Genomic DNA, 109330 nt, shown 5'->3' with positions numbered 1-109330 from the left:
CTGCACACATACACTCCACCCAGTGTATAACCTGAATGGCTCACAATGTCACCACATAATTGTGTATCTATCACTGTGATCATTTTTAGAATATTTGCATCACTCCAGAAAAAGAAATAACAAGAAAAAGAAAAAACTCGTACATCCCATACCCCTCACCCCTCCTCCTCATTGACCACTCGTATTTCCATCTACCCAATTTTTAACCCTTTATCCACTCCCATTATTTATTTATTTTTATCCTTATTTTTTTACTCTTCTGCCATACCCCGGATAAAAGGAGCCTCAGACACAAGGTTTTCACAATCACACAGTCACAATGTGAAAGCTGTATCATTATACAATCATCTTCAAGAATCTGAACACAGCTCAGCAGTTTCAGGCACTTCCCTCCAGCCTCTCCAATACACCATAAACTAAACAGGGATATCTATAGAATGTGTAAGAATCACCTCCAGGATAACCTGTCGACTCTGAAATCTCTCCATCGTTGACACTTTATTTTGTCTCATTTCTCTCTTCTCCCTTTCAGTCCAGAAGCTTTCCTCAGTTCCATGATGCCGGGTCCCAGCTCATCTCGGGAGTCAGGTCCCACCTTGCAGGGAGATTTGCACCCCTGGGAGTCACGTCCCACATGGGGGGTGGGGGGCAGTGAGTTCATCTGTGGAGTTGGCTGAGAGAGAGGCCACATCTGAGCAACAGAAGAGGTTCTCTAGGGGGTGACTCTTAGGCCTAATTTTAAGTAGGCTTAGCCTATCCTTTGCAGAAATAAGTTTCATAGGGGTGAACCCCAAGATCGAGGGCTTGGCCTATTTATCTGTTTGTCCCCCCGATTGTGAGAATATCAGGAATTCACCAGACTGGGAAGTTGAATATTTCCTCCTTTCTCCCCAGTTCCCCAAGGGGAGTTTGCAAATACTTTTTTATTCTCTGCACAAATTACTCCGGAATGTATCAGGGCATCTCACTAACCTGGACAAACCAACAAGATCTCACACCCTATTCAAGAGTCCATGTACTTTGACTAGTGCATCTCCTGATATAACTTATGTGGACAGCTTAATTGAACACCTTAAGTACATGGAACCTTGGGTAGGGCATGAGATTTTGTGGTTTGTCCAGAATGATGCCCCGATAAATCCCAGAGTGATTTAAACAGAGAATAAAGAAGTATTTGCAAAGTCCCCTTGAGGGAAATGGTGAGAAAGGGGGAAAATTTAACTTCCCCATGTGGAGAATTCTTGATATTCTCACAAGCAGTGGGGACAACCAAAGCAACAGGCTGAGCCCCCAATCTTGTGGTTTGTTCATATGAAACTTAACCCCACAAACAATAGGCTAAGCCTACTTAAAATTAGGCCGAAGAGTCACCCCCAAGAGAGCCTCTTTTGTTGCTCAGATGTGGCCTCTCTCTTTCAGCCAACATAACACGCAAACTCACCGCCCTCCCCTGTCTACGTGGGACACGACTCCCAGGGGTGTGGACCTTCCTGGCAACGTGGGACAGAAATCCTAGAATGAGCTGAGACCCAGCACCAAGGGATTGAGAAAACCTTCTAGACCAAAAGCGGGGAAGAGAGAAATGAGACAAAATAAAGTGTCAATGGCTGAGAGATTCCAGAGTTGAGAGGTTATCCTGGAGGTTATTCTTACGCATTAAATAGATATCACCTTGTTAGTCAAGATGTAGTGGAGAGGCTGGAGGGAACTGTCTGAAAATGTAGAGCTGTGTTCCAGTAGCCATGTTTCTTGATGATGATTGAACAATGATACAGCTTTCACAATGTGACTGTGATTGTGAAAACCTTGTGTCTGATGCTCCTTTTATCTACCTTGTCAACAGACGAGTAAAACATATGGAATAAAAATAAATAAATTATGGGGGAACAAATGTTAAAACAAATTGGCTAGATTGAAATACTAGTGAACAACGAAAGGGAGTGGTAAGGGGCATAGAAAAAAATAAGGGGAACAAAGATTAAAATATTGAGTAGATGGAAATACTAGTGGTCAATGAGAGGGAGGGGTAAGGGGTATGGCATGTGTGAATTTTTTCTTTTCATTTGTTTTTCTGAAGTGATGCAAATGTTCTAAAAAATGATCGTGGTGATGAATATATTACTATGTGATATTATTGTGAGCCATTGATTGTACACCATACACGGAATGTTTGTATGTTAAGAATGTTTATGTTTGCATGTTGTTTTGGTTTGATATTACAAAATAAATTAAATAATTTAAAAAATCCTACAAACCTCAACAAAGCCGCTAGAGCAAATAATTGAATTCAGCGAAGTGATGGGGTATGAAATCAGCATTCACCAATCACTGCTGTTCCTTGAAGTGAAATAGTTAGAATAAGCAAATTTGTTAAGTCAGAAATTAGAGTAAAGGTTACCAGGGATGGAAAGTTTTGGTAGCGGATGGTGGTTATAGTGGCACAACACTGTGAATGCAATTAACACCATTGAATTACACATTTGAATGTGGTTCAAGGTGAAAATTTAGGTTGCACAGGATAAGTGTTTCCAGAATTAAAATTTACAAAAAAACATGGGCCTGTACAGCACAAGCAGTGAACCCTAATGTAAACTGTGGACTGTAGTTACTAGTGCAATTGTAATAATAATGTTTCATCAATTTTTGCACAGATACCACACGAATGCAAAGTGTAATAACAGGACAACTATATATCGGGGTGGGGTGAGGTGGTTTGTGGGACCTCCATATTTTTTTCATGATTTTTCTGTAAACCTGCAACTTCTCTAATGAAAAATAAATCTAACAAAAAGGAAAACAAAGCAAAACAAAAGACAAAATCAGCAAAACCAAAACCTGATTCTTTGAAAAGATCAATAAAACTAACAAAGTGACTAAGACAAAAAAAAAAAATCCCATGTAAACTTATGGTGTTCAACTAAACCAACTGTACAAGTTAAATTACGTAATGTGCTACCCAAAGTATAAATTTTGCATCAAATAAACATCTCTCCCTTTGGTCTCACACAGAAGTTGAGGTTTTAAAATAAAGACCATATCATCCTTTATACTCTATATTCTGATCTCCCGAAGTCCTATCCAGGTCAGCTCTGGATTCATCTCTCTACTCGAAGTCTGATCCCTTTTGCAACTCTTTTAACAGCTGCTGAATGGGTTGTGCTGACTTCCAGGGTGTCAGAGCTCGAACTCTGGGTCCCAGGTGTCACAGGTTATTCACAAACAGCTCAGCATCTCAGAATTTAGGAATATCGGTTGCACTCCTAAACACACGTCACCGCTGCGAGAGCCTGCAATCTGGGATCCTTTGCAGTGGGCCCCAACCTGATAACCCAAGCTCTCGACTCCAGCTCGCCGAGTTTTTGTGTTATCGTCCCTATGCCTGAGGCATGACGATGTTCGTCTTTCTGTTCCTGCCAATTCGTGGCGGTCCTGGGGCTCACCCACCCGGCTGCACGCCTCCCCAGCGCCTTCCCTCTGGCAGCTGCTCAGCCGCCGCTGTGTGGGCGCACCCCAGCGCCCCCGCCCCGACTCCTTGGTCGCTGTTCCCTTGGGCCAGCCCCATCCCTTGTGAATCACCAACGCTGCCACCAGAGACACCCGTGTGCGAATGTCCATTCGTGACTGTAAGAGTGAAATTAAGTTTCGCTTTCACACAAAAGGACGTGGAGTGGGGGAAGACGAAACCAACTAAGCAAAGGGCAGCAAGATCCACTCGGGCCGGTCTCGGGGACAGGGGACAGGGGACGGAAGGGCTCTGATGTAAGCTCCCGGCTGGCGTCAAACCCTGGTCTGAATAAGGACAAATCCAAACAAGTACCGATCAGGGTCACTGGGAAATGAAGCGTGATGATAAAGGGGGAACTGTCGGTTAGGCTGCTCGGACCGGCTGTGACCACTGGAAGCGGAGGGGCCCGGGGCACGAACACGCTCGGGCCACCGCGTTCGGTGACGTCCGTTCCTGCAAGGGCCTAAGGAAAAAGCCTTTTCTCCTCCACCATCGGATGAGCGTTTATTCTCTTCCGAGCACGGCTTTCTTTCCAACAGTGACTCCACTCTCAGTCCCTCCAGGTTTTTATTGTTGTTGTTTAAAGAGTGAATAAATAATTTTTAAATCTCCCCTTCTGTTTCAAATGTGGCACCTATCAATCGATTCGGCACACAGAAGCATAAGCTAATTGGGAGTTGAGGTTTCAATTGTACAGAGCTTCTGTTTGCAGGATAGACAGTTTTGGTAATGGGGGGGTGGTTGTACAACATTGCAAATGGAATGAACAGCCCTGAACTGTACATGCGAATGTATTTGTATTTACGTGGTAGGTTGCATATATGTTACTAGAATACACATTTAAAAAGGAATGCATGGGACATGACTCCCAAGGGTGTGGACTTCCCTGGCAACGTGAGACAGAAATCCTAGAATGAGCTGAGACTCAGCATCAAGGGATTGAGAAAACCTCAACCAACAGGGGGAAGAGTGAAATAAGACAAAATAAAGTGTCAGTGGCTGAGAGATTTCAAACAGAGTCGAGTGGTTATCCTGGAGGTTATTCTTATGCATTATATAGATATCCCTTTTTAGTTTATGGTGTAGTGGAGTGGCTGGAGGGAAGTACCTGAAACTGTTGAACTGTGTTCCCATAGCCTTGATTCTTGAAGAAGACGGTATAACTATATAGTTTTTACAGAGTGACTTTGCGATTGTGAAAACCTTGTGTCTGATGCTCCTGTTATCCAGGGTATGGACAGATGAGTAAAAAAATATGGATGAAAAATAAATAAATAATAGGCGGGACAAAGGGTAAAATAAATTGGGTTGCTTGAAATACTAGTAGGTCAATGAGAGGGAGGAACAAGGGATATGGTACATAGGAGTTTTTTCTTTTTTCTTTTTATTTCTTTTTCTGGAATGATGCAAATGTTCTAAAAAATGATCATGGTGATGGATACACAACTATGTGACGATATTGTTGAGCCATTGATTGTTTACCATATATGGAATGTATGTGTGTGAAGATTTGTCAATAAAATTATTAAAAAAATAAATGAACCCATGGGAGTGTACAACACAAACTGTGAACCCTGATGTAAACCATGGACTTCAGTGAGCAGTACGCGATTGTAAAAACGTGCTTTCGTCAGTTGTAACAAATGCTCCACACCAGTGCACTGTGCTGATGGGACAGTGGAAGATGGGAACTCTGTATTTTCTGCATTATTTTTTCTGTAACCCTACAGCTTCTCTCTCTTTTTTCAGCTTCTCTCTCTCTCTTTTTTTCAACTTTTAGAATTGTGTAATATAACATATATACAAAGCAAAGGAAAAAAGCAATAACTTTCAAAGCACTCTTCAACAATACAACTTGTCTCTTAAAAAATATTATATGGGCGGGCAATGGGGAGTCAGTGGCAGAGTTCTTGCCTGCCATGCGGGAGACCCGGGTTCGATTCCTGGAGCCTGCCATGTCAAATAAAAAAATACATATATATTATATACATATATTTCATATGTATGTGAGAAAAAAAGCTAATTGGGGCCCTCAATACTTTTTTTTGAATAATAAACTTTATTATTACAGCAATATTAAGTTTGCAGAAAAATTGCTTCGAGATCCCATATGGTCACTCATACAACACACACACACACACACAAATGGTGCATTTGTTACAATGATGAACCAACACTGACACTTTGTAGCAACTAAAGCCACAGTTAACAGGCAGGTTGGCACTTCATTGTGTGCAGTTCTGCCGGTTCTGGGGTCTTCACTTGGGGTCCCTGATACTTTTCAGGAGGGCAGGGACCCACGGCGGCGAATGAGCTCTGCCCAGCCCCACCCTGCGCTGATGTCACCAAGGAGCTCTGCTTCTGGAACATTCTCCCAGCATCTGCAAACCCGTCCGGTGCATTCCAAAACTCCAGACAAGCGCATCCATTCCCATTCCCTGCAGTGGTTCTGCCTAGAAAACTGTGCCAACACGGGATTGATGAATCTGAGCTGCGGCTCATGGGGAAAGACAGGCTCAGTTTCCCGCAAGCCTCTCGTACAATATTTTCATCAACTGATCGATGTACAATTTTGTTTGAAGACACCATATTCAATATATATTGTTGATTCATTAACATCAAGCTCACGACCAATAGCACGATAACTCACACCCGAATGAAGCACATCTCACCCGTGTGTTTTCTCCATACGGTGCATTGCAGCCTTTTTGTGCTCAGGAACCCGAGACAGCACTTCGGCACCATGCCCGGGGGCTGTTTTAGACAGGGACAGCATCAACTAAAAGCGCAAAAATGAGTAAGCATGGCACTAAATACACGATGGAAAGGCCTGCGTTTACACACGAGCGCTGAAACCAGAGGCAAGGCTTTGCCTTGTTCGACCGCAACTGGGAAAGTGGCTGTCAGGCAACTCAGATTTCACCACTCTGCAGATGACCACGAAAGTGTGATAAGTATCGATTTGGGGGTTGCAAATATATTTTAGAGAGCAAGCAAATTCGCAAAAACAGAATCCTCAAGTAACCAGGACCGACTGTTTCCCTCCTGCGGGAAGCCCTCTATGATCCCCCGTGGCCCCTAGGCATCTCCGTGGCACTTTCTTCTCTCTGTCAGGGAACCCCTTGGGGACAAGGAATGGGTGTTTGCATCTCCACACCCCCACGGCCCATCCCAGGGACGTGTACACCCAGCATTAGGAAACATTCACTGAATGAATGAATGAATGAATGACATCTGTCCTGACCGTGATCTGTTTTTGTTGAGAAGGAGGGACACAGGGGTCGGCGAGACGGCTGACGATGGTCACAGCAAGGAGTGTGACATAATTATTGTACTGTTCATGTCTTCTGTGAATGATCAGATTTTTAGACTTAGGAAGACTCTTGAAAATCATCCATTCCAGGGGTCGGCGAATTTTTCCTATAAAGAGTCGGATACTAAATATTTTTGGCTCTGTGGGCAGACGGTCCCTGCCGGGATGACGGGACTCTGCCATTTTACCTCAGAAGCAGCCGAAGGTGACAGGTAAGTGAGTGGGCGTGGCTGTGTCCAAATAAAGTTTTATTTACAAAAACAAGTGGGGGGCCGCAGCTTGCCTGTCCGTGACCAAGGCCAGCATTTTCATTTGCTGAGGAAGCAGTTTGCCCCGAGACGCTCCGTGAGTTAGCAGTAGAGCCAGACCTGCCACCGCTCTGTGTGTCTTCCCTCTGACCTCTCTGTTAGCTTCCGTGGGGGGCAGTTAGGGGCTCCTTCCTTCTCTAATTTAGCTGGAACTTTCCAAGATGTCTTCAAGAAGATGCCACCAAGAAGATCCAGTGTAAACACAATCATATCTGCCCATGTCTGCGCAAACTGCTGGATGGTGGGGCAGGAAGGAAACTTCTCTTGTCCCTGCCCAGGCCTGGGACTGTGCTAATTCTCCCCACGTGAGCTTCCCGAAAGAGACTCAGAGAAGTGAGGGGTAAAGGAAGAGGTGTTCGCTTTGGAGTTAGGCGGTCCTGGGTTTTAATTCTGCACATACACACACCCCACCCCACCCCTGAGAACTGAGGCCCCAAGTCATGTCTCCACTGATGAGCTTCGCTTTGGGGGTGGCATAAAATGAGGGGGAAACAACCAACCTCAAAGACAGACTGTATCATGCAATGGGGAAAGCCTTCTTGACCAAGAGGGGGAGGAAAGAAATGAAGCCAAATAAGGTGTCAGTGGCTGAGAGATTCCAAACAGAGTCGAGAGGTTATCCTGGAGGTTATTCTTACGCATTATATAGATATCACCTTGTTAGTTTATGATGTATTAAAGAGGCTGGAGGGAACTGACTGAAACTGTAGAGCTGTGTTCCAGTAGCCATGTTTCTTGAAGATGATTGTATAATGATATAACTTTCACAATATGACCGTGTGATTGTGAAAACCTTGTTTTCACAGTTTGGACAGATAAGTAAAACATATGGATGAGAAATAAATAAATAATAGAGGGGATAAGGGGGAGAATTGGGTATGGAAATACCAGCGGTCGATGAGGAGGGGAAAGGGGTATGGGATATTAGAGTTTTTCTTTTTATTTCTTTTTCTGGAGTGATGCAAATGTTCTAAAAATGATCATGGTGATGAATACAAAACTATGTGATGATATTGTGAGCCACTGATTGTACACCATGTATGGATTGCATGTATGTGCAGATTTCTTAAAGAAAATATTTAAAAAGAAAAGCCCCACTGTATGTGGAATCCCCGCCTCGGGTCTGGTCTGCTGAGCCATCCCTGGTCTGGATTCACTCAGGATGGCCGGTTGGGTCCCCTGTCCTGGCATTCCAGCTCCCCCTGAAGTTGGGGGACCCGTGATGTGCCTCTAGCAAACAGAATTCAGCAAGAGCAGGATAGGGTCACAAACGCCTGCGGCCCCTGTTTACTTGGAAGCTCTCTCTCTTGCTGGCATTGAGGAAACAGGTTCCCACGCTGGGGAGGGCCAAGTGGCAGGTGTGGGAGGAGGGGATTGTGGACCCGGTTCAGCCATGTCCTGGTGTGGTCCACATTCTGGTGGGTGAGGACCCGTTGCAAATAAGTTCTTCTATAGACGCTACTGCAGGTAAGGCATAGCCAGGTAAGGCATAGCCAGGTAAGGTGTGGCCAGGTGAGGTGTGGCCAGATAAGGTATGACCAGGTAAGGTGTGGCCAGGTAAGCTGTGGCTAGGTAAGGAGTGGCCAGGTAAGGTGTGAACAGGTAAGGTGTGGCCAGATAAGATGTGAACAGGTAAGGTGTGCCAGGTAAGGCGTGGCCAGGTAAGGTATAGCCAGGTGAGGTGTGGCCAGATAATGTGAACAGGCAAGGTGTGGCCAGGTAAGGTATGAACACATAAGGTATAGCCAGATAAAGTGTGAACAGGTAAGGTGTGGCCAGGTAAGGAGTAGCCAGGTAAGGTGTGGCCAGGTAAGGTGTGGCCCCATGAGTCAGGTCGAGCTTTAACACCAATGACCGGAGCCTTTTACAAGCAGAGTGGACGTCGGGTGGAGAGAGAAGCCACGGGGAGCAGCTAGTAGCTGATGTCAATGAACCCAGAGGAGAAAAGAGAGGATACGCCATTGCGTGAGCATGTGATGGAAAAGCCAAGGACCCCCAAGGACCCCCAAGAACGGCCAGAAGAGACCAGCGCTGGGAGGAAGCAAGCCTTCCAGCCTCTGAAACCTGAGCCAGTAAACTCCTGTGAAGACAACCCTTTGCATGGTATTTGTTTTAGCAGTCAGGAAACCAAAACAGGAAGGAATTGAAAGCAGCCTCCAGCCAGCCAAGAACCAAACCCTCAAGCCAACTTCTCAAATACTGAAAGCCTACCGGCAGGACGTGGGCTTGAGGGCAGACTCTCTCCACTTCAGTCCAGCGAGCAGATGAGAACCCAGCTTGGCCAGCACTTTTCTTGCAGCCTGTCAGAGCTCAGCCCTATCTCTGATTCCTGACCCACAGGAATCTGTTTTAAGTTGCAAAGTTTTGGGGTAATTTGTTATGCAGCCATGGACAGACAGTTAATACATGAGGGCTTTGTGCAAATTTCAAGCCTCAATCTTAGCCTGGATTTGCTTAAGAAATAATTTGCAACTCCCTTGGAAACGAAAGGGAGAGCATTTGAAAGGAGAGAGCTGAGAAGCCAGAGCCCCACCTGGACCCTGACAACCTGATGACTTGAGAAAGTCTTTTTCTAGCTCTTCGTCTCGCTTCCCCACTATAACCTGGGTAACATCTCAGCAGTGAGTTGTAATTCTTAAGAACAACTTAAGAGGGCTCTGGGCATCCAGAAAAGGTCTGGTCTCCACAAAGCAATCAGTAAGTGGTCTGTTGAAGGCACTTAAATTTGCAAAGCCCATCTTAGGGACTGTTGCATGAGATCAGCCAGGCAGGTGGGCACCCCCATTTCACAGATGGGTGAGCTGAGGCTGAGAGCGGAGAAGGAGCTTGACTGAGTCAGGACAGGAACCCAAGTCTACCAGGGCAATGTCTGCATGCAGAGACGGTATCTTCCCACAACCCTCTGACCACTACCTTCCCACTGGAACAGAGTGGGAAATGCTTCTCAAGTTTGGGTGGGCTTGACTACAAAGCATGCTGGGAGCCCCTTGGGGCACAGGGCATGGGAGCCTGTGGGCTCGGGGTCCCCTGAGAGCCAGCAGGCCATTTTAGTGGCTTCTGCCCACTGTGATCCATTCTCACTTAATACTTGGAGTGGCCCATTTTAGAGGCAAAGTGTTTGAGCTTCAGAGAGGGAAAGCCATGTTCCCAAAGTCACACAGCTAACGAGATCCCCTGAGGCTGATCCCTTGCTCATAACCAACAGTGTTCTGGGGCTGGCATCAGCCAGAGGGGCAAACTCCCAACAGACAGTGGTTTGTTGGATACATATTCTTTTGGTTCCTTCCTTCCTTTTCCTGGGCAGGAGTCAGGGAGAGACATTGCTTCATAGTTAAAAGCAAAACCTTTGCAGGTTTCTTCCTACTGGCGGAGAAAGGTACAAGCATGGACAGGGGAAAGACGAGAATAACCCTGTTGTATTGGACTGGAATTAGAGGTATCCATATGAACTCATGGTTGTTAATAAACTCATGTTGCTAAATATGGATTTGTGTGTATCATAGTCACACATATATTTCAAATTCTGCCAGTTTGCCAGGGACTGTCCCAATTTTAATACTGAAAGTCCTACGTTCCAGTATTAGGTGGGTTGGTTACTCTATTGTTGGGATGGGGGGGTGGGAGAGTCTACAAGCAATGACACCCCAATAGCAATGAGCACACTCCACCCCAGACCTTGGTTTCTAAATATCATTTCCATGAAAGGACCCAGGGATGCCTGGAGAAGAGGCTGATCCAAGGCCTGGGGCAGGGAAGATACGAGATGAGCCTAAAACCTTGGATCCGTCACTGTCCTTCTCTGAGCCTCAGTTTCCCCTGTCTGTCCAATGGGGATGAGTTACCTCCTGTGGTGGGTTGGTCATGGCCCCCCAAAGATATGTCCCCCCAGAACCGCCGAAAGTGACTTCATTGGGAGCAGGGGTCTCTACAATGTAATGCAGGTAAGGATCGTGAGATGAGATGATTTTGGATTAGGGCAGGCCTGAAATCCAACAACCGGGGTCCTTATAAGAAGAGGAGAAGACACGGACACAGGAGGAGGGCAATGGCCATGCGAGGCAGAGGCTGGCAGAGCTTGGAGGGATGTAGCCACAAGCCCGGGACCACCAGCGGCTGGAAGGGGCAGGGAAGGACCCTCCCCGAGAGACTTCACAGGGACAGTGGTCCTGCTGACACCGGAATTTCAGACTTCCAGCCTCCAGGACTGCGAAAGGATAAATTCTTGCTGTCTAGGCCACGTGATCTAAATGAATACACTCAGCTCCTTGGAATCTTGCAACGACCAAGGAATAAAACGTGTGCACGAGTTTCCAAGGCGGGGCATCCCGAAAGGACCTTGGAAGGTGGTCACGGTGCTCTCTCTTGTTAGATTAGACCCAGCACCCAGAGGCCCTGCAACCACCCCAGCTTTCAGGCCACAAGAACCTCTGACTGCAGGCACGGCCAAGCAGGCGACTGAGCGTGACTCCTGTCGGCTAAAATTAGCCTGGACTGGAGAGCCAGGCTTCGGCGTGCTCACAACGACACAGGGGGAGGGCAGCCCGCCCCGCCCACATGCCCGCTTCCCAGAACCTGCTGGGAAGCTGTTTTGGTGCAGTCTGCTTCCCTCCAAATATGGTGACCCGGGACATCCGTGCGGCAAGAGCGTATCCTGATCACCTGCCTGGTGTCCAAGGAAGCTCTCCGGGTCTTGTGATCCCTGCCTCCATCCGCACGCTTTGCAGAGCCTCTTCCCAGCCACACGGCGGGGAAACCGAGGCCCAGAGAAGAAGAGTTACTTGTGCAATGCCAGGCTGAGCTCTTTCTCCCTGTCCTTCTTTGAAAACGTTATGGGGTCGTACACCTGCGGTGAAATCCACCCTTTTCGCGCATACAGTTCTGTAGGTTTTGAGAGATGCAGTCATGAAATGACCACGGCGAAGGCACAGGACAGTTCCATCAGCCCCCACAAATCCCCCACACCCCTCTGCAGGCAATTACTCTACCACCCCCAGCCCCTGGCACCCACTGATGTTGTCTCCTGTCCCTGTAATTTTGCCTTTTCTAAAGTGTCCTATAAATGGGAGTGTAGAATATATGGCTCCCTACTTCTCATGGTGGTTTGGAGATCTGCACCTCAGAAAAACATGTTCTTAGACTTAACCCATTCCTGCAGGCATGAATTTATTAAAAGTAGAAACTTTTGAGCAGGTGCCTTCTGTTAGGGTGGGGCCCAGCCCATTTAGGATGCATCTTAATCCTATGACTGGGTTCCTTTATAAGCAGAATGGAATTCAGTGTGATGGAGAGGAAAGCCATGGGGAAGCAGGAAGCTGAAGGTCCACAGAGCACAGAAGAGAAGGGAGAGGCCAAGAGAGGCTGCCATGTGCCAGGGAGCCCAGGGCCAAGAAATGCCACAGGCTTTGGGAAGACTTACTCACGCCTTGATTTGGACCTTTCCTTGACTCAAAACTTGAGCCAATAAATTCTCATTGTTTAACCCAATCCATTGCATGGTATTTGCTGTAGCAGCCGGGAAACTAAACCACTTTGCAATTGCAGTTGAGATTCCTTTGCATTGCTGGGTGTACCGGAAGTTTGCTCCTTTTCATTGCTGAGTAATATTTCTTTGGATGGATGGACATGGTTTCTCAGCCATTCCCCTATTGATGGATATTTGGGTTGTTTCCAATTTTGAGTTATTACAAAAATAGCTGCCATACACATTGGCATGCAGGAGTTTTTTGTGTGTGTGTGTGTGTGTGTGTGTGTGTGAACATGGCTGAGTTATATGGTTAAGTGTATTCTAAATTTCCAAGAAACACAAACTGGATTGTATTGCTCTGCATTTCCAACATTGGTTCATGAGGGTCCCAGCTGTCCCATGTCTTCGCCAGCCCTTATTATAGTGCATCTTTCTAACTCTGGCCAATCTGACATGTATGCAGTGACACTTTATTGGGCTTTAATGTGCATTTCATGTGCTTATCTCATGTCATCCATGTGTCTTCTTTGGCAAAGTGTCTGTTCAAGGCTTTGCCCAATTTTTTTCACGGGGTTGTTTCTTTTCTTATTATTGAGTCTTTTTTCCCCCCCGACATACAACGAACCACACATATTTAAAGTGTACAGTCTGACAAGTTTTTGCATACACCCGTGAAACCATCACCACGATTGAGACAATGAACATTTTGTTCCCAGGAATTTCCTCAGAACCCTTGGTCATCCCTCCCGACCCCTCACCCCCAGGCAAACACTCCTCAGCTTTCTGTTGCTGGATTAGTTTGCCTTTCCTAGGATTTTATAGACTGGAATTAGGCACCATGAATTCTTTTTTGTCTGGCGTTTTTCCTCTCATCATCATGAACCTGAGGCTGTTGACCTGCCCATTCCTTTTCATTGCTGAAGACCTCTCTGTGTATGGATGGGTCACAGTTCTTTATTCATTTGCCTTTTGATGGACATCTGGGTTGCTTCACGTTTGGGGGCTATTACAAATAAAACTGCTTTATTTGTAAATAAACAAACTTGAGCATCTGTGTTCAAGTCTTCATATGAACACGTGCTCTCATGTCTCTTGGGCGGGTAACAAGTTGTGGAATGGTTGGTCATGTGCTAAGACCTGCCAACCTGTCTCCCAGTGACTGCACCATTTTACACCGTCACTGGCAGTGTTAGAGAAACCCACTCACCCCACATCTTGGCCAGCACTTAGTATGGTGAGTCTTTTTAATTTTAGCCATTCTAGTGGGTGTGAGGTGGAATCTCATTGTGGTTTCAATTTGCATTTCCCTGTTCGCTAATGACGCTGTGCATCTTTTTGCCTGCTTATTTATGTATTGTCTCCATATTCTTCTCTACGGTAAAGCATCTGTTCAAATCTTTTGCCCATTTTTAAACTGGGCTTTTGTTTCCTTATTGTTGGGTTTTGAGGATTCTTTATATATGCTGAAGATGACCCCTTTATCAGATATATGATTTGCAAAGATTTTCTCCCATCTGTGGCTTGTTTTTCATTCTCTTAATAGGGTCCTTCCCCAACCAGCCTTGATTTTAGCCACATATCCCAGTCGTCTGCCCATCATTCGGCCACTCATGGGCAGTGAGAGTCAGCCCCCCTCTTCCTCAAGGAGCAAACAGACTCGGAGAACGGGAGGGTCAATGGGCCCTGGATTCGAACTCAGGTCCGCTGGGCCCCAAACCAAAAACGCCACCCCCCACCCCCACCTCTGCCCAGGGGGGCTGCCACGAGGGTGGTTCCAGAGGAAATCCCGAGAGGGTCTGAGCACACAGCCCCAGCACCCCCACGTCCTGAGGCTGAGAGCCCAGGAAGAATCGACAAGACCCCAGGGTTCATTCACAATGGATTTATTTGCTGACCCCTTGCGCTGAGCCTCAGGGGACCTGTGAGAGGATGAGTTTGGGGGCGTTACAGCCTCATAACCCAGCAGCTCCCGGGTATCACCCTGAACAAGGCACTTTCCCTACAGCCCTGGGCGGCCAGCTCCACTCCCGAGGCCCGAAGGGAGCTCCTCCCACACCCAGGCCTCTCCTGGTGAGGGGCTCCCGGCCTCACCCTAAAGCGAGATCCCAGCCTGCCCGGCAGCAGTACAAAGCTCGGCACAGAGCAGGCACCGGCATGTTTGCTGAGCGACTCTATGAGCCCCAATAGAGGACACCAGCCAGAGGCAGGCCGCTGCTTCCAGGACCCAGCGGGATGAGCTGCGGCCCCTGGACAGAGCGGGATCTTGGGAACCCTGAGGGCTCAGCCTGAAGCCAAGGGTCAAGACAAGCCAGCCCCCACCCTTGGGCTCTCAGGTCTCAGGGTGCTGGTTTGCTCGTGTGGGTCCCTGATCTGCAGACACAGAGGCTCTAAGACGCAAAGCCATTTTCAGCCGGAATCAACAACCGTCCTTATCTCTCTCCCGACCACCCTGCCTGTTGGAGTCATTGAGGCCTTTTTGTGTCCACAAGCCCTTCCTGGGCCTCGCAGGAGCTCTGCGGTACAGACTGGCCTGGGAGTCTCCTGCCTGTCCCTATTCAAAGGCTGGATTTGAGGATCAGAGAAGGAAGGCAACCTGCCCAGGGACACCCAGCAAGAGCCGGGAATTTCTGGGCATGAGGAGAGCTCTGGATCCCCAAGGGGCTGGGCCAGGAGAGGCTGTGAAATCACCCAGGTGCCCCTCAAAGTCCCTGCCCGTGTCAGGAGCAGCGCCTGCCCCGCGGCAGGGATGTGGGACCATGCCACTGGACGAATGAATGACTCTCAAGGGAGCTTGAAATTCTTCTAGAGTCGACTCACAGTCTTAGAGAAGTGGGGAGAGAAACAGGAGCATGAGGACAAGTGCCGGGATTCCGCGTGCTCCCCAAAAGCTCTGCGGGGGGCTGGCGGAGAGAAAAGGGGAGGCCCATTCCTATAAACCCGTTCCTATAAACCACCCCCCAAACCCGTATTGCACTGAGTCTCCCACATCAGCCCTGGGGGACGGCCTATGGCCCCAGTTTGCAGATGGGGAAGTCGAGGCTGAGAGTGGGGAAGGTCGTGACTCCCAGCCCCAGGGCCCCCCTAATCCGCCTTCTTGGTTTTCTTCTTCCTGGAGCCTTCGCCCAGCTCTTCCCTGGACTTGGCCGGCAGGGGCGAGTGCAGGGGGCCGGCGGCCCCGTGGTTGTGGGGGTGGTCACCCCCCGAGCCTGTGCCGAACAGCAGAGGGCACACGTAGCCCTCCAGGGCGTCAAAAGGGGAGCTGTGGGAGTGTGTGGCCGTCAGGAACACCTGGGGGGTGGGGGGAGAAGGTCAGCAGGGCCAGGACAGAGGTGGCCCCACCCCAGCCTCCACACCCCCCCAGCAGCCTGCACCCCAGCATGCGGCTGGGGCTCACACCGCGAGAGTCCTGGGCACACTGGGGAGCTTGTCGTTTCCCCCTACTTTGCCCCCCTACCCCAGGAGTGGGGGCCCCCCAGCCGGGCTCAGTGTGGAAGCACGATTAGGCCCCTCCACCCCCCTCTCCCTTCTCCCCAGATGTGCGGGCTCAGGAGACCGGGGCCCACCCCCTCCCCACCCAGGGGACACCCGCCTTCCCCACCCCCTCCCCACCCAGGGGACACCCACCTTCCCCCTCCCTCCCCACCCAGGGGACACCCACCTTCCCCCTCCCTCCCCACCCAGGGGACACCCGCCTTCCCCCTCCCTCCCCACCCAGGCCCCAGGCCCTGATACCCTGGTCTGCACACACCCTGCCCAGTGCACAGGGCCACCCCCCGCCCCCACGCCAGGCCGGCTCACAGGCTGCTCTGCCCTCGGGGTGGCCCCGTCCCAGCCAGGAGGCAGGGATCGGCGAGGGGCAGGTCACGGGCAGGGGGGGCTCACCTTACAGGACACCATGAAGAGGGTGAAGACAAAGATGAGGCTGGCCTTGGAAAGCGGGAGCCAGCGTGTCTGCTGCAGGGTGAAAAGCACAGCCCCGTACAGGCTGGCCTTGGTGGGGCTGCAAGGGAGCGGCCGGGGGGGTCAGGCCTTGGCACCTCCGGCCAAGACCCCCCCCCGCTGCCCCAGATGCTCCTGCAAGGCAGCTCGGACAAGCCCCTGCAGCAGGGCTTAATCTCGCCCAGGAAGGGCATGGCCTGTGCCCCCAGCTCCTGGCAGGTCACCTTTGGGTCCAGAGTGTCTCACCCGGGGCCGTGGGCCATGCCAGGGAACCCCGCCAGGGACTACCTGCCTTGCCCATGGGGGACAGGGTCACGTGGCACCAGCTTGATTTCTCCATGTCAGCCACGCGTGCTCGATTCCCAGTAAAATCCCCAGGTTCCAGGGCGCGGGGAGCTTCCCCTGGTTGACAATACTCCAAGCGTGCTGTCATGCATCGCCACTGGGGCATTAAATGCTGCCCTGCGACTCCCCTGGGGGTGGTGGGGGCCAGCTGGAAGCTCACACCTGGTCTTCCCTGCCCCCTGCCCCCAGGCGCCTCCTCCCTTGACTGATTTTAACTGTGCCCTTTTGCTGGAATAAAATAACTGCAAGTTTAACAGCTTTGCAGAGTTCTGAGTCCTTCTAGCCAACCCCGAAGCATGGAGCTGGGGGTGGGGAAGGGGTCCGGGGTGGGGGGGTCCTAAACGCTGCACTCCTCCAGAAGGGTTATTCTTAAGTTCCTTTTTCTTGCTTGCAGAATGGATCACGATCTTTTATCTTGTTATAAAGATAATGAGATTTTGTTATAAAGGTGTCTTGTTACGATGTTAGCTGTGGCTCAGGGCATGTACTGGGCGGTGATAATCCTACCTAAGATTTAAAAGCACTTGCCACACAAATGAAATCAGAAGGAAAGATAGACAATAAAGACTGAGATGGTATAATCTAGGGATGCCTAGAGTGAATAATGATTTTAAATGTACACATTTAAAAATGTTTTTGCATGAAGAAGAACAAAGGAATGTCAATACTGCAGGGTGTTGAAAATAGATGATAATTCATATTTTAAAACTTAAACTTATGTGTGAAACTAAAGCAAAAAATGTTTATTTGGTGCCAAATTTATATTTTGACTAGTGCATTTCCTACTATAACTTATGTGGACAGTTTAATTGAACAGCATAAGTACATGGAACCTTGAGTAGGGCATGAGATTTTGTAGGTCTGTCCAGAGTGATGCCCAGATAAATCCCAGAGTGATTTGAACAGTGAATAAAAAAGTATTTGTAAAGTCCCCTTGGGGGAATGATGAGAAAGAGGGAAAATTCAACTTCTCCCTGTGGAGAATTCCTGGTTTCTCAAAAGCAATGGAGGCAACCAAAGCAATAGGCTGAGCCCCCAATCTTAGGGTTTGTTCATAGGAAACTTATCCCCACAAAGGATAGGTCAAGCCTACTTAAAATTAGGCCTAAGAGTCACCCCCAAGAGAGCCTCTTTTGTTGCTCAAATGTGGCCTCTCTCTCCAGCCAACATGACAAACAAACTCACTGCCCTCTCCCTCTCTATGTGGGACATGACTTCCAGGGGTGTGGACTTTCCTGGCAAGGTGGGACAGAAATCCTAGAATGAGCAGAGACCCAGCATCAAGGGATTGAGAAAACCTTCTCAAACAAAAGGGGGAAGAGAGAAATGAGACAAAATAAAGAGTCAATGGTTTAGAGATTCCAAACAGAGTGGAGAGGTTATTCTGGAGGTTATTCTTACACATTAAATAGATATCACCTTGTTATTCAAGATGTAATGGAGAGGCTGGAGGGAACAGCCTGAAAATGTAGAGCTGTGTTCCAGGAGCCATGTTTCTTGAAGATGATTGTATAATGATACAGTTTTCACAATGTGACTGTGTGATTGTGAAAACCTTGAGTCTGAGGCTCCTTTTATCTGCAGTATGGACAGACAAGTAAAACATATAGGTTAAAAATAAGTAACTAATAGGGGGAACAAAAGTCAAAATAATTTTAGTAGATTGAAATGATAGTGACGAATGAAAAGGAGGGGGAAGGGGTATGGTATGTATGAATTTTTTTCCTGTTGTCTTTTTCTGAATTGATGCAAATGTTCTAAGAAATGACCATGATGATGAATACACAACTATGTGATGATATCATGAGTTATTGATTACATGTCAAAAATGGAAAGATCATATGGTAAGAATGTTGGTGCTGTCATGTTTAATAAATAAATTAATTAATTGGTTAATTAAATAAGGAAAAGCACTGGCCAGGCGCCAGGGCCAGGGGCTGCAGGCACAGGCTCCATTTGAGCCTCACGCCCACCGGACGAGGCAGAATCAGCCAGAGAGGGGAAGCCACGGGCCTGCTTGGAGCGAGCGATGAAGCTGCTCTGTCTCCATTTCCTTGTCTGAGTCCTGAGGATGGGGACAGACTTGCATCTTGGGAAGGAGACAAGATAATGCGGCATCTTCCAAAGTGCAAAGCGGGAGGTGGTTTTTGTCAGTAGATGGGTGATATTTTAAAGGCTCCAGCTTTATTTGTCGCAGACGAGGGAATGTTTTTCACTGGCATGAACCTGCAAGGTCTTTAGAAATTGTCCTGGGGCTCCAGTGCAATGTGGGGTCCTAGATTGGTTCCCAGAGCAGAAAAAGGATGTTGATGGGAAAACTTGTGATGTCCGAATAAAGTCTGGAATTCTGTGGATTGTCATGTAATTTCTTAGCTTTAAATGTCCGCAGGTCATGGAAGATGCTGACACCGGTGGGTGCTGGGTGAGGGTCATTGGAACTCTGATCTTTCCGAGCACACATCTGGCTGGGTCCCTCTGCTGACCCACACTCCCCGGCCTGAGAGTGAAGCAATCTTTTAATCTAATCCAGTTTTGATGGCCATGGGGATATTCCATTTTATATTGGGGGGAAATTGTTAACTAGCACAAACCTGTAAGGCCTTTTAAAAATGCATTCGGGACTTTCGGGTCAAGATGGCAGCCTAACAACATGCGCATTTTAGTTCATCCTCCAGAACAACTACTAAATAACCAGAAACAGTAGAGCAGCTCCTGGAGCCACAATAGTGACCAGACACACAGCGTACCCCAGTCTGGACCAGCTGGACCGGCTGCGAGCACCCCCCAGAACCGTGAGTGCCCAAAGCTGCAGTGGCCAGCGCTCCTCCCCCACAGGCCGCTTCCCAGAGGGGAAAGGAAAGGACTTTACCAGCAGCAGGGACTGGGCACAATCAAACACCAATTGTGGAACTAATTAACAAATTCTGACTACTAAAAATAGGCCCCCAGTTTAGGTGAACCTGATCAAAGCGGAGGTTGCTCATTTTTGCCCCGGCACCAAGGGGCCAGGACTGACATAAAAAGGGGAAAAAAAAAAAAGAAGGAAACAGAGGTTTTTGTGGCTGTGTATCTACAAAGGCTTGACTGCCTCTGGATACAGCGGCAGGACTTTTCAGGCTGCAACTGCCCCAGGCATAAGCAGAAGTGAGCTCTTTTGGGGGCTTGTCTGGAGCCTGTGCCTTCCCCAGGGGAGGGGTGAAGCCCCACCCAGGTGGAATCCCTCCATCAAGGAATTCAGACACCAGGGCTTGGTAATTTGAAGCCATTAAAACCAGCCTACAACCTGTCCTCTGTCTCCACCACACCCCCAGCAGGGAGAGTCTGCCAAAGTTAAAGGTACCACATCATCTTATGCTGGTGGGACCTGCAGGCAGACAAGCGCCACATACTGGGCAGGATAAGAAAAACAGAGTCCAGAGACTTCACAGGAAAGTCTTTCAACCTGCTGGGTCTCACCCTCAGGGAAAACCAACGCAGGTGACTCTTTCCTCCTGATAGGAGGCCAGTTTGGGAAACTGGGAAAATCTGGCTGGGGTCTATAATATCTAAGTAGACCCTCCTAAGTGTGTGTGGGGGGAAGGTACCTCAGGAGCAGGGCAAGAAACAAGAAAACAAGAACTAAAAATTCTCCTCTGTTAAACAAAACTTAAGCGAAAGGTCCAGATAAAGCTGAACGGAATGTCAAAGAACAGATAGACAACAAACTCATCCAGCAAGAAAACCCTAGATAAAAGAAGTGAAAGCAATCTCCAGAATAAACTAATTAAGGTAATTAAATGCTTAGATGCCAGCAAAAAATAACAAATCACACCAGGAAAATTGAAGATATGGCCCAGTCAAAGGAACAAACCAACAATTCAAATGACATACAGGAGCTGAAACAATTAATTCAGAATGTATGAACAGACATGGAAAACCTCATCAAAAACCAAATCAATGAATTGAGGGAGGATATAAAGAAGGCAAGGAAAGAACAAAAATAAGAAACTGCAAGTCTGAAAAAACAAATCACAGAACTTATGGGAATGAAAGACACAGTAGAAGAGATGAAAAAAACAATGGAAACCTACAATGGTAGATTTCGAGAGACAGAACATAGGATTTCTGAACTGGAGGACGGAACATCTGAAATCTGACAAGAAACAGAAACTATAGGAAAAAAAATGGAAAAATATGAGCAGGGACTCAGGGAATTGAAAGACAATATAAAGCACATGAATATACATGTTGTGGGTGTCCCAGCAGGAGAAGAGAAGGGAAAAGGAGGAGAAAAACTAATGGAGGAAATCATCACTAAAAATTTCCCAACTCTTATGAAAGACTTAAAATTACAGATCCAAGAAGTGCAGCGTACCCCAAAGAGAACAGATCCAAATAGACATACTCCAAGACATTTAATGATCAGAATGTCCGAGGTCAAAGAGAAAGGGAGGATCTTGAAAGCAGCAAGAGAAAAGCAATCCATCACATACAAGGGAAACCCAATAAGACTATGCGCAGATCTCTCAGCAGAAACCATGGAGGCAAGAAGACAGTGGGATAATATATTTAAATTATTAAAAGAGAAAAACTGCCAACCAAGAATTCTATATCCAGCAAAATTGTCCTTCAAAAATGAGGGAGAAATTAAAACATTTCAAGACAAAAAATCACTGAGAGAATTTGTGACCAAGAGACCAGCTCTGCAAGAAATACTAAAAGGAGCACTAGAGACAGATACGAAGACAGAAGAGAGAGGTGTGGAGAAGAGTGTAGAAAGGAAGACTATGAGTAAAGGTAAAAAGAAGGAAAATTAGATATGACATATAAAATCCAGAAGGCAAAACAGTAGAAGAAAGTACTACCCATGTAGTAATAACACTGAATGTTAATGGATTAAACTCTCCAGTCAAAAGACATAGTCTGGCAGAATGGATTAAAAAACAGGACCCATCTATATGCTGTCTCTACTCAAAGGGTACGAGGCCAAGGACACAAATGGACATTTACACACCAATGTTTATAGCAGCATTATTAACAATTACCAAGAGATGGAAACAGCCAAAATGTCCATCAACAGACAGCTAAACAAACTGTGACATTTACATAAGATGGAATATTATGCAGCTGTAAGACAGAATAAAGTTATGAAGTATGTAACATGAATGGACCTTAAGGACATTATGCTGAGTGTGATTAGCCAGAAACAAAAGGACAAATACTGTATGGTCTCACTGATATGAAATGACATTAGTGAATAAACTTGGAATATTTCCTTGGTAACAGAGACCATCAGGAGATAGAAATAGGGTAAGATATTGGGTAATTGGAGCTGAAGGGATACAGATTGTGCAACAGGACTGAATATAAAAACTCAGAAATGGACAGCACAATATTACCTAACTGTAATACAATTATGTTAAAACACTGAATGAAGCTGCATATGAGAATGATAGAGGGAGGAGGGCTGGGGCATAAATGAAATCACAAAGAAAGATAGATGATAAAGATTGAGATGGTGTAATCTAGGAATGCCTAGAGTGTATAATGATAGTGACTAAATGTACAAATTAAAAAAATGTTTTTGCATGAGGAACAACAAAAGATTGTCATTACTGCAGTGTGCTGAAAATAGATGGTACTTAATATTTTAAAATTTCAACTAATGTGTGTGACTAAAGCAAAAAATGTTTATTTGGCACAAAAAAAAATGCATTCAGCCGAGACACAAAAGGACAAATATTGTCTGATTGCACTTATAGGAACTATCTAGAACAGGCAAATCCATAGAGAAGAAAGGAGTTTCCAGGCTACCAGGGGCTCAGCAGGGAAGGGGGAGGAAGGGGAGGTAGTGCCTGCTGGGTTTCTGTTTGGGGTGAGGACAACGTGTGGGAGCAGGCGGCAGGATGGAGGGCGGCACAGCACTCCATAACGCACAGAATTCCACACTTGGAAGTGGTTAGAACGGGACATTTTGAGTTGTCTATACATAACCATAATTTAAGTTTTATTAAAAATGCATTAAGTGGGTGCACGGGTAGTTCAGTGGTTAGAATGCCCACCTCCTCAGGGGAAACCCGGGTTCAATTCCTGGACCATGCATCCCCCCAAAAATGCATTAGGTGACATGCAATCAATTTGGGGTCCTGGATGTGGGAGTGGGGGTGGGGGTCCTGCCTGGAGACGATGCTCACAGTTCCTCACCTAGCCCACCCCACGCTCCTCACTCTGGCCCTGCTAAACTGGTCATCTCTGCTCTCTTTTGTACTGGTGGTCTCTGCCTAGACCCTTCCCTCTCTGATCACTTTCAAAACCTAAACCAGGCGTCACCTCTTCCCTGCAGCCCCACTTCCCCCTGGGTGCTCCCCCAGTGGTGGTCTTCTCCTCTGGCAGTTCCTGGAGGGCAGGTAAGGGGCCTCTCCAGGTCAGCAGAAGTGACCAAGTCAGGTCAGGCACAGGGGGCCAGGAGGGATGGGAGGGCTGGCGGCAGGCTACTCACAAGGACATACGCAGGATCTCGTTGGTCTCTGGTTTCCAGACCCCTCGGAGCAGCTGCTCGAGGTTGGACATGAGTGCCACGCCAGAGCCTGTGGGACAGGGCGCTTCTGAGCAAGACTGCCACCCCCAGCTGCCCGCCCTGCCACCGAGGAAGCAGCCACCCACCCCTGGAGACTTCCCTGGAGGGACAGGGAGCCTGGGGGCCTATGATCATCAGTTGCAGGTGGGGAAACTGAGGCTCAGAGAAGGCAGAGCCTTGCTGAGGGTCACAAGGAATGTGGAGCGTGAAGAAGTTGAGGTTGCATCTCCTTCCCCCTGCAAGGCAGGTCTGCTCTTCCAGAGAGCTCCCCACTCTTTTCTGCCTCTGGGCTCTGGAGTCTTGAATCTTTCCTAAGCCATCCACCCTTGGGGAGGCACGTGATAGTCCTGGGGAATTTGCTTTGTAGTAGAGGCTTCCTGGAGAAGGATAAGGCGATCCACATGAAGACATACTGGTTAAATTTCTGGAAGGATCTTTCCATTTCTCCAAAGGTGTTTGGCTAATGCATAAGCTTGTAAACCTGCCTCAGTCCTCACCCTGGAGGAAAGCGGGGTGCCTGATAAGCACCAGGGAGCAGGGGTTCTCATCTGGGAGAGAGTCTGTCCCCCAAGGGATACTCGTCATCGTTAGGGACATTTTTGGTTGTTGCAACTGGGGGGGGGGAGGGGCACGACTGGCATCTAACGGGTCAAGGCCAGGGATGCCGCTAGGCAACCTACAATGCACAGGGGCATCCCCCCACTGCAGAGAATGATCTGGCCCCAAATGTCACTGGTGCCATGGCTGAGAAGTCACATCCTAGAGGGATGCTGTTGCTCAGTGGAGGCTGATTCTAGGCTCTGGCAGTTAGGGGGTACCTGTCCTTGTAGAGTGCAGAAGCAGTTTTGAGACACTCAGTGTATTTGGGGGACCCTTTTGGGCATTCTCTCCGTGCCTTCCTATTACCCCTTGGTTTGCCTCTTCAACCACTATTGTCTATTTCCCTCTTCATTTCTGTTAGTTTTTGCTTTGTGTATTTTGGTGCTCTGTTATTAGGTGCATTTATGTTTATTATTGTGGTTATATACAGAGCTCTATGGCTAGAGTTCCAGGGCAGCACTGTTCAACCGTGGGTGGTTCTGCCCTCGGGGGACACTGGCAAGGTCTGGAGACATCTGGGAGGGGTGCTGCTAGTGGCATCCGGTAGCCTGAGGCCAGGGAAGCTGCAAGACATCCCGTGATGCCCAGGTCCTTGTATTGTAGCAGTGTTTGTCCTTCTGTGTCTGGCATCCCCATGGAGCACGGTCTGGCTCCAAATCTCAATAGTGCTGAGGCCGAGAAACCCTGCCCAGGAGACGAGAGCCACGGCTCTCGTCATCACCGCTGCCTTATTTACCTTTGACCCAGCCAGTGGCGATCATGATGAACCACCCGTGGTGGTAGTGGTGGTGCGCGTGGTGGATGCCCACCGCAATCTTGCGGACGCGTACCACCTCCTTCATGGCCACGAAGATGAGCTTCACTGGCAGGAAGCAGACACACTTGTAAAACAGGTCCAGGGGGCAGAAGAAGATCAAGTACCTTTGGAGAGAGAATGTCCACTGTCTGGGGGGACTGGCAAACTTGGGGGGATCCTGGGAGGTCCCTCTGCCGTGTGCTGGAGATGGGTGGTCAGGGCCATTGTGGGGGCTGAGCTGGGTCCTGGTTCCACCACCTCCTGGGTACCCATCTGACAGGGGACGAGCCCTGGCGGCCGAGCCCCCGGCTCTGCTCCCCCATGCCCGGCCATGGCTTACCAGACGGCTGAGGCCAGAAGGATGCTGGAGCTGTTGCTGAAGTAGTCGATCAGAGGCTCTCCCAGGAGCAGGTCGGCTAGGATGTAACTCCCAAAGCAATGCAGCATGGCGCACAGCCAAGAGGCCATGGGGTGGCGCCGGGACAGCTCCACAGCTCCTGGGGGGGCAGAGGAGTGTTTCCCACCATCGCCAGGGTGCCGGGCATGCGCCTTGTCCCCATGCCCTCCCGTCAGCCCATTATATTTTGGCCACCTCTGTAAGAGCACCCACCCGGTGTCATGCAGTCTTGCCCTTTTCAGACAAGGAAACGAGACTCAGTGAGGCTGAGCATGTGGCCAGGTCCACACGGAGGTAAAGGCAGAGCTAGATGGGGGCTCCTTCCTCTGTGCTCAGAGACGGTGATGGAGTCACACCAGCTCACCTGTAGCAAGCACTCCTGGGCCCCAGACATGGGGAGAAGCATTTACAAGGAAAGGGTTATGAAGTTCTCATCAATAGTCCTAACCAAGTGATGACAGCTATTATCCCAAGGGACTCATCACCCCCAAGACAAGACTGAGGCTTGGTGAGCTGGATCCACTTGTAACAGGGAACACTTTGAAGCTGGTGTCCCAGCCTCCGGCTGATGCCATACCCAAGATTCCCAGGAGCTCATGGTGGTTTTGTTGCTCCGACCGTCTTATCAGAGAATGTTCATTTTCTGGGAAAAGAGCATCACACCTGGTGCCAGGTGGGAAGGCAGAGTCTTCAAAGGTAGAATTACACAAACAGGAGAGAATAGGTGTGAGGAGGTAGATGGGGAATTCCAGGATGGTGGCACGGGAAGAACAAGGACACAGAAGAAACAGCCAAATGCTCCCTCCTCCAGGCAAGCTTCCTTGCTCTGCAAAGCCAGTCATTTCCACTTTGGGTGCCCGTAGCCCCAGGGACTTGGTCTTATCATAGGCCTCGGTGCTTTTCATTTAATGCTAAGTGAGAAAAAAATGTAACTAATTTCAGTTTCTGCAACTAAGGCTACACTTGCTAATAAATGATATGCAGTGGACTATTCTTACAAATTCAAGGTAACAAAATACATAAGAGTGGCCCTGCTTAGAAATGGAAATGGGGACCCCATCCCTGAAAGAAGATGGCCCAATGCACTGGGTCTCCAGGTTGAAGGGACATGAGTACCCTGCCTGGGGGCTTTACAAACTCCTGACACTTGGGGTTCCCATCAGGTGCATTTCAGTCCGTGGCCTGGGGTGCGCTGGGGAGGTTTTCAGATTTGTAGCTGCCCCCTGTGCTATTCTTATGGGCAGCATGATTGAAAACCACACAGAGCAAAAGGAGTGACCTACCAGTGTCCCAAAGTCCTGCAGGCAAGGGGGACAGGATGGATTCCTGCACTGGGGTGGATAGCATTTCCCCCAAATTTCCATCCACCTGGGACCTCAGATCAGAATCCTATTTGGAAATAAGGTCTTTGCAGAGGTAATCAAGTTAGGATGCGGTCATAATGGACTAGGGTGGGCCCAAAATCTGTTTATTGGTGTTCTTATAAGAAGAGGGAAATCTGGACACAGAGACACAGAGGAGACCCTCGCGGAGGGAACTGCCATGTTAAGAGGGAACATAGATTGCCAAGGATGTGGAAAAGTCAAGGAAGGGTCCTCTTCTTAGGTCTTTGGGGGGAGAGTGGCTCTGCTGTCTTCTGACCTCCAGAACCAATTCCAGAATGAATTCCTGCTGTTTTAAGCTGCCTGGATGGTGAGAATTTGTTACAGCAGGCCACAGGAATCTCTTGGAGCTTCCCGAGAACAATGGTTTCCAAACCGTGTTCCTGGGAACCCTGAGGGTTTGCAAGGGGTAAAGGAGACAGCCATGGTGTTTCAGTTTCCCAGCTGCTAACACAAATACCATACGATAGGTCGGCTTAAACAATGAAGATTTATTGGTTCATGGTTTTACCAGAATTCCAAAATCGACGCATCAGCAAGGTGAAGCTAGCAGCATTCTGGAGCTGGCTGCTGGAGATCCTTGGGGTTTCTCAGCTTTTCCAGCTCTTCCATCACAAGGCAATATCCCCTCTTTCTCTCCCAGCTTCCAGCTCCTTGTGGTTTCTTTCTCTGTGGCCTCCTCCGTGAAGATTGCAGTAATAGGATTAAGGCTCATCCCGCTTCAGGTGGGCCACACCGTTAACCGAAGTCACCTCATCACAAGGCCCCATGTACGATGGGTGCACACCCACAGGGATGGAATATGTTTTTCTGGGGTGCACAGCTCCAAGACACCCCGATAGGTTAGTGCCGGGGTTCACCGGTTTCAAACAAACCACATCTTCTTCCCCTGCTTCATCTCAGAGTTCTGCACTTGATTTTCGTTTGGAAAAGGGGTCTGACCTTCACGCAAAAACCTGTACACAAATGTTCACAGCAGATCTGTCAACAGCCCAAACGTCCTGCAACACCAGAGGATAAGCCAACCGCGTCCATCCCAGCATGGAAACGACTCAGCTGTCAGAGGCTGCATCAGGGCAGTTCTCCAGGCATGACAGGAGTGAACGCGGCCAATCACAGAGGCTCTCAAAGGCATGATGGAAGTGAAAATAGCCAATCACAGGTCAGACTGCGGGATTCCATTCCCGTAACATTCTCAGAACAATGACATTAGAGGGGTGAATGGATGGGGGTGGCTGTCGGGGGTTAGGGCTTGGGGGAGGTTCTCACTCTAGAGGGCAGCTGGAAGGAGTTGGATGGAACTTTCTACGTTCTGATTGTGGTGGTGGCTACTCAAATGTACATGTGATAAAATTTCATAGAACTGTACCAAATAAAAAAGACAAAAACCAACCATGTAAAAACTGCTGAAAAAAGGGTCTGTCGTTAATAGCATTGCACCAATATTAGTTTCCTGACTTTAATAATGAGATATCACATACAGAGATTAATAGATGGATGGAAGGGTAGGTAGGCTTACAGATAGATGCATAATCCACAGAGGAATGGATGGCTGTAGATACAGATGCTATATTAATGGATAAATAGATGACAAGGGATGAATATATGATAGGTAGATGAGACCGCTAAATGGATAGCTGGATGAATAGATGGATGATGTAATTGATAGATGATGGTTGGATAAGTGGATGTAAATGCAGAAAGATTAGAGAGATGAATGGATAGGGGATAGGAAGAAGGAATGATATGGCAAATGGGGCAAAATGTCAAAAATTGGTGGATCTACGTAACTAGGTAGGGGTATGCTAGAGTTCTCTGTATGGGTTTTGTTTATTTTTGCAACTATCCAGTAAGTTCGAAATTATTTCAAAATAAAAAGTCAAAAAGTTAAAAAAGTTCCATTTTGCAACTTCTTGTGGATTTTCAACTCTTCCAAGATAAAAAGAGTTTTTAAAATTTCTGTATCAAAAAAAGAAAGGGGTGTGGTTCTTAAATAATGAGTTTATAAAAAACAAACCCAAGGACTATAGCATTAATGTCTACTAATCAAATTCGTAACGTTTTGCATTACCTATTTAAAGTCTTTTTAACTCATGATGAGCTTTATCTGTATGCTAATGTCATAATCTTCTGAAGCTAGCTTTAGTGTCCAGACCTGGGTGTTTCCCTGGGTGAGGCGTCTTATTTGATCATATTGATTCCTTCTTTCCCCCACTGGTTTTGGTTTCTGGAAAGGAAATTATGATCACGTTGCAAGGGGCACCTCCCATTACTCTCACCACCACAAGTGCAGAATAACCAACAGCCCATGTCATCAACTCCACTGAATGAAATGAAAACCCCACTCAGTACAGACATGAGATGATAAGGTCACAAAATAGAATCTCTTATTAATCAAAAGGCTAATTAGAGGCAAATAGTTCAGATATTTTTGGAAAGCATCCCCTTCTTTCTAGAGTTCGGAGGGCTCTTCTCTCCAAGTTAACCAAATCTCAACATGGGGTTTTTCTGTGCCATGTACTATTTATGTAGCTGCAGGGACAAACAATTGATTCACTCAACTCTTCAATTTTTTTTTCGCATTGTAAAAGTTTTATTTTTAAACAGTCCGTCTTCAAGAATCAAGGCTACTGGAACATGGCTCAACGGTTTCAGGTACTTCCCTCCAGCCACCACAATTAACATAAATTAAAATGGTGATGTCTGTATAATGCATAAGAATCACCTCCAGGATAACCTCTTGACTGTTTAGAATCTCTCAGCCACTGAAACTTTATTTTGTCTCATTTCTCTCTTTCCCCTTTTGGTCAAGAAGGCTTTCTCAGTCCCATGGTGTTGGGTCCTGGCTCATCCCGGGATTTCTGTCCCATGTTGCCAAGGAGATTTACACCTTTGGGAGTCATGTCCGAGGTAAGGGATCTGTCCACCCCTTTTAAACATTTTTTTTTTTTTTTTGGCAATGGGCAGGCACCGGGAATCGAACCCGGGTCTCTGGCATGGCAGGCGAGCACTCTGCCTGCTGAGCCACTGTGCCCCCTGCCCACCCCTTTTAAGGGGACCCCTCCAACCTTCCTCCAGCAGACTAAAGGACTGGATAGGGGAAGAAGACACGGTTGGGGTAGAGAGGGGTTTACTTGGTCCTCTTGGGGAGAGGGCAGGGTCCACTCTTTGATGTGATCTTAATTCTTTCACGAGGGCAGGGGCTGCCACGTTGGACTTATCTGCAATTGAACACCTGGTGTCTGATTCACAGTTGTTGTTCAAGTCATAGCTGGGAGTAAACGAATTTATCAGGAATGCTGATCACGCTGGGTCCTGTCCACTTGGTTTCCATCCTGGCAAACTTGGACTATCCCCTATGAAAGGCTTGCCATGTTGGGCACTTTGGGTTACATTATAACAACAATCTCCCCCCTCTTTTATTGAGCTACTATTATGCCCCAGCAACTCCATCCCTTTCCTCCATCCTCATGATCGTACAACGCAGCTTCAGCGATCAGATGCCAAGCTTTCGTGCGCCATGTGGCGTAAGGCTCAATGGCCCCACCTATAACAGAATCACATGCCCCCAAATTCATGTCCATCTGGAATCCCAGGATGCGACCTTACTTGGAATAAAGGTTGTGATATTTGAAAGGATGAACACTCCCTAGAAAAGCCATGCTTTAATCTAAATCCCATTTCATAAAGGCAGAATAATCCCTATTTAATACTGTATGTTCAAAACTGTAATCAGATCATCTCCCTAGAGATGTGATTTAATCAAGAGTGGTTGTTAAACTGGATTAGGTGAAGACATGTCTCCACCCATTCGGGTGGGTCTTGATTAGTTTCTGGAGTCCTATAAAAGAGGAAACATTTTGGAGAATGAGAGATTCAGAGAGAGCAGAGAACGACATAGCCATGAGAAGCAGAGTCCACCCGCCAGGACCCTTGGAGATGAAGAAGGAAAACGCCTCCTGGGGAGCTTCATGAAACAGGAAGCCAAGAGAAGAAGCTAGCAGATGACGCCGTGTTTGCCATGTGCCCTTCCAGATGAGAGAGAAACCCTGAACTTCATCAGCCTTCTTAAACCCAGGTATCTTTCCCTGGATGCCTTAGATTGGACATTTCTATAGACTTGCTTTAATTCGGACATTTTCTTGCCCTTAGAACTGTAAACTAGCGACCTTAAATTCCCCACTTTAAAAGCCATTCCATTTCTGGGATATTGCATTCCGGCAGCTAACAAACTAGAACAAAGGTGTCTGCAGATGTAATTAGTTGGACAGTCTCCATATGAGATCTAGGCAGGCCCCACATCCACTGAAATGTCCTTAGCAAAGAAGATGCCCAGACCCAGGGAAGAGAAGGCCACGTGAAGATGGAGGCAGAACATGGAATAATGTGTCTCAAGCTGACCACACCAAAGACTGCAGGCAAACACTAGAGGGGAAAGGAATACAACAGATTCTCCCTCAGAGCGCCCAGAAGGAACCCGCCCAGCTGGCACCTTGATTTCATACTTCTGGTTTCTGGAACTGTGGGAGAATAAATTTCGATTGTTTCAAGCCCTCTTGGTTTACGGTAGGGCAACCCTAGGTGCTGACACATGAACAGACGAGGAGACCAAGGCTCTGCGAAGGGAGCCCAATGCCACCCAAGCGCTCAACAACTAATTCAGAGCACCCATGGAGGACGAGGCTGTTGCTAGGCAACAGGGATGCAGTCAGAAGCCAAAGCTGGTTCTGCCGTTGCTTTTGCAGGGTTCAGTCTGGCAGGGAGGTAGCACGCGTCCAATAATCCCAGGAAGGAAGGTAAAAGCACACAGAGGAGAGACACACGGTGCTTTGCAGGGTCTCACCTGGAACCTGTCTGCCCGAGTTTAGAGGTCAAGGCAGGCATCCTTTAGGAAGTGACATTCAAGCTGAGATCTGAGCAATGAGTGGCGATTTCCTAGGGGGGAGGGGGGCGAGGGACAATCCAGGCAAAGGGGAGAAGCTGGGAGGAGGAGGAGAGGCAGGAGGGCACACGAGCTGGCCAGGATATGGGGAGAGAGGAACCTTCGCGCTTTGCTGGTGGGAATGGAAGATGGTACAGCCACCGTGGGGAACAGGTTGGCAGCACCTCTAAGGGCTAAATGTGGAATTACCATACGACCCGGGCAGCCCACTCCTCACTGCAGCGTTAGTGACAAGAGTCAAAAGGCAGAAGCAACCCAAGGCCCCAGGACAGATGACAGAGAAACACAATGCAATCCATCTGTTTGATGGAATATTATTCAGTCGTGAAAAAGGGTGAAGTTCTGATCCATGCTACAAAGTGGGTGAAATTTGAAGACACACTCAGTGGAGTTAAGTCAGACACAAAAAGACAAATAGTGTATAATTCCACTTACAGGAAAGATCTAGAATAGGCAAATTCATAGAAGCATTAAGGAGATTCGAGGTGACCAGGGCTGGGGGAGAAGGAGTGGGGAACGGCTGCCTAAGGGGTACAGAGCTTCCCTTGGAGGTGATGCAAAGTTTCAGAGATGGGAGAAGGTGATTGTAGCACCCACATGAACTGATGTAACCAGCGTCCCTGAATTGCCCACTGCAAAACAGTTAAAACAGGAAAGATTATGTTCTTTCCGTATTACTACAATCAAATACATAAAAAGAAAAAGAGGAAGCAAGTTCTGCACAAATAAAACGAATTTAACTTTGCAAAAGAGCTCAAGATTGAGGCTGGAAAGATAATTAACTCCAAGTATAGTGGTTGCAAATTTTGTTTATTTTCCCTTATATTCTACCCATCTTTTCTGTAATTGATCTGTATTGGGGTATCCTTCGTGGAATATGATTTTCCAGCCTCACACCATATTGTGGAGTATTTCCTAATACAGAAGTGTTCCTTTCCGTTGGGGTGGCCCGTTTGAAGCAGCCCTCTTTCCTTTTTTTTTTTTCTCCTAACAGCTTTATTGAGGTGTCATTTACAAATCACAACATTCACGTATTAGACGAACAGTTCAGTTATTTTTAGTAAATAAATGAGATGCACAAGCATCACCGTGATCCCGTTTTAGAACATTTCCATCAGCCCGCGGGGGACCCCCTCCTGGTTCTCTGCAGTTAATCAGTTAATCCCCCCCCCCGCCCCCCAAGCTGCAGGCAGCTGCTAATCCACTTTCTGTCACCATGGATTTCCCTCTACTGGACATTTTGTAGAAATGGGAACAGACGATATGCGGTCTTTCACACAAGGCTTTTCTCTCCTTTTTAAAATGATCAAATAATTCAGGCACTTGATAAATATACGGAATAATAAACACCAGTGTCCCTAGAAACTCGCTTCACAAAATAACGCAAAAAAGAGCAAACTGCAGGTGCCCAAGCTTTGTTTCCTGATTCTACTCCCTTCTCTCACCCTCCGAAATTAACACACCCTGAATTTGGTTTTTTATCATCCCCACACACGTCTTTCGATTGGTATCGTGGCATTTCATACTTGTATGCACTCTTCCGTAGGCACACTGCCTGCACCCTTCCTTGGAGGTCCCTAGATCATACCAGGTGTTTCGTTGCATGTTCTTAAATTTCACAGCTTCTGTGGCTTTGTTTTTCACTTCATATTATGTCTGGGATATTAAACACGTTTATTCCTGTTATGAAAACACACATTGTGTGATACCACCTCTCCCGCCCCCTTCTTATTGCTTTAAAATATACAGAACATAAAATTGACCATTTTAAAGGGCATACTTCAGGGGTATTAAATACATTCCCAAGAGTGTGCAAACAGCACCCGTGTCTCGTTTCAGAGCATTCTTATCACCTCCAAAGAAGGGTTAGCAGTCATTTCCCTTCCTCTAGCCCCTGCCAACAACCCCTCTGCTCTTGTCTCTAAAGATCTACCTGTTTGGGTCATTTCATGTAAATGGGTTCCTACAATACTGACCTTTTGTACCCTAGTTTCTTTCACCTGGCATCATGATTTCAAGGTTAATTCTCATTTTAACTGGGGTATCCCATCATGGGAATAAAGAGCAATTTATTTATCTTTATGTATCTCTTCTGCATAGGCCATCTTATCTTCAAAAGTTGCTTCAATGCAAACAGTCACCACACTTGCTCTTTCTTCTCAGCCCCCATCAACGAACCATGTGAGGGAACGAACCATTTCCCTCTCTGAGCCCCTTTCCTTCTCTGATCCGTAGGGACCCTAATTAATCCATTCTTTGCTTGATTCCTAGCAAGGGTTGTGTGCCAGTTTGAAAGGATGTATGTACCTTAGAAAAGTCATGTTTTAATCCTAAATCTATTTTGTAAAGGCAGCCCTTTCTTCTAATCCCTAGTCAGTACTGCGTGTTTGAAACTGCAATTAGATCATCTCCCTGGAGATGTGACTCAATCAAGAGTGGTTGATAAACTGGATTAAGTGGAGACGTGTCTCCACCCATTCCAGGTGGGTCTTGTTTAGTTTACTGGAATCCCATAAAAGAGGAAACATTTCGGAGAAAAGGAGAGATTCAGAGAGAGCAGAGCAGAATGACATAGCCACAAAAAGCAGAGAGTCCACCAGCCAGCGGCCTTTGGAGATGAAGAAGGAAAACGCCTCTTGGGGAGCTTTATGAAACAGGAAGCCAGGAGAAGAAGCTAGCAGATGATGCTGTGTTTGCCATGTGCCCTTCCAGCTGAGAGAGGAACCCTGTGTTCGCCATGTGCCTTTCCAGATGAGAGAGAAGCCCTGGCTGTGCTCACCATGTGCCCTTCCATTTGAGAGAGAAACCCTGAACTTCATCGGTCTTCTTGAACCAAGGTATCTTTCCCCAGATGCCCTAGATTGGGTATTTCTATAGACTTGTTTTAATTGGGACATTTTCTTGGCCTTGGAACTGTAAACTAGAAACTTACTAAATTCCCCTTTATAAAAGCCATTCTGTTTCTGGTATGTTGCATTCCAGCAGCTTTTTTCCCTCCTCCTATCTTGCCCTGGATTTATCCCCTCCAGTTTGTCCTCTATCTAAGATTCACCCGGCTCCTAAAGCTACAAAGCAAAACTCTTTTGGCCTCTCCTGGGGCTTCTGTCTAAAACCTGGCCAGCTGGGACCTGATCCCTTGGAGCAGCTGGATGGCGAGGTGGGCGAGGAGCCTGTGTTTTGCAGAAATGGATACCTCTCCATCTAAAAATAACACCCAGGGCTTGAATTCTTTCCGGGGACTTTTGCTTGTGCCCTCAGGGAACCAACCCGGGTGTGGGAGTGGGGGCCTGGGCTTTGCATGGCTCCCGCAAGCAGGTCCCAGCATTTGCAGTGGGCATGCACCCTGGTGTAACAGGCTGCATGCCCAGGTCTGGCTCAGCCGCCCCCCCTAGCCTCAGTTTCCCCACTCATTCTCACATGGTTGTTTGTGAGGAGTCCACGCGCTTGTGCATTTTGCTCACTGGGCCTCTTCTAAGTATCCCCAGCCCCCCAGCAACCCTCAAGGGAAAAGAAAGGACAGTTCTCCCCATTGCCATGGGCGAGAAAACCAAGGCTGCTGAGTGCAGGCCTGGCCATGGCTGGGAAATGGTCCCCTGGCTCTGCTCCCCTGCCAGACTCCTTTTTGGTGGCCTCAGGAAGCAGGAGAATGGGGGTTTCAAACCCAGGCCTGCCGCCAATTCCCTGGGAGAGCTGGAGAAAGCCACTCGTCTCTCCAGGCTGATTTTCTTATCTTTTGTTGTTTTGCCCTTTGCCTGCCAAATTCCTTCAAGGAGCCATTAGTACAAAACAAACGGCAAGAAAAACATGTATTAAAATGGAATTTGTTCCATTTTCTTCTAAACGGTGGCTCTTGGCTGAGGGTGATTTTGCCCCCCAGGGGACATGGTGGGGTCTGGGGATATCCTTTGGTTGTCATCACTGGGGGTGGGGGGAGGCCAGGAGTGCTGCCGGAACACCCTTAGAATGGCTCCCACCACAAAGGACAGTCTGAGCCCAAGTGTTAACAGTTTGGAAGTCCTGGGGTAGACAGTTCGTTCTCATTTGCGGAAGTTTTTAAAATACTGAGACCAGGTCCCATCCCAGAGGTTCTGATTTTAATGGTGGAGGGGAGTGGCTTGACATTGGGAGTTTTAAAGGCCTGCCTGATTTTAATTTGCAATCATGTTCCGGAGCTGCTGGTCTGGATGGTTCTTTGGCTGGGTCAGGGTTTAAGGAATTGCAATGCATTCATCCATTCATTTCTTGAAGGATGCAGCCAGCAGCCAGTGTTTCCTCCTCTCTCCCCTGCATGGGGCCAGGGGTCCTGGAAGGGAACAGACCCCCAACAACATGGCCCACGAGGAGCTCTGGGTTTAGTAGCAGCCCTTGCCTAGGGGTCTTGAAGTTCAAATGCAGATTCTGAGTTAGCAGTTCTGGAAGGGTCCTGGGAGTCTGCTTAGCTTACCGGCTCTCAGGTGACAGCTTCTTCCTGGGTCAGGATTCTGGAGAAGAACGATCACCTGACTCAGTAAACACCTGTAGCCCAGGTAGCTCGTGCACCCTCCACAGCCATATAAATACCTGTAAGCACGGCACCCCTTCCGGCTGCCTCAGACCCTCCCGTGGACAGAGTTTCCCAGGGGTCTCCATGATGGTCAGGAGAGGGCAGCCAGAGCTAGTTCGCTATTGAGCCCACGTTGCAGATGGACAAAGAGAAGCTGAGGGAGAGGAAGTAAGCAGCCAAACTGATGCGGCTCTCGGAATCAGGGCTGGTCATGCAGGGGTTCCTGAGCAGAAGCCCCCCCCCCCCCCCCCCCCCCCCCCCCCTGGTTTACTGCTCTGCTCTTGCCATCTTGAACTACTTGGTTACTTCCGGACCAGGGGCCCCGTGTTTTCCTCTTGCACTGAGCCCTGCAAACCAGCATGGAATTTCTCGGGATGCAGGCCAAGCTGGAGACTGGCAGCTCTGGGCTTGGTCTCCCAAAGGGAAGCAGGTAGCTTCGAGTAATTGGGGTGGTTGTTGGGGGTCAAGTGAACCCGGGTTTGTATCCTGATGCCACTATCTACCAGCCATGGGACCTTAGGCTCAAGATCAAACCTCGGTTTCCCCAGTTATAAAAGGAGGAGATAGAGCTGGGCTGGATGGAGATTTTCAACATTTGCAGCACATAGGAAGTTTGAAAAATGTTCACGCCTGCCTCCCCACCTCCGGACATTCCCAAGGGATGGCCCCTTGAGCATGGGGGGTGAGGGGACAGAAAAGTGTCTAAGACCCCCCTCCCCCCAACAGGAGTGTCTTATGTGCAGCAAATGTGGAGAGCCACTGATTGAAAACCTTCAGGAAGCTTCAGACTCAGAAGCTCTTAATTTTGGAGGATTCTCTCGGCTGCTCTTGTAGGCTCCCTCCCAGCTTGAGGCTTCTCCTGGGGCTCCTGCCTTCCAGGTTTAGAATTCCTAAGAGCTGGTGGGTTCTGACCCACCTGCAGTTCTTTCCCAGACAGGAAATTCAGCTCTGGTTCACTCCAAGATGATACAAAGCTTATTTTGCTTTGGACTGTTCCCCAGAACAGCTTTTAAAGAAACAGGCTCTGGCGTGTGGGCAGGCAAAATAAGACAGAACAAAACTGCTCCTATTTGCATAAGATCGTACATTTATATCTACAAGTACCTGTACAAACACATCAAGGTGGAGGGCTGGAAAACTGGCCCAAACCGTGCTAACTGTAATTCTTTTTTCTCCTTTCTGTTTTACCAGTTTGAATTTTTTTTTTAAATAAACACGAGCACCTATTTTTATCATCTGTAAAAGAATAAAGCTTTTCCTTTCTGAGAAGAAAACAGACATGTAATTTATATCGAAACAGAAGAGAGATCACAGTGTTGGGCGATTTATCTTTATTTCCTAAAATGAAATGCTGTTACCCATTTAGTGTGCAGCTGTGCCCAAAACACTAAAATACCAGGAGGTGAACAAGAAACATTTGCTCCTGTGAATCTTGTACAAAAATAGCACAGTCGAAGGAGGCCATGCATTCTCATCTTAAAAATGTTTTTAAAAATGCAGGAAACGGAGGCTCTCCTTGGGCCATTCCGCAAGCGAGGGGAGAGGGGTGGCCTGGAGCCGAGGGCGCAGGCTGACCCCGAGTCACCCTGCCCCAGGGCCGGTCCTGCTGGGGAGGTGGAAAGGATGCCCGGCCAGGGCGGGGAGGGTGCCCGCGGCCGCAGCGGAGACTGGGCGCCGGTGTCACTTTCCCGAACCGGGTCGCGGCCCCCGGCGCGGCCGGGCCTTATTTAGACACCAGCTGCTGCTCCAGCGGGCGGCCAAGGGCAAGGGGGGAGGTCACGGCGGCCGGCGGTGCCCTCGCCCCACCCGCGCCCCACGCCCCTCCCCAGCACCTGCCCCCTCCTCTGCTCAGCCTCCCTCTCCCACCCGCCCGCCTTCCCCCAGTGACCCGGCCCGGGGGCTTCTCCTCGCCCCCAGCCCCTCTCCCCACGACCACAGCGCCTGCCTCCTCCCCAGAGCCAGCCCCGGGCCTGCCCCACCCCCAGCCCCTCGATGCCAGGCCCCTCCGCGGCCCCCACCCTGCGCTCACCTGGCTCATACTTGAGGTAGAGGATGGAGACGATGAAGTAGCTGAGGTCAAAGACCGGGAAGAGCGGCACCCGCGAGAAGCTGAGCGCCAGCTCGCCCAGGCTCAGCGCCGACAGCAGCTCCATGGCGCGCCCGCTCCCACCCCGGCCCCCGGCCCGCTGCGGCCCTCCGCCGGGAGCCCGCCCCCGCTCGGCCCCGCCCCCCACCGGGAGGCCGCCCCCTTCCAGGCTCCGCCCCCCGACAGGAGACTGCCCCCGCTAGGCCCCGCCCCTCCAACGGGCCCCGCCACAGCCTGGCCCGGCGGGGAGAAGGGGCTACCGCAGGGTCCTGGCCACGCGGCTCCCAGTTCCGAACGCTTCGGCCCCGTTCGGCGCGGCGGGGCACGCCCCCCCCCAACGGAGCCCACCCTGGCAGGACTCCGGCCCCTTGGGGCCCCCGCCCCGTGTAGGGCAGGATTAGTCAGGAACCCCGTCCTCGTGAGGCCCGGGGGGAGCCCCGTTGAGTCCTGGATTGGGTCCCCATGCCCCCGTCAGGCCCGATCATTCGAGAACGCCGCGCCTAGGGCACCGGCTCTGTGGGAACCCCCGCCTCTGGGGGACCCGCTCCGTGTACCCCGCCCGTGGGGCCCGTTCGGCCTGGGGTTCCTCCTCCTTTTGGAGAGCAGTCAGGCGGGGCGCCCGTGCCCTGGGGAGCCCCTGCGTCAGGCTCCTGTGCGGCTCCAAGGTCGGGGGCTGGGTCTCCAACCCGAACCCCAGCCGAGGAGGAGGAATCTCGGCGGAGCTAAGTCTCTCGCAGGCGGGACCATACGCATGCGCATCACACTTTCAACGTCAGGCCCACTCGTGCCTTGAGTGGCTCCCCTCGGGTGACGTCACACGCTCGCCCCGTCCCCGACGCACAGGGCCTCTCCAAGCTCGCTCAAGTCTCAGGGGCCTGAGCAGAAGCGGTGGGGGGAGGCGGGACCCTGCCAGCCTTGGCCTCCGATTGGCCACGCTCTCGTGAGCGATGCTCCGGGATTGGTCGACTCCTGCCTGTCTCCCGTCCCTCCCCGGGGCTTCCGCTTCCGGTTCTGACGGACGCGCCGGCCGTAAAGATGATCGGGGACATCCTGCTGTTCGGGTAATTGTGGGGGGAACCAGGGGCTGGGGAGAGAGAACCAGACGTGGAGGGGACGGCCCCGGTAATCGCATTCCCCCTCCGCAGGACGCTGCTGGTGAACGCCGGGGCGGTGCTCAACTTTAAGCTGTGAGTAGGCCGCGCAGGAGCGCGGCCCCACCCTTGGTGCCTGCAGCCCCGCCCTTCGCCGAGGGCCCTGCCCCTCAGCGTAGGCCACACCCCGCCGGAGCCCGCCCCACGCCACAGGCCACGCCCCCACTCAGCGGGCCACTCCTTCTGGCCACGCCTCTAGCCAGTTCATCCACCGGTGACCCTTGCCACCTCGGTGTCCCTGCCGTCCATTCCCGGGGGCCCTTCTGCTCACACCCCTCCCCATCCCTGCGGCAAGAAACTTAATCAGGGACCTTAGCACCGAGAGCGGAACCCTCCCATGTCCCTGTCCATCCGCTGCACTTTCAGTGGCCGCACATCTGGCTGTGCTCGGCCAGGCTGGTGGCAGCCCAGAGAGAGACACTGAGCCACCTGAGGTCACCAAGCAGACAGCGGCTAGGCAGGGCTAGGTCTGAAGTTGACCGCTAAGCGGTCTCTACGTCCCACTGAAAGAAGACACTGTCTGCTCTTTGTAGGAAAAAGAAGGACACACAGGGCTTTGGGGAGGAGTCGAGGGCGCCCAGTACAGGTAAGTCGTCCTGGCCCCCTGCCCTCATTCTGTTGGCTCATCTGCTTTTACACCTGGGGACTCTGGAGTTGCACTGGCTGCTTCAAAGAGGATGATTCTTTGTAACTAGGTCCAAGCCCTCTTTCCTTTTTTAACAGAATATGTGTGTATTGGGTTGAGGTTGGGGGTGGATAGGTCTCAGGATGTGCTATTCCTTCTGCCACATCTGCCCCTCATTTCTTTCTCCTGCCAGACCCCCCAGACCATGTCCTGCTGTTGTAAGTTAGGGTAAGTTGACTGTGTTGTAGGTTGACCGTGTGTTCCAGAGAAGGGGACTGAGCTCATTCCAGCCCCCCTGTGATATTCAGTGCCAGCACTCCAGTGTGAATGAATGAGGGAGAGAGTGAATGGTCGGCTTCACCAGGAGCTTTGCTTTTATAGCAGCAGATTTGCATTTTGGCCCTCAGCGTCCCTCTCTTTTTAATGAGGTGCCTACATTAGGAGATTTTGAATAAAGCAGGAGATTGCATATGAAAATCCAAATGTCCAATCTCAGGGTGCAGCTGACTGCTTGGCACCTGTTGAGTGTAGTTGAGAAGCAGAATCCCCTTCAGGCAGGTTGTAGCCTCCACCTCACCCCTACCCTATTTTATTAGTTTATTAAGCTACTGGATTGCGATATAGCAGAAATGGATCAGCTTTTATAAAGGGAATTTATTGAATTGCAAATTAACAGTTCTAAGGCCATAAATATGTCCTAACTAAGGCATCCAGAGAAAGATACCTTGGCTCAAGGAAAGATGATCTGGGAAGGCACATGGCTGGTGTCTGCTGGTCCTTGTTCCTGGTCTCATTGCTTCCAGCCTCTGATGCCAGTGGTTTCCTCTTTAAGCATCTGTGGGCATTCACTTAACTGCTCTAGGACAAAACTCTGGGTTTCATCTCTTAGTTTAACATTTGTCAGGGGCAGAGATTTATTTTTTTTTTAGGTTCTGGTTGTTTCTGTTAGTTCTTGCTTAGCACCTGGGCTATTTCTGTCCTGATCTCAAAACATCTCTACATCAGCTCTGCCTGTCAGCTCTGAGCTCTCTCCAAATGTTTCCACTTTTGAGTCCAGTAAACTAATCAAGCCCCACCTGGAAATGGGTGGTGTCACATCTTCATTTAATCAAAGTCACATCCACAATTGGGTGTGCCACATCTCTGTGGAAATAATCTAATCAGATTTCCAACCTGCAGTGCTGAATGGGGATTAAAAGAAAACACTGCCCCCACAAGATAGGATCAGGGTTAAAACATGGCTTTTCTGGGCCACATAATAGATTCAAACCGGTACACCTGTCATATTTATATCATCTCCCTGGGCCTGGAGGCCCTGGAATTTATACCACCTGATGGGTTTATTCCTGTGACTCTTTGGTATGTAATAGGACCTGTGTGTGGCTGTTACATCCATTCATTCATTCATTCATTCACCAAACATTTAACGAGCACCTACTACATGCCGGCTTCAATTCTGAGCGCTTGCAATACAGCAGGGAGCAAGACAGGCCCTCGTGTGACTGGGCAGGGGTGGGACAGGTCCTAAACAAGAACAGGCAGTGAAGGAGGTGCTAGCGAGTCCGGAGAAGCACTTATCAGTGGGGACAGGTGTTAATGGGGAGCCATCCCGGCTGGGCTGGGTGAGGGTCCGCACCTCCGAGGAGGCGGTACTGCGGCCACAGCAGCCAGAGCCCTGGCTGAGCTGTGCAGGAGCACCTTTGGGGGCAGCCGGAGCTGTGCTGGAGCACCTGTGGGGGCGATCTGAGCTGTGCTGGAGCACCTGTGGGGGCCAGGCGGCGCTGTGCTGGAGCACCTGTGGGGGCGGCCGGGGGAGGTGCTTTCTGCATGTATTCCCTTCATCCTCCTGCCTTTTCTGAGAAGGAAGGTGTTCTAGTTTGTAAGCTGCCAGGATGTGATATACCAAAAACCGAACAGCTTTTAAAAAGGGGAATTTAATAAGTGGCAAGTTTACATGTTCTAAGGCTGTGAAAATGTCCAAATTAAAGCAAAGGCTATAGAGATGTCCAATGTAAGACATCCAGAGAAAGATACCTTGGTTCAAGAAGGCTGATGACGTTCAGAGTTTCCTTTCAACTGGAAAGGCACATGGCGAACATGACATCTGCTAACTTCCTCTTAGGCTTCTTGTTTCCTGAAGCTCCCGCGGGGGTGTTTTCCTTCTTCATCTCCAAAGGTCACTGGCCGTGTGGGCTTTTGTGGTTCTTGTGGCTCTCAAGGATCTCTCCAAAATGCTTCCTCTTTTAAGGGCTTCCAGTAAACTAATCAAGACCCACCCAGAATGGATGGAGTCACATCTCCCTCTGATCACAGATTAATACCCACAAGTGGGTGGGTCACAGCTTGGTGGAGATAATCTAATCAAGTTTCCAATCTAAAGTGCTGAAGAGGGATTAAAAGATGGATCAGGGTTAAAGCATGGCTTTTCTAGGGTGCGTAATTCTTTCAAACCAGCACAGAAAGGTTGTTGTCCCGTTTTACAGATGAGGAAACTGAGGCGCAGAGATGTGGCTCAACTTGCTTCCTGGCCACATAGAGTTGGCATTTGAGTCATGATTTCCTGATCCCAGAGGTTATACTCTCAAGCACAAGACCATCTATCTGTCCACCCATTTGTCCATCCATCCACGCATGCATTCATTCATTTAGCAGCCATACATTGCAAACCTGCTCTGCAGAAAGCACTGTGCCAAGCCCTGGGGTGGAATTGGAGCTGTGGTGGGTAGATCAGGCCCAAGGGCCTGGAGGTGGCAGGGACTCCTGGGCATTTCCAGGTCAGCCTTTCCCCAGGATGCTCACTCTCCCTCAAGGCTCCTTCTGGTAGGGCTCTGTGCCCCCTGCCCCCACACATGGGCTGTGCTTCCTCCTAGCCCTCTGCCCTTGCCTAGCTGTCCCTAATGCTATGGCCGCTGTGTTTGCTGAGAGTCTTCCCAGCAGCCCATCACCCCCATTTATACAGGAAGAAATGGGGGTACAGAAAGGCCAAGGATGGACAGAGCTAGGCCTTTGAGCCACAGTAAGCTCCCTTGGGAGCTGCTCTAACAAAGGACCACAGACCTGGAGGCTGCAAACAACAGGAACTGATTCTCTCCTGGGCCACAAGTCCGAAATCAAGGTGGGGCCGCACTCCATCTGAGAACTCCAGGGGAGAGTCTGTTCCCTGCCCCTCTAGGCTCAGGACCCCAGGCATTCCTTGACTTGTAGTGGCATCACTTCCCTCTCTGCCTCCACCCTCACGGGGCCTTATCTCCCTGTGTCTCATCTGCCTCTTCTCTTACAAGGACCCTTGTTGGCCTGCCCTACTCCTAGCTCCATCTGCAGTGACCCTATTTCCAAATAAAATCTTATTCTGAGCTCCCAGGGCTTAGGAAGTGGGCATTTCTCTTTGGGGACACAGTTCAATCCATGACACTCCTGCTGGGTCAGGCCCCCCAGTGCATGCTCCCAGCACCCCGAGCTTTCTGTCACGGCAGTCAGCATGAGGAATGAGCTTGCAGATGGTTGCTTGTTTGTGCTCAAGCGCCCTGTGAGCCCCGAGGGCTGGTCCCCGTCTGTTCCTCGGCTACCGCCAGGAGCGTGTGGCCCCCGATGGCATTTGCCATCAGTGAGAAAGCCCATTCTGCCAATGCCGGGCTTGGGGAAGGGCCTCGCAGAGCTCTTCCCTTGTGTCCCACCCCTCTCAGTCGCCCCCAGAACCCAGGTCAGGCCACGTGCAGCTTTCTATGGGAGGTGACTGTGGCGAGCTCGTCTGGTGTGTTTGGCAGGTGGGTGTGTAGGTCGTGGCCAGGATGGAGCCCTGTTGTGAGGGTTCCGCCAGCATGCCTAAGTCATGCCCAGGATCTGGCCGTCCACACGGCAAAGGTCCTGGTCTGTGGACTGCGTGATGGGCGTCCCCCGTCGAGGTCACCCGTTCGATTTGCTCTGGAAACCCAGAGAAGGAGGCTGATTCACCTTCCAGCGACCTCAGAAGGTTTTGGAACCCGGGTCACTGGAGTCCTGCTGTGTCAAATTGCCTCCCCCTAAAGGGGGCTCAGTTCCTTGGCTTCGGAGGGGACCAGAGGGCGGCACCAGCAAAGCAGGCTCCTGTTTTACTTGCTCGGATTTGGATGCTTTGGGTGGCAAACAGTGAAAACCCAGCAGAAGCAGTTGAAGCAGATTGAAAAGTCCAAGGGCAGGACTGTCCCAAGTATGTTCAGCTTCTTGTTCCCCTTCTGGGTTGGTTCCACTTGTGGTTTCATTTGTGGCAAATGTGACCTTGAGCAGAAATCTGACATATTCTTCTGTAAAGCACCAGACATTAAACATTTTCGTCTTTGCTGGCCATACAGTTGCTGGTGCAACAGCTTGACTTTGCCATCGCAGTCCAGAGCAGCCACAGAGAACGTATAAGTGAACGGGCATGGTTGTGCACCAATAAAACTTTATTTTGTATAATTTCTGCAGGTCAAGAAATACCATTTAGCTTTTTCCCCAGCCTTTAAAGATGTAAAAACCATCCTTAGCTCGTGGGCAGCAGGGGCTGGATTTGACCTGTGGGCTGTGGTTTGCTGGCCCCTGCCCGAGAGGACAAGGCTCTCGTTGCCCCGTAGCGGGGGCAAGTGTTCAGGGCTGAGTGTTGTTGGACAGATGTTGGCCACGGGCCCCTCCCTGAGCCATGGGCTGGGGGCTCGGTGTGATCAGTGGGTGGGTCATGGCCCCCAAAGCCAGTGGGCTGAGGGGCGGGGAGCAGTGGGAAGGCAGGGGCTGTGGGTGTTGGGCTGGCGAGACTGCAAAGCCCCCCCCACGTTACTGCAAGGATGCCTGCCGCATGGTAAAAGTGCACTTTGGCTTTCAGGTGACAACATCCGGGAGTTCCTTCTGAGCCTGCGGTACTTCCGCATCTTCATCGCGCTGTGGAATGTCTTCATGATGTTCTGCATGATTGTGTAAGTCAAGTGCTCCCCTCTGCGGTTATAGCCTCACACCTGTTCTCTCGCATGCCCCGGCCCGTGGGTCACCTCCTGTCGCCCGGCCTGCCCTTCAAGGTCACACTGTCTGTTCTCAAAATAAAATCCTCCTGAGCTGGTGAGGAGACCGGAGGCCATGGGAATAAGCTTGGGGGCCGCATCCCAGCCAGGTAGGCTGGGCCTTCTGCGAGCACAGCGCGTTCCCTGCGCCCTGGCTGTGCCCGCGCCTCGGCCCCAGGTGCCCTCCCCGAGCCTCAGCCCCGTCCCTGAGGCCGGCTGTCCTGTGCTTGGCATGCATTTGGCCTCTGCCACTGGGTCCCACTGCAGCCTCCTGCTGTCCAACCAAATGCATTCAGATTCTGCTTTTGGTTTCAGGCCCATTTTTGTTTTCGTTTAGGCTAAAACCAATCCACCCAGGTTGGTTCTTTTTCTAGTGTTGGGACCTATGCCAAGAATGCTATCAGCTGATGGTGAGGCTCGTGAGAAGCCTGAGGACTGTGGTAGGAGAACCTGAGGACCTTGGCCTTTGCTGAAAGAGGACGAGCGCGGAAGGCAGGCCCCCCGAGAGGTGGTGGCGCTGGATTGCCGCACCTCAGCCTGTGTTTCTGAGGATGTGGTGGCTGGGGAAGGAGGGCTCTCACAGCGTCTGTAACAGAGTGTGAGATCTCGGGATGAGGCCGTGAGGGGTGTCCCATGAGACCAGGGGGACTTGAGAGCAAGGGTGACGCCTGCCCAGGTGCAGAGAGGTCTTGTGAAGAGACCAGGGGATCTGCAGCGAGAAGAACACAGGCAGTGGATCCAGGCCTCGCAGGCAGCTGGACGGTGTCAGGTGACTCCTCCGGCCTTTTGTCTCTAGGTTCCCTTTTATTCATTCATTCATTGGTTCATTCAGAACCAGCCATTGAGCATCTGCTCCTCCAGCCGCCTGGAGTATGGCCAAGACCAGATGGCCACTGGTACTGCCCTCTGTGAGTACCAGTATAGCGGGTAGGAGATGGGCAGAAAACCAGGCGAGTAGGAGGAAATGAATTGTGAGGTGGCATGTTGCAAGAGGAGGTGGTCAGAGAAAGGTTCCCTGAGAAGGTGACTTTTAAGTCAAAACTTAAGGCAGGAGAAGCCTGCCACCCATGCAACCAGGGGAAAGGGTCTGGCTGCACAGGAAGCAGCACATGCAAAGGTCCTGGGGCAGGGATGAGCTTTGTGTAGTTTCTCACCCTGCTCTTTTCTGTGCAAGTGCTTTGTCATCCTCTCCTCTCAGACCAGCTTCCTTCACTCCCTCACTTTTGGCCCGAGACCACAGAGGCAGCCTCAGGGCCCTGTGATCTCCCACCTCCACTCCCAGCATCGGCTCAGACAGTAGCCCATTGTTCCGATTTTGATTCCTGGGAGTGGTAGTTGAATGGCCTAGCAGTTGGCTTGGGTGCCCTGGCTCCAGCAAGACCACTCAGGCTAGGGGTCAGTAACCCACTGTCCATGGGTGGCCTGTTTTTGTAAATGACGTTAATGGGCCCACAGCCACACCTGTGTCAGTGGCTGCTTTTGTGGCTATAGTTGCACAGTTGAGGGGTCACAGTAGAGACTTCCTAGCCTGTAAGGCCTGAAGTATTTGCTGTCTGGCCGTGTACAGAAAAAGTTTACTGGCCCCTGACTTCGGCAGAGGTGGGGTTGGGGGAGATTCCCTCAAGAAGTGTGTCTATCAGGGAGGCAGTAATTGCTTTCCCAGGATATTGAGAAACTGGAAATCACCCAGAAGTCCAAGAACAGGGATGGGCCGATGACGCTCAGGACACTCAGACGACCTGCTGCCACAGCGGCATCATTGATGATGTGCCAGAAGGTTCTGTCTGCATGGGGAGCTATTTTGAAAGTGGAGAACCTGGTGGGATGGCAGTGCACGCACGGTCTGAGCTCAGCTGGGGCTTGCACAAGTAAACGTGGAGTCAGCATAGAGTGAGTGCCATCTGTACGGGCAGGAAGCTGTTCAGTGAAGGAGCTGGGAAGATCTGTTCCAGCTGGACCACGGAGGCAATGCGAGGTCCTTTGTGACTGGCTTTTTTCATGCACCACCCTGTTTCAAGGTTCATCCATGTTGTAGCATTTACATTCCTTTTTATGGCTGACTCATTTTCCATTGTGCAGATGGGCCATGTTTGCTTATCTGTTCAGCCATTGATGGACACTTGGGTGTGTGTCTTTTTGGCTATTGTGAATATGCTGCTTTGAACCTTCTTCATGCACGTTTTAGGTGGACATCTGTTATATTTCGTTTTGTTTTTCTCCCTCTCAGAGGGGATTGCTGGGCAATATTGCAATTCTGTTTAACTGTTTGGGAAACTGTGCCATTCCCCATTCCCCCGGCTGTGCATGAGGGGACCAGTTTCCCTGCATCCTTACAGATACTTGTTATTGCTCATCCTTTTGGTCGCAGCCTTTCTATTGGGTATAAAGTCGCGTCTCGTGGTTTTGATTTGCATTTCTCTGGTAACTGATGATGTTGTGTCTTCTCCTGTGCTTGTTGGCCATTTGTATATCTTCTGTATATCTTATTTATATATCTTTTGTGGAAACATCTGTTCAAGCCTTTAGCCTACCTTTTTTTATTGGATACTTTGTTTATTACTGAGTTTGAAGAGTCTTTATATATATATATATATATATATATATATATATATATATATATATTCTGGATGCTAGTCCCTTAACAGATAACTGATTTGCAAATACTTCCTTCCATTCTTTGGTTGTCTTTACACTTTCTTGATGGTGTCCATTGAAGCACAAAGGTATTTTTGTTCTGATAAAGTCCAATTTGTCTTTTTTTCCCCTTTGCTTGTAATTTTGGTGTCATAAGTAAGAACCCATTGCCTGATCATAGGTCTCAGAGATTTATACCTGTGTTTTCTTCTAAGAGTTTAATGGTTTTAGCTCTTACAATTGGGCCTTTGAGGCATTTTTAGTTCATTTTTATGTGTGGTGTGAGATTGGGGTCTAGCGTCATTCTTTTGCCTGCAGAAATCCATTTGTCCCAGCCCCACTGGTTATTTTTATTTATTTATTTATTTTTGTTTATGCCCACTGGTTATTTTTTATTATTATTTGCATGGGCAGGCATCTGGAATTGAACTTGGTTCTCTGGCATGGCAGGTGAGAACTCTGCCTGCTGAGCCACTGTGGCCTGCCCCCATTGGTTATTTTTTAAATTAACATTTTATTTTGGATAAGTTTATATTTATGGAAATGTTACAAAGATAATACAGAGTTCTTTCCCCCCCCAGTCTCTTCATTTTAAACTTTTAATTTTGAAATACTTTTAAAAATACTGGCTAGTAACAAAAATAATACGAATATAGAGAACTCCAACATACCCCCCCACTCTCCAGATACCCAGATCCACCAGTTTTAACCACACTTGCCATGTCATCCTGTCCATCAATCTATCAATCTGTCTGTCTACTAATCTATTTTCTGAACACTTGAGTATAGGTTGAATACTTAATACTGCCTTATTTCCAAAGAGCAAGGACATTCCCTATGTAGTCATCTTCATTACAGTTATCAAGTTCAGGAAATTTAACATTGATATAAAGCTTACAGACTAAAGTCCAGTTTTTTTCATATGGTCCAGTTACTTCCTTTTGAACGCTTTCTAGATCCACTCCAGGATCATGGATTGCATTTGATAGTCATTGTCTCTTTAGTTGCTGTCTCGCTCTCCCTTTTAGTTGTGGGAGCATATATTACAACGTACATTTTCCCATCTCACGCACTTTCAAGCACACCACTCAGTGGGATTAATCACATTTATGATGTCGAGGAACTTTCACCATCTCCCGTTACCAGAGCTTCCCTTTCACCCCAAACCGAATTCCCCCGTTCACTCCTCCATCCCCTTGCTCTCTGCCTCTGGTAACCTGGGCTTTACTCTCTAGTCTCTGAGAGCTTGCGAGCTCTCTGACCTTTTATTTGTGGTTACTAGGGGGCTTAAATTTAACATCTAACTCTGTGACAGCCTCCCGTGCTCGGATGCCAGCTTCAGTGGCAAACAGTGTGTTCCTGTACCTCCCTGTCTCCACGCTTATGCCCTTCTCATCTCACGTTTCATGCTTATACAGTTGAGAGTCCAAAACCACTATTTCTCATTGCATTTTGCACATCCACCTTTTAGATCTTGGGGAAAGTAAAAGTGAACTTACAAATGAAAAATACAATAATCCTGGTGTTTACACTTTTCCATGTCGTTATCCTCACCAGAGATCTTTATTCTCTTTCCTGTGGCTTTGATCTCTGGTATCCTTTCCTTTCCGTCTGCAGCACTGGCGTTGGCCTCTCTCATAGGGCCAGTGCAGCAGCAATGGACTCCCTTGGTTTTTGTTTATCTGGGAATGTTTTTTTGGGGGGGGGGCAGTCTCCAGGAATCGAACCCAGGTCTCTGGCATGGCAGGTGAGAATTCTGCTACTGAGCCACTGTTGCACCACCCTCCCCCTCACTTTTTTTAAAATTTTTATTTTTTTTTTTTTATTTTTTATTATTTAAAAAAAAAAAAAATTACAGAAACACAAACATTCCCAATATGTGATCATTCCATTCTACATATATAATCAGTAATTCACAATATCATCACATAGCTGCAGATTCATCAGATTCATCATCATGATCATTTCTTAGAACATTTGTCCTCCCCCTCACTTTTGAAAGACAGTTTTGTTGTATATAGATTCCTTGGTTGTCAGTGTTTTGCTTTCAGCACTGAAAAATGTCTTCCCACTGCCTTCTCGTCTTGTGGTTTCTGATGAAAAATCAGCATGTAATCTTACAGAGGCCCCTAACATGTATGTGACATGCAGCTTCTCTTGCAGCTTTCAGAGTTCTCTGTCTTTGGCCTTCAGCAGTTAGATGTGCCATGCTGTGGGCCTATTTGGGTTGTGCATAATCTTTTTAACAGCTCTATGGTTTTGTACCTATACATACCTGACTTTATGGGCATTTATCTGATTTCCAGGTTTTTCTGGCCTGGATTATCTTCAGTCAGTGATCAGAGTTACATTATTTTTTTATAAACTGTAATCATTTGCTTATTCAAAGGTCTTTTTAAAAAAAATTTTATTAGTAAAACCGAACAACATACAATATGAACATTCTTTTTTTTATCACAGTTGTATATTCAGCATCATGGTTATTTCTTAGAACATTTGCATCAATTCAGAAAAAGAAATCAAAACAAAACAGAGAAAAAATTCATACATACCATACCCCTCACCCCTCCCCTTTATTGATCACTAGCATTTCAATCTACTAAATTTATTTTGACATTTGTTTCCCCTATTGTTTATTTTTAATCCATATGTTTTACTCATCTGTCCATAAGGTAGATAAAAGGAGCATCAGACACAAGGTTTTCACAATCACACAGTCACATTGTGAAAGCTATATCATTATTCAATCATCTTCAAGAAACATGGCTACTGGAACACAGCTCTACATTTTCAGGCACTTCCCTCCAGCCTCTCCATTACATCTTGAATAACAAGGTGATATCTATTTAATGTGTAAGAATAACCTCCAGGATAACCTCTCGACTCTGTTTGGAATCTCTCAGCCGTTGACACTTTGTCTCATTTCTCTCTTACCCCTTTCGGTTGAGAAGGTTTTCAATCCTTTGATGCCGAGTCCCAGTTCACTCTAGGATTTCTGTCCCATGTTGCCAGGAAGGTCCACACCCCTGGGAGTCATGTCCCATGTAGACGGGGAAGGCCGTGCGTGAGTTTGCTTGTCGTGTTGGCTGAGAGAGGCCACATCTGAGCAACAAAAGAGATTCTCTTAGGGGGTGCCTCTTAGGACTAATTTTAAGTAGGCTTAGCCTATCTCAAAGGTTTTTTATTCATCAGAGTCTCTACTAACTTGCAGTAGTAGAAAACGGGTTAAAATGTCACAGTAGTAGAAACCGGTTAAAATGTTAGTCGCTGCTAACTTGCAGTAATAGAAATGGGTTAAAATGTAGCCAGATAGGCTTGTAAACCTTTTTTTTTCCCCCTAAGAATTACTTTTAAAGTCAGAAAATGATGGAAAATAATTGAAAGGGTAGTAATATGAAATAATTTCTCAAAGTATTTTTATGACAGTAACTTCTCATCCTCACTGACCTTTTCTGCCCTCTGACTCCTCAGGCTGTTTGGTTCCTGAGCCCCCCGATATGGAACCAGGACCGCCCTTTTCCAGACATCGATTCTCCGTCCCTCAGCTCCTGGCAACTGCAACAATGATTTTGGCTGGAAAACCGGTGACCTGCCCAGAATTTCCAAGCTCGTGGTGGGTGGACAAGTGTTCGCCAAGAGCAGTGATTTCCCAGCCACGTCGTCTTTTTTTTTTCTTTTTCTGTTCCAAAGATACTTTCCCTTTGGTCTCTGAAAATGGGATGTTTTTAGGTTGCGGAGTTTCGCGCACCTGTGCACCCTGCATTCCCAGCAGGTAAAAGAACATGCCTTGGAGCACATCATCTTTCTGGAATCCTCTTCCACCAAGGTGTCAATAGGAAACCCATTTGTGACTATTTGTTGGTTTATTTTGAAACCCCCGTCCTTTTGGTTGGAATAGTAGGGATGTCTCTGCTGTATCTGTCCGGGGATGTGAGCACAAAGGTTGGCTGTTTCACTGAGCAGAAAGGCAGCCTCTCTTGGGCAGTGCCCGTCTGTGACGAGGAAGCTCAGTGCTGTTGGGCCTCGGTGTCGTATCCGAATCACCGCCTTGTCCCCTGCCTCTGCTCAGCTGCTCAGTGCAGCTGGGGCGTCCCCAGGACTCTGAGGAGCAGGTGACTTGCTCCAGGGAGGCTGACTGCCCTGCTTCAACACTAACCTGATAGTGGGAGGGCTCCGAAGAGGGGGGTGGTGGTGGTGATTGGTTTCCTTGCAGGAGAAGATGAAACGCTTGCAGGGGTGGGTGAGCATGTTGGGGGAAATTTTGCTTTGCCTCAAGCCTTTTGTCTATGAGGTAACTTTGGGAATCACTAATTGTCCAGTTGCGACAGTGAGAATGGCTTAGTGGTGATGCTGGGACTGCGTTCTGAAAGCTTGGGTTTCAAGTTGTTGATTTCAAGGTTGAAAAACAGCGAGTCCCACTCTAGGAAGGAAGGTGATTTCCACAGAAGCTTCTTTGAAAGGGAGTCCAGGTTTAACTGCCAAAGCAAAACGTTGGTGTTCTGTCACCCCAGTCCCCTAAGTGAGGTGTATTTATTGTGTTTTGAAATCCTGACTTGTAAGTCAACTTAGAAGGGGCAAAAAAGAGAACTATGCAGCTTTTAGAACTAAATAGCATTGAAAATAAAGCTTATTTCTGAAAAGGACCTTTTGTATACTTTTTTTTTTTTTTTAACCAAGAATTTGACTTCCACTTGAGGCATTTCAAATGATGGGAAAACACCTGGGATTCATTTTGAAGGTTGTCAAGATGTCAGAAAAGAGTCAATGTTAGATGTTTTCCTTTCAGATTTTGCCAAGTGACTGGCAAGAATTATGCAAATATAATTCAGGTGTGGGCTGCTTCGGGAAATCAGAAGAGAGCCGGTGATAATGGTGGGATTTCACTAAACCAGGTCACAACCACTTTGATTTTTGCTTGACCAATGCAGTTCTGCACCATTGCTTCTCTTTATTATTCCCTTGTGTTGGGCACAGCCTTACCACATGGCTTGTAAGTGGCAGGGATCGCGGCTGCCAAATCAAGTTTCACTCAGGCTCGTATCTTTTTCCAAAAGACAGAACGCTTGGCAAGGGTGGGTGATGTTGGGGGAAATTTTGCTTTGCCCCAAGTCCCTTGTCTATAAGGGATCACTAATTGTTCAGTAGTGACAGTGAGAATGGCTTAGTGGTGACACTGGGACTGTGTTCTGGAAGTTGGGTTTCAAGTTGGTGACTTCAAGGTTGAAAAACAGCAAGTCTCACTCTAGAAAACACTTCCAAGGTGTGCAGGCATTCAAGGAGAACGTTTTTGCCTCATCCAGGCGGATGCTGAGGTCTCTGTGAAGTGATGTGCTTGTGCCTTCTGAGGCTGAATTGTACTCCAAGAACAGAATGCTGTCGCTGAGATTTTGTTTCAATGGTTGTATTTTTCTCCCGAGAGCTAACATTTCATTGTTAATGTTTGTAGAAGCCATGTAGCCTTCACAGCTGCACACTGGAGGCTGCTGTTGGTTTAAAAAATTGAATCTCATGGATGTGTCTCTTTGGAGGCTTTTCAAGAATTCTCATCAGCTCGTTGGGGTGCATAGACTCCCAAGGACTCATATTCTTGGTCATTTAGATGTGGATTCAAAGGCCCTCTCTGTGCTCCTTCCCTGTGGGGCTTGGCTGATTGCTTCCCCTCTTCAAGCCTCAGTTTCCCCCCTCTCAGATGGGGCTGAAAGTTCCTCCTGCCTCACAAGGCCATTTGAGTGAGGCAGAGAACTCAAAAGTGTGCCAGGCACTTGGTGCCACTCCTGGTGAGTGTGCAGGATGCCCTGTCGTGTGGCCACTGTGCATGCCCACCTTTGCTCATGCAAGCTGCACATGCACACACATTTGTTTGCTGTTAGCAAGCATGTTTAACCATGGGGAGCAGTTCCTCGAGTGGGAAACCTCTGTGCCTTCTCGTGCCCCTTGCAGCATTTTCTTTCCACATATCTGTCCACATGTTTTCATTTTAGCATCATTTCTGCTTGTTTTCCATGCTTCCAAGAGACCTCCGAGTTCTCCTCTTTGATTTGCACATGGTGTAACGAGTTCTCTCTTTAGGTCTCCTTTGTGCACTGTTGCGGCCTCTTTCTGTGCACATGTACATGGATATGGCACGTTTTTCATGTGTTAGTAAAGCTCTCCAGAGGAACAGAACTGACAGCATATATGTGGATATGCCGTGCATATATATATATAAATATTAAGAGATTTGTTATAGCTGGCTGCAAGTTGGAAACTCCACAAAGGAGGTGATGAACTCTCCAGGAGAACCTGGCCTGCTGAAGTAGCAATAGAAATTCTTCCTTCTCTTTCTGTTTGCTGTAAAGTTCTCAGTTCTCCCTTTAAGGCTTCTGACTGACTGGTTGAGGAGACTCTTCTTGTCACTGAAGGCAGTGTACTTTGTAGATTGTAGATGCAGTCAACAATAGATGCAGTCAACTGACCAGTGATATAAGTCCATCCGAGAAATGCCCTCATGGTAGCAGTTGGGCCAGGGCTTGCTTGGCCCACCACCAAACCCCATAACCCAGGCACACAGACCCATGAAATTAACCACCCATGATGCCCAGCGGCTTATAGCCTGCTTTTCTCATGAGGTATTACCACTGTGTGTCCAAGTCAGTAAACAGGCTTCTTCCACAATGTCATTCGTAATAACTGCAAAGATGACATTGTAGGGATGCACTGTAATGAACCAGTTCCTGGTGGGCAGGCACTTGGGGAGTGTCCAGTTTTTGTCGGTTTTAGCTAACATTTCAGCAGATGTTTTGGTGTTCAGCCATAGTGACTTTGGGAGTCACTTTTTAAAAAAGATCCACCATGAAGCTTAGGGCTGAGGACTCCAAAGAAAAGGAAGAAATACATTTCAGCCAACTTTTTTTTTTTTTTTTAACCAAAAAACTTGGTTCTAGATCCTTACCAGCTTTGACCAGAACAGTGTCTGGCTGCTTCCATTTCTTTAACCTGTGAATAAGAATGGGATATTTGGCTCCGCCCCCCAAAATGCAAAAACTGTACTTGATTTCACCCCAACTGCCTTTCTACCTTGGCCCAGGAAGATCTCCCCCCCACACCAATTTTTTTTAAGACTTTTATTTTGAAATAATTTAAAAACTTACAGGACATTTGCAAAAATAACATAAACCCCACAGAGAACTCCCATATACCCCCACCCCCAGATACCCAATTCTACCAGTTTTAACTTTTTGCCACCTTTGCTGTATCATTCTCTCTCTCTGCTTCTCTCATCCAATTGTTTATCCATCCATCTATCCGTCTGCCCATCCATTTATCCCTATCTATCCATCTATTTTCTGTAATTTGAGAGAATATTGTATATGTCACACTCCTTGAACACTTAATACTGCCATGCATATTTCCTAAGAACAGGGATATGCACTGATGTGACCGCCTTAAGCCCAGCTATCAAGGTCTGAAATTTAACATGGGTGTGAAGCTCACAGTCTGCATTCCAGTTTTTCCTTACGTCCTTTTGCGCCTTCTCTCCTCCTTTGTTAGACCCCATCCAGAATCATGCATTGCCTTTGTCACTGTCTGTTTGTTGCTCTTTTTTTTTTTTTTTTTAACTGTGGAAACCTAAACCTTCCCATCCCAAGCCTTTCCAAGCACACATTCAGTGGGATCCATCACACTCACACTGTTGGGGTGCCATTGCTACCTTCCTTTACCACCACTTTCCCTTCTCCCTCGTTTACTAACTCTCCTCGTCCCCTGCTCCCGCCCCGGTAACCTGTGCCCTGCTTTCGGTCTCTGTGAGCTTGCATATTTTCTTGTGGTTACCATGGGGCTTAAATTTAACATCCTAAATCTATAACCATCTTGTTTGCACCCACACACCTTTCATCTCTGTTACTTATTCTCACGCAAAAAAATGTGCTACCATCACGTCTGTCCATTTCCAAACATTTACATTCACCCTGGTTAAACATTCTACACATACTAAGCAACTGTCCCCATTCTGTAGCATCATTCTATATCTTGGTAACCTATATTCTAGATTTTATATCTATGAGTTTACATAGTATAGTTAGGTCATATCAGTGAGATCATACAATATTTGTCCTTTTGTATCTGACTTATTTCTCTGAACATAATCTCCTGAAGGTTCACCCATGTTGTTGTGTGCTTCAGGACTTCATTCCTTCTTAACTCCTGAATAACATTCCATCACATGTAATACCACCTTTTGTTTATCCATTCATCTGTTGATGGATACTTGGGTTGTTGTTGTCTTTTGAAAATTGTGAATAATGCTGCTATGAACGTCAGTGTGCAAATGTCTGTTCGAGTCACTGCTTTCAGTTCTGGGTATATACTGAGTAGTAGAGTTACTGGGTCGTAAGGCAACTCTATGCTTAGCTTCCCGAGGAACTGCCAAACCGTCCTCCACACTGGCTGCACCATACTGCATTCTTGCCAGCAGTAAATAAGTGTGCCACATCCTCTCAACACCTGTAGTTTCCTGTTTGCTTAATAGCAGCATTTCTACTAGGTCTCCCTCATTTTTGAAAGACAGTTTTGTCAGATAGAGAATTTCTGATTGGCACTTTTTGCTTTCATCACTTAAGTATGTCTTCCACTGCCTTCCTGCCTCCATGGTTTCCAATGAGAAATCAGCACTTAATCTTATGGAGGCGCCATTGCATGTGACATGTCACTTCTCTCTTGCAGCTGTCAGAATCCTCTTGCAGCTGTCAGAATCCTATCTTTGTCATTCAACAGTTTGATTATAACATGGTGCATTGTGGGTCTCTTTTGGTTTATCTTGTTTGGAGTTTGTCGAGCAGCTTAGACGTATATATTCATGTCTTTGGTAAATTTGCAGGTTTCAGCCCTTATTTCTTTGACTATTCTCTTTGCCCCTTTCTCTCTTCTCCTTTTGGGACTCCTGCAATGAGTACATTGGTACTTTATGGTACCCACAGTTTCCCCAGGCTCTGTGTACTTTTCTTAATTCTTCCTTCTCAGCCAGACTGGATGACTTCAATTGTCTTATCTTCAAGTTCTCTGATTCCTTATTCTGCCAGCTGTCGAACCCATCTAGGGAATTTTTAACTTCTATTACTGTGGTCCTCAACTCTGTTTGATTCCTTTTCATAATTTCCATTTCTGTGTATCTTTTCTGTGTTCATCTGTCATTTTCCTGATTTCCTTTAGTCCTTTGTCCACATATTCCTTTAGCTCTTTGAGCATGTTTAGGAACATATTTTAAAAGTCTTTGTCTGCAATTTCCCAGGTTTGGTCTTCCTCACTGGTGCTTTCTAATGCTTCAATCTTCACCTTTGCCTAGGCCATCACTTCCTGTTTCTTTGTATGCTTTGTGACCTTTTGTTGAAACCTGGACATTTTGATACTTTAACGTGTTATGTATGGAATTTAGACTCTGCAGGAATCTTTCCTTAAGCTTGCCTCTAGCTTGTATTCTGAAAGAACTTTTCTTGATTACTAGTAGCTAACAACAACAAAAAAGGGGGGGACAAAAGGAAAGGCAAAGAAAGCACTTCCTCAGCTTTGCAAACTGACCTGTGATTTCAGGGCTCATCCACATGATGCATTTAGAGGACAGCTCCTGGCCAAGCGTAGGGCCTCCCTGATCTTTTTCTTGGGCCTGTGCATGGGTTTGAATGTCCCCTCCTCCAGGACCCTGGGCCCTGCACTGTACATCCTGCAGCCAGAAATCCCTTGTACCAGGCAGACACTTCTCTGCTCTCCACGGCATCCTTGTGCACAGTGAACTTGTTCACTTGGCAAGTTCTGGGGCAGCAAGTCCCTCAGGACACCACCAGACAGATGGGCAGACATACATACTCCTGGCACATGCATAAGCATGCCTCTGCCCCTGCCAGAGCCGGGGCCAGAGGTTCCCGCTGGAACCAGTGAGGGGTGCTGGCGGCAGGGCACCCCGAGGTGTTTGAGTGGCCTTTCTCTTGATTCAGGGCATGACCTTTCATTGTCCTTTGGAGCCTCAAGAAAGGTGTTCTTGCCAGTGCTGGCTGGTGCTCAGGGTCACAGTGGGGGCCCAAAGCTTGGAGGTCTCATTCCTCTGCCTTGACCTGTACCCCAGAAAGCCCCTGAATGCCCCCTGCTGAGGGCGGCCACTGGCCTGAGGGGCTGCCAGAGGGAACCACGAGGAGGCCACGCCTGGAGATCTGCCCTTGCAGCCCCCACCTTCTGGCCCGTGGGTTGCTCCTGGACTTCAGTTTCCACCACTCTGGAGCAGGGATCAGCGAAGTATGGCTCACAGGCTGGGTTCCGCTGCAACCTGCCTGCATCAGGTGAATTTTATGGAGACACAGCCGTGCCCACCCTTGAACGCATTGACTTTGGTGCTGTTGTGCTTTTCAGAAGCCCGCTGACCCTGAACCGGGTGAGCACAGAGCGTCTTGAGCAGTGCCTCTCCTTTCCCCTTTCACCCCAAGTCTCCTGGGCAGAATCACCTGCCTGCCTTGTGGTCTCGATTTTAATAAAGACAACTTCCAACCTGTTTTTCAAATTTGCTGAAAACCTGTGCAAGCAATGCGATTAATAGACCAAAACCCAGTTTAATTTCTCTCAGTAGAGAGGTGGAAAATCCCTCTTGGGCTCCCGTGACACCTCAGAGTAGCAGCTCTGTACCCTATCGTAATGAGATGGGCTCTCCTCTGAGGTTGGATTTGATGAGCAAGCCAGTCTGCCATTAGTAAGCCATTCTCTTTTCATTCCAACCTTTTCATTATCTTCTTCTTAACCAAATTTGAGTTTATGAAATATTTGACAAGCCTCCTGATGTTTTCCCATGCTGATGAAAGATGCTGCTTAGTATTAAAGGCATAGTATTAAAAAAAAAAAAAAGATGTAAATTCTCCTTTGGGGTTGTTTGCACCCTTCTCTTGATTTCTATTATTATGCAGAAAAAAACACTTGAGAGTTCCTGGCAATCCGAGGTTTGGTGATAGCGAAAGTTTGTGAAAACAGGGTCTGCAGCAAATTGGAATTCCAAAGTCCACATTTTTTCAGTAGGAAAATGGCAAGTTGCTAGTTCCACGAGTGGCCCAGTGGCTTTCTTTCTGACCGGTGGGTTTGAGATCAGAGGGTTGGCGGGCAGCTGCCCAGCTGCTTTTGCACAGCATATGAGACAGCGCAGCCTTTCTGTTCTACCATGGAATTGGGGAGAATCAAAAGACAGTTACAGTAAGATTTAAAGTTCAGTGTCCTTGAATAAAGTTTTATTGGCATCCAGGCATGCCCCTCCGTTGATGCATCATCTGTGGTTGCTTTCTGCTTTCTTATCTCAACAGCAAGAGTTGAGGACCAACAGAGACCACATGACTACAGATCTGAAAATACTTACTTTCTAGCCCTTTGCAGAAAGCAGAAAGTTTGCTGACCCCTCGATTAAAGCACCTTATGGAGGCTTCGTTGCATCCTTCACTTGACAGTTGGTGATAAAATGTGGGTCAGGAGTGTGTGAACCATGCTGGGGGAGTTTTTAGAGGCTTTTTAGGGGGAATGACACTGGGCTGGACCCAGTTAGAATCTCGTGCGCTGGGCACCAAAGCGCGGGTGCTGAGTGTCTCTGCGCCTCTGTGTCCTCCCCTGTGGGGTGGGGACAGTGTACAGGACAGCCCCCGGGTCAGGGAGATGGCCGTGCCCTGCCTGACCTGGGGCAGGCCCTCAAATGGATGTGGGTATACTTGGTTCAGGATCCCAAGAAGAGACCATCCTGCACTTAGGGTGACTCTAAATCCAGCGGCTGGGGACCTCACTGGGAAAGGGATTTGAGACAGAACCTTGGAGAGGCTGCGGGCAGACAAGGGACATGGCCACACACTGCAGGATGCCTAGGGCCTCCAGGGGCTGGGCGAGGCCAGGGAGGACCACCAGAAACCCCGAAGGAGGGCGGCCCTCCTGGCACCTTGATTCTGGACTTCCAGCCTCCAGAACTGGGAGAGAGTAAATCTTATGGTTTTCAGCCCCCCTACTTTGTTGCACCCTGTGGAAGCCCTAGGGAACTAAGCTGCCGAAGTTGCCCAGGATGCGAGCAGTGAGTGTCCGGGGTGTATCTGACGCTCTACACCAGGGCGGAGGCTGTCTGTGGCCATGCTTTCCCATGCCTTGGCAGCATGCAGGGCGGGCAGCATGCCGTTGGTGTGGTGCAGGTAGCTGTTGCAGCACACTCTGGTCACACTGGGCGTGTTCTAGGCCCTTTGTGAGCAGAAGGATGCTGCCAACTGGTCTCCCGGCCTCTCCTGGTGACAGTGTCCCAAGATACAAGGATCTGCCCCGAGCCCTGGGCGGTGGTGCCACACTCCGATTCTGAATTCACTTTGAGGAAAATGAGTTGTGATTTTCTGGACGGCGTGGGGAGGGGGCCTGGGGCATGGAAGGAGCAGGGCAAACATGCAATTCCCTTGCGAACACTCATCTGCGCATCTGTGGCCCTGCGCCCTTGCATGGGGCACTGTAGTGGGTGGAGGACTCAGGAAGGCCAGGAGGAGTCTTGGCAGATGGTTGATTTTGTGTGTGCGTGTGAGCTGTGTGTAGTGTGTGGCCCATAGATGGTGTCTGTGCTACACTTGTTTATGTTTGACCTATGTGCTATGTAGAGATACATTTGTGTGCACGTGTGTGCAGCATGCTCATCCTGTCATGAAGGCTGTTGGCCCTATGTCTCAAATGGCGCCTGAACAGGAGGTGCAGTGGTGGAGCCAGGGCGCTTTTGCCACCAGGAGTCCTTGCATTGTCCCGTTTTCTCCACGAGAAAATCGAGGCTAGGGCTGGGCACTGCCCACTGGAGTCATCGGGGGTCATTGGCAGAGCTGGATGTGAACCCAGGTGCCTGGACTCTTCTCTTCTGTCGACACTGCTGCTTCCCTCACTGGAATCTTCAGATGTAGGGAACTGGCCATCTTGGGCTCAGGGGACCACTCTTTGGGCTCACATCATGGGGTTGCCAACGAGGATTCGGTGAGATGGTGTAAGGAAAGGCCTGGCAGTTGCCAGCCTACAGAAGGGCCTCTTCTGAAGGCTGGAGCACCATAGGCATTGCAGAACTTAGAACTCTCTGGAGTTTAGAGTCCTAGCTTGGGACCCCCCCTATTTATTGCCCATGATCCCTGTAATATTTCTGTAGCAAAACATGTGCCCGTTGGAACATCGATGCTGTGTTGCCAAGTCAAGAAGATAACCTCTGCCACTGGATGAGCTTGCTGCAAACACAGGAAAAGACTTTGCACCTCTATAGCTCTGCAGATTGGGGAGTCGCACGGGGGTGTGGACCCATGCCTTGAGAAGTCCTCCCTTTCCTTTGGGACCCAGTGCCTTCTCCGTGACAGGAGCGACTTGCCAGGTAACCCCCCGGTCACATGTCCCTGAGCCATGTAGAGCCAACTGCGTTTGATGTGAACACCTGTGGGAGCACTTTACCTTCCCTGCCAACGTATTGTTTTTCACACTGGGATGCAATTCCCACCTTCAGTTTTGAGAAGTTCCACTGGCCAGTTGAGGCTCTTCTAGTTTTTGCTTCTGTCTGCGCCACCCTTGTGGCATCTCCTGTTTTTCAGCATCAGCCCCCTAGCCCCTCTCTGTGTCTGCTGTCAGGGGTGGGGTTGGGGAGTGCCTCTAACTGGTTTGTGTTTTTCCCAAGACATCTGGGAACGCTGAGATGTTGGCCCATTGCAGTCACCATCCAAAATCCAGAATCCAAGTCACTTAGTTGGATGATTGGGTATCCAGCGAGACAGGAGCAGAGAAAACCTACTGATGGGTGGTGAGATAGAAGTCTATCCGGAAAAGTGGCAGTGGTTGTGGCTGAGAGGGCCTCACAGGGTAGACAGAGTGCTCGGACATGGCAAGGTGCAAGGCTGCTGAGCTCTGGGAACAGAGGAGCAAGATGATGCCAACCATGCAGCAGCTTGGGGAAGCCAAGCAGGTGAGACCAGGCACAGCACAGGTGAGGGGCAAAAGGAACATGCCCAAGACACATCACAAAAGAGAAGTCGAGAGGAGAGGGAGCAGGAGTTGCACAGCCTTTGGGCCAGAGAGCACAGTTTTGATTCAGAAAGATCTGCCATGGGATCCCAGCTGCATTTGGGATGTTAAGTAACCTGTAAACCTCAGGCTTCTCCTCACCTGTAACTGGAGGATGCGGTCGTAACTGTGTTTTGGTTTATCTATTGCTGTGTTACAAATCCTCCAATATTAAGTGGCTGAAAACAGCCCTTGCTTAGGCTTGGTTCTGTAGGCAGGACGGCTCAGTCCCTGTGGCCAGCTGGTTCCTTGGTTCTGCTCCACAGAAGCCCAGGCCTCCCCCTCTTGCTATGTGGCCCCCCAGAATTCTCCAGAATTCTCACGAGGCACCTTGGTGTGACAAGGCCTCCTTCTCTTTTTTTAATTCACAATTTATAATTCACATACCATAAAATTACCCGTTTAAAGTGTAATTTCAGTGACTTTTAGTATGTTCAGAATTGTGCAACACTCATTAAAATCTTAATTCCAGAACATTTTCATCACCCCAAATGGAAACCACTCACCAAGTAAGCAGTGTTTTCCACACCTGACTCCCCCAAGCCCCTGGTAACCTCTCATCTGTGTTCTCTGTGGTTGCCTGTTCTGGATCTTTTGTTTGAATGGACGCATACAATATTTGTCCTTCAGTGTCTGGCTTCTTTCACTCAGCGTCATGTCCTCAAAGTTCATCCATGTCATCGCATGACCAGAACTTGGCCCCATTTTATGGTTAATTGATACTCCATTGAATGGACAGACCACGTTTTGTGTGTCCATCATCTGCTGATGGTCATTTGGATTGCTTCCACCTTTTGGCTATTGTGACTAATGCTGCTATAGGCACTGGCATACAAGTCTCTGTGTGTGGATGCTTTCAGGTTTCTTGAGTAGGATTCCTGGGAGTTGGATTGCTGGGTCAGGTGGTAACTTCCAGAACTTCTTATGGCTTTAGCCTGGAACAAGCAGAGCATCGCTTCCACTGCATTCTTTTGGCTAAAGCAAATCACAGGTCCAGCCGTGTCAAGGGGAGTGGATGGCACAGGGCCTGCATACGGGGAAGTGGGCTTCCTGGGGGACCCCATGTGAAGTCCTCAGGGCAGAACCTGATATGTACTTAACAAAAGCTACTCCTTGCTTTTATTTTCTTTATTACTAACAATAATGACCCACAATTGGGGCTTCCACACTAAGGAAGACACAAACTGCTTGGATATAGGTGTACACTCATTGATGTCAACCTGACAGCAAATCCATCACCTCCACTTTGGAGGTTATATTGGCATGCTTTCTGATTAGTGCCAGATTCAGGTGGTAAGAGCTGTGACACCTCCTGGAGATCATGGGCTGGTCCCAGCGCTTGACATACTAGACGAATAGGGGCAGTACATGCTTGTTCTAAAAAATATAGAATTACAGGAAAAAGTAAAAATCACCTGTCATTCTACTTGCTAGTGATAACTACTCTGTTAAAGTCAGGCCACAGACATGGGTCAAGGTGGGGTAGTATATTTTGGCACATTTTTCCTACTAGTTACCAGTGTCCTCCCTTGCCTTATTGGGGGAAGTCCAGTAACTTCCCCTCTAAATAGCCCAGGGCTCCCAGGGTCCGGCTGAGGGAGTCTGGAGAGGCACAGCCCTGCTCTCTGCAGGAGGGAAGTATTGAGTGCCCTCCTACCATGGCTCCTGGCAACACGTGGCACCGCTGCTGAGGACTGGGCCAGCGCAGCCCTGGCAGCCGGGGTGCCCTTCTGCTCGTGCATCTCCTGATTCCTGCTTGGGCCCCAGTCCCCTCCTGCCAAGTATGTCTCCAGATGCCCTGTGTTCGTGCTCCTGGAACTTCCTCCACAGCCACCTTTCCAGGGCATTAGCCGGTCACGGACTCCAAACCACGGGCTCTGCTTTCTTGGAGCTGCTCTTGAAGAGGCGTCTCCCCCTTTCAGGGGCATTCCAAGCACAAAAGATCTTGTCCTCTCAGGACACTGGGGCCACTGGTCTCTGTACCTAAATAATGGTCACATGGTCAGGGAAGAACTATTACCAGAAGAGGGTTTACATCACGCCCCACCTGTGCATAACTGACAGGCGCCGTTGGAAGTCTCTCTTCCTTGAAGCAGGTCCGTCCTGAACTTCGGAGAAGCAGCGGACATTTCAGGACTTCTGTCCAGCGGCTGTCTTATTTCATCTATTCCCCCTTCTCTGTGAAATGTTAAATGCGGAGTAAAACCGTGTGTGCGTGTGTGCATCCACGCGTGTCTTATCTATACAATCATCACGAAAAACTCATCGAGTCTCGCTGCGCCAGGCCCGTGGGACCGAAGGTGTGCACGTGTGTGTGGGTATGCACACGGTCACGGGCTCCTGACGTGCTCACTCACCTACCCGAGTCTCCGACGTGCCCTGGGGATAGGGCGGCGGGTCAGCGCCCTCACGCAGGTTCACGGTTAAGGTTCTCCCTAGTTTAAAAAGAGCAGGTGAGTTGTATTCTCCAATATTTCTTAATTTGAACCCCACAAAATAAAAGGTTTACTTCTACGGCACTATCGTTATCTATGCATGTGTAAGCTGTTATTCATCTGAGTTAGAAACCAGGAAGAGGCACGCGGAATGGACCCCGGGCAGGGCTGGCGGGCGAGGCCGGCGACCCCCGGAGGCCCAGCTCCGGCCCGCAGAGCGCGGCGCTCGGAGCCGGCGGGGGCTGGGGGCTCGTCCCGCGCGCAGACGCGGCGCTCCTGCCGGCCGAGGCGGCCGCCCTCCCTCCCGCCGTCCCGGGCTCCCGGGGCCGCTCTGCCCGCGCCCGCTGGGCGACCCTGGGCCTCAGCTGCCCCGTTTGTGACGCGTGGGCCGGGGAACGAGGACGTCAGTTCTCCGGCGTCTCCCAGCGAGGCAGGCGCTGGGGTCCTTTAAGCCTCCTTCGGGGCGCTTCGGGCAGCGTCGGGAGCCGTCTGGGCCGTCCCGCGCGGGGAAGGGGCGGCCGGTGGCCGGAGGCACGGTGCTGCTCCATAGAGCCCGCCCGGCCCGCGTGGCAGAGCCCCGCCTGGGGCGCAGGGGCGCGGCCCGGGCTCTGAGAGGCTGGTGCACCCCCAGCTCGGCGGGCAGAGCCCGGCGCCGCCGCAGGCACCTCAGGAGCAGCGGCCAGGACGCCGCGAACGTTTCCGACGGCCCGGGCGGGGGCGGGGCCTGCTGGCGGTGGCCGTTGCTCCGCCCAACCGCCTCCCAACGGCTTCCCTCGGCCGGCCGGCGGGGCGGGGCGAGGCGGCGGGCGAGTGCGCCTGCGCGCGCGTGCGCCGACGCGTAGGGCAGGGCGGAGCGCGCGGCCCCTCCCTGGCCCGGCGTCTCCGCCCGCCCCATCTCCCAACCTCCTCAGCGTGGCGCCGACGCTGCGTACGGCGCGGGTTACCCACAGTGCTCCGCGCGGGGGCAGCTCACTGGAGTTTGGTTCTCGAGGCGGCGGCAGCGTCGGCGGCGGCTCCGGCGGCTCCTCCTCCTCCTCCTGCGGCGGCGGCGGCGGCCCGGGCCCGAGTCCCGGCCCCGGTTCCCCTCCCCCGCCGCCCCGCGCGTCCCCAGTGCCCCGGCACCGCAGGGAACATGCGGCTCCGCTCCCGGGGGCCGGCGAGTGAGTGACCCCCGGCCCCCGCCTCAGCCCGCCCGCCCGCCGGCCCTGCCGCTCCCCCCCGCCTCGCCCAGGCAATGACAGCGGCTCCGGCGTCTCCGCAGCAGATCAGGGACCGGCTGCTGCAGGCCATCGACCCCCAGAGCAACGTGAGTACCAACCTCGCGGGCCGGGACCGAGGCCGCGTGGGCCTGGGACCCTCCTCGTCCCCCTCCCCCGTGCCCCTCGCCCGCCCGGCCCCGGGGGACCCGCCCGGCGCCCCCCTCCCCCGGACGGTCGCTGCCATCCCGGCCTCTCGCCCCCCTGAGCCCAGGCCAGGGACAGATCGGGCAGCCCGGCGGCGCTCGGTACGTGAGGCCGAGGCTTCCGTGCGGCCTGGGCGGAGGGAGCAGACGGGGGCTGACGCCAGAGCTCGGCCTTTCCTCCTCCTCCAGCTCTCTGACCCTCGCTGCTCTGGACGCGGCTCACCCGCCTCGCCTTCACCCTGGGATCTGAGACCCCCGAGAAGCCCTCCCTGTGAGGGCATGAGAGGGAAGCAGTCTGGGTGCAACTGGTGTCCTGGGCATGACTCGGGGTGCCCGTGTCTGCCCTGTGTCGGCCTTCTGGGTGATCAGAGAAGTCCTTTCTCCTCACGCTTGGGAGTACCTTCTTGTTTTCGGAAGGAATCCTCTCCTCCCCTCCCTCCTTGCTTTGCCCCTAGCCTGGTGCCCAGGCCCTGGCAGAGTCCCCTTCCGTTTTGTGACTGGACCTGCCTTTGTGGGATCCCTCTCGGGTTGTTGTTGTGGGAAGATGATCTTGGGGAAGGTGGGATTCTTCCTGTGGCCTTCCTGGGTCTGACTGACCTGGCCAGAGCTCTGCTTTTTGGGGGTGAATTAGGGGTGGTGGTTTTCTCTCATGGTCCCCTCCCTTTCCCCCAACCTGGGGGTCCCAGCCCGGTGATTTGTGACCTCTGTCTCAGGATTGTCACTTTCTCTGTTGCTCCTCCCCAGAGGCTACTGTTTTGCAGAGGTAACCCCCTACTCCGTGTGTGTGTGTGGGGGGGGGTGTGGGGGGACTTGCTGTGCTCTTCCTTGTGCTCCCCGAGGCACATTGGCAGAGGGGGCACTTCTCTCTGGAGCAGGTGCAGGTTGGGCAGTGGGAGGATGCACTGAACTTCTGCGTTTGCTGGCAGACTAGGAAGTGGCCATTGAGATTACTGTGTGGTAGGCTGGAGATGGAAGGAAAATCATCTTGGGCTTGGCCAAGTAACTCTGTTTTCTCCCCTGTAAGAGTTCTTGTTCTTTTGTGACTCTGGCCACTTCTTCTCAGCAGTGTGTTTTGGTCTGGTAGTTTGGGAATAATTCACACTCAGTTGTGCAGTTTTGCTAGAAGTTGAGGGATTATGGTCTTTGTAAGGCTCTGACTTTGGTGTCTTAAGTCATTCTCTTATCCCTCTTTTTCAGGTCCCATTAAGATTGACTTGCTGATAAATTGTCTCAAGCAAATGTGTACGGTTTTGTTATGACTTTGGGGGTGGAGTAGGCACAAGCTATATAAAACCTTCCAGAATGTCCTTTTTTGCAGTAACTGATGCTACTGCGGTTCTTAAGTCTGAAATATTAAAAACAAGTGACATGAAAAATGTAGCTTTGGTGAGTTTTGCATCTTTTGTCAAGCCAGAGTGTAATTTCTTGAATTTCATGTGCTTGCTTCTCTCGGGAGAGAAGGGGCTGCTAAAATGGTAGCGCTGACCCTTAATGCCACCTAGGAGAGCTTAGGGTCAGGAGGTGCTTCAGGACATGTGGGCCATGACGCTGCACATCAGTGCCCATGACCTTGGAGGGGCCCCACTGTTTTGTAAGGCTCTAATCTAAAGGGTTCAGCACAGATTGGGAGAGTATAGGGAGAGGGGCTAACGAGGGGCGGAGAGAAAGAGTGAACCTTAATTTCGTGTGCCTTGGCATATGCATAAACATTATATTTATACAGATCTGCGGTTGCATTGTGAGGTTTGGAATTCAGATTTTGACTCTGGTCATAGCATGGTTGAGTCCTAGGGTGATGGATGGGGTTGGGGAGTTGTGTCTCTGAACCCATGAAACTCGATGGAAGTGGCTGTTTTAAGTGTTATCAGTGACTGGGTTCGACCACAATGTGGCTTTGCCTGAGCCCCATGCAGAAACTTCGCAGCCCTGGAGAGATGGTTGAGGGGATGGTGGGGAGGCCTGGTGTGTCCATGGGCCTGCAGCACCTCCCGGCTGGCCTGGACATGGGCGGGAGCGGGGGTCCCAGCCTCGGCATGGCTGCCACGTGGCTGTCTTGCCCAATTAGGAATTTCAGTTCTGGATAGGTGGTTGACACATATTTAAGATGTGTGTAGGAAAAAAAAATGGGGACAGTGTTGAAGAGCCCACACTAAAATTAAACCTCTTCTGTGAGAAGTGATGAAAATTGTGTCATATAATGTTTACCTTTATGGACACACAGTTATGGTTAAGAAACTTAGATTTTGCTTGAAAATTCAACCTTGGACAGCTGACCTAGTATCCATAAGTATCTGCAAGGCTGGGGAAGAAACAAGAATTAACAGAGTAACATTTCCTGACTACCTTCTTCATGAGTTCCTATGAGGAAAGTTGTTTTTTGTTCTAAATTCCAGCCTCTGGAGTATTTGAATTTCTACAGCAGCAGGCTCTGAGTTAATACTTTCCTGCCCACTCAGAAAAAGTAAATCCTCAGCACTCTTTTTCAAAAAGCAGTTCTCAGTTTTTCAGACCGGTTGAAGCCTTATTCTTTTCGGGCTGTGCGTTAACCTAGAGCGCTGAAAATGTTCAGCCGTGCAGCGTGCAGTTTGTCCCAGCTTAATTCCTGCTTGTGAATGGAGTCGAGGGTCCTGTCGTTCTCTTGCCCAGAAGCCACAGTGTGTCCACTGGCCATCGGAGCCCAGTGTCCTCAGCAGGTGATGGGGCATTGGTGTGTCTCCAAAGCTGTTGTTTCACTCAAGTACGAGCTCTCTCTTCTTGACTAGAATGCAGGCTCTGGGGCATGTTTCACTTCTTTTCTTCTCCCAGCGGTAGGTGCCTTTCTAGGTGGTTGTCAAACTGACTAAGCACAGAAATCCTCCTCGGACCCATGACTGATGAACTGTATGCAAGCTGCTTCTACCAAAAAATCCTCAGGACTGTTGTATGCCCAGAAATTCAGTCATGGACTATTCTCATGCCAAACTTTGGAGAGTGGAAGAATGATCGGGGCTCTTGGAGAGCTGCGAGGAAGAGGCGTTAAGACAGGTCTTACATCTGGAAACAGCAAAGCATGTGAATGTCCTCACAAGTTAGGTGACAGTCCGGGACAGGGCTCGAGCAGTGCCAAGGGCCTGTGCCCTGTGTGCAGAGAGGCCTCGCCTAGGGAGAGGGGCCGGGCCTAGCCCCGGCGTCTGTGGCGCTGCTCTCCAGTCAGCAGGTCCTCCTCGGGAGCTGCTTGGTGCCGTCTGGCCCCGACGTAGGCTGTCCGTGGTGAGGTGGCCGGGGGGCCTCTGGAGAGATACACCCGGCAGAAGGGCCATTTTCCCACCAAGGATCTGCCAGGTGGGGTTGGGGATTGGGAAGCAAGCCTCAGAAAGCTCCTTCCGGGTCTCAGGTTCTGGGTTTGCTTGGGCTGACAGAGGCAAAGGTGGACTGTGATAGAAGGCTGTGTGTGTTGTATGTGTGGCTTTTGTTTTTCTTTTTACTACATCTTTGTGCAGAAGGCATTGTGTGAGTTTTACAAAATCAGTTCTAAACAGAGCACTTGAACAGAGTCTCGTCGATTTCACTGCAGCCTTGTAGAGTGAGGCGGAGTAGCTCGTCACCACTGACAGTGATGATGAGAGGTGCCTGTTACTGGTGGTCTCCTGTGGCCAGGGCAGGAGGAGCTGCACCTGTTCTTGTTGAGCTACTGGGATGTGACTTACCTAGCTGAAGTCAGGCACTGCTGCCGAACCAAGTGGCAGTCCTTCTAACTCCAGGTGCCGCCGTTATGCTCTTGAGGGACTGAAGATGGCTCTAGGGCAGGCAGAGTGGGCAGCTTTCTCGGGCTGGCAAGGAGATGTGTGGGGAGCTGCTTGTTTCCCACACGAGTCAACGTGAGGTTACAATTTGGTTAGATTTACCTGTGACGGATGGGACAGTTTGACAGTGTGAGGAGGCCTGTCCCATAACTATCGGAAGGTCTCTGTCATGGCCTGACTGAGTTGTGGGAACTGCCAGATGCTGTGGGGCTTTTCATGAGCCTGTGCCTCAACTTTTGTTTTTTGCTTCGAGATTACAGCACTTTTGAAATCCACTTGCAGTGCCTTTGATTTGCAGAAAAGAGGGGCCTTAAAAATTAAAAAGTGGAAAACTGGCAGTGCGACAGTGGCTCAGTGGCAGAATTCTTACCTGCCATGTCAGAGACCGGTTCAATTCCCAGAGCCTTCCCATCCCACCCCCACCCCACCCCCCCAAAAAATAAAAGGAGGACTGTTTGTTTTGATTCCCTTGAATATATTCAGGGATCAGAAACCTGAACATGTGGCCCTAGCCTCACTTGTTGGCCTCCTACAGTCGGTGACTTACCTGTCTTGCCTCTTTGTACCTGTGGCCAGGACGTGTGAGGAGAACAGTGTGTCATTTTATGACTTTAGGAAACAGGCCGGTAGCCTGTGTTGGTGGGAAGCATGCATGCGTCCTTGTCTGTGATTCACTCTCTCCTCAGAAGGTGGACTTCACGTTCTGTCCTCAGGGAGGTTTCCGCGTGGCCCTCCAGAGGTGGCTTCCCTTGGTGCAGGTGGCAGAGGCCTGGGGACTTTCCAGGAGGAGCCTGTGGGCTGTTGTTGGAGATACACACCTCAGAAGGCATGTGTGCTGAGCTCAGAGTTGGGGCAGGCAGGGAGCTGTGTGCATCTTCTCGGTTTTAGTTAGAACTAGGCCCTTGCCCCACCGCTCAGTGTCCAGGGAGTAGGGACTGGACTCCTGTCCCTCGCTTCCTGGAAGCTGGCGCTTGTTCTGTTCACTCAGGGCACTGGGCTGTCTTGACTCTGCTCGGTGCCTCGGGGCCCCGTGGCTGATGGTCAGGATGGGTGGCCACAGAGGCATGAGTTTTCTATCTGGCCTGGTCGGTGCCTGCTCAGATCCCTCTTCCAGAACTGCTTCTGCTTCGCTCTGGGTACCCAGCTGTAGAACCGAGCGGGGGACTGACCTGGGGCACCCGTGGGCTGGGAGTGCTTCTTGAGCGTGGAGGCTCCTCCTGTGTGCTGTGTTTGGACGTGTTCTCCAAGGGAGCGCCAGGACTTGAGCAGCAGCACAGCTCCGCCGCAGTCACCGAGGCATGCTGCCCTGCAGAACTCTGCAGCCCGGAGAGGGAGCTCGCAGGCAGGTAATGCTCCTGGCGAGGGCTCATGGTGCTGGGGGCGGTCTTGTAGAACTGCCATGCGAGCACTGGCCCCGGGGGCCTGGACACCCTGGGGGAGGGCACAGTGGTGCGGTGGAGCCCTGCAGGACACAGCTCTTCAGTCCAAGGGGACCAGTGCCTCATGTGTGCTGTCTGAAAATGGCTCAGTATTCTTAGCTGAGGGCAGTGGCTTCTGGAATACTTCATCCTTGAGTGTTCAGAATGAGAATTTTTACAGTCAGGAGCGAGTAGTCTGTTCCTGGTTTGCATCAGGCGTGAGAGAAATGGTGGACTTTTAGATGAAGGAAGGGCCGATAGTGGTTCTGCCTGTGCGTCCAGCAGGCGCTTGGGGTGGGGACGGGGGTGGTACTTAGGGCTGTGTGTGAGTATTTGAAAGCTCTTGTACAGCCTGGGTCAGGTTTGCTCTGGGTGGCTTTTGGGGGGTAAACTCATGGTGTGGAAGGCGGGGGGGGGGGTCCCTGGGAAGTCCCTGCTGCAGAGCAGCCTGAGCCTCCTTTTGGGTCCGCAGACTCCATGGCAGTCAGGCTGCCGTGGTCCTGCGGTACCTCCAGGAATGTGGTAAGAGGGACAGGCTCTGCTGGGTGGCAATGTGCCAGATGGCCTGCGGGGACCTACGTCTCAAGTGCTATGGGACTTTCCTGGCACTTTCCTGGGTCCACTGTTGGAGGAAAGACCTGAGAGGCTCCGAGGAGGGGCCATCTGGATTCAGAGGCGGGCTGGGGTCTGCCGGGCAGAGAGGCTGTGGAAGGCACAGCTGCCCGAGCTGGGTGCTGTGTGCCTGCCAGGCAGAGGGCTTCACACCCAGCCCCGGCTCTGGGCCCTGCCTCCAGGCCACTGGCTCTGCAGCTGTGGGGGTGCTGGCCTCGCAAGGGGGTGTGTCTTCTAAGTTCCAGCCTCCCAAACGCAGTGTGTTGGACGTTTCGGATGTCCATTTCCTACAGCCTTTCCCCCTTAAATTCTGTAGCCTAGTGGCTTCCAACTCGTATGAGGATCCATTTTACGACCAGAAACTTTCTGCAACTTCCATGTTATGATGGATGTCCTTGGAATATCTGTCTTTTGTTTTTTTGAGAAAATTCAAGGACAAAAGCTACTCCTAATGCAGTTAATGCTTTTAAGTGAGGCTGTATCTTGTCATCACATAGCATCTACTTAAATCTGAGTGCTAACCTTCTCCATATGTGTGTGACATCTAGGATTCAAACCTGGGCGCTCACTGCCTCTGTTTGTTGGCCAGCCCTTGTCCCTGTTGCTCTTCTTTTTTCTGTAAATCTTTCCTGGTTTAATCCCTCTCGGCTCCCTCAGGGGCCTCACAAAAACCCATGTTTCTGTGATAGCAGGCCTCGCTGACCCTGATTTCTGTAGGATTGCCAGCTCCCTGCAAGTGGGGCTCGTGCTGTCTCCCAGGGGACCAGAGCCTCCTCAGCGCATGGCTGTTCAGGTACCCTGGGCCTCAGTGGGCCCTGCGCAGTCAGCGGGCAGGTCCCCGGGGCACAGCACTGGGCACTCATGTCCGGAACCCACCCAGTCTTCACAGCAGCCCTGAAATAGGCTCCAGTGAGGAAACCAAGGCACGGCAGCCACATGGCTGGATGAGGCAGGGCTGGGGTTGGAACACTGCAGGTTCTCCGTCCTGCCCAGTTGCTCCACTCCCATCACTGGCAACGGAGGCTGGGGGTGGGGTGGGCCCCCTGCTCCTGCCTGGTCAGGGAGCCTTTTTCTCCTGAATGGGTGAGACAGGCACCTCAACTGTTTTGGGGCTGACAGAAAAGACAGTGCCTGGGTCTCAGGCCCTTACCTGTCCCTAGTTCTTGGAGGGTCTGTCCACATGCTGCTTCAACATTGAGGCCTGGTTACCAAGGGTCTATTTGGCCTTTCTTGGCCATATTACAAAACCAGACTGTTACTGAACAGCCCCTGTCCCCCCAATCCCCGGCTGCTTGGCATTTGTCCCAGCCAGAAAGTGGGCGATGTCTTCTGCAGCCCACACTCCTGGAAGGTTGGCCTCCTCTGGCACTTGTCTGCTGCGTGCACGGAGATTTTACACATGGTGGGCACTTGTGCTGGGATAGCCTTGGCGTCCTGTGGGGCAGACATGGGTGGGTGGGCAACCTATGCAGGATGGTCCTGCAGCCCCCTCTCCAGGCCTGCGCCCTGCCCGTGGGGGTCCCACTGCCTGCATGTTCCTTCCATGTGGGCTGCCTGCTCTTCCCTGTCCCCCACCCTGGTCACAGTTAGCTCTCAGCAGACCCTCTGAGCTGGCTGTGTGCCCAGTCTGGTTCTCCCAGCTCCGTGCTGTTTGCGCCCCCATGGCTTGTATTGGTCTTGCTCAAGGCTATCTCCCCTGCTCCCCTGAGTCGGATCCAACTTCGGCCAGGCCCATGTTGGTGGGGGTGGGATGGTGGCCCCACCCTCGCTCCCTAAAGCCATTTGGGGGAGGTGAATCCCACCTACCTTTGTCAGCCTGGGTGCTTGGGCAGGCAGTTGACAAGTTGGCTTCTTTGCATTGCGGGTGGCACCTACATGTAGGAACATCAAACTCGATCTGTGTCCCCGTCGCTGCTTGTTTCACTGGGTCTCTTTCAAGCTGCGCTTAGGGGACTGGTTTATGAGCACCTGTGGTCTACCTCCTTTGTGAATCCTGTGGGCTCCTGACAGTGGGAAGGGGAGAGTAGCGGGAGAGTGGTGGCCCCTTTGACGTGACATCTTTATCAAGTAGGAGGCGAGGACCACCCCTGGCAGAGTTGGCCCCAGAAGGCAGAGCAGATCACTGAAGCATTTGGCCCAGAGGGCTGGTGGGCAGGTGGGCTCTGTGGGGCCCTGGCATCTCTGAGGCCCCGTCCCTCTGCCCAAGTCTCAGGCTCTGGATGCCTCTGTGGTCCCATTTGGGCGTTGTCCTCCCTGGAACGTGGGACAGTGCAGGTGCTGGCCTGCAGCTTCTGCGCCTTGCCTCATGCTGCTGTTCGCTGCCCTGATGCCCCAGCACCTGTCCTGGAGGGCCTGCATCCTCCGGTCCTCGGGACTGAGGAGGCGGTGCTTGCACGGGCCGACTGTCTTCAGCTCCTGCCTGCTCGTTCTCAGTGCAGAGCAGGCAGGGCACCCTGGTGGCACCCGCTTCCCTTCAGCGGATCCTGATGGCCTTTTCCATTCCCACTCCCTGCGATCCAGGCTTCTCAGCTCCTGTGGCCAGTGCGTTCCTGGAGTGGGGTCTGCTGCAACTTCTGTAGATGCTGGCAGCCTGGTGGCAGACAGAAGTGGGCCACGTGATAGGGTTTGTGCATGTCTGTCAGAAAAAGGTTTGTGAATGTACATTTCACTTTCGCTTCTGTTTGAACTGAGCTTCTCAAGCTCATTTAAAATTGTCACTTTGACGGGAAGAGGGGTGAGGAGCAGATGTGGTGCTGGATGCAGGGGCCGCCTTGTCAGTGGGGGTTCGTGCCCCCCTCCCCTGCTCAGGGGTACGTGAAGTTCTTGTGCTTGTTTGTAGCCTTTTTTCCCTCCTCTCATCACAGAGGTTAAATTGCTGTTTGGAGGTTGAAATTGGGGTGGGGAGAATAGAGCAGGAAAGCTTATTTGTTTTTTTATCATTGTCCTCAGTGCTGCGCATGTGTGTCTGTCTGTCTGACCATCCATCTGTCCTGCAGACAACATAGTGAGAAACACAGCAGCTCCTGAGTCTGACTTCTGGGGGGCTGGGCCACTGAGGAGGGAGGAGCCACTCTCTTATTTCTAGCCTGAAAGCTCCTGGAGAAGCTTCCTGGCTAGGGTGTGGGGAGGCTGGTAAGAAAGTGGCAGTGCCCACAGGAAGTGGGGGAGGAGGAGCTTCCAGGAGAAGCAGCCCCGCTGTGCACTCAGAAACAATGGCTGCCTTCACGCCGCCGGGTCCCCAGCATGCCGGACGACAGCGGTGAGAAGGCTGGGTCAGGCTGTGTTGGGGTTTCCTGGCCATCCTAGGGTCATGCATTTGGTAGTTCTCATTGGCAGCGAAGCCCCTGCGTGGTGACGGGATGGCCTGGTCTTGGTTCCATGCAGGCTGTGGGCTCTACATTTGGCAGTGGGGAGTGGCGTCAGCTGCTTTGTGAAGTGTGCTGTTCGTGTCTGTCACTGGTCCTCTTCCTGGGTCACTGTGCTATCCCCCACAGGGTCGGTGCTGAGTGCTGCGGATGCAGAATGGCCTGACACCCCCTCTCGCCGCGCTGCCTCCACCCCCCAGGCTCCTCGGTTCTGCCCTGCATGGCCCACAGTCCTCTTGGGCCTTACAGGGCCCTGGCCTCCCCAGAAGTGGACACTGGCCCCAGCTGAGGCCCTTTCGACACCAGCACTCTTCTGCTTCCTGCTCTCAGTGCCCCGATCCACCCCTGGGCCGGAAACCTCAGAGCCGCCTGTGGTCTTTGTCCCTGGGTGGAATCCCCCTTTGGATTGCCCCAGGTGGTTTCCCTGAAACGCAGGTTGGGGTGTCTTGCATGCTCTGTGGGGGGCATGTGCCGACTGGATGGAGCCCAGGGTTCTCTGGTCTTTCACCCAGGTGGCAGAACCAAGCCAGTGGGCCAGGGCCGGCTCTCGCCTCAGCTTGCAGGCGCTGCAACTCAGCACTGCTTGGCCCGTAGCACCCCAGGCTGACATGGGCGCACTGGCTGGGGCGGTTGGGGGGACTTGGTGGGGGAAGAGGCCCCGCCTAGCTGTGAGCAGCCCTGAGCCGTTCACCTTGGTTCACAAGCTTGTGCCTTCCTAGGAAGCCCTTCTCCTGGGCTGCCTTTTTTTGTCCACACTACCAGGAGCGTCTAGACAGACAGCCGCACCATCCTGACGCCCCTCCCAGAGGTTCAGCCCTGCTCAGTTGCGGAAGGCAGCCCCCACCACTGGGCAACCCCAGCCTGGACCACCTCCCTCTGCCAGCCTGTCCCCCAGGACCAGTTCCCCTGGAGGCCAGACCCGTCTGTCCTTTGCTCCCTAGCACTTAGGGAACACTTCATTCTGCTGGGGCCAGTGACAGATGGGCAGACAGGTGGATGTGGGTTCATCTGATTCTGATTTCAGATTGCAGATGAGCATGAATAGAGCCCTGTGGGGTTGCGGTGAGAATTCAGGCTGGATGGGGCCTGCGCAGGGGTGTGTTGAGGAGGTTCCCTGGAGGACGCCCTGCCTGCTTGCCCCAGCCTGGATCCCCTTGGAGCCCTTCCGGGTTGTGTGGTGCTTGGTGTGGCGGTGGTGGAGCACCCTGTGCACAGGCCTCAGGCGTCTCCAGGGAGGGCTGGAGCCCAGGTCTGGCTCTGAGAAGCCCGTGGGGTGGGGTGGGGGCCATGCAGCCTCCCGTGGTACGGTGATGGCGCCTGACCCTGCAGGGGGCCAGTGAGGTCCAGCTGCAGTCCTGCCTGTCACTCTTTATTTAGGAGCCACACTCCTCCAGGTGTGTCCTATGGGGCGTGAGGTGTCCCGGAGCTGGACTGGGGCCTAAGCACTCCTGGTCAGCGGGTGCTTGTGGAGCAGGGGCCTTCCTCTGTGTTATGGGTGCAGGGTTTCTGTTTGGGGGGGGTGGGGAAGTTCGGGTATAGGGTGGTGGTGAGGGTAGTACAGAACGGGTGTGATTGCCACAGAACGCCATGCTTGGGAGAGGGCGAGGTGGGAAAGTTTATGTTCTGCATGTGTTCTACAACTTAAAAAACAAGAAAGAGCAACTAAAGAGACAGTGACAAAAGCAGTACGTGATCCTGGATGAGATCTAGCAGAGGAAAAGAAAAGGCCCAAGTGGACATTATTGGAAACATGAAAAAATTGTGATATAAACTATCAGCTCAATATCAGTGTTAGAGTTCTTGAACCTGGTAGCTGTGCTTGAGGTGATTACATAAGCAAAGTGTCAAAGGAAATAGATGGATTGATAGATAGGTTTATAGATTCATAGAGAGAAAGAAAGATACGGCAATTGTGGCAAACGTTAAAATTGTTGAGTCTGGGTTTGGGGGTAGGTAGGGTTATATTGGAGTTCTCTGGGGTGTGTATTGTTTTTGTAACTGTCCCATAAGTGTGAAAGTATTTCAAAATGAAAAGTTTAATAAAACTAGGTTTGAAAGACTGAGGAACAGAACTTTAAATCCTATTTAATTTAATGAATGTAAATAGAAGGCGTATGTGATTGTTGTGCCCAGCAGCATTGAGCAGTGCACTTCTGAGGCTTGGCATCACCTGTGCTTTGGGTACCAGCCCGCCCCTCCACCCAGGCAGGCCTCTGAGCCACGCCAGCCCCAGTTCCTGAGTTCTTTTTGTTGGAGAAGAGATTTGCCTTTGCCTTCTTTTGTAAGTGTAGAGTGATAAATGGAGTTGAGCAACCAACTAGAAATCCTCTGAGCCTAAATAAAAAAGACAGATGAACAGAAAGGAAGAGAGCAAGTTATTTCGTCTACAGAGGTTTTGGAGTTAAACCTGTGTTGTCCTTGGACCAGTTTCATGTTTGCACTTCAGGCTACTGTTTGTGAGGGAGGGAGCCCCCCACCTCCCCGAAGGTCAGCTACTGCACCACAGGTGATTGCTCAGTGCACAGTAGGTGCCAGGGAAATAGGAACCCCTTCCCACCTTTCTTTGTGCTGGTGGTGGTGGTGGGGTCTCTTATTTCCCTGAATGAGTTTGTAGATGTTTAACTTTGGTTTTCACAGATGCTGCTCTTTCTCAAAGACACTGTTTCCTTTAGTGTCAGCAAGGAGCAGTTACAAGATAACATTGCATAATTTTACACATTTCTAAAGCTCCCTGGGGGAAAAACAGGAAGAAACTGGTTGTGTAGAATGGAATTCCAGACTTGTAGGAGAAAGGGTGCCCTGCTTTGGAAGCAGGGGTGAGACAGGGCCGTTCACCCGGCCTTGACATGTCTGACCCCTCTGTCTGCAGGTGCAGGTGGGGGAGGTCAGAAAACAAGCTTGTTCGGAAGGTCTCTCTGAAGAGATGCTGTCCACTCTCGCAGTGGACGCTTCAGGGTTAAGATCTCCAGCTGTCAGGCATCCCAGAACAGTGGTGCTGACATGGATCATCGAACAGAGAGGTGCTGACATAGATCGGCCTGGGCAGGTTCTCCAGGGCTGGACATCGAGCCAGCCTGTTGCTGCTCTGTAGGCAGCAGCCCCCTTTCAGTCCTACCCTCCCGGAGGCCTCATGGTTCTCTGTTGGGAAACCATACATGTAGCAAGAGGCATGGACCTGTGTGCACCCGTGACCCTGTGCGATGGTTTTGGAGAGCAGTGTCCGTAGAGAGGTGTGTGGTTATCACGCTCACCGCTGTGACTCGCTGCTCGGCCTTGAGAGGCTGAGGCCCCGGCCCCTCGGCAGTGCCACATGCACAGAGCACCCAGGGTGGGCTCCACTCACCTCAGACAGTGTCTGTCAGGGACAGCATCCAGGCCTCGGGCTACAGTGGGACGCGCTTTTGCTGGGGGTAATGGAGGCAGGGTGTCCTCGTCCCCCCGCTGTGTTTCCTTGTCATTTCAATTAAACAGTAAAAAAAACCCACAAAAAACAGTGAAGTGTTGAGTTCTTTAGCTGGAGAGCACTTGAGCTATGGAGAGCAATCAGATGTGAGTGGCTTGTGGGCTGCCCCCAGAGAGGGTGAGAGGGAGGATTATTTCCCCTTGTGAGTATTTCTGGAAGGTTCCCGACGCTCTGCTACAATCTCTTCCGCTGTTCATCTTCTCACGGGCTGGAGTCCCTCTTCCTTGTGCAGAGGACACCGTGGACTTCATGCCTTCCTGGTTGCAAGCAGCAGCACCTCCCATGGCTCCGTCAGTCCCCCACTCATTGTGGCTCTTACTTTCAGCCTGTCTAGTTTGTCCGAAGGCCACTGGCCCCACCACCAGAAGCTTTATGTCCAGTTCAGCCTGTCTCCTCCCTCTCTAGTCCCTCTGGGATAACTGCTTCCTAGTCCCTTCTAGGCTGATATCAGAGGGTGCCCTCAGGTATGACCCAGCCCCTCCTTTCCTTCGCAGACCCCTGACTGTGACGCTGCCTCCTTCAGGTCCCTGCAGCCTGCGGCTCACACGTGGTCCATGTGCACAGAGTTCCTGGGTGTGCAAGGACACAGCATTGGAGTTCTTTAATGCAGTCACAAGATAAAGACAGGGTAGTCTGGAACTTGCTGCATAGTGGTCTCACATGGAATTTCCAGTGATGCTGCTGATCTCAGAGTAATGGGGAGCATGTGTCTGTGAACCCAGAGGCAGCCCAAGACAAACTACAGACCAGAACCCTCCACGAACACAGGCGTCAGCCTCCTCAGAGGACACCAGCAAAACAATCCCATGGCACACTCCATGGCCAAGTGGGATTTCTTCCAGTAAGCAAGGATGTTTCAACACATGGAACACCCCACATCCCTCGAGCGAAGGAGAACCAGGTGATCGTCTCAACTGATTCAGGAAAGGCATTTGACAAAATTCAACATCCTTTTAACGATAAGAACACTAAAGACTGGGAATAGAAAGGAACTTCCTCAACATGATAAAGGGCATTTATGAAAAACCCACAGCAAATACCATTCTTATTGGTGAGAGACTGAAAGCTTTCCCCTAAGATCAGGAGCAAGACAAAGATGCCCACTGTCCCCACTGCTGTTCCACATTGCACTGGAAGTTCTAGCCAGAGGAATTAGGCAAGAGAAAGAATGAAAGGCATCCAAAGTGGAAAGGAGGAAGTCAAACGTATCTCTATTTGCAGGTGACATCATCCTGTATATAGAAGAAACCAATTAAAATGAACCCAGCAAACTTGAAGGATTAAAGATAGACACACAGAAGTCATTGGGCTTTTCTATGCTACCAGTAATGATCAGTCTGAAAAGGAGATCAAGAAAATAATTCCATTTATAGTAGCATCTAAAAGAATAACACATCTAGGAAGCAATTTAACCAAGGAGGTGAAAGACTTGTACATGGAAAACTGCAAAACATTGCAGAAAGAAATCAAGGAGGACCTAAGTAAATGGAAAACTGTCCCGTGTTCATGGATTGAAACTCTTAATATTGTCAGTTGTCTGTGCTGTCTCTGCCTAAAACAATCTACAAATTCAACACAATCCCTATCAAAATTCCAGCAGCCTTTTTGGGTAGAAATGGAAAAGTTGATCTTCAGGTCCAGATGGGGCTCTGAAAAACCAAAGCAATCTTGAAAGATAAAAAACAAAGTTGGAGGACTCATACTTGCTGATTTCAAACCTTAGTGCAAAGCTACAGTAGTTGAAACAGTGTGGTCCTAGCATAAGAACAGATAGAGACTAAAAGACCACTCCATCCCCTCATGATTCCTTGTGCCTGGTGCAGGCGAGGACTGGAGGTGGTCTCTGTGGGTGAGGACCTGAGATCACTCTCTGTCCCTGTGACCCCTGGGTACAGGTGAGGGCTCGAGGTGGCTGCTCTGGAGCCTGTGTGCCTTCCAGAACCTGACTCCCAACTAGCTGTGATGTTCAGTATTGGAATAAACATGGTGCCCAGCAGCCCATGACATTGGGATGGGGCCTTGCTCATTCATTCATTCGCTCATTCATTCACTCACTCTCAAGCCCCTGCCATGACTGGGCCCTAATCTGGTTACTCGGGAGCCCCTGGTGAGTGTGGGGAACACAGCATGTGGTGAGCTGGTATGTTGTGGAGTGTGCGGAGGATGCCAGCAGGTGGGAGAGGGTGAGGACCCAGTGCTGTGGTGTGGAGAGACTTCTTGCGGTCCATTCCCCTTCCCCTACCCACAAAGGGTGGAGCTGTCCAGAGCTGGCCCTGCTTCCTGCACTGCCTCGAGCAGGGGCTGCTGATGGGCTTTTCAGAAAGCTCCTTCACACCAGTCCCAGGACCTGGGACTCGGCACTCAGGCGAGGAGGGCGCAGTCTGCCCCTCTCTGGGCAGTGGGGCCACCGAGCATTCCCCCAGCCTTGCCTGCATGGCCCACACCAGTCAGGCAGGGCCGAGTTTGGCCAAGACTTGGGGAGGATTGGGCCTGTGTGTGGTAGAGTTTTTATTTTAGGTGAGTGTTTTTTTTTTTTTTTTTTTTTTAAGATCGAGGATCTGGTGCTGTTGTGACTGCTGTCACCTTTTGAACAAGTTGGGTTCCAAGGCGGAGATTTGTGGTGCTGTTGCTGGCAGTGGGAGAGCACGTCCCTCTTTAGAAAAGCCCGCGAGCACTGTAACTGGTGGTTAGTCCCACCCCACAGCCCGGCGTGGCCTAGCAGGAGCGGAAGTGGGGTCCTCCCAGAAGTACTGGTCTTGGTTGTAGGTGCCCTATTGGCCAGGAGCTCAGGGGAGCCTGGTAGGATGAGGCCCTGCCTGGTGTATGGCTGGGGGAGGGTCTAGGCCCCGGTGTGGGGCTTGCTGCTGCTGGGCCTCCTGTCTGAAGGGCCCCCAACCCTGGGCCTCTGGAGGGCAGGCGTGGTGTGCTGGCCTCCGCGGGAAGGGGTGCTGAGTGCTCGAGACCCAGAGCTGCAGCCACCTTTGCCTGACCCCTCTGGGCCCCTCTCTGTCCTGCCATCTGTGGGGCATCGTCCAGCCCCATCCTCTGGGGGAGACCTTCTGTGTATGTGGCCCAGGATGGGAGTGGGGTGGCCATCGAGGCTGGGGGGCTATGTGCAGGTCAGTGGGAGGGTCAGGGGTCCCGTGCCCACCGCTTTGAATTGGGCAGCACAACTCCCTCTCCGGCCTGCAGTCTCCTGCCAACGTGGGAACCCAGACAGGTTGTGTCCCCTCCCTGGACTTAGGGTCGTCACTGGGACGAATGACGTGGGAAGCATGGAGCAAGCAGTGCTGGCAGTGCTACCGCTGGGGAGTATCAGAATTGGGTAGCCATAGAGCAAATGTTGGGGCTACATGGGCTGTGTGGCATGTGTCTCTCTTTGAGGGGTCTGTCTGTCCTCTGGGTGTGGGTGACCAGACACAAATGCAGAGTCTGACCGGAGTGTAGGGTGGAGCCGAGGTTGTGCGTTTCCCAACAGCTCCCGGGCCTCATGGATCCTCCGCTCCTAGGTTCCCAACGGCTCTCCTGGCCAGAGATCAGTTCCTGTGGGCCACGGGCCAGAGGGACGGGGAGGAGGAGGTTGCAGTGACGGCATGGGGGCACTTGGGCTGCTGTTGGTGGTGCTTTCCCCTGTGCCGGCTGTGTGGCCTCCCAGCCAGGGGCAGCGCCTCCCAACCTGGACCTTGGGAGCCGTGGTCGCTGGTGCTGGTGTCGCAGTCCACAGTTCTGTCCTGCCTGGGGAAGGCCAGAGCTTGGGTTGAGGGTCCTGTCCGCTCCCAGCAAGGACTCAGCCCTGCCTTTGCCCCTCCTCCCCCACTTTTTTTTTTCCCCCGTATGGGCAGGCACCGGGAACTGAACCGAGGTCTCCGGCATGGCAGGGGAGAACTCTGCCACTGACCCACCATCACACTGCCCTCCTCCACCTTTTTTAAACAGTCTTATTGAAGTATAATTGATATAAACTGTATGCATTTAAAGTGTTACATTTTGGCCGATAAGTCCATCTGTGAAGCCCTCATCACATCACAGTTGAGGTAATGAACATATTCTGGAAGCTTCTTGGTGCCCCTTTATACCCCTTCTCTCACGGCCCAGGCACCTGCCAATCTGCTGTCTGTTGTTATAGATTAGTTTGCCTTTTCTAGAATTTTATGGGATCATGAAATAAGGTATCTTTTTTTGTCTGGCTTCTTTGGGCTCAGCGTATACATTTGGAGAGTTGTGCACTCTGTTGGACGAATGTACTAGGGTTTGCTTCTCCACTCATCTGTTGACTTCTGGGTTGATGAAGAATCTGTTAAGCCATTTTCCCAAGTGCTTGCCATGTTTTATCTTCTCGCTGGCCATGCCTGGGATCCGGTTGTGCCACATCCTCACGGGCATGTGGGGGCTCGGTCTTTTTACTTTGCATTTCCTGAGTGACTCTGACACTGAGTGTCTTTTCAGGGGTTATTTGCCATCTGTGTCTGGTGAGGTGTCTGCTCAGATCACTTGCCCATTTTTCCCCTCGGGTTGTTTGCTAGTGGTTTATCTCTTACATTTAGGCGTCTGATCCGTGTTGTGTCATGGTCTGTGTTTGTTGTCTGGTGGGGTGGGGGTGGGGGTTGAGATTTTTCTTTTCTTTTCGCATGTGTGCTTATCCAAGTGTCGCAGGACCTTTTGCTGAGAGGTTACCCTTCCTCCTCTGACTTACTGGGCACCTTTGTTGAAGGCTCAGGTGACCACACTTGTGTGGTCTCTGAATGGACTTTTCTGTTTTGTGACCCATTTGTCCATTTTGGTTCCCATGCCACCCTCTTCTGACTGGTGTAGCTTTGTAATATGTCTTGAAATCAGGCAGTACAAGCTTTCTAATGTTCTCCTTTCTTAGAGTTCGTTTGCTTATTCTAGGACCTTGGTATTTCCACGTAAGTATTAGACTCAACTTGTCAATGTCTCGAGGAGAGCCTGTGGGTTGATGCATGTAGGACCTGTGAGCCGACCTCGGGGTGCTGCCTTCAGTATCCAGCCGCCCTCTGCGAACTGCATGTCTCTCCTTTACTTTCTCTCCATCTGTTTGTAGTCTTCAGCATTCAGGACTTACATGTCTTTTGTCAAATCAAATATTCTTTATTGAACTTCGTATTCTTTATGGTTCTTATAAATGAAGTTTTTTTTAATTAAAATTTCTGATTGTTGCTCCTATACAGAAATATAATAAAACTTCATATCTTGCTTTTGTGTGGCATGAGTGCACCCGTTTATGGCTCTTAGCAGGGTGCAGGGCTGCCCTGTTTGTACCAGCCCTGTCAGCCTGTCATCAGGGATGGGGGCAAGGGGCAGTGAGGAGCCCCAGGTCCTGGGTGATGGCACATGCCCACGTGGAACCTGGAGGAGGCAGGAGGACAGGAGCCTGAAGGTTCCTGTCCCTGCGGAGTGGCTGCTGCTCTGTCCCAGGACCACCTGAGTCTCCCGTCCGAGCAGTAGGAAAATGGGCAGGTCTGTGAGCCTTTTCTGTTGCCCCCCCACCCCCCCCACCAATGTGACAGGAGAAATGTGTAACTGGCCCTGAGGACCCCGGCTTACCAGCAGCAACACTATTTCATCCCTCCCCTCAGTGCCCCCCACTATCAAGTAGGTGGTTTTGCAGCAAATCCCAGGTCGAGTTATTACCTTAGTGAACATTCTAGAAAAGCCACTGAAAGACAGAATGAAGAGATGAGGCTGAGCGGTGTGTGAGGTGGCCCTGCAGCCCTGCGTACGCCTCCTGGGGCGCCTCAGTGTGTGTTGGAGCCACATCCAGCAGGTTGGGAATGGTGGTGCAGAGTGCAGCATTGGCGCCAGCCTGTCTGAGGGCCTGGCCTTTGCTCCCGCCCCAGCAGGGGTCCCCGGGGTGTCCCTTTGGTGCATGGGAGGGGCGAGCCGAGGGTGCTCCGTGCTGGGCTGTGCAGACCCCCCTCCCAGGCTCCCTTGTGCACCACACGGCTCCAGGTAGCGTCCCATGCTCCTGCCCCTCTCTGTGGCCCATCTCAGTTTCTGGGGCCCTTGGCCAGCCCACCCTGGCCCCTCCTTCCCCTCCTGTGGAGCAGGTTCCCGGGGTCCTGCCCACCCTTTGCCCCTCCCGTCCAGCAGCGGGAGAGCGTCTGCCAAGGACAAGGACATTTGGTGCCGCCAGCCTCATGGGGCCTGGGCAGGACTCTAAATAGAGCAGCGTGAGGTCAGAGGATGGTGCAGGGCCCAAATCCAGGGGCCTGAGGTGGGGTTGGGGGTGCGAGGCATGCTGGGTCATGTGCATCTCCACGCCTCTCCCACCTTGGGGCTCTAAGGGGTTTGGGTTTAGGACTGTTGAGATGCCCCACAGGCGGAGCCTCAAGCGGGGTCACCTTAGGGGCAGTGCAGGGCCGTTGGTTCACATCTCGCCTGGAGGAGACCCAGAGAATAGGGTGGGGTGGGGTTGGAAATCGGGCAGAAGGTTAGAAAAGCTGGTGAGACACGTCCACGTGGAGCCTGATATGGGAAAGGGGAATGTGCATGGGTAACTGCGGAGACGGAGCTTGAGGCAGGGAGATGGTCCTGGATGACCCAGTGGCCTGAGACTGGTCTGAGGAAGAGCTGGGAGGGTCTGTAGAGGCTGGGGACCCTGGCCTCCCACCACCAGGACAAGGACTCTGCCCAGTGTCGACAGATGCTGTCCCAGAACCTCCAGAAGGGGCTGCAGCCTGACCCTTGACCTGGCCCAGTCCCTGCGCTGGGGGGTGGGTGCATGTACCAGGTGGTGGGGGATTTGTTTCTGTGGCCCCAGGAAGCCAAGGCAGTAGAATCCTGGCAAGGATGGGGGACCTGGTGCTGGTGGGAGCTCAGGACAGTGGCGGTGCAGTGAGGGGTCGGCGTGCTGCTGACCCTCAGAAGGAAGGAGCAAGGTGCAGGCATGTGGCTGAGTGTGCGCACGCATCAGGGCACACAGGGATTGGCTCTGGGGACACACACTTCTCACTGGGTGCGTGTCGGCATGGGTGGGTCCCAGGGCGGTGCAGGCATGTGGGTGTGTGTGCTCACACATCAGGTCACACAAGGATTGGCTCTGGGGAGACACACTCCTCACTGGGTGCGTGTTGGTACGGGTGGGTCCCAGGGCGGCGCATGCATGTGGCTGAGTGTGCGCATGCATCAGGGCACACAAGGATTGGCTCTGGGGAGACACACTCCTCACCGGGTACGTGTCGGCATGGGTGGGTCCCAGGGCAGCACAGGCAGGGACCCCCACGCCCCTGGGAACTTTCCGAGTGGGGGCTCTGTCTGGATGCCCGCCCTCCACCGTGTGGCTGTCGGCTCTTCCTCCCGGGTTGGGCTCGCCTGTCACTCACAGTCTCAGAGGCAGATGCTCGTGGTCTTGATGAGATGAGGTCTGTGGGCATTTTTGCTTGGAGGGTTAGTGCTTTGGGGCGCCTGTGAAACCTTGGTCCATTCTGAGGTTGCAGAGATAGTCTCCTTTTCCTTCTGAGAAGTTTCAGCGTTTTACCGTGTCCATTCTGGAGTTGGGCAAGTGTTTGAAGTAAATGGCGTCGTGCCCTCGACGCTGTCTGGGACCCACCCCGTGGCTGCCCCAGAGCTGCAGCTCGTCGCCACGGCCTGGTGCGAGTCCTCCATGACAACTGTCTGTCGCTGTGACCCTGGGGCAGCTGCACCCAGTGTGACCGTGCTGCCATGCATGTGAAGCTGTGGCATGGGCCGCAAGTGTGGCCTTGTGATGGGGGCTGCAGAGGGAACCCCACGCGTTGGGGGCATGTCCGCAGGGCACAGTGGGGCTGGGTCACAGGTGCAGCCCAACCCCGCCGGCCGCTGTCAGGGGCAGTCTCTCCCTCCAGTGCAGACCACAGCACCTCACGTTTGCACTTTCTTGTTCATCCAGAGCCTGGGTGTTGCTTACTGGTGTTGTGATTCTTTTTCTTGGACCCTGACTGTAACAAAAAATCACCACTTTAACCATTTAAAAGTACGCTGTTCAGTGGATTTTGGATCATCACCGTGTTGTGTGACCATCACACCGATCTAGTTTCAAAGCCTTCTCATCACCCCAAACAAAATCTTGTGCCCTTTTCCCCAGCCCTGGGAACCTCTGCTCCATGTCCCACTGCTGTTCTGGACGTTCCTGTGAGCCACCCACAGTGTGGTCAGGTGGCCAGTGATATCCCTGCTTGGGGGCTCTCACTTGGGGCTGCCCCGCGTGCTGGGCGCCTCTGGCCTCTCCCTCCTCCCCCCGCCTGCTGGTCTCCCCCCAGCCTTGCCTTTCCCCCCAGCGTGCGGGGCTCCCTGGTCCCCCCGCATTCTGGGTTCCCCTGGCTCTGCCGTCACCCCACCCCACCCCCGTCTGCGTGCCGGGCTCTGGGCTTTTCCTCTGACAGACTTCAGGCCGTCCCTCTCCTGCTGGAGCACTCATGTGTTGGGAGCAGGTCTGATCTGTCAAATGTTGGGTTCAGTGGTACTGCCTTGGGGTAGGCTGGAGCGCGTGGGCACTGGCCCCGGGGGTTTGGAGAGAGGGGCAGGGCCCTGACTAGTGGCTCTTGTCTTGCAGATCCGGAACATGGTGGCGGTGCTGGACGTTATCTCCAGCCTGGAGAAGTACCCCATTACCAAAGAGGCCCTGGAGGTGGGTGCTGGGGGGCCCAGGGTAGGGGTGTGTGCTGCTGAACTGTCTCCTTCCTGGCGTCTTTTCTCACTGGTCAGTGGCTGGAGCTGACAGTCAGGGCTCATAAGGACTGAGGGAGCGCTGAGGCTCACGGGCCCCCTGGAGCCAGCACACATTCTGGAATATGCTCATTGGGTAGCTGTGGTCCCTGGGCCAGGGCTTCTTCCACCGCCATCACCCTAATCACCTTGGGGGACATAGCGGGGATGAGGGGAGAGGCAGAGCAAGCCCCAGTTTCCGTGGAGCACAGTGGGCTGCTGGCGGGGAGGGGTTCCCACTAACTGGCCTTGCCTGGCGCAAAGCTTCCTGGTTCCTGGGGGACCTGATGCCCCATTACCCCCAGTTTGGAGGAGCTGGATTGGAGAACTGGGTTTCATGAAGGACCAGGGAGTCGAGCTCCTCTCCCACTATGACTGTCCTGGCTCTCTTTGCATGGGTGTCCCTGCCCTCAGGGTCCATCATCTTCTCTCTGGTTGCAGGAGACACGACTTGGGAAGCTCATCAACGACGTCCGCAAGAAGACGAAGAACGAGGAGCTTGCCAAGCGGGCCAAGAAGCTGCTGCGGAGCTGGCAGAAGCTCATCGAGCCCGTGCACCAGAATGAGGCGGGGCTGCGCGGGCTGGTGGGCGCTGCGGGTGCAGCCAATGGGGGTGCGCACAACTGCCGGCCAGAGGGTGGGGCGGCTGGTGGGCCCCAGGGTGTCCACGACCTGAAGAGCCGCAATGACGTCCAGAGGTTGCCCGGGCAGAGGCTAGACAGGCTAGGCAGTCGTAAGCGCCGGGGTGACCAACGTGACCTTGGGCACCCTGGACCGCCTCCCAAAGCTGCCAAGGCCACGCACGAGCCCCTGGCCCCCAGCTCCTCCCCCCTGCCCACCAATGGGATCAGTGGGAGCCCTGAGAGCTTTCCAGTCCCCCTGGATGGCGATGGGCACCCGGGGCCCGAGGGTAGCCGCCTGGAGCTTGGCGAGGATAAGCCCAGTGGCAAGATCCCCATCCATGCTGTGAGGCCGCACACAAGCTCGCCCCCTGGGCCAGGCAAGCCCCCTGCGCCCTGCCTTCAGACAAAGGCTACGGCGCTGCAGCAGCGGGAACGGGTGGACGAGAGCCCGGGGCCCCACCACCACCCCAGGGGGCCCCCTCGCTGTTCCTTCAGCCCCCGGAACTCACGGCCCGAGGGCCCCTTGGCCCGTCAGCGGAGTCCATCCATGCCCAAGGGCTCTGTGCCCAGCCCTTTGCCGCGGCCCCAGCCACTGGACACCCCACAGGTGCCGTCGCCACTCCCGCTGGCCCAGCCATCCACGCCCCCCACCCGGCGGCTGGACCTGCTGCCGAGCGCTGAGAGCCCTGGCTGCTGGCTGGATCAGCCTGAGGGCCATCAGCGGCTGGGGGGTTCGGCCTGCAAGGCAGGGTTGCTCCCAGAGCCACTGCGGGCTGGCTTCTCCCCAGACTCCAGGGCGGACAGTGACGCTGCCTCCTCAGGGGGCTCAGACAGCAAAAAGAAGAAGAGGTACAGGCCCCGCGACTACACAGTGAACTTGGACGGCCAGGTGGCCGAGGCGGGTGTCAAGCCCGTCCGGTTAAAAGAGCGGAAACTCACCTTTGACCCCATGACGAGACAGATCAAACCTCTGGCCCAGAAAGAGCCTGTGAGGGTGGCCAGCCCGGCGCCCTCGGAGCCTCCCCGGACAGAGCGGGACAGGCCAGAGGCCAAGGCTGGCCTGCAGAGCCCCTTTGAGCAGACGAACTGGAAGGAGCTGTCGCGCAGCGAGATCATCCAGTCCTACCTGAGCCGGCAGAGCAGCCTGCTCTCCTCGTCCGGGGCGCAGACCCCGGGCGCCCACCACTTCATGTCCGAGTACCTGAGGCAGGAGGAGAGCGCACGGCGGGGGGCCAGCAAGACGCACGTGCTTGCGCCCCATAGCCCACCCATGCACCTCCCTGGGGTCACCCGGGAGGTCACACAGGACGATCTCGTCAGAATCCAGGCCCACCAGTGGCCAGGGGTGAACGGGTGTCAGGACACACAGGGTAACTGGTATGACTGGACGCAGTGCATATCGCTGGACCCGCACGGCGATGACGGGCGGTTGAACATTCTGCCTTACGTCTGCTGGGACTGATGGGCATCGCCGGGGTTCCCACCCTGCAGGGAGCCCGCCGGGGGGCCGGGGGGAGGGAGGGAGGGGCGGGTGCCCTGCCGTCTCGCCGGCCCTCCCCTCAACATTCTCCTCCTCTTGTGAAATGCTGCTACCAGTTTACTAACAGAATCGCAAAGGAAGGACTGTGCGAAGGACGGCAAAGCGAGTTCAGAACTCTACGGCAGACCAGCTACGGAGAGCATTCATCCCTCCCCCGGGAAAGGTGCAGACAGTCCCCAGCGCTGACTGCGGGGGCCACAGTTGCAGGCAGGCACAGAAAACTTGTGGAAGACAAACAAAAAGCACGCATCTTATTTATTTGCATTTTCCTGTTTTCTCATTTGCCCCCAAGGAGCCCGTGGGACAGCGGACATGTGCCCATGCCCGCCTGCCCCCGTTGCTGCTGAGCCCTCGTTCTCATCCCCAGGATAAGCTGCCAGCACAGGGCGGGGGGGCCGGCCTCCCAGTTCACCCCACCTTCCAGGGGCAGCCACACATTTTTCTCTGGTTTCAGTTAAAATCTACTTTCTAAAGAAATGCTGCAGAAATTTAATTTTTCAAGAGTTTATTTTCTCTCCCATCTGACCAACAGCCAATACCTTCCCTTTCTCTCCCCTTTTTCTTGTGCTTTCCCTTTCCTGCCCACATCCAGAAAACTTCACTCTTCTTGAGCCCCCCCCCCCCCCCCCCGCCCCAACCACAAGTTACCACGGGTGCTACTGGTGTGTGAGCTGTGCTGCTGGGTGAGAGGGAGACCCTGCCTGCACGCTGGAGACACTCATAACCATTCCTTTAGATTCGTTTGCCTTATGGTTGTTCGTCATAAATGCGATTTGCAAAAACAAGGAGCCTTAGTGAATGTACAGTACCTAGACTTCTGTCCCCAGGGTGCAGAAGGAGCAACTTTGCTATTTGGTCCAGTATGTGGACACCTTGTGATATAAATGTGGAAATAAAATTATAAAAAAAAAAAAAAAAAAACAAGAAAAAAACCAGTTTGCACAAACCAGTCTGAGACTTGTTCCTCCTCCAAACCTTCTCAGCCCAGCCCGAGTGGGCCAGGAAGAGTGGGACCCAGCGGGAGGCCCAGGGGACATTCAAGCCAAGCCACGAGATGGGTCTCCCACCTCAGGGACACCTCTGGGGGCGCCCTGTCAGGGACTGTCACCAGCCTCCATGCAGACCTTGTCTCAGAGGGACCACCTCATCAAAGCAGGAGAGCCCTACTGTGAGCCTCTCCTGCGGTCGTCACCCCTGCCCCAGCACAGGAAGATGTCCTGGGAAGTCTTACTCCCTCTCCCTGTTTGAGATCAGAGACCCATGAAGCAAACTGTCATGTGGAAGAGGCAGAATCTAAAGAGGGAAAGGGGCATAATGGTCCCTTTAGAGAGCTGTCCTCACCTTGTTTCCTCTCCCCAGAACATGTGTGGTCCTCACATGCTGGCTCAAAGCCCACAGATGTTCTGCCTGCCTTGTCTGCTGTGATGACTTCTTAAAAATAGCTGTTTTCTGTTGATTGAGAGTTCTTACCTCACTCCCCTGAAGCCCTAAGCCATAACTGGCTTTCTAGTTTTTCCCACTCTGGAAAAGGCCATCTCATCCTTAAGTACTTAATATTACACAGATGAGGGAATAGCTACCCTTAAGAGGTGCAACCCCACAGGGCAAACGAAGGCGTTCTGGAACGTTCCTTTGGCAGGCCACAGATCCAGAGCCTGCGGGCAGCCATGCCTGATGTGGGTGTGGGCAGGGGCACAGTGGCTTGGAGGGTGGCCCGAGCTTGAACTCGATCTGTTGTCCCCCAGCTGTGCGACTCTGGCTGACACTGCACTCCCGTGGGGGGACGGGGGTGCCTGCCTCAGAGTGGTGAGAACCGAATCAGGAGAAACGTAAAATTGGAAAAAACCGGCAGTGGGACAGGTTGAATCTCGGCCGTGCTGTGAAGTCTGTTAGGTTTCTTGGCTCCACTGTCTCGGTTTTCTCATCTACCTCACAGGCCTTCTGGCGCCCTGGCCAGCTCTGCTGACTGCGGGTGTGTCAAGAAAGTGACAGGGTGACAAAGGGTGGCAGGCGTGGCTGGAGAATATTAGATGCAGGGATGGGCGTCCCAGGAGCATGCCTTTTCTGGGTCCCAGGCTTGGGGCGGCTGCTGCTCCGCTGTCCCCCTCCGCCACGGAGTGCCAAGAGTTGAGGATGCTCCTAGGTACACATGTGTCCTGCCTTTCAGCACCCACGGGTGGGCTACGAACTCCGCTTCTTACCCACCCACGACATTATGGGGGTCGGACTGGGGCTGCCACTTTCTAAAGTCCCTAGTAAGGACACTGAGGAAGGAACTGAACACCCAGCACCAGCGCGAAGGTCCTACTGCTGACGCGGGCCCGGGCCAGGGGCGCTCAGGGCCGCCCCTCCCGTCCCGCAGTGCCTGCGGCCGGGCGCTCGCGGGGGTGCGGCCAGTGTCCCGGGGCGCGCCGTCTCCCGCCGCGACACCTACCACGCGGAGCCGGGGGCTCGCAGAAAGCCTAAGGTCTCGGCGCCTCCGGGGCCGCTCCTTCCGCTTCCGGCCCGGCCACGCCCCCTACCGGAAGCGCCTCCGGGAGGGGCGGGGCCCGCGCGCACGCGCGACGTTGTTGCAAGGGGGGGGCCCGACGCGGCGTTGGCGGTGGCCAATAGGGAGCGGCGCTGCCCCGCGCGCCCGCCCCCGCCCGCTCCGGCCCCGCCCCTGCCGGCGTCGCACCTCGGGGCGGGAACCGGGCACTAGGGGCAGGATGGCGGCGGCGGGCGCGGGGGGCGCGGGGGGTGCGGGGCCCGGCGGGGCGCGCGAGGGCGCGCGGGTGGCAGCGCTGTGCCTGCTGTGGTACGCGCTGAGCGCGGGCGGCAACGTGGTCAACAAGGTGATCCTGAGCGCCTTCCCGTTCCCCGTGACCGTGTCGCTCTGCCACATCCTGGCGCTGTGCGCAGGGCTCCCGCCGCTGCTGCGCGCCTGGCGTGTGCCCCCCGCGCCGCCCGAGTCGGCCCCCGGCCCGCAGCCCGCGCCGGGCCCGCTGCTGCCGCCGCGCTTCTACCCGCGTTACGTGCTGCCGCTCGCCTTCGGCAAGTACTTCGCGTCGGTGTCGGCGCACGTCAGCATCTGGAAGGTGCCCGTGTCCTACGCGCACACCGGTGGGTGCTGGGCCGGGGGCGCGGGGCCGGGGGCTGCCCTGCAGGGGTGGGGGGTGCGGCGCCCTCAGCGCCCCGTGCCTCTCTCCGCAGTCAAGGCCACCATGCCCATCTGGGTGGTCCTGCTGTCCCGCGTCATCATGAAGGAGAAGCAGAGCACCAAGGTGAGGGGCGCGGGGCGCCGGCTGCCCGGCTAAGGAGGAAGGAAGTCGGGGCACAGCCGCTCTGGCGCCTTTTGCTGCCGCTGTGCCCGAAACCTGGTGCGTGTGGGTGTGAGTGTGCGTGTGCGCGCCGGGGGTCCCTCAGTTGTCTCCTGACCGCCCCTCCCCAGCCGCCTGCTTCTCTCCCCTTCCCGGTGCTGGCTGGCAGGGAAGGGGTGGCTGCCAGGTGGCGGCGTGTGGCAACGTGGCCAAGCAGGAGGAGTATGTGGGAACGCCAGGTTCCTTCCTGGAACGCTGCCGGGCGGGTTTTCACTTCCTTGTGAGACACGGGGACCGGGGAAGGAAGGGCCCTTGGGGACACTGATCTAAGGAGGCCGATTTGGGTAAAACGCAGCCGAGGCTTAGGAACGCGGCGGCCTGGGAATCGTGATGGCTCTGGGAGTGGAAAATGCAGAGAGCCACCCAAGCCCGGGCAGCCTGTGGGAGATGCTTTTGGCACTTTGTGGGGTCTGGTGCCAGGCCCACGGTGTTCACTGGCTCAGGGTGGAAGAAGCTGTGGCTCTGGCCTACGCCTCTGAGTGGAGTCCTAGCCAGAATCTGTTTTCCTCCCCCAGACCACCGAGCCTCTCTGCCAAGAGGCAGTTCTCTGGCCCCAGGTGTTTTATGTAAGGCGGGGTGGCCCTGCCCTGGATTGGGTTTGGAGAAACTGGGCCACCTCTGGCTGAGTTATTTTACATTTTAGTTTGTCCCTGTCGTGGCAGAGCTGGCCCGCCCCCCCCGCGTGACGTCAGGCCTGTGTGACGTGTCTCCACGGGGTTGGAGTCACCCGATAGAACATTGCGTTTATCAGGTTCCCCCGGGACGGGACGTGGGACCTTGTACCTGTGTGGATAGGCCTGGGCGGGGTGGCAGCCACGTGGCGGGGTGCGGGAAGCCCGAGCAGCAGGCTTCCTGGGCAGGGAGGCCATCAGTGACGTGGATAGCTGTGTGCTCCCCCCACCACAGAACGGATGAGGTGGGTCATCTTGGCCACCTCTTGGTCACAGGTAGAGGGAACAAGAGTCGTGTGCCTGAGGCCCTCAGCCAGAGCGGGGGGCCGAAAGTCAGCTTGCTGTGTTCCCCAACTCCCCGTTACAACCTCTCTCCCTAAAATCTCCCAATGGTTGGGATTGTTCTTGGGAGTAGAGGGCCAAGCCGGCCAGCCGGCCAAATAGCTGGAAGTGGGGCCTGGATCTGTTGCCCTCTCCCCCACTGCCCCATGGGCTTCTGTCACCACACTTCTCACGCATCCATTTCCCAGCAGCCGTCACCTGCCTCCTTCCAGCCAGTGCTAGGCTGGGGCAGCAACCATGGCTGACCAGTCCCACTAAGTGGAGGCAGGGTCTGCTGGGAAGCCCACTCTTTGTGGGCAGTTAGGATTTGGGGTTGAGAGGCGACAGGGGGATGCACAGAGGGGACCTGTGAGCTAACACCAAAGGATGAGGGGGAAGGTGGTGGCCAGTGGGGCTGAGGTGGGGTCACAGAGTGCCCCGGCCACCTTGGAAGAGCCTGGGGTTTTATGGGTGTCCAGGGGTCCCCCTGCAGGCTCTGGGTTTCAGATGCTGGTGAGTGGGTAGTGCTGATGGGTTCCTGGGGCTGGCCCTGGTTTGTGGCTCTGGATGCTGGGAGAGTGTGATGGTGTGTGTGGGGGGAGGGGGCAGTGACTCACCGTGCCTTCCCCAGCCCAGAGCAGCGTGGCCCAGCTGGTCCCGGCCTCCCCAGGGTGGGATGTCCTGCAGGTGGCAGGGGCGGGCCCTGATCCCTGGGATGATGGCAGCCTGGGTCCCACCACACTGTCGCCCACAGGTGTACCTGTCACTCATCCCCATCATCAGTGGCGTCCTCCTGGCCACCGTGACTGAGCTGTCCTTCGACGTGTGGGGGCTGGTCAGCGCACTCGCCGCCACCCTGTGTTTCTCACTGCAGAACATATTCTCCAAAAAGGTACCCAGCCCAGCAGCGCCTGGACGTGGAGAAGTGGCCACAGACAGATTTGGTCTGCAAAAAAAAATCCTGTTGCCCTTCCATGGGTTTTCTGGTTATCGTTTTATTTTTTAAAGAGTTTTATGTTTTTCAACTACAAAACCAATGTAGGTTGACGCAAAAAAACTACAGGAAGGCCCTATGAAAAATCGCAAGTTCTGTCGAATACCTGTGTGAAGCAGGCCCGGTGGGTGGTGGAGATAAAGAAGCTAACATGACCTGTCCCCCGCCCACAGGTTTTCCTGTTTTATTAAGTAACGTCATTACTGACCCTAAAGATAGTCATTACTGACATTAATTTTAGTTTCTGTGCGTTTTTTAGCATCAGGTGGTATAACTGTGGTTTGAGATCTCCACTCTGTTCATTGACCGACAGCATATAATCCTTTCCCGCCTCCAGGTTCTCACTCTCCGTCAGAACTGCACCCTTTTCAGGCCCCCAGTTGGAACCTTGCATTACAGATACCACAGCCCCGTGTGTCTTGGGACCCTCGCGATGGGCTTCGGCTCCGGGTGTCTGTGAACTCACCCCGCTGTGTTCTGGAAAGGCTCATGCCAGCGGCGCGGGCAAGCGCCCTGGTTTTCTTCTCCCCTTGGTCCTTCGTCCGGGAGACACCGAGCTGGCTTGGGGCGTGTGCGGTGCACGGCTTCCAAAGCGCGCGTGCCGGTGTGGGGGCCGGGGCCAGGTGTCGGGGTCACGCGCCCTGCCGTTTGGGCCCCGAGGAGCTGGAGCCTGTCCCGTCCTGCCCTGCCCGGTTTCGGTCGGCCTGGAGAGCGCTTTCTCTTTCCAGGTCCTGCGAGACGCGCGGATTCACCACCTCCGCCTGCTGAGCATCCTGGGCTGCCACGCCGCCTTCTTCATGGTCCCCACGTGGGTCCTGGTGGACCTCTCGGCCTTCCTGGTCAGCAGCGACCTGGTGAGTCGGTTGGCGCTGTGGCAGACACTGGGTGGGCGGTTACGGCTTCGTGTGGATTCAGGCGTGTGCTGGCCCTTTGCACGCCCAGCCCCTGGTCGGGACTTCCGTGGCACGCTGCCGAGGAAGCCAGCTGCCTTCTCACCCGTCTCCAGTGTGCTCGAGTCCAGCCCCCCGGCCGTGGCTGCGCGCGTCCCCATGCTGCCGGACCTCGCGTGGGCCTCGCTTCGGCCTTTGAGGACTGGGCTTGCCATGCTGCCGCCCTTTGCCAGCCTCAGCTCCGTGCAGGCTGCCATTTACCTGCGGCAGACCTGTAGCTCCCCGAGCCCGGGAATGTGGATCTTCTGGGCTGTTGGGTAGCCCTGGAGAGAGTGACCGTTCCCGGACAGCCGTGCTGTGACCTCCACACCCCTGTCTGGGTCATGCTGAGCACCACCCGTCTGGGGAGTTAACATTATCTCGTTTTCCAGATGAGGAAACAGGCTGTGTTTTGTCTGCAGAGAACTTTCTGTGGTCAGTCAGGACTGGTTTGTTATTTTACAACGCGGTACGGCGGAGACAGTTTGAGGCTTCACTCTTTCCCTTTATTGACCGGTGCTTGGAGTAAGGACTTGTCAGTGCGTCGAAGGTTTTTTCCTTTTGTGCTTGTTTATTTAGTATGCATTTATTTGGCACCACTGTGAACATGTGTGCTCGTTGGTGGCATGGTGCCTGCTTGGCTGATAGAGCCCTCCGGCTGCCCTCTCTAGCTCTGTGTGTCACCCACTCTTGACCCACACGCAACCGCCTCTGCGGAACCCCGGGTTGCTTATAGGGGGAATGCTGTTTGGAGACACAGACCAGTGCTGCTTGTGCTCACTGCCCCTGGTGGCCGTTACCCTTAGGCTTTTCCAGTGAAATCCAGGGAATAGATTTGGGGGCGGGGGGGCAGCAGCGGTATCTGTGCTAAATTGTTCCCATTCTAATTGAACACCAAAGGATTGTCATTGCTTTTTAAATTTACGTCCCCTTTTTTCTGACGCTCTGTTCCTCTCAATACTTGCTTATTCTGTCCTTCCATTAGGTTCATTTATGTTATCCTACTGCTCACATGTGTGATAGCTTCACAGTGCGGTTCCCAGTGGTGCTGCTGCAGTGGTCTGCGGGGAGAAATCAAGGATAGCACCGCGGCTCCGTTTGTCCTTAGATCATGTTCCAGTAAAGATGCACAATCAGAATTCTGTGTTCTGAGGTCACAGGGAAGAATGGCTTTCACCGTGTGCCCCTGTCACCCACTTGTTCTGCAGCCAGATTCATTGATTTCCGTCTGTTGTCCATTTTTAGGAATTGCTTTCCTCCCCGCCCCCGGCCCCCCAAAACTGGTAAAACCTTTATATTTCCAAAGCCAAACCTGTTGATTCAAAGAAGTCCGACTTCAGTTCCTGCCGACCCCACCCTCTTTCCCCTCCTTCTCCTGTGTGTGATCATGTCTGTGTCTTTGATTTACCCTTTCTGTCTCTTTTTGCCAACATAACCAGCTTTCTGTATGAAATTATATCCTGCCTCCTTCTTACATGTAAAGTTTTCACCCGTACTATTCTGCATCTTGCTGCTTAAAAAAAAACATTTATTGTGAAATATATATACAGAAAAGTGATAAATTTCAAAGTTCCGTTTAACAAGTAGTTACTGAGCAAATTTCAAAATACAGCATGGGTTATGGTTTAGCAATTTCAGGTATTGCCTTCTGGCTGTTCGAATACACCAGAAACTAAAAAGAAATGTCTGTGTAATGACTCAGTAGTCACAGCCCTTTGTTAAATCCTAACTTCCCTGTGACAACTCTGCCCTCCCATCTGATCCTTCCCTCAGTCTCCAGGGGTATCTGGGTGAGGGCCATTCTCACTTCTTTGTGTTGAAAAGGGGTGTTGCCATCCCGGGGTAGAGGACTGAAACTGGTTGTGCCTCTTGCTGTTTTCATTTATGTGTATTGATGTGGAGATTCTTTCTCATGCCTTTTACCGGCTGCCCAGTGCTGCTGGTTGATGTGTGCCCGTCCTTACCCTGCTCAATGTGGGCGCTTGCTGGCGTGTGCCCTTACACAGACACACACAGCGCAGCGTTATAAGTTTCTGCTGTGGTCTGTTTGCTTTGCTTTTTCTTGGGTTTAGGACATTTCTTGGTTTCCCTCTAGTGATCACCTTTTGTGTCATACTTTCAGGGACTTCCTTTTTCAGCTCAAAATCCATCATCATACTTGACGGGAGCCTCATGCATCTCGGTGGTGGCCCCGGGGCATGTGGCGTTCTCTAAGGGGTGCAGCTGGGCTCGTCCTCTCTGTGAAGGGCACTGTCTGCCCCGTCCTCCCCGCGCCTACCACGCTGGCTACCTTGGCGTCCCAGTTCTGTGCCCCGTAATGTGAGGGCACAGGGTCGGACGACAGCAGGGTCAGCTAGGAGGATGGCAGCTGGGGCCTGCTGCCCACCACCGTGCCAAGCCGAAGGCTGCAGCGGCAGTTCCTGGGGACACCCAGCGTGGCTGCTGGTGGCCCTGCTAAAGCTGGGTGGGGGCTGCCAGCCTCTGGAGCAGGCAGCCCAGTCTTCAGAACCTCCAAGCAGCAATTTGAGGATGACTGAAATGTCGGTGGTAGGAGAGGGAGTTACCCTCTCTGATTCCAGTCTCCTGACACATAGAACAGCGACAGCATTGCCGCTGAGCGTGGTGCCCCCTCGGTGGGCTGCTGAGAAAATGGACGCGATGACACCGTCCGGCGTCTGGTTGATTGGTGGACACTCAGCAAGGGCCCCATAAATGCTCCTTCTCAGCATCGTCCGCACGATGATGTGCACAAAATCTCACCAGCCTGCAATGCTTTTCAAGCAGTTTTTTTAAAATTTGCTTTTTTTAAAATCAGAGTAAGACCAGATAAGGTACTTTGATTTAAGCCTGGCTGGGGAATCACCCCTCAGTCCCTACCTCAGACCTGGGACTCTTCACAACACAGTGTGAAAACAACTGCTTGTGCAGTGTTTTGAAAACCAGAACACTATAAAATCTGTAACCCATCTGTTCTGGTTTGCAAGCTGCCGGAATGCGATATACCCGAAACGGAATGGCTTTTAAAAAGAATATATAAAGTTGCACATATACATGTTTTAAGACTGTGAAAATGTCAAAATTAAAGCAATTCTATAGAAATGTCCAATCTAAGGCATCAAGGGAAAGGTATCTTGGTTGAAGAAGGCCAATGACGTTTAGGCTTTTTCTATCAACTGTAAAGGCACATGGCGAACATGATGACATCTGCTAGCTTTCTCTCCAGGCTTCTCGTTCCATGAAGTTCCCTGGGGGGTGCTTTCTTTCTTCATGTCCAAAGGTCTCCGGTTTCCGGCTATGTGGGCTCTTGTGAGTCTTTCCAAAATGGTTCCCTCTTACAGGGCCCCAGTAAGCTACCCCACCTTCAGTAGGTGGGAGATACATCTCCATGGAAACCCTCTAATCAAAATCACCACCCACAGTCAGGTGGGTCACATCTCATGGAAAAGCTCCTATCCAGCAGTTCTGAGTGAGGATTAGAGGACGTGGCTTTTCTGGGGTGCACCATAGATTCAAACTGGCGTGCCAAGAATCTGACACTCCGTGGAAGTTTTTGTTGAATCAGTAATGTAAAGGACTGACATAAATACTTAAATATTTAAAAAAAAAAATAGCCAGCGGTGGCAGACAGATCGGGGAAGAAGACCAGACGCCAAAGGACCACTGAGACGGCGAGGGGTTTCCCTCTCTCCTCCCCTGTGTCTCTAGCCTGAACTCAAGGCAGCCCGACATGTCCAAGTGGGCGTTCGGTGGGATAGAGAGAAGCCCTTGACTTTGGGCTTGGGGAGTGGGAAAGCACATGGCTGTCACTCGGAGAATACAGGAAGTCCCCAGGTCTTCTTGTTCTCTTTTTTCTTCATTCTGCCAGAATGTCCCAAGGTGGTGGGGCAGAGCCAGTGGTCCCATGGGTATCTACAAGTCTGAGGTGGGGGGGAACCTTCCTTGGCCCTCAGAGGGTACACCCCATTGCTTTTTTTTTTTTTGCCTCTGGTTACCCTTGTAGTGCTCAGACCCAGTTGGGGGTGCAGTTGCAGGAAATGCAGGGTAGAGTGGAGCCCAACCTTTTGACTAGAAGCCTTGAGTCCTAGGAAAGGGGAAAGTATCATGGAGAGGGAGTCCCTTGGACAGAGTAACCCCCTAATGTTGCTAATGAGATTCCAGGCTCGCCCCTGAGATGCACCAGCAATAGTGTGACCTGAGATGGTGTACCAAGGACTGCAAAGCCTGGACCATACCCAAACCCTGCCCGGGGCCAAGACTGACCACTGGGTAGTGCACCCACAGGACGGACCCAGATGCCATGCAGAGGCTTTGGAGGAGCCCCAGCGTGGGGACCCAGCCCACAGAGTGCTGCTCAGAATGCATACCTGACCCGGCTGGTCCCTCGCCCACCCAAACAAAATGCCAGCATCCTTCAGGCGATTTCACTAAGACCCAGGCCGTCAGAATATTCCGCACATACAAAACTGGGTCCGGAATGAGCTGGTGGATGAAGAGGCAGGAGGATTTCGGCTCTTACGGGAAGAGACAGTCAACAGATGTCAGCACTGAGATGACACAGTGTTGGGACTTTTAGACCAAGACCTTGAAAGCGGCTGTTATAACCATGTGCCAGGAAGTAGGGACGAGCACTCACGGAACCAGAGGAAAGACAGAAGGTCTCAGCAAGGAAACAGAAGAGTCAGAAAAGAGCGAGATGGAGATACAAGAAAGGAAAAACAGAATAGCTTAAAACAGGATGGACTCAAGAGCCTGGAGTAGAATGGAGATGGCAGAGGGAAGAGTCAATAGCGTAAAGATACATCAATAGAAATTTCCCTCCGATTTGACATCAGAGGGAAAAAAAGATGAAAAGATAATGAACTGAGCCCCAGAGATGCTACATGGTCTAACGTTTGTGTAACCAGAGTTCCCAAGTGAGAGGAGAAAGAATGTGGTGTTAAAAAAAATTTATGAAAAAATAAAGCCTAAAATCTTCTCAAATTTGGCAAAAAGACATGTACTTACAGATTTAAGAAATTAGCAAGCTCTAAAACAACATAGACTCAAAGAAATTCATATTCAGACACCTCATTATCAAACAAATCCAGAGAACAGCTTGAAAGCAGCCGGAGAAAAATGATTTGTTACTTGTAATGTCTGCAGATTTCTCATCCAAAATTATGAAAACTGGAAAGAAATAGAGCAATGTTTTGGGGTTTTTTTTGTATATTTTTAAATATCTCTATAAAAAAACAATGGGTAATTTATATATCTTTTTCTCTAATCAGAACCTCAAATATATATATATAGGTACTGTATAGTATATAAACATTTGCCACCAGATATATCTGTATTTGCTTAGCATTCCAAAGTAGTGCAATGTTTTTAAAGTGCTGAGACCAAGAACCATCAACCTTGAGTTTTATATGCAACAACTACAGACCTGCAGAAATCAATAAAACAACAGAACCCCAGCAAGGGTATAGAAGAACGGAGTGCCATCAACCAACCTGATTTAATTTAATTTAATTCAGCCAACTCCACCCAATACAACAGGATACATATTCTTTATAACTGCCCATTGGACAGTCACCAAAATAAATTATGTCTCGGGTCACTGAAAAGAAGCAAAAAGCAAAAAACACCTTAAATTTAAAATGATGTAAACCAACAAAGTATATTCTTTGACCACAATGGTCTTAAAAATCAATGACTGAAATATATCTGGAAAATCTCCAAACACTTGGAAATTAACACAGTCTAAATAATCTATGGCTTGAAGAAGAATTCTCAAGGGGAATTAGAAAATATTTTCAGCTGAAGCAAGGCTGACCACTAACTACCCAGGCACCCCACCAGTGTCCGATGAAAGAGGGAATATAACTACAGACTTGCAGACGCTGAAAGGATGCCGAGAGGATGTGCTCGTGACACAGAGGGAACAAACCGACTCCTCAGAAACCACAACCTACCAAGACGTCCACGATGAAACCAATAACCACAGTAGTCCTAGAACTATTCAAGAAATCATAATATTCGTCAAAAAACTTTTGAAAAAGATAACATCAGGGCCACTAGATGGTTTCTCCGGTGAATTCTACTCAGCATTTCAAGGAGAAACAACAACAATTCTATGCAACCTCTTCCAGGAAATAGAAGGGGGGGACAACACTTGAGTTCACTTTCATGAGATCAGCCTTACCATGATAAGAAAACCAGACGGGGCAGTGTGAGAAGAGAGAACCACAGACCAGTGTCCCTCATGAGCACAGAGACAGAAAGCGTCACGAAGGTATTAGCAGATAGAAAGCAGCAATATATAAGAAGAAGACACCGCAAGTGTGCTGGTTTGAAAAGGTGTATGTACCCTAGAAAAGCCATGTTTTAGTCCTAGTCAACCTTACGGGAGCAACGGTTTCTTCTAATCCCTATTCAGTACTGTATATTATGTTGGGAACTTTAATTACTTTATTTCCATGGAGATGTGACTCCATTAAGTGGATATTAAACTTGATTAGGTGGAAACATGTGGGCCTCGATTGGTTTTACTGGAATCCTTTAAAAAAAGAAGCACTTTGGAAAAAGCTAGAGAACAACGAGAGAGAAAGCCACGAGATTCTGAGCGAGCAGAGAACGCCGCAGCACCACGAAGCAGAGAGTCCACCAGCCAGTGCTTTGGAGATGAAGAAGGAAAACACCTCCCGGGGAGCTTCATGAAACAGGAAGCCAGGAGAGAAAGCTAGCAGGCGATGCCATGTGCTCTTCCAGCCGAGAGACAAACCCTGAACTTCATCGGCCTTCTTGAACCAAGGTATCTTTCCCTGGATGCCTTAGATTGGACATTTCTATAGAATTGCTTTAATTGGGACATTTTCTCAGCCTTAAAACTGTAAACTAGCAACTTACTAAATTCCCCTTTTTAAAAGCTGTTCCGTTTTTGTATATTGCATTCTGGCAGCCAGCAGACTAGCATAGCGACCGAAGGATTTAACCATGAACGCAGGGCTGGGTCGATGTGTGGACATCAGTCAGTGTCACCTACCCTGAAAAGGCTCTAACGAAGAAAAGTCACAGGGTCATGCCAGTTGACCCCGAGAAAAGCATCTTCCGAAACCCAGGGTGCGCACTCAGCTGCCTGCTGTGGCAGGTCTGCTCCAGCCTCCGGCACAGCAGTCCACGGCGGACACCCTGCTTCTGGGAAGCCGTCCTTGCACCCTGTGAACACATCAGGTTCATCCGACACCTGCCGCCCCTGCCATACCCTGTTTCATCCCCAACAAGGTCTAAAGTCGTGGACCTGAGGCACACCTGAGTAGAGGCAGGCCCCCAAGATCGGCGCCCCTGGGCCTCTCTCTGAAAAAATGCCAGAAGGCTCAGAGGGTCACAGGGATTTGAGACAAACCAGGTGGAGAGGGCCTCCGCCTCCCCCCAGTCACCCGGGCCTTCCCCGAACCCCCAGGGGCAGAAAGGAGCAGGGAAACACTAAGTGTAGGGGAAATGCTGCCTTTGGGGAGACGGTCTACAATGCCTGGCAGACACCCCAGAGCCCTGAAGGACATTCTGGGGCTCCCTGGCCTATGGGCTGCAGCTCCGACGGTGGCCACGCTGGTGACGTCACAGGGGACATCAGCGGTAGCCCAGTGGCATAGCTGGTCAGCTAGGAGGGTGGGGTCACTTGGCGGCCAAAAGCAAAGCGGAAGGAGGAGGCCTGCAAAAGAACATGCAGACGGCAGAAAAGCTGGCATGTGCAGTGCGTGTGGCACTGTCGGGAGTACAGGAAATCTGGTGTCCCTGTCCTGCCTGCAGGCGCAGCTCACACAAATGAGGTGCGGCCACACTGGTCCCCGACACGCATGGTGTGGACACTCAGCTGCTGGCAGGGTGCAGGGTGGCGCAAGCGCCCTGCTGGACCGTGGGCCATGTGCTGCCCGGTGGCTGCCGTTGTGTCCTGGGTGTCAACCCGAGGGTGAGGAAATGCAGGTTCCCCACCAGGGCCCAGATCCAAGTCTTTACAGCAGCTCTTCACTGTCCCCCGAAACAAGAAGCACTGCGTACATCCCTCGTTGGAGGGTCGATAAGGGAACTCGGCCGTAGGACGGTCGTGATGGTTGCTGCTTGGACCGTTGGGGAAAGTGCGAGGCCCTCCGTGGAGGCAGTGGAGGCGGCGTGCTGTGGGGCTCTGTGCACACAGCCGTCTCCGAGGGCACACCTGTGGCATGGGACTGGGAGGGCCCTGTGGGATGGGGGGCTCTCCTGTACTCCAGCAGTGGTGCACATCACATGAGCCTGCACGTGCGTTGGCACTCACGGAGCTGCACCTCAACTGCTTGTGGTTTTAAAAGGTGCATCTGCTGGGTTCCTTTCCTCGTGGGGTTTCCTGTAAGCGCGGCTCGGCAGTCCTCAGCTACGCTGCAGCCATGAACTCTCTCTTGGCTTGCTGACGCTGCCAGAATGTGATACACTAGAAACAGAATGGCTTTTAAAAAGGAGATATACTAAGATGCAAGGTTATACTTCTAAGGCTATAAGAACGTCCAAACTAAGGCATCCAAGGAAAGATACCCTGACTCAAGAAAGGGCCGATGACGTCCAGGTTTCTCTTTCATCTGGGAAGGCATATGGCGAGGTCTGCTGGCTTCCCCTCAGCCGTCTCCTTCTGCCTCTGCAAAGGTCTCTTTCCTTGTCTGTATCAGCTCTTTCCAAAATGGTTCCCTTTTAAAGGAGTCCGGTAGCTGGATCAACACCCACCTTGGATGGTGGGTCACATCTCCCTGGAAAAAGCTTAACCAAAAGGACCCCACCCGGCAGTATTGAATGAGGATTAGAGAACACAGCTTAGCTGGGGTCCACACAGTTTCTAACCAGCACAGACTCCTTTTGAGACAGTGAAAACAGATTCCCGGAGCTTTTTAAGGTCACTTGTCTTCAGGTGCTTAAGGGAGTGTCCATTTGGCATCCACTTTGTCCACACTGGGAAAACAGTCTGCAGAAGTGAGCTTGCCTACAGGGACTTCATAGTTCCCAAGAATTAAACATAGAAGAACTCCACTTGATCAGCTTGCCTCCATTTCACTCACCGACCACCCTTCCCTCCCTCTTCTCTTCCACCCTCTTTTCCAAGCTGTTTTGCGTTGTGATACGTTGCCGGTAATGAGTTGCAGGAAAATGCCCTCTTGTTTTCTCCTAAGTATCTGAGGTCAGAACTCCTGTATCTAAGAACTGTGTGGGTGGGGACATAAATAAAATCTTCCCATCGCAGATAGGTGGAGGGACGGACGGATGGAGAGATAGAAAGGGAAAGAGAGGAAGGGAGGAGACAGGCCCCACAGGGCACGTGGTGGGGTACAGCTGGCTTGGATCTGGCCTTTGTGCCCTGATGGGAGCCGTGGGGCAGGTCACCTCAGCTTGCCCGCTCGCCTTTGAGGGGCCCGAGTGACCCCCTCTCTCGCAAGGTGGTGGAAGTGGAATCAGGCAGCTTGTTCGCAGGGGGCCCCGCTGCTGTCCTGACCCCCCAGGTCAGGGCAGGCCCCCTGCGGCCCTGGGTCACCCCCCTGGCCTGGCAGCCCTGCCTGCGGCGGCCGCGGTGACCTGCAGGGCCGGTCTCGAGGGGCGCCAGGGTGCCTGGAGGCTTGGGAGCAGCACTGCGGGCAAGACAGCTGGGTTCACGCCCGTCAGCCCAGGCTCTTTGGGGTGGTTCCGTGGTCCAGGGCTCTCTGGTCGCGGTTCCCCAACCCCTGTGAGCCCTGGAGAGTGGCCTGAGCCCCGTGAGGCCAGAGGGGTGGTGGCAACGTGGGTGACGGCGGCGTCTTCCGAGCGTTTTGCTCGGCGTCAGTGGGCACTCGAGGGGCTGGTCTCCCCGTGGCGTTGTGGAGAAGCTTCCCCAGCTGCCCCTTCCCCGGGCCCCTGATCTTTGCCCACTCAGCGCCCCTGCCCGGGGCCACTCCCAGGTACTGGGCCCGGCTCCGGGTCCCGCCTCCCTGCGGCCCCTTGCACGCCTGCCCTCGCTGGCCCAGGCAGGGGTCGGGATGAGGGTGGGTGGCCGTGCCCTGCCCCCTGAGCCGCCCTGCCCCACGCTCGCAGGCCCCCGTCACCCAGTGGCCCTGGATGCTGCTGCTCCTGGCGGTCAGTGGCTTCTGCAACTTGGCGCAGAACGTCGTCGCCTTCAGCATCCTCAGCCTTGTCAGCCCCCTGAGTTACTCGGTCGCCAACGCCACCAAGCGCATCCTGGTCATCGCCGTGTCCCTGCTCACGCTGCGCAACCCCGTGACGGGCACCAACGTGCTGGGCATGCTGACCGCCATCCTGGGGGTCTTCCTGTACAACAAGGTGGGCCGGGTGGGGCCGGACGGGCTGGGAAGCGGGGGCGCCGCCCTCTGCCCCTGCATCCACCGGGGCCCGAGGGGGCTACTGACCCCCCGCTCTCCATCCCCCCACTCTCCCCGTGCAGACCAAGTATGACGCCAACCAGCAGGCCAAGAAGCACCTCCTGCCAGTGGTGACGGGCGACCTGAGCGGGAAGGCGCGCCCCCGGAGCGGGCCCGAGAAGCCGCACAACGGCGTCCTCTTCCCCCCGCATGGGACCCACCTGGCCGACCACTTCCAGTATGGTCGCCCCAGCTACCCCAGCTCCTACGCCTTGAACCGATACGATGTGTAGCGCCAGGAGCCCCGCGCCCCGCCCCAGCAGCAGCGGACACACCGACCAGCCGTGAGCGCCAGCCTGGCCAGAGGGACGGGGCCGAGCGTCCAGCCTCGGGCGCGTCCTGGTGCCGCAGGAGGACCTGCCTGCAGCGGGGACCCGCGGGCTCCGGGCAGGCACCCACACTGTACGTAAGGCTCCTGCGTCCCTCGGTCTCATCGGAGGCGCCAGGGGAGGCTCGGCCAAGGTCTGCCTCTCTGTGTGGGCCAGTCCCCTGTGAGCCCCCAAGGAACACTGTAGACTTTCTGCAAAGGTGGAACTTGCAGATCCAGACCTGAGGGCTGCCCAGGTGAAACAGAATTGCTCATGAACAATGCTGCTCGCGTAGCTGTAGGAATGGTGCTGGGTGGGGGGCAGCAGGGGCACAGCAGGGTTTATTCAGAGCACCTCTGGCCACAAAGAGGACCCCAGCATCCCCGGTCGTCCACATGCCCCATTCCAATGTGAAGGGCTGTCAGATTCAGCATCCCTCTGGAAGTCCGACCCTTCGAGGCGCAGCCCAGAGGCAGCTGCAGCCCAGGCCCGGGCCCGGGGAGGGAAGCCGGCCCTGCCCCCAGCCCTGCTTCCCATGGGAGAAGGTGGGGCGCTTCCTCGGGGCTATAGGGAGCAACTGCTGGGCCTGGGGGACACCTCCCTGGGGCTAGGGGGATGACCTTTAGGAAGTCTGGTTGGGGTTCAAGCCCAGTTTCTCCAGGCCACCCGGTCTTCTCTGCCCCCTGCCACAATGTGCAGCGGGGTCTGGGGGGACGTGTGGACTTCACGAGGCTCTGGCACTTTTCTAGGGGGTGTTTGTGGTTGGGGTGATTTCACACCTTAGGCCCCCTCGGCTGGCTCGCGGATGGAAAACCCTTCTGCTTTTCATCGGCTGCCTGCGAAAAGGGTGCGTCCCGGAGGTGCTGCGCTCGGTGGGAGATGCTCCCAGGTCCTGTCCTGTGACCACAGTCATTGGAAATGGAGACAAAGCCGGCAGATCACCTCGATGCCTGTGTGTGAGTCCTGGCCGCGGCGCTGCGAAGACGACTCTGCTCTCGGGCTGTTGACGTGAGGACCAGGGAGGCTCGCCCTGGCCGAGGCAGGCAGGGGCGGCAGCAGGCCGCTGTTTGGTTTTCCCACGCCAGGTTCTTCCGCCAGCATGGGTTTGGGTTTGGGCTGGACCCCATGGCCAGCAAAGTGACGCCATTCAGTAGGCGACTCCTGGATGCCGCGGTCTTCCCGTCACTGTGAAACCTCTGTATCTTCACCGCGGGGGCTGCCGGCCCGGCCTGTGGAGTCCTGGTGAGCGTGTTCTCTCTTCCACACCGTCCTCGACCCGTGAACGCAGGGGCCTGTGGGGGTGGCAGTGGTCTGCTCTGTCCCAGGCAACTGGGAAGCTCTGTTCGGAGAGGCGGGGACATAGCTCCCATGGGGCTCCGCTGGTGGTCGTTGGAATTTCATATTCAGACACTTCGGCTTTCCCGGCCTCTGGACGGACTGCTCGGTGGGGGCTGGGGAGCCCCTTGGGAGAGCCCCGCAGCCACCCGTGCTTGCTGTCAACACTCGGCCCCGAGCTTTGAGGCGATTCCTGGGGAAATGGGAAGCGGTGACCCTGGAGGGTGTTATCTGCAGGGAGCCATCTCTGGAGACAGCGGGGCCTCAGCTCGGTGTTTCTCCTGGCCAGTCACAGCTAACAAGGACTGTTTTGCCCTGCAAAGATTGAGTGGTTTTGTCTTGGAACTTGTGGAAACTGACCTCCTGAGTGTGGGATTGGGCCCCGAGAGGAATGAGGCCTCTGTGTCCAGTGTAATGAGATTGCTGGAGGTTGTGGAAATCTCTCTATTCATCTGTTTCCTTTTCTAATGCAGGTTGTGCTGGTGAGGGGGGAATGACTGGTTTTATTATTACTTGCAAATTAATAAATGAGATATTTAATTCTGTACATAAATTCAGAGCACATACGAACACCTGGATGGAGGTAAGTGTACTGGACCGGGTTAAGACAAAAGACACATTTTTGAGACTTGAAGTCTCAGAGGTGACGCCGTCTGGGAGACCAGGGAGCGGCCCCACCCCTGGCTCCTGTGCAGCTCCGCTCGCCCATTCCTGCTGCCAGGCTGGGTTGAGCGCTTCACCCACCCCGGTCAGGTGTAGCGGCCTGGAGCCCACTCAGAGCCCACTCCTTCACTTGGCAGCAGGGGATCTCGGGCAGTGCTTCTCAGGGAGCCTTTGCTGCCTCTTGTGGGACAGCAGGGTTTTCCTAAGCCCTCTGCCTCAGTCATTTATCAGAGGGCAAGCCAGCCCCTCCTGCAGGGGAAGCAGCAGATGTGTTGGTCGGAGAAGCTCACGGGGTTTCTGAGCGTCACCATGTTTGCTGCATGTCACACACGGGCCCTTTGTCACTCCCAAGACACAGCCAGGCCCAGACCTTGAGGACGCACAGTCTTAGCAAAGGACCTGAAAATCGTTACATTTCCTCCCAACTGTCACCTCTTCTCAGGACTTCAATGCCATAGACTGTTCTGTGGTGAGATGCTCTATACATCCTTTGATGGCATTTACAAAAATTAGACAACGGACTCTGGGGATGTGGGGATGGTTCCAATTTGTCAGCAGGGGTCTCGGGGGGTGTGCTGGGTGACCCCATCATCAGCGTGCCAGCAGCAGGGGCTGCCATGGGAGATGCCAGCTGGCTTGGTTCTCACTCGTGCGTGTACTGGAATGGGCGTGCCAAGCTTTTTTTCCTTTTGAGCCCCAAATTAGTTTGTGTTTGTGGCTTCATTTGTGAGAAGGGAGAATAAAACAAGAATCGCAGCTCAGAATTAGTGCCATGCCTTTATTGACCTGAGTGACACGGGGAGTCCAGGGATGAGGTGGTGTGTTTGGGAAAATATTTTCAGTCCAAACTCAAACCGAGTGCCTCTGGCATCAGATGCCAAGTGGGCTTTACACGGGGACCTCTTACAATGCCCCGAGCTCAGGTTTTTCAGCTTTTTTGGCAGATAAAGAGAATGAGGCCCAAAGGGACTAACTCACCTGGCTGGGGTGACACAGCTGCTTAGGTCCCACCCCCCGCCTGCCTTCAGAAATCAAGCCCACCAGAGAATTTCCTTCAAATGTGGCTACTGGGAAATTGCCCATGTCATCCAGACCTCAGCTCTGCAGCCGTACCAGGTTCAGGGACAGCCACGTGGGCTCCCCTCACACTACCTGCCATGGACGTACACCCCTGGAGGCGGGTGGAAATGCTGAGGGGCCACAGACAACGCTTCCTTTGACTCACGTGTCTGGTCCACAGATAGGCGCCCCTTTTATGTTGTACACAGCACCTCGGTTAGCCATCAGAGGCCAAGGGGGAGGCGCGTTACCCCCGTTCTACAGAGAGAACTGAGACAGAGGTTGGTTGTTCGGTGTGGTGCAGGCCCAGAAC

The 109330-nt window shown here is 52.0% G+C and overlaps 4 protein-coding genes and 1 long non-coding RNA gene across 11 annotated transcripts; 3 read left to right on the top strand and 2 right to left on the bottom strand.

The window, feature by feature from the left end:
• Positions 1-14457: 14457 nt before the first annotated feature.
• TMEM38A (transmembrane protein 38A) lies at positions 14458-38287 on the bottom strand. 2 transcript variants are annotated; one of them, XM_077122002.1, is made up of 6 exons: positions 38120-38287; positions 25167-25323; positions 24767-24951; positions 23353-23440; positions 16473-16590; positions 14458-15878 (listed from the first exon to the last, which is right to left on the bottom strand). In XM_077122002.1, the coding sequence occupies exons 1-6, from the start codon at positions 38241-38243 to the stop codon at positions 15672-15674; spliced, it is 879 nt and encodes a 292-aa protein (XP_076978117.1). In that variant the 5' UTR covers positions 38244-38287; the 3' UTR covers positions 14458-15671. The 2 variants fall into 2 exon arrangements, with proteins under 2 accessions (XP_076978117.1, XP_076978118.1); XM_077122003.1 differs by lacking the exon at positions 38120-38287 and adding an exon at positions 25887-26080.
• Positions 38288-39132: 845 nt separating this feature from the next.
• On the top strand, positions 39133-52235 carry SMIM7 (small integral membrane protein 7). The gene is made up of 5 exons (XM_077122001.1): positions 39133-39237; positions 39322-39363; positions 39861-39913; positions 44787-44877; positions 51064-52235. The coding sequence occupies exons 1-5, from the start codon at positions 39212-39214 to the stop codon at positions 51077-51079; spliced, it is 228 nt and encodes a 75-aa protein (XP_076978116.1). The 5' UTR covers positions 39133-39211; the 3' UTR covers positions 51080-52235.
• LOC143650780 (uncharacterized) lies at positions 49469-64860 on the bottom strand. 4 transcript variants are annotated; one of them, XR_013159670.1, is made up of 5 exons: positions 64733-64860; positions 63695-64067; positions 63290-63615; positions 50527-63009; positions 49469-50414 (listed from the first exon to the last, which is right to left on the bottom strand). It is a non-coding gene; the product is annotated as an uncharacterized LOC143650780 (long non-coding RNA). The 4 variants fall into 4 exon arrangements; XR_013159672.1 differs by lacking the exons at positions 49469-50414; positions 64733-64860 and adding an exon at positions 64421-64597 and having other exon boundaries at positions 62746-63009; XR_013159673.1 differs by lacking the exons at positions 49469-50414; positions 64733-64860 and adding an exon at positions 64142-64303 and having other exon boundaries at positions 62746-63009.
• A 399-nt stretch (positions 64861-65259) lies between these two features.
• On the top strand, positions 65260-91025 carry MED26 (mediator complex subunit 26). Of its 3 annotated transcripts, none has more exons than XM_077121998.1 (3): positions 65260-65373; positions 86661-86735; positions 87254-91025. In XM_077121998.1, exons 1-3 carry the CDS (start codon positions 65302-65304, stop codon positions 88895-88897), a joined length of 1791 nt encoding a protein of 596 aa, XP_076978113.1. In that variant the 5' UTR covers positions 65260-65301; the 3' UTR covers positions 88898-91025. The 3 variants fall into 3 exon arrangements, with proteins under 3 accessions (XP_076978113.1, XP_076978114.1, XP_076978115.1); XM_077121999.1 differs by lacking the exon at positions 65260-65373 and adding an exon at positions 71099-74091; XM_077122000.1 differs by lacking the exon at positions 65260-65373 and adding an exon at positions 74111-74540.
• Positions 91026-91668: 643 nt separating this feature from the next.
• SLC35E1 (solute carrier family 35 member E1) lies at positions 91669-108714 on the top strand. The gene is made up of 6 exons (XM_077121997.1): positions 91669-92077; positions 92168-92238; positions 94081-94218; positions 95049-95174; positions 105309-105554; positions 105676-108714. Exons 1-6 carry the CDS (start codon positions 91684-91686, stop codon positions 105883-105885), a joined length of 1185 nt encoding a protein of 394 aa, XP_076978112.1. The 5' UTR covers positions 91669-91683; the 3' UTR covers positions 105886-108714.
• Positions 108715-109330: the final 616 nt, after the last annotated feature.

The sequence above is a fragment of the Tamandua tetradactyla genome, chromosome 11 (genome assembly GCF_023851605.1).
Source record: "Tamandua tetradactyla isolate mTamTet1 chromosome 11, mTamTet1.pri, whole genome shotgun sequence".
In the NCBI taxonomy this organism is placed as follows: domain Eukaryota; kingdom Metazoa; phylum Chordata; class Mammalia; order Pilosa; family Myrmecophagidae; genus Tamandua; species Tamandua tetradactyla.
The sequence above is the reverse complement of the archived record's forward strand: the minus strand, read 5'-3'. Positions and strand labels throughout refer to the sequence as shown.

What these genes read in the sequence shown, in the direction of transcription:
- TMEM38A (XM_077122002.1), bottom strand. Translation starts at nt 38,243, where the DNA reads ATGGAGCTGCTGTCGGCGCTGAGCCTGGGCGAGCTGGCGCTCAGCTTC. An exon ending in CTTCTGGCCTCAGCCGTCTG is followed by an intron (nt 24,952 to 25,166) that starts GTAAGCCATGGC and finishes CTCTCTCCAAAG; the next exon opens with GTACTTGATCTTCTTCTGCC. An exon ending in GAGATCCTGCGTATGTCCTT is followed by an intron (nt 16,591 to 23,352) that starts GTGAGTAGCCTG and finishes GCTCCCTTGCAG; the next exon opens with CCCCACCAAGGCCAGCCTGT.
- SMIM7 (XM_077122001.1), top strand. Translation starts at nt 39,212, where the DNA reads ATGATCGGGGACATCCTGCTGTTCGG. An exon ending in GCGGTGCTCAACTTTAAGCT is followed by an intron (nt 39,364 to 39,860) that starts GTGAGTAGGCCG and finishes TGCTCTTTGTAG; the next exon opens with GAAAAAGAAGGACACACAGG. An exon ending in GTCGAGGGCGCCCAGTACAG is followed by an intron (nt 39,914 to 44,786) that starts GTAAGTCGTCCT and finishes TTTGGCTTTCAG; the next exon opens with GTGACAACATCCGGGAGTTC.
- MED26 (XM_077121998.1), top strand. Translation starts at nt 65,302, where the DNA reads ATGACAGCGGCTCCGGCGTCTCCGCAGCAGATCAGGGACCGGCTGCTG. An exon ending in CCATCGACCCCCAGAGCAAC is followed by an intron (nt 65,374 to 86,660) that starts GTGAGTACCAAC and finishes CTTGTCTTGCAG; the next exon opens with ATCCGGAACATGGTGGCGGT. An exon ending in TTACCAAAGAGGCCCTGGAG is followed by an intron (nt 86,736 to 87,253) that starts GTGGGTGCTGGG and finishes CTCTGGTTGCAG; the next exon opens with GAGACACGACTTGGGAAGCT.
- SLC35E1 (XM_077121997.1), top strand. Translation starts at nt 91,684, where the DNA reads ATGGCGGCGGCGGGCGCGGGGGGCGCGGGGGGTGCGGGGCCCGGCGGG. An exon ending in AGGAGAAGCAGAGCACCAAG is followed by an intron (nt 92,239 to 94,080) that starts GTGAGGGGCGCG and finishes TGTCGCCCACAG; the next exon opens with GTGTACCTGTCACTCATCCC. An exon ending in GGGTCTTCCTGTACAACAAG is followed by an intron (nt 105,555 to 105,675) that starts GTGGGCCGGGTG and finishes CTCCCCGTGCAG; the next exon opens with ACCAAGTATGACGCCAACCA.